At 37.1% G+C, this 144,179-nt stretch overlaps 1 protein-coding gene across 17 annotated transcripts; it reads right to left on the reverse strand.

Annotated features, from left to right (window-relative positions):
• Positions 1 to 29,824: 29,824 nt before the first annotated feature.
• On the reverse strand, positions 29,825 to 115,037 carry RBM26 (RNA binding motif protein 26). 17 transcript variants are annotated; one of them, XM_060079666.1, is made up of 24 exons: positions 114,499 to 115,037; positions 88,803 to 88,921; positions 88,050 to 88,186; positions 84,301 to 84,389; positions 83,411 to 83,628; positions 81,285 to 81,545; positions 80,340 to 80,579; positions 79,783 to 79,923; positions 79,280 to 79,435; positions 75,199 to 75,310; positions 73,979 to 74,138; positions 71,321 to 71,485; positions 70,374 to 70,496; positions 68,802 to 68,873; positions 60,502 to 60,627; positions 59,857 to 59,931; positions 58,235 to 58,402; positions 56,271 to 56,375; positions 51,557 to 51,757; positions 48,760 to 48,846; positions 40,387 to 40,500; positions 37,596 to 38,757; positions 36,899 to 36,957; positions 29,825 to 32,919 (listed from the first exon to the last, which is right to left on the reverse strand). In XM_060079666.1, exons 1-22 carry the CDS (start codon positions 114,567 to 114,569, stop codon positions 38,668 to 38,670), a joined length of 3,030 nt encoding a protein of 1,009 aa, XP_059935649.1. In that variant the 5' UTR covers positions 114,570 to 115,037; the 3' UTR covers positions 29,825 to 32,919; positions 36,899 to 36,957; positions 37,596 to 38,667. The 17 variants fall into 17 exon arrangements, with proteins under 17 accessions (XP_059935649.1, XP_059935648.1, XP_059935644.1 ...); XM_060079665.1 differs by having other exon boundaries at positions 70,374 to 70,505; XM_060079661.1 differs by having other exon boundaries at positions 79,783 to 79,953.
• Between the last annotated feature and the right edge of the window lie 29,142 nt (positions 115,038 to 144,179).

Genomic DNA, 144,179 nt, shown 5'->3' on the forward strand with positions numbered 1-144,179 from the left:
ACAAACTCTGAAAAGGCTCTTCTCTCCATTTTAGAGTTGATAGGAGGATTCACTCACCAGCACAAATTTCTCTCGTGGCCTAAGATCAGGGGCCCATAAACGGAGAGAATGCTTCCCTTCTGTGTGCTTTACACTCCCTCTAATTCCGCTTAGCCCTAAGCAAGAGAGTCTTAAGTGCATGCTAAATCTATTCCTAGAATTTCCTAAAGTAATCCACAGCTTCAGTCTTCCACAAATAACTTTCCCCAAAGAAAACTTTCAGGAGCCTCTCATCCTCTGACTACATACCGCTTCCTTCTCTAGGACCGATGTTTCCCGATAGAAAATTTCAGTGCATTTGGATTTTTTGCCCTTTTACCAATCCAATTTGTGGTTATATGTCATGACAATGCCTCCATTCCTTCACACTCCAACTCAGATGTAAACATTTGACCCTGGGTCACATACTAAACACAGACAAAAGTCATTTTCTTGCATTCCTGTGAAAAGAGATCCTTTTTACAAAACATACTAAGTGCTCAACAAATGTTAACTGCCGGACTTGTGAGCACCTCTTGCTCATTTCTCAGCAGATTAGAGGAGCAGCGGATCTGTGGACAAGGCAACGTTCCCGGGGCAGATCTAACTCTAGCACACAAAAACCATCAGCACTAAAATTAGCCGTAGCTGAATGCTGGCTGGAGATGGTTCTTTGAAGAACTGAACCATACAGTGCCAGAGGGACAGATGTAGTTTATTCAGAAACCTCGCCAGAGAGCTCTACGCTAAAAATTGCCACTGGGACTCAGGAGGAGAGGTCAGTCCAGGCCTGGAGGCCACTGGCCCGAGGCCAGTGCACGTCACACTTACAGCTTGGGATTCTCATGTTGTCGAGAAGAAGAGGGAGCAGAAGCCCGGATCACACCCCACGTCAGAAGCCCCCATGCAGCCCCCTGAGCCAGCCAGCACCTGTTAGCAGTGCCCTCGGCATCCTGTGGATGGAGGTGCTTTCTGGGGAATGTCACCACCTCCAGACATGGTCACACAATTAACTCTACATTGATTTTTTTTTAATTCCCCTTTAGAATTTTTAACATTTTAAAGGGTATTTTTCAGGCTAATTAAAGATAGGGAATTAAACTTTTTTTTTTTTTTTTTTTTTTTTTTGGCTGTGTTGGGTCTTCGTTTCTGTGCGAGGGCTTTCTCTAGTTGCGGTGAGCGGGGGCCACTCTTCATCGCGGTGCGTGGGCCTCTCACGGTCGCGACCTCTCCCGTTGTGGAGCACAGGCTCCAGATGCACAGGCTCAGTAGTTGTGGCGCATGGGCTTAGTTGCTCCGTGGCATGTGGGATCTTCCCAGACCAGGGCTCGAACCCGTGTCCCCTGCATTGGCAGGCAGATTCTTAACCACTGTGCCACCAAGGAAGCCCTAAACTACTTTTTAAAGCACTACTATATGTTTATTCCATGCATATAACGTACATAGCCTTTATGATAAATACTGTTCCCATTCTAGAGATGAGGAAAATGAGACTCTGAGAAGGTAAGGGACTTGGCCATCACACAGCTTTTAGGTAGTGGAACCAGAGCCACCTCTCAGATTGTTCTGTTCCCTTGGCCAAACCTCTTTTCTCTGTGCTACACTCCCTCTTGGGACTTGCTGAGGCAAGTGGAATCAGTGAGGAACTTAGGGACAATTGGAGAGTCCCTCCTGGAGACCGCTGTCAGGTGTGTGACGATGCCCTGATAGAGAGGAGGGTGGAGGGGGAGAGAGACTGAGAAGGCGGGTGAAGGGAAGAGGAGGGGAGGGGAATTTAACTTGCTGATTCCCACCCCTCCAAGTAGATCCTATGAAATGTTGGCACAGGATGTAGAACATGTTTCATATTTAGAAATATGTCTAGCTTCAGTCAAAGGAGCTAGAGTTTACATATGTGTTGAGCACCCATTTCAGGATTTTAGAGTGATTTTTATCAAACTAAGTGTTTGGGGTATTGATTTCCCTCCCACTCTGCCACTGACCAAAGTTGCCATTACTGATCTGATGGCCAACAGTGACACAGAGGAAGTTCCTGAGGCATTAGGAAACTCCATGCCAGGGGGCTGCTTAAGGCCTTGAGTGGGAGAGGAAGGGGAGTGGTTTAAGACAACAAAAAGAGGCATTAAATTTATTTCAGCTACAGAAATCACATTTGGTTTTTCCTAAACCCTTGGCTGTGAAAAAGCCTACCATTCTTCTGCCTTTCCTCAGAACCCATGTCTTCTTCCCATGTTGTGTCCAGAAAAAAATTTTTAGGGACAATCTGACTGGGGAAATATTTTTTGAAAAACAACGAATCGGGCAATCCCTAATTGCTCCTCACATAATAGAGCTTCTGGAGGCCAATCTTAGAAACATCAAATTATAAATTGTAGCCCTTCTGATTACTGAAGTATAATAATTAAATTACATAGAAATTTCCTTAACTGTAAGGTTGAAAGGAACAAAATCACTGGTAATTGGTCTCAACCGGAGTAAATAATGTCCTTCTTTTTATTTACATTTGGTTTTCCTATAAACTGCCTACTGGGTTGTGTGGAGCTAAGAAGCTAGCAAAAAACTGAATCCCCATCCATCAGTATTAATCTCACACTTTACTGTGGCTCCATCCATTTATCTTTCCGACACAAATTAGAAATTCAAGAGTTTTAACAAATGAGCCTGCAAATGTAAACTTATTAGGTCATATATTTTTACTACACACTGTGCAGTGCCCTCCACAAAGCTGTCCCTTCAGAGAGCATTTTCCTATTTTGTGTTATTGATGGCAGCTAACTAATCACATTTTTAATGTTGTCTTTGGGGAGGGCTGTTTGAGTGAATGTGCAAGCTAAACTACCCAGAATAAATCTACCTTATTAAATGCTTGAAATTATGTGTCTTTTACGATAAAGAAACTCCCGAGCATTGTCACATTTGCTAACCTTCTTTCTGCAGGATTCAAAAGACTGGGATTAATTAAAATAATACATCAAAACTGGGGTGTTGTACAGAATGTGTCTATGTGTGAGGAAAGGCCAAGAAAAATTGGTTAATTGGCCTCTTCATCCCTATTCACTCCCCTCCATCTAAATAGCTTTAAGTGTTGCTTTCTGAACAGAAACTACAATAACAGGAGGAGGAAGACTCACTCTGCCTGCTTGTACACAATGGCTGGTCCCCACCCACAGGAAATTTGTCCTGGTTTACATAGTGCCTCTCTGATTAACAAAGAACTCCCCAAAATTTGGTCTCTAGACCTAGATGCTCTAAAACATAGAGAAAGTATCAATATATTAACAGCCCAGCATTATATTTCTTCTAAATAAAGATGCACTGATTTAATACCTCTGAACAATGTCGTGTTTTGGAGGTGTCGAAAGAAAGCATCTGGAGGTCAATACCTCTTCCCTGGAAGCCCAGGTCCTCCTTTCCTTTACCTATGATGAGCAATCTAACGGTGGGCCTCCCTCCATACTGTGTACAATCATTTTATTATTCTGAAGTGGTTTAATTACTGGCAGGTCCTTTATTACTGAGCTCAAGGGCTAATCTGAGCCCTGAGTGCATCTGCTTTCTACCTCTTCGCTTTGTATGTTTTGCGCTCTCAGAAGCAAATGCGTGCATGGCCACAATTCTGGCTTGTCACATAAATTTCAAGGATAACAAATGATGCTTAAGCTCGAATAGAGGGAATGGAGATCATCTGGGAATCAGAGCTCTCGACAGCACAAGTGGTACGAATTTGAAAGCTGAAGCTGCATCAATACATATACTTTAGGACATAAAGAGTTGTAATTGAAACTTACCTAAAAGGGGAAAAAAAATTGCAAAGTGGGAGGTGATAAAGGAAGGACTCAAGTTTTTGCAAATTATTTTCCAATTACTTGACTGTCCCACTTGTGATGTATGGCTTTTTGTGAAACTGACATTTAAACACAATAAGCATATGCTCTTCGTGGAAATTAAAGTCACAAGCATTTTAAGACTGTATAATAGATGGTTTTAGTGTTCTCCTGTAATCAGAGTTCTTCTCTATTACTTAGCTTGGAGGGGACACAAACTTGATTGTACTTAACTGGAGTGTAATGGCTGATAAATTGGCCTTAATGTTTCAAAACTAGACAACTATACTAAGGTTGCCTGGAATTTATTTCTTGACTACACAGATACATTCATTTTTCTCACTTAGTCACAGGAATCAACAATTTAAGAATTCATTGGCTCTCTTGAAGTGTATTTCTTATTTATCTTGGATTACTTAGAGGAAAGATTTAGCTGTTATCTCCAGCAAACCTGCAGCTAAAGAGAGGTAAGGACTGATGAATTAAGAATAAAGTCATGGTTGGCAGAGGCAAAGCTGACTAGAAAAGCCTTCTGCTTTAGAATTTGGTCTGAAAAATGCAAGGTATTTATTTAGTCACTCAGCAAATATTATTGAGCACCTACTAAGAGCCCAGACCTGTGTCAGGTGTTGGAAAGACAGTTAACTAACATCTCCTGTCCTCAGTGACAGAGCTAGTGAAGAAGACAGCCCTGTAATTCTACTTGATAAGGGGTATTATAGACACATAAACTAAGAGTTTGGGAGCTCAAATAATCACTAAAGAAATGTTCCTGCCTCTCAAAATTGTAGTTGTTCCAATGCTTAGAGTCTAAATTACACTTGCTTTCATTGCTTTCACGTGGGGAAAAAAACCCCAACAACTCCATTCTGCTGTTAATATTAATGGAAACAATATTCACATATCTTAAATATGTACATTGTTACCTTCACTGTGAAACAGGTAAAACTCCGCATCACAGAAGAGCTTCTAAAAAGCTGGGTTTACACAGAATTAAATAAATATTCATTTCAAATAGCCCATTTAAGGAATATGTACTCTTAAAGAGCACCCTGCAATTAATCCTTTATTTAAGCAAAGAATCCTTTTGCAGTTTGAGCAATCCCCATATTTATTTGCAGTATAAGCCTGGATTTTCATATATTAGGTTTGAATCACAAAAATCTTAGTGATGGGTCCCCAGGCAACATATTGTATTATCTTCTTAGCCATGACACTGCCTGTGCTTGCAGTGAATAGAGCAAAAGGCATTAAAAGCACTGATCTCTTGCCCTCAGGATAAAGTCCAAATTCTTTAACCTTTCATGGATGGTCCCTGCTTAATCCTCCAGACTCCCATTGAGTGACATAAGCTAGTGGACCTAGGTTCCTGAGTGACTACCTAGAAAAGAGACACCTCCACACACCCGACTGTCCCTTCCTGTCATGTTGGGCATATAATGTGAACCATAAATAAATAAGCCATTTTTCTTACACTTCGGAATTCAGGGCTTGTTTGTTACAGCAGCATAGCCTTTCCTGACCCTCAGCCCTCCTGCAGCCATACTACAGTGTGGCCTAGAGCAATATTTTCAACACTTAAGCACTCAAGTGCTATCTTCACATTTTTTGGCAAACCTAAATACTATTTTCCATTTAAATCAATTTAATTTTATCTACCTAAAAACATTTACTTTAAAATAAAACTATATATTCTTATTGTTTAGTAAGTAGAAAATTAACTGTAAAACCCTTAACTCTTCAAATAACCTGCTTATTTTGGTACCACATTAAAATCTCTGATTTACCACCAGTATAGATCTAACACACCTTTAGAAATACTAGTAAAGAAAAGAAAGGCATAGGCCTTGGTGTCCAAGAAAATTCCATGAGAATTCCAGCTTTACCACCTACTGTGTATCCTCAGGTAAGTTACCTGACCTCCCTGAGCCATGGATATTTTATAATGTGGACAACTATTAAATAAGATTAATTTGGAGATTAAATAAGAAATATATGTGAAATGCCTAGCACATATTTTTAAGTGCAAATTCAATGGGTTTTGGTATACTGGCACATTTTTAGTGCTCAGAGATATTGTTGTTATTATTATTGTTATCATTGATGTCACATACTCCCTAGTTGTGAGCTCCCTAAGCTATGTTTATCCGTCTCTGAATCTTCATCACACCTAGTACTGTCCTTTGCACATCAGAGGTGCTAAATAAATGAAGTGATCTGCATAATCAAAGATTTCTCACCTTATCTGTGGTGTTTGTTTTTCATGTATGTGTAGAATCAACTAATCAGTTAAATTACTTCTCAAGGTTTGCATGTAAATCATTTTGACTAGGCTTTGACTGATTTCCATCCATAGGCTAATCAAGGGTTCTCATTTTGTCAAACTGTTATAATTCTTCAAAATAATCTGTATCATGCCTTTTAGGTCAAAGATTTAGTTACTAATTAGTAGCAGAAAGGATCTCAAGTTTGAAATTCTGATGCATGTAATTACAGTAGAAGAAAAGGATGGCTTTTATATTCAGACAACACAGGATTCAGGACATTCAGACATCAGTGTCAATTACTGTGCACCTTTCACGCACACATCTGGAAGCACGAAGAACCTAAAAACTGACATATGTGGGTTTGAACATTGAATTTGCCATGGAGAAGTTCCCAGATCTCTCTGTCCTTAGTTTTATTATTTGTAATATGGCCCTATTAATAAAAGTCTCCTCTTAGGATTGTCATGAGGGTTAAATGAGAGAATGTACAGAGCTTAGATGGGTTTAGAACAGGTCTTGGCAGACAGAAAGAGCTTATTAAATGTTAGCTGTTATTACTACCCTGTTTATACCTAGTTATTGTTATAAACTTTTACATTCTAAGTATAAGGCTTTATACTTGGAACCACTATAAACATTTCAGGTAAGTGAAGGGAGACCTGTAGGCATTCTGTAACTTGCCTTTTTTACACTTAATTTTTCAATTCAGTCATTTTATTTATCAGAATAAGCTAGATTAAGCTGCGGTTAAAAAAAAAAAAGTTCAACAACACTTTCTCTCTCTCTCTCCCAGACAACAGACAACAGCTAGCACTCTGGGGAAGCTTACCTTCACATGTTGGCTTCATTATCACCTGCTTGAGTCTTACAGCATCTTCACATCAACATGCATGTCCGTGATCAATCACAATGCGAAAGACAAGCAGGTTGAAGAGTTGAGTCATTACTAACACATAGTACTTCCACTCACACGCCCTGGGAAAAGCAAATTGCATGCATACCTATCTTCAGGACAGCAGGGTGGGGAAAAGCTGCCCACCCATCTGCTTGCCCAAAGGTGAAGGAAAACCAGACATTGAAGAGGAGTGGTAATGCCTGCCGTGGTTGTGAATGATCACAATAATCACTTACTGTAGTCACTCACTACAGTGGCTGGGTCTTGGCAGTTATAATTTCTCAAAGCTTTTAATAAAAAGCTATCATTATCTTACAACTCCAATAAAACATTTGACAAAATTCTAAAGCAGATATCAAAGGTCGTGAAAAAAGAATCCTGCTAAAACATTTTTAATTCACACACAATTTCAGGAATTTATGGTAATTTCGCACTCGGAACTCTGATCTTACCTCTTGCTACAAGAAAGGGAGTTCCCTTTCTTTGCTGTCCCCAGAGCAGCAAAAAAAGGAACCCAATTATTGAATCTAATCCAGTGTGGGATTTGGACTTTCATTGATATTGTTTACCTAAAACAGACTGCCAGTTACTTCTCCAGCAAAAATGGATTTATTCAGGATCAGCAAAGAATTGCAATTCGTGGTCTACAACCATTGTGAGCCATGTACAAGTCCCCACTTGACAAGAGAAGGAAAACTCTATTATAGAGGGGAAAAGGAAGTTGAGAGGACTCTAGTAAACAAAGAGTCCAATGGCTTTTCATTGGTTGAGTTGTTACCAGGGAAGAAGAGGAATCATTCTTCTTCTTTGGGGCTCCAGTATCATCACAGAAGTAAGATCCCCTCCACTTCTCTCTCGTTTCCCCAATCTATTTTAATTGAGGTTTCTGTTTATTAATTTTTTTACAATATGATCACGTGATTTGCTTTGGGCAGAGAAAGAGGTGTCCCTACTTTACTGGTCCCTCCTAATTTTCCTCCCTTTTCTTGAAAAATAATAACTTTCTTATAATTCTCCTACTTGCTCAAGCTATCTCTCTAGCTTTTCTTTCACTGTCAAAGTCCTGAAACAAGTTATATCCCCTGACTCTAGTTTATCATTTTTCATTTCCTCCTTCCATGTAACTTTCATATTTGATCTCCACACCTGCACTTCCAATCTCAATCACCACAACTACCTATACACTACATCACTTAAATATTTTACTTTATAAATCTAGAATCACACTCAGAACTTCCCCCTAAAGCCAGCTCTGTTTCATTAGTTAATATTCTGCCCAAGTTTGAAACATCAATGAACTTTGATTTCTTTATCTTTCTGAGCTCCAAATTTTATCTGGTCTCAAGATCTATTAATTCTTTTTATGAAACCTTCGTTTTATGTGCTCTTCTATTTCCATGTTTTACCACCTTTATACTTAGTACCTCGTACCTGGACCACTGAAATCATCTTCAAACTGGTCTCTTTTTCTCCAGGCTTTTCTCTGTCCCCTAATTTCAGCACACCACCTGCACAATCATCCTAAACCAAATATTACTTTCATTGGGTTAATCTCCAGGGGGGAGGGGATGGGAAGGCATCCCCTTCTGTAATTTGCCCCTGCACACAGTATAAACATCAACCCTTTTCACCATTGGAGCTTTTGTCTTGGGCATGAATTTCCCCTCAAATAAAATCAAAGCATTCACTGATCTTAGGAAAAATCATCTACTTTCTCTTTCTCTGCCTTTCCCCTTCCATCACTTCTACCAGCATATGGCCTCCTATCTTCAAGTCCCACTTGTCATTTAAAGCTTAAAACCAATGTCATCATAAACTCTTCCTGAACCACAGTTGGTTCTGTAAATATAATTTGCATGCAAGTAGTTAGAAAGCAGCATCCCACAGAATGTCACACAGATGTATTTTGTTTCGTCAACATGGTGTTGTTGTTGTTGCTATTGATTAAATTTTAATACTTTCAGGGACCACATACACTCTTCAGTTCCCATATTGCTGAAGTTTGAAAATCCTGGTCTATGCATGTCATGCTGGCGTTATTTCCTAATCTTTATCTGTGATTTTTAAAAATATGTTTTGTTTATATTTCCAACCATGTTTTAAGTTTTCTAAGGTCAGGGAAATGTTTTTATACAATTAAAAATTTAAATAGGCCAAGATGAGTGGAAAGCACTTTGTAAACATAATTAGCCCAAGAGCTGTTGAGTCTTTTATCTCAAGTTCTGCTAGCTCCAAGACCAGGAGGATATATTAGAGCCATTCAGGAACCAACATGGTTTCACTCACTGGGGAAGAGAAGTGATTTCATAAAAGTCTTCTCTCCTCTTTTCTGCTTTCCCCACCCAAATGACAGCTTTTATTTTCATATTAACTCATGAATTCCTTCAGTATTTTATCCCAATATAGCTTAATATTCAATAAAAAAATTCTATATGCTCTTCAAATCCCAAACAAGATTAGTCATTGAAGCAGGTGAGTCTAATATGGAGAAATGAGTAAAGATGATTTCAAAGAAAAAAATATCAAAATTCAGCAGAGAGAATAAAGAATCTCAGCATTTGCAATGGTTTGGAAATGGGAGAGGAAAAATATTTCCAGGAAATATTCTGAGAAAAGAGCAAGAGTAGGAACAGGGTAGTAATTGAAAGAGTAAATTAACTAATATTTATTGAGTGCCTAAAGCCAGCCAAGATTTCACATGCCTTAAATCACAATAACCAAACAAGTTTGGTATGGTTGTTCTTATCCTAAATGAGGAATTGAAATTCACAGATTTCGCCTGAGGTTACTCAACTTGGTAAATAATAACATCAGGATTTAAACCTCAGTCTGTCTGACTTGAAGCCTGTATTCTTGGAACTAGGCTGTGCAATCTCCTAATAGAAAAAAAAAAATTAAATGGTAGACTTAGTAGGCAATTGATTCAATGGTTTATTTTAACTAATAAAAACGTTTAACTTTATTCAAGAAGCCACAGAAGAATAATTCTAACCGTGCCAAAAGACAGACAATGGTTAAGAAGAATTATTCTAATGTGAAATGAATAAGGGGTAACTATGCAGTAGTTTCGAGCTGGGATGTGACTTTGAGGGGATGAACACACCAAAGCAGGAAATGAGAGCAAGACCAACACTAGTGAGGGCAAAGATTGTGGTTGACATTGTAAAGTGGTTCAACTTCTTGGATGACAATTTTGCAATATAGTTCAATATTCGTAAAGAGTTCATGCCATATGAAACAGGAATCTCACTCTGGAAACTTAACTCAGAGGAATAATACAAAAGGTGGGGGTAGTAGGGTAGGGGGCTTGAATGAACAGAGATACAGATAACAGTGTTTATTTATAAAAGAAAAAGGACTAGTAATAATATGAACATCCACTTGTTGGAGAAATATTGGGTAAACTATGGAATATTATATAAAACCATTAAAATGCTAAATATGATTGCTCAGAAACCTTTAAAAGGTATTTAAAATAGGTCAAAGGCAAAAGTAAAGCATAAATTTTGTATGCACTACAATAATAGCTACTACTTTTGAGCACTTACTATGTGCCAAATTATGATCTAAAAGCATCACATGCATTAAGTCATTTAAATCTAATAACTAATCTGTGAGGATGGTGTTATTATCATCTCTAGTGTGTCAAAGAGAAATCTGGAGATAACAGTGAGTTTCTCCCAAGGTCATACAGTTACTGAGAGCATGAGACAGGACTCCAACCCATGCCTGGTTCTAAAACCCAAATTATTAACCACAGTGTTAATGTTACCTCCATAATTAAATGATCCATAATTAAACTAATGCAAAATGAAAATATATGTGGATAAAGGATAAATATTACTGAAGAGGAATCAGCACAACGCGGAAGTAGAATGAAGGTAGACAATGGTGTAGACTTATTAATTTGTTTCTACTCTGTAAAAGGTCCTGTGCTAAATGCTATAATAGAGATTTCTCTGGTAAGAGTTTCATTCAACCCTTCCTAGAGTGTTAAATTAATTTTTGTGGTCTTTTCCAGATGTTTGGTTTAGAGATATTAAAATATCTTATAATCAATATTGTTCATATGTGACTAGCCATATCTAGTTGAAATTTATACATCAGGGTCATAAAGACTTTCACCCACACAGTAAGAAATTATGATGACATAAAAATAGTGAAGTATAAACAAAATGTAATAGGGATGAAATTATTCCTCTAGCTCTGCCAAAAAAAAAGAGTTCAACTTTCAGTTTATCATGTATGTGTTAAAGTAGTGAGCATTTCATACCATAATTTAACTCCTTTGAACTAAAATGGGATTAAACATTGTAAAGAGATTAGTGTGTATTCAAATTTTCACATTAGATTTAAGCCCTCAGCATTTTAGAGGGTTGTAGCAAAAACAAAGACCTTCTTTTCTTTAGGATAAGACTGTATAAAATTATACCGTTCAAATATTTCTTTAATCCATTTCATATGACCTACTAAAAATAAATCCCAAAGGAATACTGCAATAAATGATGTTACATCCAACTTTTGCAAACCACAAATTGTCACTGTAATGTCACATTTCATTTTAACCCAATTTCAAGAATATAACCCTCTAATTCTTCAAGGTAATTTAGCTGTATTCAACCCTAAAAGGTTTAAACTTTAGTTAATGCCATCTTCTTTGTTGCTTGAACATCACATACCTAAAATATTAGAAACAAATTAATGCAGTAAAGCAATGAGAGGTATTGTTATAAATGAAAGAGACATTTTCTCGTGTGACTCCTGGAAAACAAGTTTTTTGACTTTATAGAGATACCATTATGTATTGTTTTAATGAGCATCAAGAAATTACCAACTTAATGCCTGTAAAAACAATAGTTAAAGCCTCTTTATAACAAATATTGAACGAGACTGTACATAGTACACATACAAATTTTCAAAACACTCATACTACCTACCATTTAAACAGAGCTCATGTGATTGAGTATTGTGAGCAAAGGAATTTTATCCATTGTTTCTAATACAATTTCAAATGGAATCATTTGAAACCTTGATTAAAAATGTATACTGGTATGGCAGGTAAAGTATTATGGAACAGAAATATGCTTTTTAAGACCCATTATACAAGTTTTGTTATTTGAGGAACAGAAAGGAGCAAAATAACACATAGGTTTTAAAATAACATAAGGTTTCTACAACGCCCATTCTTAATTTTCCCCTACCATAAGCTTACATAAAGAAATAAAATTATCAAATGGAAGAACACAGAGGCATCCATCAGCATTGTAAAAATCAATTTAAGAAGTGCAACTGCAGTTGTCTTTCCTGGGTTTTTAATTATGTGTTTGTTTGCCATGGTGGCCTAATTTAGTCAAGAAGATGAGCCAACATTAAAAGCTGGTAGGAGAGGTAAGTAATCCCCAGGGTGGGCTGCTTGTGCTCAAGAGTCTAAAAGCTACATGTACAGAGGCAGAAGCCAAGACACATTTGAGAAGGGGGTCCACATGACAAACAGTGAAAGGCAAGCAAATCAAATTTTTCACAATTAGTTGAACAACAACTGTGACAGGTTTAGCGCTTAGCATTTTCATTTGTGTGCTCAAATTTGGTTATCTGTCCTCTTTTATGCAAATGCGATGTGACAGGAGAAGCTGGGAGCGCTGGAGCAGGCCAATCACTCACAACAGGGGCTAGGGCAGCTCGGCTGAGAGGCCGGGATTAAATGGACTGGATGCTGATGGATGAATGACAGGAAGCGCACTGAAAGCCTCATGAACTGATTTAAAACTTCTAAGGGAGGATGCCAAGAATATAATAATGCTTTATGCCCCAGCCTAAACTGTCAAAAATAAAAAGATAAAAGAAGAATATAAATTGTACCAAATGAATATTATCAGCATTCATAATTTAACTAAACCCAACATGTTTATCCTACATTGGAAAATAGATAAGATGGGAAAGCTGTGTTCTTGTACCACAGGCTTTAGGACTGAAGCAAAGTTTAAAATTTTTAAAGCGAAGCACAATGGAAAGAAATCCGAGACATCGCAGCTTTTCTCTTAACAGGCTTCCATCACCAGCAAGGCAGAGGTCCTCTCTGTAGTTAATATAGTCAGTTCATCTTCAAGTGTGTCTCTGCAAAGAGGTTCAGGTTCAGGGTGGCATCTTCTTTGTGCTCAGGACCTTGGAGAACAATCACCAGCAGCCAGGAGACTCTGAGGGACAATTTCCATGAATGTGTAGGGTGTTTGACCTCTGTCCCAACCAGCAAAAACAGTCTATGATTCTATGAAGCCAGAAGGGTTAAAAAACACTAGAGCTTGCTACCTAGTTTGCTTCGCTGAGGCTTTATAATTCTGTAGTCTCTAAAAGTTCTCAATAAAATGCTTTACAACACCAAATTTCTCAGCGGGTAGGGTCTGCTGTCTGAAAACAGGAATATGAACTATTGCCCTCAGTTCCTTTTAATATTTGATTTTACAATTTCTCTAATTATCACTACACACACACACACACACACACACACACACCCCTTTCTGGGAAGACATCACTGATTTTAGACAAAAAGACAGAAAACGGGGGACCTCCCTGGTGCCGCAGTGGTTAAGAATCCGCCTGCAGGGGACATGGGTTCAATCCCTGGTCTGGGAAGATCCCACATGCCACAGAGCAACTAAGCCCGTGCACCACAACTACTGAGCCTGTGCTCTAGAGCCCGCACACTGCAACTACTGAGCCAGCATGCCGCAACTACTGAAGCCCAGGTGCCTAGAGCCCATCCTCCGCAACAAGAGAAGCCACCGCAATGAGAAGCCTGCGCACCACAATGAAGAGTAGCCCCCGCTCGCCACAACTAGAGAACGTCTGTGCACAGCAACGAAGACCCAATGCAGCCAAAAAAAAAAAAAAAAGACACAAAACGCCCACACATATGTACTTTATGGATAAATATATATATATATATATTTATAAAAATACATATATAAAGGGGCAACGTAATCTTAAATTCTTTTTATAAAAAGGGAGGATACCAAACAATACAATACTTTATGAAGAGATGCAGAAAGTAAAGATAGTAGCAAAGGCAAACCATGTTTAAATGAATTACATAGAATGAGTTACACAGACAAAGGATTAATCTCCAAAATTTACAAGCAGCTCATGCAGCTCACTATCAAAAAAACAAGCAACCCAATCCAAAAATAGGCAGAAGACCTAAATAGACATTTCTCCAAAGAAGATACACAGATTGCCAACAAACACATGAAAGGATGCTCAACATCACAAATCATTAGAGAAATGCAAATCAAAACTACAATGAGGTATCACCTCACACCAGTCAGAATGGCCATCATCAAAAAATCTACAAACAATAAATGCTGGAGAGGGTGTGGAGAAAAGAGAATCCTCTTGCACTGTTGGTGAGAATGTAAATTGATACAGCCACTATGGAGAACAGTATGGAGGTTCCTTAAAAAACTCAAAATAGAACTACCATATGATCCAGCAATCCCTCTACTGGACATACACCCTGAGAAAACCATAATTCAAAAGGAGACATGTACCACAATGTTCACTGCAGCTCTCTTTGCAATAGCCAGGACATGGAAGCAACCAAAGTGTCCATCAGATGAATGGATAATGAAGATGTGGCACATATATACAATGGAATATTACTCAGCCATAAAAAGAAACAAAATTGAGTTATTTGTAGTGAGATGGATGGACCTAGAGACTGTCATACGGAGTGAAGTAAGTCAGAAAGAGAAAAACAAATACCGTATGCTAACACGTAAATAGGGAATCTAAAAAAAAAAAAGGTTCTGAAGAACCTAGGGGCAGGACAGGAGTAAAGACGTGGCCTTGAGGACATGGGGACAGGGAAGGGTAAGCTGGGATGAAGTGAGAGACTGGCATGGACATATATACATGACCAAATGTAAAACAGATAGCTAGTGGGAAGCAGCTGCATAGCACAGGGAGATCAGCTTGGTGTTTTGTGACCACCTAGAGGGGTGGGATAGGGAGGGTGGGAAGGAGACACAAGAGGGAGGAGATATGGGGATGTATGTATATGTATAGCTGATTCACTTTGTTACAAAGCAGAAACTAACACACCATTGTAAAGCAATTATACTCCAATAAAGATGTTAAAAAAATAAAATGCCCACATGTATGTACTTTATGGATAAATATAAATAAATAAATAAATAAATAAATAAATAAATATATATATATATATATATATATATATATGGGCAATGTAATCTTAAATTCTTTTTATAAAAAGGGAGGATACCAAACAATACAATACTTTATGAAGAGATGCAGAAAGTAAAGATAGTAACAAAGGCAAGCCATGTCTAAATGAGTTACATAGTACTCATATTCAAGAAAATAAATACACAAATGTTAAAATATACTTTGGTACAGGCAACTGATACTATTAGCTAATAGACATTTTTTGCTCTGCAAGAAAGTTTGACATAATTTGCTACCTTAGTCCATCTCTTAAAATCATCATTGCTTACCACAGGATTAACAACTACAGAGAACATCATAAAATTCAGAAAATACTAACTGGTACACACATGTATTCAACGAAAAATAAAAATAAAAATACTGATTCCTGTGCAAAATACTTGAGCCTACTATGCTAATGAGAAAGAAATCTTTAAACCTAACTTTACAAGGTTAGAATAATATTACAAATGTAAATGTTTGTTACTAAAACCCCTGTTTAAATTTTTTATAGAAGTAAAAATACATATACAGAAAAGTGCACAAATCATAAGTGTATATATCAATGACATTTAACAAAGTAAACACACCTGTGTAACCACCAGATTAAAAAAAAATGCAGCATTAACAATGCCACAGAAGCCCCCAATATGCCTCTTCTCAGTAATTAACCCCTTCAAATATAACCACTCTTCTGAATTTCGTCAGCATAGCTCGGTTTTGCCTGTTTTTGAAACTCATATAAATTGAAGCTTACAGTCTACTTTTTGTGGTCTGGCTTCTTTCTGGGGGAGGTGGGAGTGCCTGACTACTTTAATCAATATTGTTTGTGGCATTTATCTGTGTTGTTGTGTAACAGTAGTTTATACTTTCTCGTTGCATAGTATTCTGTCGTATGCACAGCATATTCTTACCATTGGATTGCTGCTGGGAACATTCTTGTACATTTGCTTTGGTGCACATATATTTTAACTTCTATGGAGTCTAATACCTAGAAGCAGGATTCCTGGGTCACTGGGTGTACACATATATTTGAATACGACTCTACAGCTTTAGTAGATCCTGCCTAACAGTCTTCTAAAGCAGAACAAAGCCCTTTTCATATAGTAAGGAAATTTCACTATGTCCTATGAAATTTTCTTTTAGGTTACCAAAAAAAAAAAAAACCCAAGAAAAAAAATTGACTAAAATTAAATACACATGCCACACATGAATTTCTCAGCCAGAAAATAATGTGCCTGAGTTGAAACCTGAATGTTAATATTTGCTAGCCCTGCCAATATCGTATATGACTTGCTGTGAAAAGAAAGAGTGGCAGTCCAGGCTGCAACTCTGATGCCGTCTGCTTAAGGAGTTCATTAAATGGACTGGAAAATGATCAGTTTGTTGAGTGACTTCCCAAAAGTGTGCTATGCAACTAAAGTTAGATATAGCTGCCCACAAATCCCAATTCTATGCTGCAGACACAGGACCCACTTTATATCATTCAGAACATGAGCTACATTTTTTTGTTTTTTGTTTTTATTTTTGGCTGCACTGGGTCTTAGGTGCTGTGTGCGGGCTTTCTCTAGTTGCAGCGTGCGGGGGCAACTCTCATTGCTGTGGGTGGGCTTCTCATTGCAGTGGCTTCTCTTGCTGCGGAACACAGGCTCCAGCTGCACAGGCTCGGTAGTTGTGGCTCGAGGGATCTAGAGCGCAGGCTCAGTAGCTGTGGCGCATGGGCTTAGTTGCTCTGCGGCATGTGGGAGCTTCCCGGACCAGGGATCGAACCCGTGTCCCCTGCACTGGCAGGTGGATTCTTAACCACTGCACCACCAGGGAAGTCCATGAGCCACGTTTTTATTCATCTAACACATCTGATTTTATCCTTTTGAAACAACAAAAGACCTGTTGCACTTTCAATCTATAAATGTGCTTTTTCAGTGGGTAAATGGACAGAGTCCTCACTGTTCAGTGTCACAGCTCGCCTTGCACAGGAGAGGGCCTGGATAATACTATTAGCCAATCATTGCACAAGTAAGGCTCATCTGCTGCCCAAATGTGTACATGCAGCTTAAAAAGCAAATCCAATTGCTAACTCTGCTTACCAGGCGTGCCAACACATAGTCACAACTCAGAGTATCAGCAACCAAACCTTCTGAGCAACATTTAAGTCTATTTCGGGAAAATTTACAGTCTGGTCCACTCTCACTTTTTCCCAACAGTTTTCAATAGCTCCAAGGGGGAGGGAACTGAGATTTTGAACTATTCCCTCTAAGGCAGCACCTGGTCTGAGAATTTCCCCACTTTACCCTGGAAACCATCACAGTCTACAGAGTAAGTTTTTTCTATTGTTTTTTGCAAGTATTAAAAACGAAGGCTTTGGGCTTCCCTGGTGGCGCAGTGGTTGAGAGTCTGCCTGCCGATGCAGGGGACGTGGGTCTGTGCCCCAGTCCGGGAAGATCCCACATGCCGTGGAGCAGCTGGGCCCGTGAGCCATGGCTGCTGAGCCTGAGTGTCCGGAGCCTGTGCTCCGCAACGGGAGAGGCCACAACAGTGAGAGGCCTGCGTACAGCAAAAAAAATACAATAAAATAAAAAAATTTTAAAAAATGAAGGCTTCACCCACTAATAAGCGTGTCCCTCCATGGGTTCTACATAACCTGTCTTCTGGTGACTGAGTTCTCTTGTTCACCTGACTTTTGATGGTCATTCTCATAACTTAATACTTTATTTCACTGTCATACTCCAGCATGAGATACTGCTTCCATCTCTGTATTCCTGGAGATGCTAAGTCCTTTCCTGGGAGGCCCTTGGTTTAGGACAATCCCTTTCCAAATCCTTACACAAATTCCCTGATGAACTCCTCCAACCCCCAAGCCCCTTCTCATCCAGTGTGCCCTCTACCCTTCTCTCTGACTCTCCAGTTTTGATCAGCACGGTTCTGTCATCTCTCCTTCCAAATTGTTCCCTGCGGTTGTCATCCAGAGATATTTAAACTTCCACCTAAATGCTTCATCCCTACTCTCCCAAGCAGTCCAAATTGCATTTCCAGGTCTACATCATTTGACAATATTTTCTTAAACAAACAAAAATAATCACTAACAATTACAGTTCAGTTTTCTAGACTCTAACTTAACCAAAAAGACCCCCCAAAATACAAATAATTTGTGGGAAGGAATTCTTTTTCAATAGTGCCAAAATACCTAAGCTACCCTGCTCCACCAGACAGATTTTTATTCGTCCTTTAACACTCAGCTCAGATGTCATATTCTGTGTGGAACCTGCATGAACTCCTTCAGACGAAGTTAGTCATTTCATTTTTTAAGCTTCACAAATCCATTATAGCATTTAACATATTGTATTGGAATTACCTGCTAGGACGTCTGCCTTCCCCACTGGGCCATGAACTCTACAAGAGCAAAGGCTGTGTCTATCATCTTTCTATCCCCCAATTCAATTCAATTCAACAAATATTCAACACCCACACTGTGACAATTTCAAAGTTGATACTTAATATTTCATGCAATAATGAAAGCGTGAAGGGAGATAAGTTTACATTATTTTAAAACGCTTTCAAAAAAGTTCTGGCAGAAACTTCCTTTTTTATTTCTACTTCCAAAAGGAAAAATTGTGTTTTTCCAAAATCCATGTTCAGGTCAGGAAACCTCAAGATTTTTTTTTCCAGTTTGCTTTATGTTTGTAAATTAAATTTAAATGATGAATAACTTGAATTATATGGCATAGCACAAGTGGCCTTGGAGGTAAGCTAGTCTAGGTAGACAGCTAGCATCTGGCACTGACATTGCTGCTCTCCATATCCTGCACTCACAGCAGACAGCACTAATCGATCATGGCACTCCTCATTAAGCCCAGACTCAGCCTTAGAATTTTCAACTCAGCTCTTAACGGGCTACTTTCTGGAGTTGGTGGTCAGGATGTATCCTGCTTGTCATTCCTAATCTGATTCATTTTCTTTTACCACAGATAAGCAAAGTCAGGTCCAGAGAGGTTAAATGACTGCCTAGGTCACAGAGTTAATTAGTAGTAGAGCCAGAACTGGAATGGAACCCTGGTCACCAAAGGCTTTTTCTACTAGAATACACGTTTTATTGCTATAGTCAGTTAATAAAAATGAACACTTCATAGAACATGTTAGTTTTCTTCATTTTATGCATATGTGCACGTTATGTATGATACGTACTAGTTTAGAACCTTCACTTACTACTTCTTAGCCGATGGTGTTATTAGCAAACCAATGTATCATAAAGACTTCCTTGGGATGTTATATCAAGCCAGTCTTCCCTTAAAGCCATAGAGGCATAATTTTTCAAAAACTGACTGCAGCTAGGTCTAGCTCTCTGAGACAAACATTCCATTTTTTAAGTCAAAAATTGAGGTACCTCTAAAAGTTTCCATAAAAAGTTATAAAGCACAAAATGATGCAATGAAAAAGAAGCACTCATCAGTTTAACTGTTTGGTATCCTTCTTATAGCTTCTTAGCATATCAAAGATGTATTTGAAAAAAATAGCTATGAAAATTAGAATATAAGCAAGACTTGTCATCTATAGTTCATTTTGTAATTTTCATTAACTTTCTCAGTATATTCACATTATCATCTTCCATCCTGGTGTCACTGCCACCAGTACAAGCAGGTATCAGGTAGGATTCCAGAACTGTCTTAACAGTATTTTTATACCGCTCAAATGCTGTGGTTATCTATCTTTATCACACACAAATGCTTATGTGTAAATGAATGTATGTAAAAGAAAATAAGAAATATATTAAGAAGTATGTGCAAGCCTCTGTTTTTGTTTCCAGAGCATAAGCTCAAAATTCTCCAAAGGCATAGATTTGTTTCTTCCCAGTGGGTCAGGAGGGGTATAACAAAGAAACAAAGAAAGTTGAAATGAATTAAGATCTCAGATTCCTTAGCCTCTTTTTCTTTGAGTAGCATACTGAAAAATCCTCTCAAAGAATGAACACCCAGGATACCTCATTACCAGAAATAGAGAGGCAAATGAGAAAGGGTGTAAAGAAAAAGCAAGCCCACAGCCTGAGAATAGATAAAAGAAGGCCAGCAAAGTTCTTGGACATGGAATCACACAAAGGTTAGCCATTTGAGGATAAGAAATGAAATGAACTATTACCAATAACAATGATAGCCTTTGGGGAAAAAGTGTCTGATTTTTGTAGACCAAGAAAAAGTAGTTGTTGGGCTTCCCTGGTGGCGCAGTGGTTGACAGTCCACCTGCTGATGCAGGGGACGCGGGTTTGTGCCCTGGTCCGGGAGGATCCCACATGCCGCGGAGCATCTAGGCCCGTGAGCCATGGCCGCTGAGCCCGCGTCCGGAGCCTGTGCTCCGCAACAGGAGAGGCCACAACAGTGAGAGGCCCGCGTACCGAAAAAAAAAAAAAAAAAAGTAGTTGTAACTAACCTCTGGTTGATACTTGGGCAACAAGTGTCCATTTATTTCAATGCATGACTTACAAGTGCTGCAAACATATGACAGTGGCCCTGTGGACATGCCTCTTCAAAGATCTGGGGTGTCAAAGTAAGGCATTAGCAATCCTATTTTTCCAACAGTCCCTGGGAGAAATGGTGATGGCAGCTATGCTGTTATTTACCTACCGCCTCTCAAACCCAATCCAACCCCTCTATACTTGGCTTTGTAACGCTGGGTGTCTGCGAGCTACATTTCCCAAACTAACTGCCAATGGGAGGCACTGTTGGGAGACTACCAGGGAAAGAAAGGAAGAAAAGAAGCTTCCACTTCCAGCTCTTGTGTGTATCCTTCCAGCATCTTTTATCACTTTCAGAATCAGCCGTGTGTGAACTCCTCAGAAGTCCAAGCAGCCCCTGTGAGACGGCCCCTCTTCCATGACAGTTAACTGTCCCCTTCTATTCTTCACTCTTGAGAGAGCAACGACCCTCTCCGCCACTTTAAAACTGCTGTAACTAGCACTTCATTACCCATTTTTTTTTTTTTTTTTTTTTGCGGTACACGGGCCTCTCACCGCTGTGGCCTCTCCCGCCGCGGAGCACAGGCTCCGGACGCGCAGGCCCAGCGTCCATGGCCCACGGGCCCAGCCGCTCCGCGGCATGTGGGATCCCCCCCTACCGGGGCACGACCCCGTGTCCCCTGCATCGGCAGGCGGACTCTCAACCACTGCGCCACCAGGGAAGCCCCCATTACCCATTTTTGTAAACTGTTTCATGAGTCTATCACTGGGAGACAAGAAGGCAACACAACTACATGCTAATATACTGTGATAACTGATTTTTGAATCATGGCATTTGGGGACTGGCGCTATTTAAGTAAACTGTGGTAACGGAAATTTGTGCACATCTTTTAACCTTGAATATTTTTGGAATTCCTCACCATATATACCTCTCAAGCCAGTTTCCCCCAAGACACAGAGTTCTAGGGAGTAACCTGAAGCAGCCTTAATTCCTTGCAATACAAAAAGCTCAGCTATCACTATTCCACAGGCTCCATGCCCCTTTAATTTAGGGCTCCAGAGTATTTAGAAGCAGCTCGAGTAAAGAAGGGGAAATACCGAGACTTTTCCCAGGATTCCCTACAACTAAACCAGACCAGATGAGAAGGTAAATCCAATTCACCTTACCAGATGAGGCACTGGGAGTGGATGATGGAACTATCCCGCATCCATTTTCATTATGACCTTCCTCTGGGCCTTCCTTTCCCCCAGACAGGGAGCTCATAGGTGGTGTTTTCCAACCCCCAAGGCTTTATAAACAATTACTAGCCCATTGAGTCATTGCTATGCCCCAAATAAATCCTTACTTTTTGCGGTTTCATCAGATTTTCTCAATAGTTCAGTGAGAAAGGTGCTGTTTTTAGCTCCACTTTACATCTGAGGAGACTGAGATCTTTACTCCAATCATTTGCTGGAGGTCACACAATTACTAAACCCAGGTGCTTCCTCTCTCTACTTACCTTACGTTACTCATTTCTAGGAAGCAGTAGCAGGAGCCAAAGTTATCAACTCTTGCCCTGGGAAGATTTTCATTACTCCAGGCATCAAGACACAGCTTGAAAGAAATAAACAGTTCAGAGTTTAAAAAAAAAAAGAAAAGAAAAACCCAAAATTTTCTTTTATTCCTGGAAAGCATAGACAAACACATTTTTCTTACACAGGGTCTTTTTAATTCTGGTGCCAGTCTTTGTTATTTCATCTTTCTTCCCTTGGTATTTTCCCTCTCCTCACTACCCCTTCCTACACATTTATTATTAATAATTTCCCTTCTCTCTTTTCCAGAAAAGTCCAGAGCAGCCTAATCCATTTATTTTACAAATATTTTGGATGCTTATTATGAGCAAAGTACTTACATTTTGTAATGGACAATTACAATATTCCAGTTGTGTTTAGATTTGTGGGGATTGGTTGCAAATGACAGCCAGCATCCCCCAGCACCTGACACCTGCCTCAGTAATGACCAAAACCACTATCAAAACTGATTTAAAATACAGAATTTGGCTAGTTCCATGCATTTCTCTCTGCCGCATTCCACTTGGGCCTTGGCGACCACATTCTAGCATACTCTCATCACTCTTCTCACAACTGCTCTGTCATCCCTTTCCACGGTGTACCCTGAAACACCTTATCAATTATAAACAAATTCCCTTACATTCTTAATCTCCTCCTTCCATTGACTTTTCCTTCAGTCTATAAAATGAGCTGTTTCTGCCATTCTAAAAAGAAACAACCACCACCTTTCCTTTACCCAGCAAGCTACCACACTTTTTTTGCCTTCCACTTTGAGTTTCCTACATCGTCTCCACCTAGCATCCCAGTTACTCTTCATTCCACATCAGTATGTCTTTTCCTTCCATTAAACTATGTACAGATTTACGAATTGTCAATCCATCTTGACCTTACTTATTTGATTAAGCCCCCATTTGTGAAGTTCTCTCCACTGGCTTTTGTGACACTTCAGTTTGGTCTTCTTCTAGCAACTTTTTTCATCTACTTCATGGTTACCTCCTCCTCCAGTCCTTGCAAATAATGGAGTTCACCATCCTGTCTTCCCTCTTTGAATGCTATGTGTCCTCACTGGGAAATCCATTCTTATATATGGTTCCCAGCCCTATACCTGCATCCCAGACTTCTCTCCTGGGCTTCAGATAGCAGACATCTGCCCACAGGTTATTTCCACTTTGATATGCTACAGGCCCTGAAGCTCAACATGTCAGAAATGAATTCAAATTCTTTTTCACAAACCAGTTCCCAATCCCACATGCCCCATCTCACAACCATTCAGCTTTACTGCTCAGCCCAGAAACCTGGGGTTTCTCTGCCCTTGTTATGCTCAATGTCCTCCCTGCTTCCAATTCACCCTCCTTACCACTGCAAAAATGATCTTTCAAAACTGCAAATATAATCATTTAACACTACCCTACCCTCATCCCTGTCTTCCTTTCATTCCATCACCTTCTTTCTTATAAACTTTCAAACCTTTCAGTGGCAACACCACAGTATGAAGTTCAAAGTTCTTACCATGCTCTAAACCTTCTTTTCAGACTCCTTCTATCCTTCTATTTTCCTTAAAACCCTTTACATTCTAATTACTTCATGCTTTGGCCACTCCTCTGACTGCTTATTTTCATTAATTGATACTTATGAAAACTACTTTTTCGTCTAAATATCAAAAAAGAGAGTAGAAAGGGCAAAAAAAGGATTCTGGGAGAGCAAGATGTTTGTTTACCCACTGGCATGCATGAGAGGTTTAGGGCAGGAAATAGAAGAGCTGTGTTCAAGAGAAACAGGCTCTGAGCAGATGCTATACACTGGATCCCAGGAACAAAGACTGACAGAGCTGGAGAAGGGTCATTGACTTTCCCACACCTCAGTGCAGCTCTGGTGTCCTGGGTAGGGGAGAAGGACACTATGAGGGTTACCAGTAAAGCAGTGTTTTAACAGAGGCCACATAGTGATAGAGGCCTCCGTGAAGAGTCCAGATGATTCTGGTAAGGAAGAATGTGAGGGGACTAGTTAAGACTAGATATTTAGGAGATTCTCAGGTATAACTGGGAAAGATGGTAAAAGGGGGATGCTATACAGCAGTTACACAGGTGAGGGCTATGCAAAGGATATTCCTACTTGTAAAGAAAACTGAAGTCATTTGATGGGAACTCTTTTAATTCCATTACCAAACCTAAAATCATAATGAAGTTTTCTTTCTCTCCTTGTCTCCAGTTAGTCCTCCAGTGGATGACCTGTGTGTATTACTACCTAGGGGCAGTCCTTCTAATTGTGCTTTGGGTCTTTTCTCATCCCATCTTTTGGGCACCGTAAACTATCATTATTGTCTACTCTGTCTTCTAATTGGGACTCCTTTCTGCAGAGATTTAAACATGATTAGGCCTCTGCCCTCCCTTTATCCCATCTGCCTTGCAAACTACTAATCTCTCTTCTATCCTTAAAAATCTTCTCAAAAAACCTGTCTATACTCTGTCTCCATATTCTTACCCTCATTTCACTCCTTAGCCTATCCATTTTGTCTCCGATATCATTAAAAAGCAAATAAGCAAAATAAAAAAAGACAAAAACACATTCCAGGGTTATCAATGACTTCCTTATCCTAAAATCCAATGGACATTTTCACATTTCATCTTACTTTACCTTGCAACATTTAAAACTGTTGATCATTTCCTTATAAAACAAAGTGGGCTTTTTAAATTTTTTATTTTGGCCTAACTCCCATTCCTGGGTTTTTTTCTACCTCTGTCATTGCCCCTTCTAATTTTCCTTTGCAGAATCTGTCCATATTATCTGAATTAAATGTAGAGTTCCTCACTCTATACTTGATCTCTAGGAATTTCATGCTGACAGATTAAGATTTCTGTAGTAAATAATTCTCAAATTGTATCTCTCTGCCTTGTAGCCACACTGGGTTTCCTCTCATTCTTCAAATGCACATTTGGTCCCTCTATAGTACTTCTGTACCAAACTGTTCACTCCCTCAAGAATATGCTCCCCCATAGTAAACCGCTCAGCTCTCATCTCAAATGAAAGATCACTTGTTATGGGAAGCCCTTCCTAAGTCAGATCCATTTGCTTTATACTTTCATGAAACTCTGTTCCTTCAGAGCATTTAAAATTTTGCTTTTGTTGTTTCCTTCCCCTTTTGGATGATTTCAACCCTCCTGAACTATGATAAAGGGCAGGAAGAGCGAGATAAGAATCAATTGTTTTACTCCTCACCCACCTTTGCATAGGTAGGTGAGCTGTGCCATTTCTCAGTCTGAAGTCCCTTTCAGGCAGCAATGCTGATGGGAAGAATTAACACGCAACATATATATAGAACTACTTCACTTACTGGCACTGGTTGTGGTGTAACCAGTGAGAGAAATAAGTCTGCAGTAATTCCGAAAGTTCTCAAGTGTGCAAACTCAATTCATTGCTTTTATATACCTCAAATACTTGTTCTCAAGACCTTTTTCTTTTCTTTTGGCTGCGCCACATGGCACGTGGGATCTTAGTTCCCCGACCAGGGGACCTGTGCCCCCTGCAATGGAATTGCGGAGTCCTAACCATTGGACCACCAGGGAATTCCCAAAACCTCATTCTTTATGGGGAGCACACATGCAAGGCATTTCCCTAGATTGCACCCTAAAATGGGACTAGTAAGATGTTATTATGCCTTTACTGTTTTTAAAATTAAACTTTTGATTTTGAGATAATTAAAATTCACATGCAGTTGTAAGAAATAACACAGAGATCCCATTACCCTTTGCCAATTTCTGCTAATCCAATGGTAGTATCTTGCAAAACTATAGTACAATTATCACAACCAGTATACTTACGTTGATAGACGAGATAACACAGATTCCATCACCATAAGGATCCCTCGTTTCCCTTTCACAGCCACATCCGCTTCCCTCCCACCGCTACCACCTCCATAATCCCTAGCAACTACTAGTCTGTTCATCTCTGTAATTTTGTCATTTCAAGAATACTATATAAATGGAATTCACACAGTAGCTTTTTGGGGCTGGCTTGTTTCATTCAGTGTAATCTCTGGAGATTCATCCAGGAGTGGCATGTATCAAGTTTTGTGTTTTTTTTTTTTTTTTACTGCTGAGTAGTATTTTCATGGAACGGATGTATCAGTAACCATTCACCCACTGAATGCTGTGGATTATTTCGTTTTTTACTATTATGAATAAAGCTTCTATGAGAATTTGTGTACAGGTATTTGCATGAAAATAAGTTAAATGCCCAGGAGCATAACTGCTAGTTCATATGATAGTTCCATGTTGAGCTATTTAAGAAACTGCCACACTGTTTTCCAGAGTGGCTATCCAATTCCCACCAGCAATGTACTATTTGTGATCCAGTTTCTCTGCATCCTTGACAGCACTTAGTGTTGTCACTGTTTTACTTTGGCCATTCTGATAGGTATGTAGTGATGTCACATTGTGGTTTTAATTTTCTCACTTCCCTAATGGCAAAGAATGTTGAATATCTTTTCACGAGCTTATTTGTCATCTGAATGTCATCTTTGAGGAAATGTCTGTCTTTTGCCTATGTTCTAATTGGATTGCTGGCTTTTTTATTGTTTTGCTTTGAGTTAATGATATAATCTAGATACCAATCCTGACACATACTAGAAATGTCGTTTGCAAGTATTTTCTTCCACTTTGTAGCTTCCCTCTTTGTCCTTTTAACAGATTCTTTCACAGAGCAAAAGTTTTAAATTTTTATGTTCAATCTATCATACTTCTATGGATTAAGTTTTTGGTATCAAGTCTTAAGAACCTTTTTGCCTAACCCTAGGTTCCAAAGATTTTTCCACATTTTTTTTTCTTCCTAAAAGTTTTATAGCTTTATATTTAAGTCCATAATCCATTCTGAGTAGAGTAAGGTGTGAGACTTAAGTCAGGGTTCATTTTGTTTTTGCCGAGGGATGACCAATCGTTCCAGGATTGTTTGTTGAAAAGGCAATTATTTCCTCCATTCAACTGTTTTTGCACCTTGTTAAAAATCAGCTGGGGGCCTCCCTGGTGGCGCAGTGGTTGAGAGTCCGCCTGCCGATGCAGGGGATACGGGTTCGTGCCCCGATCTGGGAGGATCCCATATGCCGCGGAGCGGCTGGGCCCGTGAGCCATGGCCTCTGGGCCTGCGCGTCCGGAGCCTGTGCTCCGCAACGGGAGAGGCCACAACAGTGAGAGCCCCGCATACCGCAAAAAGAAAAAAAAAAAAAAAATCAGCTGGGCACACTCATGTGGGTCTACTTCTGTGATCTCTGTCTATCCCTCCCATCAAGAACACAGCCCTGATTACTATAGTTATGTCTTGAAATTGGATAATTTCACCCACTGATTCTCCTTTTAAAAAAATCATTATAGTTATTCTAGTTCTTTTTGGCCTTTCCATAGAAATTTTTGTATGATCTTGTATCTACCAAAAAGAAAATTACTTATGTGAAACCTGTGTATCAGTTTGGGGAGAAGTGACACATTTACTACATTGGGTTTTCCGACCCATGAGTCTCTCCATTTACTTAGGTCTCCTTTTCTTTTTTTTTTAATCAGCATTTTGTAGTTTTCAGCATACAAGTCCTGTACACAGTTTGTTAGATTTACACCCAAGTATGTCACTTTTTCGCTTATTATAATTGGCACTGTATTTTTAATTTCAGCCTCCAGGTGTTCAAAGCTAGTACATAGAAATGCAATTGATTTTTCTATGTTTATAGTTTGCAGTACGCCATAGTTAGAACTGCACACAAGGCGGCCCTAATTGTTCACATTTGGAACGTTCCCAGGTCCAAGTGGGTAAGGGCAGTCACAGGTAGGTTACATACATAGCACAGTAAAAATCTTGGGACATTGAATCTGGACATTAGGTCTGAGTGGCGTGGCTTATGGCTTTATGTGGTAAGTTGTGCTGAGGTGCTCTTGTGGCAGATAAAAGGGAGTTATTGGGGTGGGGGGGCAATGTAACTTGCTCAGGTTGCTATCATCATCCCTTCCTTAAGTGGTTCCCCATGAGAAACACAAGCAGGACCTTGAATAGATGTGCCCTGGATATATGCTTTTCTATGAAATTTTCATGTCTTTTGATGCTCCATAAAGCTTATCAGTTGAGGAGAAAAATAAAAATAAAAAAGCACTACTTGCTTCCAGGCTGCTTCAGTCAGAATTTTCACAAATGCAGGACTAAATCTATAATCCATCCTCCTCTTCCCATCCTTGGCACCTTATATGGCTCTATTCTTTTGTGAGCACTCCCAATCTGGGGATTCTCTCCTTTTTCACTGGAGACCTTGACAAAACAAAATTTAAAAGACCTACTCCTTTTAGGTTGACCAAAAAATGGTTGGTTAGGATTATATTACATTTTTAGTATATGCAGTTTTCATCCATTTACTATTATAAATATGACGTATGTGAGGGCTGTCATGACTAATAATCAGCTCAGTATTCAATATTTTTGTCAAGAGTTACCTGTTTGGTTTTTATGTAAATTCTTACCTCATTCAGACATGACAATTGTTAAATGCCAGAGATCTTCCTTTTTATCATTCTTTAATTTCTGTTAACTCTGAATATCAACTTGATAAGAAAAAAATAAAATATGAAGTTGGCATATTATCCAGTTATTTATCCCCAAAAGAAACCCTAAACAACAAATACTGCATTAAACTTAGTACAAATTTGAAAGCTATCCAACTACAAACTTGCAGATGGCTATAACTTCTAAGTATTTCTTCCTAACACTGACTTCTAATAAAAAATACAGGATTGTCTACAAAGTTTTAAATCACAGATGTTATTTTTTTAAAAAAATAGGTTGGTAATGTCCCTGAAAATTCTGATTTAAATGATATCTTAGGGACAAATATCATTTTAAGATTAAAAAATGGTTCAAAATGTGAAAGACTTTAAAGGCTTACTTTTTTGTGTGTAATTTGTACTATATATAGGTATGTATCTATCTCTCTCTATATAATTATTTTTAATAATTTTACCAAGTATCAATATTTATTAACCAAAGTCCTCTATTTTAAGCCAGAGACTTCTACTATTTCATAACCAGATCTCTTTAACTAGATTTTTATCAAAACTTATATACTGAGATTATAATGTATTTTCTTGTAGAAGCAGTGGAAGACAGGTTATTACCAAACTTATTTAACCCACGTTATAGATGATGGAAGGGATATCTGCAATGAAAAACAAACAAAAACAAATATTGCAATATTTATCATTCAATAAAAATAAATATGAAATGAACATGCTGAATGCTGGAAAAGTATATCAAATTAGATCAGGAGAAGAAATGTTCAGATGAAAACTGAAAATTATGGAGGCAAGTTCCAAAAACTTTCATTGGCCTTGGAAATTGACAGTATAAGCACTTTATGTTTCTACTTGTGCAGTGCCCGAGGGCTGCAAGTTTTCCTTTCTATTCTATATTACTATAATTGATGCAAAATGCAAGACAATTTAAAAAAGTTAACAACTGCTTTTAGTAAGACTATTTTATTTAAAAAATTTTCAAAATATAAAAATAATAAACATTATGGATATTTAACAAACAAAACAACATAATTCAACTATAAATAATAAAAATGTTGACAACCTCACATAAACACGTAATACTATAAACATTCTAAGCATACAAGAGTAGTTTTCTAGTTCAAGTTTTACCATTTTCAGTTCAAGTTTTATTATCACTTTAAAAAATAAACAAAAAAAGCTGCTACAGCTTAACCAATTAGTTTCGCTCCACTCAAAGAGCAGGGAATTTTTCCCCCATGCCAACACACATTCGTGAAATGGGATACTTATGGGCACAGGTATTAAAAACTGGAACAATCCAGTCTCCAGACAAGAAAGAACTCCTTTGGTGTTTTTCGGTTCAACAATCCACAGAAATTGAGTTAGACTAAACTACTATTAAAGGAAATCTTGTGCCAGACATGTTGTGAAGTAACATCATACCCAAAACAGGTTCAGGATTCTGAGAATCAAAAGTAAACATCTATGAATGCTTTGCTGATACTTAAAAATTGTATCTTAAGAACATTCACTAAGGTGCTGGAATGAAGTCTTGCAGATGTAGAAAACAATCTGCACATCAACACAAAACTTGTACAATGTAAATAATACATCTCTTTAGAACTCATCAAATGTTCTATAAATATTTAAGAATTACCCTGCCTCCTGTTGAGTAAAAGACAGATGGGAATTTAAAGCAGAATAGGATTATACCATATTTTAGGACTAGAAAAGTTTTCCATTTGAAATCTGGGAAAACTGAGCCATGCTGAATGTATCATTTTCTTTATTCTAGTCATATTAACACACCACTCCTTTTCTCAAAAGAGCTAATGAAAAACTGAAGAAACTTTTCTTTTGGGGAAGCTGGACACAAATTAGTATAATGGCATTCTCCATCTTATCTTTAAATTATGGGATGTTTCTAATTGGCTGGGATCTTTACCCGACTCACCGCAGACCACTTTTATAATTATGCTACTAGATTAGATTAAGTTATAAGCAATCATAGATTTAAGCCTAGTAAAGTCTAGATAACAGGTTGAAAAATGATATTGAAAGGTTTTGTAGCACCAATGACTTTTTCCTAAGACACTTGAGGGGCTGCATCACTTTAAAGTATTATTTATCTTGTAAACAAGACCAAAAATATTCAATTGATCTGTATTTTGAGCACAAATATTTATAAACTCTATTAAAAAAAAACAAATATAGCATGACTAGGGCAGCTGATAGTGTAAAATCTAAGTATATTGAAAAATATAAAGATATATAAAAGGCTTCCATAATGCAATCATGCAGACGTAAACTGCTTCACTCAGTTACACAAAAGTGATTCTGTACAGTTATCTACACATAGCTCCATAAGAATCCTCTTCAGGAAAATGAAATAATGAAAATCCCTATTTTTAATTAATAAACATATGGGAACTCAAATATGTACCTGACCAACCAGATCTCACAGCAATTTTCAGAAAGTACAATGATCTCAATGAGAATTAAATCATCTCGACTTCTGATTCCCAATGGCATGTTCAATTTATTTTGTTTCTAATTTAAAAGCAAGGGGGGGGGAGATGACAAAATAAAATTGAGAGTGGTGGGATATGATCCACATCTATTAACCAACCAAAACTGTTAACAGCAAGTATGGTCCCTTCAGAGAATGTTTTTGGGTTTTTAGCCCAGCAGGTTAGAACTATTCTATTACACAGGCAGAGAATCTTTCCTTAAAAAGAAAAAACTACTGAACTAATCTGGGAAAATATTTGTGAACTCCCAGCAGCTATATGTTTGTTCGCAAATGTGAACTAAAAGAGAAGTCCAATTTTTAAAATGCCCTGTAGGCTATAAGGTCATAATTATGTAAAGAAGACCTTCCTTTAAACTAAGCCTTCATTAACCATGCTGTCTCCAACTAACATGGATCAAAATAGATAACTTATATTATGTCTGACAGGTTCATTCTTTTTTTCATGAAGACAAATGCAATTCATACTCAAGAAAAAGTGCTTGCAGAATAGTTAACTTTGCACAAAAAGGTGAAAACATGAGCATGGCTGAATGGAACTAAAAAAAAAAAACAAAACAAGGGAGAAAAGAATCAAGTATAATTTGGACTTTTGTAATAAGAGTTGCTATCAAGTGTAACTTCCGACTTCTCAAATGCTAATGAGAATCTATGAAGGAATACTAAGAAATTAATTTTCTGAAAACTTTATGGTGCCCATTATGAAAAGGTATTTTGGGTGAATATTAGAATAAAATTTAATCATGCTCTCTATAAATAATTCCAAGCCATATTGCTTATAAATAAATAGTATAGACATACACCTTTTAAGGCAGGAAAACTATAGTTTTAACAATGCTAGACACACAACACTATTTCCCCTTGCTTTTAAAATTGTCTTTGATATCTTGGTTGCAACTGAGGAAAATAAGGAAAAACTGTGTAAATTTGACATTTAATAGATATTTCTCAATATTTATAATCCACAGATCATTTTATACTACTTGAAAAGAAAGAAAATTATTTTCCTTGTTTATTTTGAAGAGTTAAGAATTTTTAAAAAATTATTTGGGTAAGTGGCCTTGGCAGTGACTTCAATAAGTATATTTAGAAGAAACAGGCAAGTTATCACCATGTGAAAAAAGTATTTTACTAATTGTTCAAAATTATTTTAAGTGACTATCCTAACTCCAGAAATGTATCCTAAAAACCCAGGAAAATTAAAGCCAAACCAAGGTTTAACTTTTTAATCATTTTCATCATTCTAAATTGTTCATGCTAATGAACACAGTATCATGGCTTTATAGACTTCCTAGACACAATTTCAATTTGGCTGAGACTGAAAACTTATCTCAGGTTAGGAAAACCAAGAGGATTTTCTTTTTTTCCCTTCTTAGACTGTTTAAAAATAAATGGCTATAAAGGGGAGAAAACATTTAAGAATAAGGTCAGACAAAGCACACAATCAGATTTACTTCTGGACTCAGATGTACCCTAAAAGAACTGTAAAGATAAAATGCTAATTATGGTACATGTAAACATCTATTCAAAATGATAAAGAGCAAACATAAAACGATAGTATCATATTATTATAACAGTCGTCTCCAGACAGGAACAGGTCTTGCTGTTGTAGTCACAAAGCTAAATTCAGGCAATGATGATCTCTCTCTGCTGGAAAAAGAGAAGACTATTAAAAAAAACTGTGAAAACAGTAAATAAATCTAAAAACTGAATCATACCATACACTGACCTCCAATTTTTTTAAACATTAAATAAAATCTGAGAAAGGAATCAAAATTAAAGTTGCAGACAAATTTCACAAAGATCAGCCTTGGGTTAAAATGATTTAACAAAACTTCTCTGTTTCATGCTTCACTGAAACATTAAGCTGCAAAGATCACAGCTCTGCAACATGGTTACGATCTAAAATTTTTGATTAGGAAATGTCATAACTGACCACATAGTAAATTTTTACCAGTGTGGGTTGGCAAAGTACTAATTTTAAGAAATCACGAGCAAATTCCAAAATATTGATATAAAATAAAAGCAAGAACAATTGTCTTAAGTTTCCCAAGGACTTCATTTCCTTAAACTCCATGTGATAACCATTTCATTCTTCAATCACACTATATGACATAAAATACTATTCTAAGCATAATGATTAACAACAAAAGTAAATAAAAAGGAACATATCAAAATGAGACACTGTTTTGTATACAAAGGAAGACTAACTTGGATGATTGGGAAGATGAGAGGATGGATGAAGTAAAGTGACAGGGAGGGAGGGATGAGGAAGAAGCAAATATAATAAATTGATACAGGCTTCCCTGGTGGCGCAGTGGTTGAGAGTCCGCCTGCCGATGCAGGGGACGCGGGTTCGTGCCCCGGTCTGGGAAGATCCCACATGCCGCAGAGCGGCTGGGCCCGTGAGCCATGGCCGCTGAGCCTGCGCGTCCGGAGCCTGTGCTCCGCAACGGGAGAGGCCACAACAGTGAGAGGCCCACGTACCGCAAAAAAAAAAAAAAAAAAAAAAAAAAAAAAAAAAAAAAAAATAAATTGATACAAAAATGTAAAATAAAAATGCTTTTAATTATACTAAGTAATGAGTACATAATACTGATAAACTGCAAGAAAGTTATTAACCAAATTAGGAATTTTTCTACTAAACAAGTATGAAATTTTTCTTTGAACAAGTTTTCATTAGAAATTACTGAGTATGCCAGTCATGTTCACCAAGGTTTCTTCCTTTCTTAGGTCTTTTAGATAGCTATTTTGGAAGATAATCTGCTGTCATCTGATACGTATACAATGATCAGAGAGAAAAAATCTACTCTTCTCTAAAAGCCTGTATGCTGTATACATACCTCGGAGCAACTAGCCAGTTCAAGAAGTTAACAAGAACAAGGTAGTTCCTGAGATATGGGAAAAGGAAATTTTCTTTCTGCCTTACAAATACTGTATGCTGACGATTTATTCCTAGATTAAATTTCTGCTTTAATTATAGGGTTTTGGAAGAAAGAGAAAAGCCCTGCGAAAGACCAAAAGGTGAACTAACCTAATAAGCCAGAATTTTATGCAGGACATTTTTGTTTTAAAAGGCTAAAAGACTTCTTGTAAGGGAAGAAAGAAGAAAATCTTACAAATATTTACATAAATTCTGGAAGGACTAAAACTGAGTTTCTATAATTAGTTCACACTATAGGTAAGGGGAAAAAAGAAAGAAAATATAGACTGATAAAGTTTGTGTAATATTCTACAATAGCCATTGATATTTCAACATACCAAACAAGCAACTGTTTGCCTTCTTTTTGTAACCCTTAGAGCCAGTGATTAGTGTTCCAAGTAAGACTGAAAATACAGTCCCCATAAAACAGTTCTAGTAACAAGAAATTTCCTTCAATTAAGCTCAGCCATACTTTCTACAGGCAATCAGCTAAAACAGTGAAGTCTTATCTTTATAGTAAAACTACTGTTTGATACATTTGATCATATTACAGAATAAAACAAGAGCTATGGAATACTCTCCCATTCATGCAACATGATTTCATTAAATGCTTGAGTACTGGTTAAATACTAAAATTAATTTTTAAATGTTACAATTATCCAATAACAGTTAAAGCAACACTGCTTACATAGAGACATAAAATATTGAGTGAAATATGTAAAATGACAACTCAACCATCCCTTGAGGTAATCCTAATCAATCTTTTAAACCAATGATATATAATTTCCTTCAATTTTTTCCTGGAAAAAGTAGCTACCTACATCTCAATCCCTTTTTCACTCCCACCTCAGCCCAGATCTATACTACAGCAAAGAACTTGTTAGAACTGCAAAATTTAAAAGCGTGTATTGAGTTTTAGGTAGCATACTGTAATAAGAAAGAGTTTTAAACTTTAAGTTTGGAAGTGAAAGGAAAAGTTACAAGCAAGAAGAAAAAGTGTGAATACAGAAGTTAATCTACACTTCCCAGGTTAAAAGGAATTCGGGTAGCAAAGGCAAACATTTGGGAACACTATATACAAAACTGTACCAAGACACACTGTATGAATTATCATAACCAAATCTAAGTTGTTTCCACTGATAAGATGATAGAAACAGCAACAGCAACAACAGGTAGGGAGAATTGATATAGATATGTTGAATTGTTTTAGATCAAACACTAATGTACTACCAGGGAAACTAAAGACGTGAAACGGACCTTAGAGATCATCTAGTCCAACCCCTTTCATTTTACAGACAAGGAAACAACCCTGGATAAGTTAAGAGACTTGTCTAAGGCCAGAGTCAAGTTACAGAGCTAGGGACCAAAAGCTAAATCTCTTAACCCTTGTCCAGTACTCTACACTAGCTCATCTTCAGATATAAAAAATTAATGGGATGGACTAGATTAGTGGCTCTTGACATTTCTATTCCTACACACTGATAGAAACCAAAAGGCGATTTTACTCCTGAATGGACAACATTTAATACTCCAAAATTTTAATAGCCTACTAATTGTTATGGAAATTCCACTAAGACTATGTGTATATTCCTCCATCAGTATTTGTAACCCCCACTGGTGCAATACTTAACAGTATCAATTGTTTACTAAGACGGTCCCAATGACTGAGAAGACCTTCAAGAGAGATTTTTAGAAAATTGATAAGAATTAACAAGGGAGGTAATTGTCACTCCATTGTTGGAGATTTAAATATGCATTCATCCATTAATTCATCCAACAAACAACTGAATGCCCACTATGAGCCAGGCTTTATGATAATCACTAGAGATAAAAAGATGAATAAGACATGGTCCCCTTCCTAGAGGAGCTTGTAATCTAGTGGGGAAGACAGACATATAAACCAGATAAATTATATTACAACATAAGTACTGTAACAGAGATATGAACAAAGTGCTGTGTTAAAAGGGATGGTTAAGGTATGAACTGGCTAATGACCAAGAAGTCTACTAATTTTGTGTAACAACTACCACATTTATTGTGAACACAATCTCATTCCCAATCAATAATTAGGAAGGAGGTAGCAATGTAGAGGTTTAAAAAAAAGTTGGCACTGAAATCAGAATGCCTGCAATTCAAATTTAGTCCTTCTACTTACTAGCTGTCACTTTGGCCAAGTCATTCCATCTCTATTAGCCTAAGTTTCCTTATCTGTAAAATGGGAATTAACAACTACTTCAAAGGGATATCTTAAGTTTTAAATGAGAACACATGAAAGTACATGTAGAGTACTAGTATTTATAAACATACGCATTAATGTGAAAAAATCCAATAGCAATTTCACACTATGTAATATTTATAATTAAAATCATATTAATGATAATAAAAATATAATTATGGACCTAATGAATGTTGCTAATATTTAATCCCCATACTGCAGGACCCTATCAAAACATACTTGTCTTCTGATTCATTCAAAGCAACATGGTGTAAAACATTTTAATTTTAGGTTACTACAGAATTTAAGATTAGGGAAAGTGATTAGCTATTTATGGGTTTAAATAAATAGTATGTGATTTCAGTTACATTATAAGGGAATTTTACAATAATTGCAAAACATCATGCTAAAATTTACTAATCATATTATAAAGCCAAAAATCAGCATGGAGATTTAACTGGCCTTTGCAAGATTTTCTTTCTTTATAATACCTGTTTGGTGTAAAGAGAAGAAACGTGAGCCTCTGCCAATTTGGCATCTTTCACGACTACTAAAAAGAAAAGAAAACAAACTTACCTAATGAATCAGAATAGCACATAGTCAACATACAAGAGACTACATCAAAATATATCACAGCTCTAAGTAGAGTAAAGAAGTTTCAAGTAAAGTCACTATTTTGACAAAAGAAATCTGATAGTGAAATTTTAAATATAAACATGTGCATCAACTGCAAGCCAAAACATTCCTGTGAAATACTATTACCATCAAGAATATATATACAACTTTAACCCTAAGTGTGGGAAGAAAAGAAAAAGAGGAACAGCATCCACTAGCTACTCCACTGGCAAAAGACTATGGTGGTGAAATTACAGTCTGTGATTGTGAGGACCCCAGTATGGGAAGAAAGTAATTTTTTTATGTGACTTTTAATATAATCACTATATTCTCAGGAGGGGTAGAAACACTTGCAACCAAAAGGATAAACTGTAAAAGATAAATATGTAATCTTCCACCCTCCATTCTACAAAGAATGCATTTATTTCCTGGAAACTGCTGTATCAACTTTCAATGATCATGTTCACTTGTCAGAGAAAGCCACTTAAAAATCACAATATTGTTGCAAATGTCAAAGATTTTTTATACAAGTATAGGAAATGCACACTTAAAATATCAGACTGGAACACTTACCAAACAGTGTTTTCCTAAAGTAGTATCTATAGTACATTTCTTTATTCATATATCTTCAAATGGTCAAGTTTTCTTTCATACATCCAAAATGTAATGTGATGTTTTCTTATTCACCAAATGTTAGCTCTACTTGAAGTCTGGTTCCAAACTAATCAGCCTGCTTTTAATTTAAGACATCTGTTGAAAGTTTATAGGATCAAACCAAACTGAAGTGGTATAAATTTTAAACAATGGATTGAACATTATTGTAAAGGTACTGGTAACCATTATTATTAAGAATAAGTTAGTGATTATAGCTCCTTTTGTGATTATTGGGGGGAAGGGTAGATCACCATCTGGAATGGTCTATTTATTTTAACTTTTTTTTCTTTTCTTTTTTTTTTTCTTTTTTTAAATCAAGGAACATTGTCTTTTTTTTTTTTGTCATTGCTTTTTTTCTTTTCTTTTCTTTTCAAGAGACCATTCCACTTTATTTTTAACATCTGAATGCATAAGGACTCAAATGCAAAGCAGTCATACACCGTTATCATTAAAACCCATATGGTAAAATACATACACAATTCCAACAAAAGGCTAATACATAGTAAAGCCTAAGCATACTACTATGTAATATTATGAATACATAACTTGGAGACTTTAGTTAGAGTACTATGTTACCTACTCATTTTTGAAAACATTCATTAAGATTTTAAATGCAAATTCATTCCTTATTTGGAGTAAAACAAAATCCTCTAAGTTATAACAAGTATTGGTCATTAAGTCTTCAGACCTATTCATTAAATTACAAAGAACCCAAAGAATTCTGTAATGTTCAGTAGAAGTATGTAATAAAAACATTGCATATGTTTCTAGTGTGATGTCTTTACCAATTGTTTACTGAAATAAAACTCAAACATCAATCTTTCAAAATACAGGATTCAGAAGGTAGTTTTCTTCTCTTTTGTCTATTTGTGAAATCCATCTTCATCACATTTTACCAAAAATTGTTTTTACAAATATGTAAAAGTACATTAGATAATACTAATGAAACACAGGTAGAGTTCTATCATATGCAGATCAATGATCAGCCAAATCATCTTCTCCAAGAGCGAGATTCATTGTCCTCTTCTTCTTCATCATCATCTTGAAGTAATGAGTCATCCACCAAAGACTCTTCCTGAAACTTTAGGTTAAAATGCATTTAGGAATTTACCCAAAAAAAAAAAAAAAAAAAAAGAAAAGAAAAAAGGTGACACTTTTAAACACTGATTACTCTCAACAGAGTCGAATGCAAAAGGTATTTCTATAGCTAGAACATTCAAGAAACAAAGAAAAGCAATCTTCACTCAATGGTTTCTCAATACTATCTATTCTATTGCTTGCATCAAATAGACACTAAAAAAATATCAAGGTAAGCCTTTGTACATGCCGTTTCTCCTGCCTCTCTTTATCAAATTATGCCATCTTCTATACCTACAAAACATTGCTCCACACCTTTTTTTTGTTTTAAAGAAAACATCAATAAGTCTTCTCTGACACTAAATCAACCAAAAACTTGAATAAAGTTTATCAATATTTATATTTCTTTTCTGCTGTATGTAACAAACATTTTCTTTTATAGCATTCTTTTCTTTTCCCCATTCCCTTCATAAAAGCTTCTCAGTCTACTTTTCAAACTTTTCAAAATACCTAATACCAGGAGCTCTCCTGCTTTTCTCCCCATTCAATTCAAACTCATGGAAGGACAAAGGTATAATCTAAAATATAAAATGACAAATCATGTATATGAGTTTCAAAATACACATTTTATTCTTGCATTTGACTATGGATATGTATAACAGCCTTGAATGCTCTTCAAACAAAATGAAGTGCCATTATGAAAATCTAACCAATGTAAAACATGGAACCATTTAGTTTCCCCACCTTACCTTTCATTCCTTAACTTCCTCAACTTTTTCCTACAGCTTATTTCATGATTAAACAAAACAGAGCTGCTTATCTTTAGGTTTTTGGTTTCAAAGGGCTCTCCACTTCACTGTTCTTCATGCTCTAACCTCTCAGCCATCAAACTACCTGCTGTTACCCAAGGAAAAAATATACTCTTCCACACCTATACCTCTGCCATTTAAAATGCCTCTCTCAACTATACTCCCAGTCCCAGCTCTTGGTTATGAAAAGTTTTTTTTATCGCTCAGGGTTCAGCTCCACTGCCACCACCTCCTTCAAGATTCTTCTGGAAAGAAACAATCACTCCTTCTTCTGGGTTCCCACAGCATATTGTTCAAATCTTTATTTACCATATCAGTCTGCCTTTTATTATAATTAGTTTCTTATGTGTCTGTCACCACCCCCTCTTCCATTTTATAAGCTCCTTGATAACAGGGACCGTGTCTTATTCATTTTTGTGCCTATCACAGTATCTACCATATAGCAGGCATTCATTCTAATGAACTAAAATGATATGAATTAAAATGAAACCTGAAATGTTAATAAAGCAACTGAATAGAATATATACTCTAAAACTTAAAATATCACAAGATTTCCTGTGGATAAAAATCTAATGAATAATTAATGTTTTCTAAGAGTAAATGAAAACTGAATATATATATGATTTTCATATATTCTTTTTGGATTAGCAATCCACAGTTCTCATTAATACATAAAATTTAAAGTTGTCTGCATTTATCTGATATCCCCTGCCTGGAAGATGGCTCAGGAATAAAAGTTTTATGTTAAAATCACAGCCATAAAATCACATTTTATATAAAAACGTAAACATTTAAGGGTAAAAACAAGTGGAAAAAAAACATACTTCCTCTTCATCAGGTTCAACTTCTTCTGTTTCAACAGCTGAAATATTAGTTATTGGTTTATTCCAAGCCAGTTTTAGATCCTGCCCTTTGAAACGAGCTCCATGAACTGCAGCCTAAAACAATTAAGAACATTGGAATATAGAACATTAATAATTTGTGAAGAAAAAAATGAAATGTTATAGTACCTAATATTTAAATTAAATTAGCTAAACACAAGTGAAACACAGTTGTCTATTTTTGCTTTGTGGTTTACTTCTTTATTTACTGTTTATTATTGCAATTTATAATGTACTTTATATTGTTATTTACTTCTAAAATCAGCCTAGTGATTGTAAATTCCTTTACAAAAGAAAACAGGAACAATTTCTCATAATCGAGTAGAGCTATTTCACTACTGGCCAGTATCTGACTAGAAGAACTATGTCTCCATGTCTACAGTAAAAGGATAACTGCTACTCAAGGCAACAATCTCAAAGCACTTCAAGATTCTGGCTGTAGATCTTAATTCTTGTTAAATCACAAATGGCTTATATGATAACTAGAAACTAGAAACCTTTAACAAATATAAGAATAATTTTGCATGTGTATTTATTTTTAAATTACATCAAATAATCACAAAATACCATAAAATGTCTGATGTATCACTATTACAAAATATAAATGTCTCAATGAAGAAGAAAAAAACAAACAAAAACCCTGAATTTTTCTATTGAAAACTAAAGCACTTCCCTACAAAGCTTTCAGACCTGCATATGGTAAAACTGAGTAAACAGTCAAGTCTAAGTACTTGTTACATTAAATGGCTGGTTTAGAAAGAATGCTTTCAAATTAAAGTAATGTGAACTAACATAAATCAATGTTAGCAACATAACAAAATAACTAATAGTCACAAAAGATTTATAGCACAATCTCAAAGTACAGCATAATGTGAAATGTAGAAACAATTATATGTTCAATGACATTTGACTATGAGTTACGTGATATTAAAGTCCCCAGTATAAATTTTAAACCTGCACATATAAATTTATGATAAATTTAAAATATTTCATGCCTATCAAAATGCAGCTCAGGAGTTTTTAGTCCATGACCCCATCATGTCATATAACTAAAAAAATTTAAGTACTTATATATAATATTTAAGGCCAGAAACAAACTGTAATTTTTTTGAAGCTATAACTATTACATAAAAATATATTCCTGTAAGGAATTCCAACTGTCTCATGTAAAATGTCTACTCATAAAACTCATGTTTTCGGGGCTTCCCTGGTGGCGCAGTGGTTGAGAGTCTGCCTGCCGATGCAGGGGACACGGGTTCGTGCCCCGGTCCGGGAAGATGCCACATGCTGCGGAGCGGCTAGGCCCGGCTTGGCCCGTGAGCCATGGCCGCTGAGCCTGTGCGTCCGGAGCCTGTGCTCCGCAACGGGAGAGGCCACACAGTGAGAGGTCCGCAAAAAAAAAAAAAAAAAAAAAAAAAAAAACTCGTGTTTTCATCCAGCTAAAAAAGGCAAAAAATGTAGTGATGTTTTTTATAGTAAGTTCTTCAAACATTTCTTATGGGGACTTCCCTGGTGGTGCAGTGGTTAAGAATCCGCCTGACAATGCAGGGGACACGGGTTCGAGCCCTGGTCCGGGAAGAACCGACATGCCGCGGAGCAATGAAGCCCATGCGCCACAACTACTGAGCCTGTGCTCTAGAGCCCACGAGCCACAACTACTGAAGCCTGCGCGCCTAGAGCCGTGCTACGCAACAAGAGAAGCCACCATAATGATAAGCCTGTGCACCACAACAAAGAGTAGCACCTGCTCGCCACAACTAGAGAAAGCCCGCGTGCAGCAATGATGACCCAACACAGCCATACATACATACATAAACTTATTTATTTATTTAAAAAAATTCTTATGACCTAATTTTGTAAATCTCTATATTTAGCACACACTTCAAATTTATAAGGTGAATCTACAACTCTCTAAAGTTTTAATTTTAAAATTATTTACTGGATGCTATCATCCAGGCTCTGTTGTTCCATTTACAGAGCATAGGCAGAGTAGATTTAGCATAAATCTAAGGGTCCTAGGATTTTTAGAATGCTAAATGAGCTCTGGTTTCAACTTCAAGTCATCTGCTACATTAGCTCCTCACAAGAGAGTCAGCCTGACCTTTGAAGCTTTGAAACCAGGCACTGACTTCTCCTCTCTAGCTATGAATGTCCTAGATGGCACCTTCTTCCAATATAAGGCTGTTTCATCTACACTGAAAATCTGTTGTTTACAGTAGCCACCTTCATTATCTTAGCAAGATCTTCTGGATAACGCACTGCAGCTTCTATATTGGCACTTCCATTTTTATATTACGGTGACAGCTTCTTTCCTTAAACCTCATGAACCAACCTCTGCTAGCTTCAAACTTCTCCTCTGAAGCTTCCTCATCTCTCTCAGCCTTCACAAAATTGAAGAGTTAAGGCTTTGCTCTGGATTAGACTCTGGCTTAAGGGGATGTTGTGATTGGTTTGATATTCTATCCAGACCACTAAAATTTTCTCCATATCAGCAATAAGGCTATTTCATATTCTTATCATTCATGTGTTCACTGAAGTAGCACTTTCAATTTCCTTCAAGAACTTTTCCTTTGCATTCACAACTTAAATAACTGGTGTAAGAGGCCTAGCTTTCATCCTGTCTTGGCTTTTGACAAGCCTTCCTCACTAAGCTTAATCATTTCTAGCTTTTTTTTGCGGTACACGGGCCTCTCACTGCTGTGGCCTCTCCCGCCGCGGAGCACAGACTCCGGACGCGCAGGCCCAGCGGCCACGGCTCATGGGCCCAACCACTCCGCAGCACATGGGATCCTCCCGGACTGGGGCACGAACCCGCGTCCCCTGCATCGGCAGGCGGACTCCCAACCACTGCGCCACCAGGGAAGCCCCATTTCTAGCTTTTGATTTAAAGTGAGAGATGTGTGACTCTTCCTTTCACTTGAATGCTTAGAGGCCACTGCAGGGTTATCAACTGGCCTCATTTCAATGTTGTTTTGTCTCAGGGAATAAGGAGGCCTGAGGAGAGGGAGAGAGATGGGGAATGACTTGTCAGTGGGAGCAGTCAGAACACACATTTATTGATTAAATTTGCTGTCTTATATGGGCATGGTTTGTGGTGCCCCTAAATAACCACAGATCACCAGAACAAATATAATAATAAGAAAGTTTGGAACACTGCAAAAATTACCAAAATGTGATACATACAGTGAGCAAATGCTATTGGAAAAATGGCGCTGACAGACTTGCATAATGCAGGGCTGCCACAAACCTTCAATTTGTTAAAACAAACAACATCTGTAAACTGCAGTAAAGCAAAGCACAATAAAACAAGGTATACCTGTATATCTGTGTGTATAAAAACCATATAGTACAGAATTAAATGGGAAATATCAGTAGGATATGTATGTATATGTGCACCTGTCTATATGAACGTATGCATTTTTTCCCCACTCCCAGCTCTTACCACTGAAAAAGATTAGTTATAGTAACAAACTCAGTAGTAATGAGCACCCCTAGTACTCAGATTGTGGTCTTTAAATACCTTTCCCAGTAAAAAGAACCAGAGCTCCTTAGAGAAATGGCCAGTTCCTAGTCTGGAAGAGAAAATTTATAAGATGAACCTAGAACACCTTTTCATACCAGAAAGCAGAGAAAGTATCATAACCCACTGGAGTCCTGTCAAAAGAACTCAGGAACAAACCTATATACTAGCCACTAGCCAAAGATGGGACATCAATAACTGAGGACAACGGATCAATACCCATGAAATGTTTAAATCTATGAATTTATAATTCCACAATACCAATCAAGTTAAATAAAAATATAAATCTTATTCTGGATCCTTAAAGGAAGTAAGTAAAATATTTATAAGAAAACCAGAGAAATGTAAACGCTGGTATCTGGTAATAGTTAAGAAATATTAATCATTTTTAGGTGCGATAATAGTATTGTTTTATTTTTTTAAGACTCTAATATTGAGAGAACAGGTTCAGTATAAACACTGAAAGGTTTACAGCTGAAATGATATGACGACTGGGAATGGTTCCAAAATAAGGAGGCAGAGGGTTGTTTTAGACAAAATAAGATTGGCCATAAGTGGATAATTGCTAAAGCTTGATGATGAGTGTGTAGAGGTTCATTTTACAATTTTCTCTCATTTCTATGCTTTGAAGTGTAAATAAAAAGTATGTTTAAAAGCTGAAGCATTTTATTCATAGGCTTGCTCTAGACATTTGCCTATTGAGTCTTGCACAGTCATTCAAAGTTTGCACCATGTTAGGACGTAAGGAAAGCAGGCACACCCAGTGACAGAAGAAAAAAAATTTTTAAACGCTTTGAAGACCTGACAAATGAAGAAAGAAAAAAGAAGTATGAAAAGTAGTTATGAGGTAGGTTCCATATCTTACATGGAAAATGATTCTGGAAACAACATCTGGAAAAGGCTGGATTAAGCAAAATTAAACAGGTGTGTTTGCCTTTTGCCTTTTCAAGTCATTGAGATAATTCTAAATTGAATATACAAAATGCAGCTCTTCACAAATTTACTGACAAGAGAATCCTTTGCTAGAGGAGCTCCTACAGAACAAGTGTTCTGTAAAAACACTGTGGGGAAATCTGACCTAAGGCCAGAAGAGCTAAAGCTGCAAGCCTAGTGTACCTAACTTTTTTTTAGTAACCATAACAATAAAACTATCTATACAAGAAGGTTAAAGCCAAGTTTATTAATGTTTGTAATAACCACATTATACAATGTTTAGGCAGGAGTTACATTAAAGGACCACAAAAACATGTAAAATCTGATTTTTAGAACTTATAGGGAAAGACTACATGGCTACTGTCTCACAAGCTTCAGACTTAGATTTACTAATTCTCATAGCACAGTGCCCATCACATAGCAACACTTAATAACTATTAAGTAAATCAGCAAGAACACACGCACAAAGACTGTGAGATACATGATTTGATTTCTCTTGACTGAATCCACTTATACATTTCCTTCTTGCTATAAATTTACTATTTACTCAGCCCCATCAACTTCTACTCTTCATGTTGCACTGTCCTCTCTGAATCCAATTTTGTGCTTCTATCTTCAGGTCTAAAGAATGAGAGTTTTGAAATCACTCTATCTTGTTTGTATTCAGTTTCACTGATTTACCAATCAATTCTCATTCTTAAACATATACACACACACAAATATTAAAAATAGCTAACATTAAGAGAGTTTACTATGTTCCAGGCACTGTTCTAAGTATACCTTACAAGTTCTCAATCAGTGAATCCACACAACTACTGGGAATTGAGGCATGGGTGTCAAAAATGCACCAGTAGAACAAGATCCTCTTTCTTTTTGATATAAAAAGCTATACACCTTCTTTGAGTTTGGGACTGTAGAGTTTCATCTTTGGGACTGATTCTTATAAAAGAGGAACTTAACTATTCCTATTCTAAAACTGGATCCTGGTTTCTTACAAAAGTATAGGAACAATTCAGAGTAGGAAAACTAACATTCTAACCAGTCATGGGAAGAGGTTACTTTTTTCTGTCCTGTTTGGGTACTTCTGCACCTTTAGTACATTAGGGGTGGTGACAGACAAATTGGAAAACAGAAAATAAAGCAGTAGGATCCATCTTCTAACTAACCAGAATCAAATCTTAGCCATCTTAACCTAAAGCTAAAATGGTTCTGTTTATATTATTACTCCTTAAAATACTTCAATCTCTTTTCTGAGGAAAATTTCTTACTTTTCAGTCATATTTGAATGTCTTGATTATCTTATTCCTGTACTTTCCTTTGAAATATTATGCATCTATTGACTTAAGGAAATAGACATACATTCAGTCATCTAATACAATGATTCAGAAATTATGAACAATGAAATATTTGGAAATAAACATTAGCAAAGGTTTACAATTTTTTCTTGGGAAGGACTATCCTTTACCTTGAGTTTATATCCACCTACATTTGGTATTAAATTTTTCTTTATTTTATATAATGATGGTACAATTTTTTTTGTACTTTTTAAGTATTCTTCCTTGACAAAATTAAACACTGGCAACCTAATGTCAAACATACTAGTTTTTAAATTCCTAAACCTCACTGTTCCCTAAAATCCAGAAGTTTGAAAAACACTATTTTAGCCTAAATTCTGCTTGTATAAGATTAGCTTCAACTTAATTTTCTATCCTCTTCCAAAACAGAATGTTACAAAATTTTAAGAAATTTTTTTGGCTTAAGGAAATGTTTAACAACTTCTATAACCTAATTCCAAATGTTTATCATAGCAATGGTAGTTGTTCCTTTTAGTCTGTTACATAAATCCAAACCAACTAAAATGGTATTTACCCTGAAAACTTAACTCTCATCAGATCTAACTTAAGCTAAGTTATTCTGCCACTTATTCAACCTTCATATAATTCACTGTTAAAATCTTTCTTTATACATTAACCCCAGGTCTTTGAAATGACTGCTATTCATCTGGAGGATATATACATAGTATAAAAATATATATTAAAATTTACATCTGAGATAGAAAAAGCAAAGCCCAAGAAGATTTATGTCAACAGGTCCTACTTACCAAAAGCAAAACATCCAAAAATTATTTAAGAGGCAGGAGGGTTTTTTTTTTTTCCTCAGCCACATAAGTAAACAGGGACAAGTAGTAATATATATATTTTTAAAGTAGTTACTAAATTCACAAACTTGGTAATACTGTAACCATTTGAACATAACAATTACCATTGTTTTATAATAAGACTACTTCCTAGAAAATAAGTAGAACATAAAAAGATGGTATTCAAGCAACATATCCAACATTACACTGAAAACTGTCACTGAAGCTGTCATTTAAAGGAGGCTCAGTCTTAACTTATATTCAACAATACCTCTCAGAGAAAACTTGATCAAAAATCTACTTTTTCAATATAACACATATACATATAAGCTTATAAGAAAGTTTTAAACTCTCATCGATTATAAATTACCTTTTATTTCCACAAAAGACCTTTAAATAGAAGATTTCTTAAAACTTAATAAAACTCTAGGGTGAGGAATTCCTATTCTATAAAACTATCCACTACCCACCCATCTAACCCTGAAACTATGTTATTCTAGGGCTCAGTTAAACACTTTTCTGAGACTTATCAGACCAACAGTCTTTTTTATAGGCTGCAATGCGCCAAGAACAACTCCTACCAGGTAAGTTCCCAGCAATGTACCGGCAGGGAGTATTCACTACAAAGAGAATAAATCAATTTAGAAGATTTTCAAAACTTATTTAGACCACAATCATCTTAAAACTTCTGAAAACCATCCTACTCTTCCATTCACATTAGGTTAACTGTTTGGAACGCTTAATGCATTTTTCCAAGGTCAAAATGGTACATCTATTTCTCTACAATCTTGAACAAAAAATACACAGGGCTAAAAATGTTCCAATGAACCCGTTACACCTCGCACTCATTTTCCTTTTTAAAATCTTTTAAACCCAGAAGAAAGACAAGGCTGCATATACTTCTGGCCATTCTTTAGAAAGATAATTCAAGATACACATTTTAAGACAACTATACTAAAAGGACCCTAAAAGCTAGCGCTATATATTCCTGTCTTGGGCAAAAAGTTGTAGAGGCCTAGTTGCGGGTATGCTGAGCTACGGACACTGTAGGGTTCAGCCAACTGGGACTAGGAAGCAGCAGATGAGGGATGGTTAGGAAGAGCAGCCATCGGGCTTCCCTGGTGGCGCAGTGGTTGAGAGTCCGCCTGCGGATGCAGGGGCCATGGGTTCGTGCCCTGGTCCGGGAGGATCCCACATGCCGCAGAGTGATTGGGCCCGAGCCATGGCCGCTGAGCCTGCGCGTCCGGAGCCTGTGCTCCGCAACGGGAGAGGCCACAACAGTGAGAGGCCCGCGTACCGCAAAAAAAAAAAAAAAAAAGAAGAGCAGCCATCAGGATTCTATCTCCGCTTGCACCTTACCCCTCACCACTCATTCTGCCAAAGCAGACTTGTTCTGGGCCAGCTGAGAAAGGGACAATGGAAAGTGGTGTGGCCCTATCTCCTGTGAAAGAGAATGGAAGAATTCCTGATATCTCAAGAGAGTACAACTTGACATTCAACTTGGTGATTAACTATATATTCTAAATATTCATGTTATATATAAAACTGCCTAACTGCTTTAGGACATTCTTTGTAGCCATGAATTCTACTTCCTATGGTCTATCTACTGTCACAGTGTAGTTCTTTAGTAAGTCAAAAAAAATTCATTTATATTAAAACTTAGAGGCAATATTTACAAAACATTTAAATCTGAACTTCAATAAATTAGAATATTTATAATACTTACTGCTTCAGCTTCTGCACGCGTCTTGAATGTAATTACTGCATGAAGTGAAGAGTCATCAATCTGACAATCTTCAATTTCACCATATTGCTTTAAATTAAAAAAAAGTATTTCCTCCAAATAAATATTTTGAAACATCCAAAATCCTAATGGTTTTTAAAATATTAAGATACCAATAAATATTACCCACAATGCATAACAATTCAGGGTGATTAGCAGAAAGAAATTATGAATAATTCATTTTAGTACACAATATTGTATGATAAAGGATGTTCCTATTTTCCAATATTATTTACAATTCTATACTTTTTAGAACCAGGGTAACTTACACTTGATTGAACTATTCTTTAAATAGGGAAACAATGGTGAAAGACTGAGCTTCCTTATTGCCATTCCTTCTATACTCATTATTCCAATTCCAGAGTATGTTAAATTCTTTCTAAAGCAGAATATTTAATCCTCAGAATATTGTGTGAGTTTTTTGTATCATTCCCAATTTAAAGATGGGGGGGGAGGTTCAGAGAATTTAAGTAATTTTTCCAAAGTAACTAAGTTAATTACCAGGATGAGAGTCCAGTTTTCTATTCAAAAGTTTTCGATTCAAAACTTTAACTGACACTGCTTTTACTATTACTTTACCCTCCTCTAGACCACACTCTTTTAGGACATTTAAAAGCTAAGCATATTAAATTATGCTTGTTTTGGGTGTGCTGGATTTTATTTTTCCTGGTGTAGGAAGATTTTTTTGCAAACAGCAGAAAACAGCACCTTTATCACATAAAACTTTAGTTCTTTATATATCATTACTAATACCTCCTTCTTTCTTAGCCCCAAATAAAATTATAACCACAATCTCATTAAATACACACACTCCACACAGAAAAATTCTGTAGGGCATAGTAAAGAAAACGACCACAGAATCAGTCAGATCCCAGCTCTGTTAGTACTAGCTGTGTAAACTTGAACAAGTTACTTAATCTCTTCATGCTTCATTTTCCCGATCTCTAAAATAAGCATAATAAAGGTACCTACCTCATAGAGTTGTCAACATAACTCATAATATGGTGAGTTATATAAAGCATTCAAAAAACTACCCGCCACAAAATAAGTGCTCTGCAAGTTTTAGCCGTAATGTTTATTACTGCTACTGGTTTCAATGGATAAATTAAAGAGCATTTTGTTAATCACAATTTGTAACCGTCAATGGTCCTTTAGTAATGTAGATTTTTTTCTCTGATACCTGTCATATGTTCAAATCACAGGTTGAGATAGAGAAGCTATCTTATTTAAAGACTGGCAATTTTTAAAATGTGCATTACCACTACCAACTCAGAAGAGTTTGAATCTCCAAATACATCCAAGAATATCCATTTAGAGGCTCTGACTGTTTCTAAAGCCAAAACCATTTCAGTCTCATCAAAACACATTGCTAAACTCACCTTGTTTGTCTGGATTATTTTAGCATATCCTTTGATAATTTCCTGATTAGCTGTATAACTATATGTAATACATGTAAGTTATCTGGATCTTCTTCCCCTTGGGAAGGTGCAGAAACAGGGCATGTAGTAGGGAAGAATCGAGCTACAGTATTTCCAAGCTAGAAAGCTGATTCCTTATTTTCTCCCTTTGAAGCCATAAAGCAGAAGACTTTCCAGACTCACCATCCTTAAATATTAATCATTTTAGTTATTTCTTAAAGATATACCATTTCTTTCAATACCTCTCTATGTGCTGAAAAAGTATAGTTTCACATTTGTAACTGCAGTTAATAGTCTGGAATATAACTGTCAAACATTTAAATCTGAATATTCAAAACGTTAAATTATTTGTGTACCTATCTATAAGCTTACCTATCCCTTAAGACCCAAGCTCCAGCTTAACTACCTCTTGAAAGTTTCCTCTACTGTTCTTTCACCATCATATGCCTGTGTGAAAAACACTTCTCTAAGTTACTGAAGTATTTACAGTTTTTAATAAATTTAACTTGATTTTAAATTATTTATAGTTGACTTTAACTGGTTTGTGTTAAACCATTATATGTAAAATACTTGAGAGTAAAGAACTGGTTATTTATTTTATATCTCCAGAGCAATTACTCTAAATGCTGCAGGCAAGACCGATGCTTAGTAACTAACCTTTGGGATCCCACTAAGAATCATAACATTTAAGCTGAAAAGGGCTTTAGGCAGATATAATCTCCATTCTGCACATGAACCCAACAGATCCCAGGAAATCCAAGTAAAATAATGGATTAGCAGGGACTAGAATCTTATTCTCCTTCCTCATAGAGGGAAGTCCATTGCTATTAGACTGACTTCCTTTAATTATACCCTGGCACCAACTAAGGCAATGTCAAGATCGTATTCCAAAATTTTGTCTATTGTCATTTCTAGGTTAGCTAGGTCAAGAATACAGTATTAACAAATAAAATTCCATCTTAATTTTTAAAAATCTGGATGGCCCATGCAATATGATAAATTTTTCCTAAAAGTAAATATCAAATGAAACTAAACGATAGGACTTCCCTCTCTGAAATAATAAGGTCTAAATCATTCCTTTCATAATCTGAAGGCCTACTAAGTGTAAGAATAGTAACATTTCTTCCAGACAATGATTAAACAAAAAACCCCTAGAGCTTGTTTTTTATGTAATTAACAAAGGATTACTATAGATTAATCAAAACCTTTGGTGAGATTAATGGGTTTAAATTATTCATTTCATTTTCATACTTTCCCCTTTAATATCCATTATCCCCAACAATGATTATCAGTATTTGTTTTGTTGGACAGTAAGAAAGTACCGCAAAATGAGGAAGAAGATCTTCTCTATCACTCTCTGTAAATGCAGAAATCTCCAATGCCCTGGGACGGTGATCCACCACAGCATGACCAGGCACACCTCGACCTCGACCTCGACCCCTGCCTCGGCTGTGAGCTGCCCCTCGACCTCTTGAATGAATTCCTCTACCACGACCAGATGAAAGAATCCCCCGTTTCGCAGCCTAGAAGAGATTAGACAAATAGGTTAAATATCACAATTACTAACATGAGCCAAGTGTTATACTCAGTCAGATGAGCCATACAATCTGACATGAGTTATACAATTTGATACATATTTACATATTCAAATAATGCCCTACAAAAGGATTTCATAATTTAAGTTAGGGTTTTAGTTTCTAAAGTGAAAGCAAATTTAGGTAGCTAATGAATTTAGAAAACAAAGTAACATTAATTTAAGCAATGTTTTGAAATTAATAAATGTGCCTTTTCTACTAAGCCCCTACTAAGACATCAAACTGTATCACAAAAAGACCAGCAATTCTTTTTTATTTAATTAATTAATTAATTAATTAATTTATAATTATTTATTTATTTAGCTGTGCTGGGTCTTAGCTGCGGCATGCGGGATCTAGTTCCCTGACCAGGGATCAAACCCAGGCCCCCTGCATTGGGAGCACGGAGTCTTAACTGCTGGACTACCAGGGAAGTCCCCCAGCAATTCTTGAGTTCCAAATAAGGCACAGTGCTGAATGTTACTTCAAAAGTTAGTATAGGGACTTCCCTGGTGGTGCAGTGGTTAAGAAACCTCCTGCTAATGCAGGGGACACAGGTGCGAGCCCTGGTCCAGAAGATCCTACATGCCACGGAGCAACTAAGCTCGTGCACCATAACTACTGAGCCTGCGCTCTAGAGCCCGCGAGCAACAACTACTGAGCCCGTGTGCCAAAACTACTGAAGCCCACGTGCCTACAGCCTGTGCTCCACAGCAAGAGAAGCCACCGCAATGAGAAGCCCATGCACCACAACAAAGAGTGGCCCCTGCTCGCCACAACTAGAGAAAGCCCAGGCACAGCAACAAAGACCCAACACAGCCAAAAATAAACAAATAAATAAATCTATTAAAAAAAAAGAAGTTAGCATAATGTAGACATACAAGATACCTATATATATAAGTGTATTTTTTCCAGTTATGGCTTTCAAATACAACGTTTCCATTTGTTTGCCTGTTGACTTCAGTATGTACAGTTATTTCAAATTCATCCTCTTGATCATTTACACTCACACCATCATACAACCAATATAGCATAGTAACATACTCCACTTTATCGCTCTGTATGAACAGCACACTATTCCTTCATTCCACAAATATTTAATGAGCACTTCCTCTGGTCTAGTCTTTACCCTCATGAAGCTCAAATCCTAGAAGGGTAGAGACATTAAGCAATCAAGTTATTTGATTATATTAATGAGAAGTGACTCAAAAAATGAGGAAATGCTCTACTTAAAGATTTGAATAGAATATTAAAGATCTGCAATGAATAAACTACTAGAATAAAAGTTCCATGAGGAATTTTTTTCCTTGTTTTACTCTCTACTTTATCTCCAGCACCTAAAATAGCAGCTAGCAGATTGTAGAAACTTAGTATTTGTTCAATGCATCAAAGAAGGTACAAAGAACAAGCAAGGCAAGGGTGAGGGGTGGGGGTTAGAGCATGAACAAAGGAACCAAGGCTGAAAGGAACATGGTACTTCTAAGAAGGAATAAAATCCAGTACAGCTGGACCACATGTGATGAAGAGATGAGGCTAGAGAGAAAGGCAGAGCCAGATAATGAACTTTAAGAACCATGTTAAAGATTCTGATTTTATCCCAAGAGCCATGAAAATCAATTAAAACATCTGAAGTTCAGAAGTAGGGTGATGTAATCAAATCAGAGTTTAAAATATTATTCTGGTAAAAGGAAAAGAGAACAAGCTGGGAAACCAGTCAGGCTACTACAATAGTGCCAACAACTGAAGATAGAAGCTTAGTCTACAATGGTGGCCATGGAGATAGAGAGAAGTAAAATAAACATATATAAGACATACTGAGGAGGCTTCCCTGGTGGTGCAGGGGACATGGGTTCAAGACCTGGTCTGAGAAGAACCCACATGCCACGGAGCAACTAAGCCCATGTGCCACAGCTACTGAGCCTGTGCTCTAGAGCCTGTGAGCCACAACTACTCAGCCTACAAGCCACAACTACTGAAGCCCGCGTGCCTAGAGCCCGTGCTCTGCAAAAAGAAAAGCCACTGAAATGAGACGCCCGCACACCGCAATGAAGAGTAGCCCCTGCTCAACGCAACTAGAGAAAGTCCGCGCATAGCAACAAAGACCCAACACAGCCAAAAATTAATTAATTAATTAATTAATTAATTAAGAAAAAAGATACACTGGGGAGTAATATGTATAAAACTTGGTAATTAAATGTGTATGAATACTGAAGGAAAGGGAGAAATCAATGACTCCTCCCAGATTTCTGGTTTGGGTAATTGTGTAGATGAGTTTAGGGACAAAATAAACACAATTTTGAACATGTTGAGCCTGAGGATGTGAGACATCCAAGTGGAAATGCCAAGCAGGCATCACTGCCAAAATCTCTGCAAGTATAAATATTTTAGCTTATTCATCTCAAGGCAGTTAATTTTAACATTAGCTAAAGTAATCATCTAAAATCCGAATAATAAACTTCAAAGGTCAAGGATTAATATCAATAACAGCACAGCATATACAAAAGTATACTCTTAGGAACTTCAAAATGCTCCTTAAAAAAGGGGTCCCTGAACAAGTAAGTTTGAGCAATACTGAGTATTTAAACATGTGTTTTTGGAGATTCACAAATTACAAGCCTCTAGAAAACCATATACAAAACACATGTTTATATATACACTACCAAATGTAAAATAGATAGCTAGTGGGAAGCAGCTCCATAGCACAGGGAGATCAGCTCGGTGCTTTGTGTCTAGCTAGAGGGGTGGGATAGGGAGGGTGAGAGGGAGACGCAAGAGGGAGGAGATATGGGGATGTATGTATATGTATAGCTGATTCACTTTGTTATATAGCAGAAACTAACACACCACTGTAAAGCAATTATACTCCAATAAAGATGTTAAAAAAATAGAATGTGGGGAAAAAAAAAACACGTTTACTATAACCTCTTCCAAACTTATTTGGCCTCAAAAGCTTTTTTCACTAATACCTATTAACAAAATATGGAATTGGTGTGGTGAATGAACACACTCTGGCAAACGCTGCATTACTGCATATACTAATATTAATTGCAAACTGAAGTTTGGCCATCATAAAAGAAAAACAGAAGCTGTCATTCAGTGTTTAGCTATATCATGATAAAGAATGAAAACATGGACTAATACTATAAAGGATATTAGTAATGCTATTATTTATTTGCTAAAATTATGGGCCAGGGGCTTTCCTGGCGGTGCAGTGGTTGAGGGTCCGCCTGCCGATGCAGGGGACACGGGTTTGTGCCCCGGTCCGGGAGGATCCCACATGCCGCGAAGCGGCTGGGCCCGTGAGCCATGGCTGCTGGGCCTGCGTGTCCGGAGCCTGTGCTCCGCAACGGGAGGGGCCATAACAGTGAGAGGCCCGCGTATCACCAAAAAAAAAAAAAATTATAAGTCAAAAATTTTTAAATGGTAATGTATTTTTTTAAAGTCGCATCAACACAGGCATGAAATCTCCAGAATGGTGAAAACACAATTTCTATATTAACATAAAAGGAACCTTTTCCAAAACTTGTTATCTTAGGCAGGACACACAGACAACCATATCAGTTTTCCAGAGAATGCAAAATATATGCAGGTTTAATATACCATCCTATGGCTTCCTACGACAGACAAGACAGAGCCTTAAGACAAGAACAATGGCTGCTGAATGTTAAAGTCTTTAATAGCTGGATACCAGTACTCAACACAGATTTCTACTATGTTGGAAAAAGAAAATCAAGTTGCTAATAAATTTGGGAAAAAAAGCATTATTTTCAGATTAAGCAAAAGGAATAAGCTAAAATACAAAAAAATTAAATTGTGGCAATGATAAATATAGATAAGTACCAACTACACTAATGACATAAATGTCCCTGTACTTCAAAATGTAATTCTGATTCTTAAACATCTTTTTGCTAAATCTTAAAAATTCTCATGTATAGGGATCAATTTTACTAGATTTTTCTTATATAAATAATCATATAACTAAATTATAAAAAGTTAGTTTTTTTCTGTTTAACATCCACAGCACCATCTATAGGCAAAACTTAAGTAAGCATGTTCTTCAATATAATTCTACCACTATAAGTCTGATCCTTATAGGAACTCAACGTAACATGCTTATATATGCACAGAATATCTCCCTAAGAATATGTGAAAAGCCTTTAATAGATTTTGGTCCTAGGAAGAAAAACAAACCGAAAATAGAAAAGGAACAAAATTCACTAGAAGTAGAGGGACTTGTGTATAAAAGTAGAATGGCTATCACCCCTCATTAAATACTAAGAGATTTTCTATTAGTTCTGAAAGATTTGCTAACCTCTTCCCTCTTTTCTTCATCAACTCCCAATATGTTTGCCAGAGACTGCCAACGACTGTTGACCAGAATGGGAGGAATATATTTTCAAATAAAGCATCAAGACTACAACTACTCCTCTTTAGCATACTGTGTGGCTATCATGAAACATACCTCCAGCTGTAATTCGGTATACTTTCTCCTAAGTTCAGTGACTTCTTCTCCAGCTTGCATCTTCTTATATAAATCCAGTTCTGTGTCAAGTAATTCTTTCTGCATCTAGAAAATAGTAATAAGTATTTTAGGTGATGACAATTAATATCCTGCATTTATACAAAACTTTTTACAAAGAATTTTTTACACATTCTCATTTAATCCGTACATTTCTTCTCTATCTCCAGTCCTACCATCCTAGCTCAAGCCATCAGTCACCTCTGGTCTACACTACTGCAACAGCTTTCTAACTTGTTCCTACTTCCACTGATTTCCCTATAATCCATTTTCCATACAGAAGCCAGAGTGAGATTTCTACAGACTGATATGGAGTAATTTTCAGGAAATAACTGAAAAGAAAAACAAACCACCAAGGTGTTAATGAGGAATATACAGTATGCTTTTACGTAGGAAAGAATACATGCACACACACCAAGAGGGAGGGAAGAGTGGGGAGCAGAGTGTCAGGGCTCAAAGGGGAATGGTCATTTATATAAACCTTTCTATACAGTATAACTTTTGAATCATGTTAATGTTTTACTTATTCAAAAAATAAAATTAAATCAGCAAGAATGACAGGGAGGGCGATCCAAAACTGAATACAGACAGAAATAAACCTAACTTTATCAAATTAATAACCACACGAACGGAAAAACACATGATCCTACACCACGGGTCTGACTCTGTACTCTTAGTGGAGTATATTATGAGGTTGTAAAGGATGCAAACAAATTCTTAATTTTATATTTAGTTAGTTGTTGGAAGTGGTATTGTTTTAGCAATTCTGGAACTATTCGAATGGACTACAGGACTGTGCAAATGTATACTGTATTGATGTTAGTGGGAACCAAGTTGTCATCATGGGAACAGGGAGATATGGCATAAGAGAAAGAAAAGAAGAACCCTGTGGTATTAGATTAGAATGAGAAATATCAATATAAACTCATGATTTTATACACACACACACACACACACACACACACACACACACACCCCAAATACACACATACACACACACTAAGTATAAATATTGTATAACTCCATGGGTTTTTTTTAAATCACTTATTGTCATCTGAAATTAACTTGCTCACTTTTTTCTATCTAATCAGTTAATCTACCTGAATTTTCTCCCTTTCAATCATTCATTCTGGAGACTTCACTGGTGGCGCAGTGGTTAAAGAATCTGCCTGCCAATGCAGGGGATATGGGTTCGAGCCCTGGTCCGGGAAGATCCCACATGCCGCACAGCAATGAAGCCCATGTGCCACAACTACTGAGCCTGCGCTCTAGAGCCTGCAAGCCACAAATACTGAGCCCATGTGCCACAACTACTGAAGCCTGCGCACCTAGAGCCCGTGCTCTGCAACAAGAGAAGCCACTGCAACGAGAAGCCCGTGCACCACAACGAAGAGTATCTCCCGCTCGCCGCAACTAGAGAAAGCCCGTGTGCGGCAATGAAGACCCAATGCAGCCAAAAAATAAAAATAAAAAAATAAATTAATTAAAAGAAAATATCATTCATTCTGTACAGTGACATCAGATTGTTACTTCTCTGTTCATTAATATTTTATAACCACCAATTACTTACAAAATAAAGCTCAAACTCCTCAGTCAAGCATTCCAGTACCTATATCATTTTGTCCTCTAGCTACCTTTTCAAGATTATCCATAACTATTTGTCTAATTACTGACTTTCTAACTACAATTGACTTTCTAACTACAATGTGCAGGGTTCAAAAGATGAGTAGAGTTTGCTTGTTTGTGTTTATTTACTTATTAATTACTAGAGAAGAAGAATGGTAGTATATAATGATCACATTTTGAGCAAAGAATATTAGCTAAAGGAAAACTGAATCTTAAATAATGTAGTGTTTTAATGTTTTTTTAACAAGTAGTAATATGAATAACAATACAAATTGAAATACCTGAGTCTTGGTTTTTATACTTTTTGGAAGACAGCGTCCAGGAGAAGCAGCTTTGACCTCATCTTTCAACTTGGTAATATTTTTTGTCAAAACCTCTAAAGTTTTCATTATTTCTGCTTTATCTTCAGACTTCATTGCTTTGTTTTTCTCCAATTTTGAAATTAACATCTGGCAAGTTTTTAAAAACAAATATATAAGACACATTCCTACTATTATTTAAAAAGCAAACATGGCAAAGTAAATATAAAAATAAATAACTGCTACTTTTAGTTTATGTATTCATGACAAGGCTTACAATCACTGAGATAGCAGAATAGCAGATTGGTGATGGTAACTACCTCAATTCAAGTCTTAATCTTGGTTTACATTGTGAAGAACTATATTACTATTTAAGTCTCTTAGAACATAAGTTCAAAGCATACAACCACAAGAAATTTAATTCAATCCCTGAAAAGTTGTCATTTTGAAATAGCAACAATCTTACTTTCTAATCCACTTGCTGATATTACTGATCCTAAGTATTCCCACTCCAAACATAGTCTGCAACCCAGAAAGAATCAGAGGAAAAGTTTTACGGTTTCCCTCCATATGAGATATTAGAAAAATGGCATATTTAGTCACCTACTTTCTTTGTCAGAGGGAACAGTAACTGGCTAGGCTAAGAACAATATGCCCAACATAGATAGGAAGTAAGAAGATAAACATGGTAATATGGAGAAGACATCACAAAGTATTATACGTTCTCTGAGTCAAGATGGTTTCGGTTTTGGGTGTAAAGCATTGTGATGTCTCTTTATCAAGTACATACAAATTTAAATTAGAAAAGACATACATTTTAAACCAAAAGGTAAAAGGTTTGTGTATTTTCAATATTTTCAAGTGTCATAACTTTTATTACCAGACATAATCAAGAATTGACACTAATTAAATGCCATAACTAGAGCAACACTGTACAAAAGAAATACTGCAAGCCACATAATTTTTAATTTTCTAGCAGCCACCTTACAAAGATAAAAGAGATACATTAAAGTTAATTAAATACATATTCTATTTAACTCATTTTATCAAAAGTCACATTTCAACAAAAATTACTGGGATGTTTTACCATTTTTCTTCATACTACGTGTTTGAAATCTGGTATGTATTTTACACTTACAGCACATCTCAATTTGGATTAGACACGTTTCAAGTACCTGATAGTCAGATGTGGCTCTTAGCTGCTGTACCAGACAACATAGGACTAGAGGAGCACAAGCCAATTAAAGAAAGGTACATATGTGAACAATGAGAAAAAGGTTCCATTTACTATCTATTGAACTACTGTGCAGCAACATACCTGGATAAATATTCCTTACTTTCATTTCAAGTTGATAGTCATAGCTCCGTTTAAACTAATCCATTTCCCAGTCCACTGTGTAATGTATATTACACAATATAATACACTTCATCACCAACATTTTATCAACTAATATATACATTATTATTGATAAATATTTCAGTTTTACCATTATCAACTACAGTAAATATGTTTCTCAGGACTATCTATAGAGTGTAAGATTAAATTCACTAAAAATTATGATACTTATAAATATATTTTGCCAAATCTAACTTTAATATTTTACCTTCTGTGTTTCAATGTGCTTTTCTAAAATTTCTTGTTTTCTTTTCCTTACATCCTGCTGAAGTTTCAGTGCCTCCTAGAGAAGGGATCAAAAAAATTATTAGAATATTTACCATGTACCTTTCCGATAAATGGAATTACCCAAGAAGACAGAACTGGTTGTAACTGAAGAAGCTTGGCAACAAAAATGAAATGCAAAGTTTTCCTATGTAAAGCTTAAATAAGTACACAAGTTTCAAAAATCAATCAGGAGGGCTTCCCTGGTGGCGCAGTGGTTGAGAGTCCGCCTGCTGATGCAGGGGACACGGGTTCGTGCCCCGGTCCGGGAAGATCCCACATGCCGTGGAGCGGCTGGGCCCGTGAGCCATGGCCGCTGAGCCTGCACGTCCGGAGCCTGTGCTCCGCAACGGGAGAGGCCACAGCGGTGAGAGGCCCGCGTACCGAGGGGAAAAAAAAAAAAATCAATCAGGAGAGCCTTTCATTCCAAGAAGAAAATTAATATTTACTAATATACTAGGGAAAATAAAAGTTCAGTGGCAGCCAACATATACCTTTCTTTTAGCTCTATTTTATGATAAGCACTGAAAAAACACATACATGCAGAAAAGCTTCCCGACCTGCAAATTCTGTACACTACTATACTTACCTGTTTTTTTTTCTGTGCTTCATTATTATCAACTGCAGAGGTGGAAACAAGTAAGGTTTTTTGTGCAGCCTTCAAAGCAGCTGGATTATACACCGTTTTTGTTAGGCCAGTAGATGTAGACAACACCTACCAATACAAATTCAATTTCTCAAAAAATGTATCAAGCATTCATGATTTCCTGAGTACTATTTCCTTCAAAACTCTAAAGCACTCCTGTCAAAATCTAGCACACTGAACTAAAAGTATTATATATTTGTAATAACTAAGTCACACTAGTGATTTGAAAGAAAGGGTATGAGTGAGGGATAAACTATAAAGTGAAAAAATTTTTAATTAACACCATATACCTTTAGAAGAAAAGCAAACATACAAAAACTTCAAATCAATAAAAAACACTGCCATTACTGTATCACTGACAAAATATTAGTTGTTGAATACATTACTAGTATTCCTAGTGACTAAAGCAAAAACTGTACACAAGAACACAGCACAGGAGGAAATCAGACATTGTCCTGCAAACAATTTAAAATGATCATTTGTAATTTACATTTCTGAAATTAACATTATTGCTTTCTCTCTCCATTCCTTTGCTAGCACTGCTCCTACTTTAAGTGACCTTATTCCCTTAAACTCAGCTCAGGTTCAGCACAACCACTCCAGACCTCCACAAAGCTCTAATCATTTATTTCTTCTACCTAGGTCCTTTGATGAAATATTATTCCTATTAAAATATTTAGTAAAAGTGACCTGATGACATATCAATTTATTTTATATCTCTCTCCCTATCTTCACTGTTAAGGGCCCTGAAACAAAAAAACCATGTCTTTCTCCTCTTTGTGCTTCTTCTACTAACTAAACCTTACTACCAACTAATTATGAGACAATGGGTAAATTCAGGTACCTTCTTGGGCCTCAGTTTGCTCATTAAATAAGAAGTTCAACCTGATGGTTCCTAATGTCCTCACAAACCCAAAAATTCATTCCATGAGGGTAGGGATTTTTTGCTTGGTTCACTGCTTTATCTTCAGTGCCTAGAACAGCACCAGGGCACACAGCAAATACTCAATAAACACTTTTGCACCAAGTTAAAATGAAATGATGGTAGATCAGAGTGGACAATCTTTTCCACACAAAGGTCAATTTAAGAAAATTAAAGTGCATAGGCTGCCTTTTTTATCCTCCGAAAGCAGAAAGTTGTAGGTTCCAAAGAGTGGTTGGTTACTGGTTCTTGGAAAGGAGTTTAGAGATCCCTTCAAAGAGAGCTATGAATGCTATAAAATCTAAACATGAAACCATGTGTGTGATGAGTGTAACTTCCCAGAGGAAAAAACATAGTTTCCAAAGTCTTAAAGGAGTTCATGACCTAAAAGAGGTTAGAAGAACTACATAAATAGAAGAGTATCAATGAGAAAAAGAGCCCTACTTTCTCGCTATTAAAATATAAATAACTGGGTATATCAGAGAAGTAGCAATCTGGACACTACTTTCTAATCTTTTATCATGAAATTAGATTAGGGAACATCACAAAGCTTAGGCAACTCATCACTATTCTAAGTCTCCAAGAATGTCGTAGCCTCTAAATGAAATAAAAACCTAGAATACTGTAATTACACTAGTTCCATACAGCACAACTGATGTTTAAAAATAAAGGTTCTTTACAATAGTTCATGTGTATCAAACTTTGATAATTTTCTTCAATAATGAAAATACTCAAGATATCACTAAAAAGTATGAAATGGTTGCATTCAGTAAAATATAAAGTAGACACAGATTTAGTTCATAGTCTAACTTGTCACATTCTGTAATTCTAGAGGAAAAGTTATTCCATGCTACCTTACCACACCATACAATGTCAAACTGTATGATTATACAGGGTGAGATAATAACTTTATAAAGGGAGAAACACAAGATAATCTGCAGAAGAAAGAAACTGAGTGTTCATAAACTGTTTTCGTCATGATGGTTCCATAACAAGTTGAACAGTTGTGACCAAAAAGGGATTTCTATACTCAAATAAAGTTGGAAACAATATCATAACCCTACTTTCTAGTTTCAAAATGTATATTATCATAAGAGCTGTGAGAAAGCCAGAAGTAAAGAAACCCATATAATTTGTTTAATTCAGCATTTCTCCAATTTCAGTGAGTAGGGAACACTCCCTTTCCAAGTACTGTTATTAATACCAGATATCACACTAAGGACTGCTGTTGCAAGGTGCATAAAAGTATCTGATAACAGTAAGAAGACTCCTTTATTGCTACAAGCATCTTACTTCCTTGTTTTTTCCAGGAACTTCCTTCTGTAAAAACAGAACATCAGCTAACATATTTCACTGAGCTTAAGATATCACTGCCTAGGAGACACACTGTCATTTAATATAACCCTACTAAAGGAAAAGGCTGCCAATTATAATCATAAATACCAACAACTATAAGATGTAGCCCAATTTCAGAGGTGTAAAAATGTGAAAATAAAATGTCTTAGAAACAGTGAACTGTATGATTACAAATATTGATCACTATCTGAATCTATTAGGTTCCAGAGTTTAGACAGTAAGCGTTTGAATAACAAGAAATATCTGTATTTTTCAAAAGATGAGGATAGAGTTGTCACAAAAGAGAAGAAAATCTATTAAAAATGAAACCAGTGGAGGGAAGTAACGAACCCAACAGAAAAGATGACGCTACGATTCTAAGAATATAATAAAAACATAGTGGTCTTTCTAAACAACCACACCTCTATTTTCCAAAAGGTTTTCTGCATGTGCTGTATTTTTACATATTGACCTTATTTCCAGTGACCTTATTGTATTCACTTATTAATTCCAATCATCTGTGAATTCTTTTGGATTTTCTACATATACAATCATATCATCTGTGAGTAAACACCGTTCTGTTTCTCCCTTTCCAATGTTTATGCCATTTATTTTATTTCCTTATTGTAGTGGTTAGGCCCTATACTACTGGAAAAAAGTGACGAGAGTGGACACCGTTTGCTGTTCCTGATCTCAGGGGGAAAGTATTCAATATTTCACCATTGAATATGTTAGCTGTAGGGGTTTGTTATTTTGCAAATATACTTTGTCAAAATTAAGGAAGTTTCTTTCTATTCCTAGTTTGCAGAATGTTTAATGTGACTAAATAATTTTACCACGTTTTTTTTTTCTACTGAGACAATCACATGGGGTCCTTCTCCCTCCCTCCAACATCTACCCCATCTCTCCTCCCAACCCTTAATTTTGTTAATATGGTGAAATAAATGATTTTCAAATGTTACATCAACCTTGCATTTCTGGAATAAACTCTACCTGGTCAGGATGTATTATCTTTCTCATATCACTGTACATTTGCTAACATTTTACTTAGGATTTTTGCGTTTATGTTCATGAGATACTGGCTTGTAATTTTCATTTCTTGTAGTACATTTGTCAGGTCGGGTATCAAAGCTCTCTTCAATTCATAAGATGAGCTGAAAAGTATCACACGCTTTGTTGTTAAAATATACATCACTAATACCTCTTACTTCCCAAGATAAAAGCCAATTCTCCAATAAAATAGAGGTTATAATCCATTAACACCTCCTTATCTTACTTCCTATATAAAATATTACAAGCCATGACTATTATTAGTACTTGTAAAAAAAAGAAAAATAGATTTTTCTCATGGATAAAAATGGAATAAAAAAAGTATTTTGTAGGGCTTCCCTGGTGGCGCAGTGGTTGAGAGTCCGCCTGCCAACGCAAAGGACACGGGTTCGTGCCCCGGTCCGAAGATCCCACATGCCGCAGAGCGGCCGGGCCCGTGAGCCATGGCCGCTGAGCCTGCGTGTCTGGAGCCTGTGCTCCGCAACGGGAGAGGCCACAGCGGTGAGAGGCCCGCGTACCGCAAAAAAAAAAAAAAAAAGTATTTTGTAAAAATTACCTACTGCAAAAGGTTATTACAAATTAAGTCATCCAAGTATCATTTTTTAATAACCAGTGCCCAAGTTAAAATCAAATACAAAAGAAACATAGTTAGGATGCCTCAAAGCAACACTCCCAATAAGCTAGTTCTCACAGGTGTCTAAAGTAGAAGTGCTTTGCTTAAATGTAGTAAAAAGACAGTATTCTGAGGAGTTATGTGTAGGAAACTTATTAATATATAATCACCATATAGTCAACTTTTATATTAAGTAAATAATCAGCCTTTCAATAAATCTCAATGTTCACTTATGATATTCCCTGAAAGCAGCATACAGATGTGTTTTCTGTAGCAAAACGTAACTGGGAATTCTAGTGAGGACAACAGGAGTTTACTTTAAAATTAAGTTTATCAAATATTTTCAGGAATTAACAATTTTATGTCTTACTAGAATACCAAGTAGCTTAAAAGAGACAAAGGGATTGAAGATCTTGCAGAGAAATATTTTAACATCAAAGAAAAAAATGTTTAAGTCAGTAATCAATTTTTGCTACAACAGCTTGGTTCCCAGAAAATTCAGCATAGCAAATAATTTTATATAAATCATATTTCTCTGTAAGAAAAATAATCCTGGTAATAATCCTGAGTAATCCACAGAATAATCCTGACAGAGGCCAATCCATCTTTTAAAATTAAAATTAGTCAATAACAGTTATGAAAAGAAATGATCATATATTTCCTTAATCTTTATAATAAAGTAGCAAAATTACACAACAAATACAAATTTTAAAAATCAAAGGGTTACTTAAATGACTGTATTTTATCGTTAAGGAAACAGAGAGAGTAAGACTTATCCAGGATCATCCAGAATGTCAGCTGCTAAATCCTAACAGTCGAATTCTCTATATGACATGCAATGTTCCTTCAATTATGCCACATAATTTCCCTTTTAAAAGTTCCATGGTACAGATGTCAGCTTATCATCATGCAAGGGGACCAGGATATATTTTTAGATTACCCAAAAAAAAAACCCTGCTAAGGAACAATAACATCCTGTACCATAAGTCTGATATACCTAAAACTGATATAAGAACATTAAATATTCAACTGATTAGTCAGTTTACCTTCTTAGAATTTAGAAGAGCTTTACGGGGATAATTTGGACAGTCTAAACCTTTTTTAAAAAACTAACCAGGATGGACTTCCCTGGTGGTGCAATGGTTAAGAATCTGCCTGCCAATGCAGGGGACACAGGTTCGATCCCTGGTCTGGGAAGATCCCACATGCCGCAGAGCAACTAAGCCCGTGCGCTGCAACTACTGAGCCTGTGCTCTAGAGCCTGCAAGTCACAACTATTGAGCTTGCATGCCACAACTACTGAAGCCTGCGCGCCTAAAGCCCATGCTCCACAACAAGAGAAGCCACCACAATGAGAAGCCCACGCACCGCAATGAAGAGTAGCCCCCGCTGGCCACAACTAGAGAAAGCCCGCATGCAGCAACAAAGACCCAACACAGCCAAAAATAAATAAATAAATAAATATATTTAAAAAAAAAAAAAAAAAACTAACCAGGATGGTATATGCAGATGCCACCTTTATTCTTCATAAATCTCTCTAGAGTAAGCTGAGGCACTCAAACATCATTTTACTGATCACTCTACTCAGATAATACCTATTTAATAGCTATTACAGTATCTTAATATTTAGCAGTAAAAATTAGGTTTTAAGTTTCCTTTCTTAGCCCTCTCATAAGTAGTCTTAGAATAACAAAGAATCACTAGAGGGTTTAGTGGGTGCTATTTACAGGAAGCGGATAAAATTTTACATTTGTGTACTTGTTTGCTTTAACAATGACAAAAGGGCTTCCCCGGTGGTGCAGTGGTTGAGAGTCCACCCCCCGATGCAGGGGACACGGGTTCGTGCCCCGGTCAGGGAAGATCCCACATGCCGTGGAGCGGCTGGGCCTGTGAGCCATGGCTGCTGAGCCTGCGCGTCCGGAGCCTGTGCTTCGCAACGGGAGAGGCCACAACAGTGAGAGGCCCACATACCTCAAAAAAAAAAAAAAAAAAAAAAAAATGACAAAAAAGATATTGTTTAGATGCAAGGTTTCAGTTTTCTCCAGCTTTCAATTTTAAAAAAAAATTGAAATAACATTTGATGATGGGGAACATTCTCCTACTCTCCCTAAGACTTCTCTGAATCACTGAGCTCTAAGGATTATGCCATAAAAACCCCTATGGGCTAGGGGAACAGAAATAACCAAGAATAAGCAAAAACAAAATGCTATTCTGTAAACAGGTTCACTGAAGATGACAGGAAGTTACATACTTGTAAATAATTGCTTTCCTTAGAAGATTCTTGACAATATTTACTGAGTAGGTTTTTTTTCATAAATAGCCCACTACCATTAGTGATTTTTCACAAATATACTTAATGCTAACTATATTAGCAAATTTATACTATCAATTCCAAATTTGGACACCTTTCATCTGAAGCTATACAAAACACGTTACAAAACAATAATGAGAACAAGTAGCAAAACACGCTAGAAAAGTTTTGTAAAAGCTATAATTAGTACACTTCAATTTCAGAATCCAAATCTTGACATAAACAGATCCTAAACATAATCAGGGTTGTAGACCTCACCAGAATTGCTCGGCACTATGCTAAGTGTAACAGCCCTTATATTGTTATTTTATTCCTTAGTTACTTATTATCAAGGAGGATAAAAATAATCAAAGTAAATATTTAGATGCTGCTAAATTTAGTGGCATAGACTAAGCCACACAAATTCGGGGGGGGGGGCATATATGGAAAAATCTGGAGGTTTCATAGTAGAGGTTAGAGAGGTTTTCAATCTTTAAAAGAATGACTAGAAATCTGTTAGGCAGAAGGAAATTACTCCAGAAAAACCACCACCAAAAAAAAGAAAAAAGAGGCAGGAAATAGCAAGAGACAATGAACAGAAAAGGGCTCATTAGGAACAACTAAAGCAGAGGTAACAGAACCACAATAATTGAGGTATGATGAGTTATGAATCAAACAAATTTAGCTGAGGAAATGAAAGTTTCTGTACGAAGTTAACATTAAAATAAGTCTGAGAGTAGAATGGTGGCAGTGTAAACTAGAGGAGGGGGATGCCAGCCCAGAGGCCAGGGAAATGAAGGAGACAACTGGACTACAAACACAAGTGAATGACTCTAAGGCTTCTAGACTGCACAACAAGGAAAATGGTGGCATCACTTCCAGAGGTGGGTGGCTAGGAGGAGAAATTAATTTATAGGGGAAATAATGAATCATTTTAGGCATTTTATGCCTTAAGTAATGCTGAGGTGCCCAAGAAGAAAATGTGATATACAAAATGAGATTCATACTCAAATTTCTAGAATTGCCAAAGTTTAACACAGTAAATAAGGAAAATAATATACTGAAGAACCAGTGAAGAGAGCAGGTCAGCTATTTCATGGGATGCTGTAATTATCTATAGTGTCAATTTCCCATGTAATCTTCATAATGGAAGGAGCCACGGACTAGAAAGAAATCAAAGACCCAGATCCCAGTCCTAGCTCAGTAACTCACAGTGTATAGGTCAACCATAAAACTATTTGGGGGTTACCTTCCTTAAGGTGAGGATAAAGAAATGAGAAAGATTATCTAATTCTAATATTCTGTGATTCGACATACCTCAAAAAAGACTAAAGATCAGGGCCATTCACTCATACCTAAACAGAAAAAAATAACACATCTACACAGAACTATAAGACAGGTCCAAAAATGTTCTCAATTTAATCAGCATTTGCTCCCCTCATTTAAAAAAAGAAATGACTAACTATATTGTCAGGCTATACACAATAGCTGTTTGTAATAAATAAACTTATTTACATCATTCTTTCTAATTTACAAAATACTCTTTAAATAACTGATTTTATTTAATCATCATAAAACCCCATAAGACAAATATTACCATCACCATTTTATTGATGAGGAAAAGGGTTCAGAAAGGTTAAGAGCACTGCCCAAAGTCATGCAGTTAGTAAGTGAAGAGCCAGAGCTCAAACTCAGGTAAAATTCCTAATTCATGGCCCTCTCTATAAGGTCGTCAGAGTTTTCAAATTAAAATGTATGATATCTCTAAAGAAAAAATAGTAAATAAAAACTAAAAACAAAAAGAATGGAGCATAAGGAAATACAGCGAGCACCAAGTATTAAAATGCTGATGCAAAAAGCAAAAAGAGGTAGGCAAATATTTTTCTTTTTCAGCAAATGGAAAGCAAAAAGGTAGGAATAAAAGATACAATTAAGAAGCAAGAGTTTGGAACTATGAAAAAAATTAAAAAATTAAGATGCCACCTGAAAACATTTATGAAGCCAAGACACACACATCATGCTATTCTTCTTACCTTTTCAGTTGCTGAAACAGATGGCTTTGATACAAAACCCAACCTGTCCTTCACAGATAACTTAGTTACATTCTAAAAAAATTAAAATGGACATATTCAGTGTTTCCCCAAACATATATAAGTCTGTAGGGATTTTGAACATTCTGATTCTACTAACATATACTGACTCTGTAAGTATACTGATGTTAATAACAAAACCTTGGGCCTTCTGCAAAGACAGAGACAGAAAGAAAATGTTTGGAAAAACAAACAGTATACAGTATTACTCAATCATGGAAAATTATGATGTAAAATAAGAGGTTTAAAGCAGGTGGTTGCTAAAGTCCCCTCCCGTGATACAGAACCATACATTCTTAGAATCCTATGTTGACAAGTAGAAAGTTTGTACATTCTAAATATTAGATGTGAGTAGTTAAAATACGTGCCTGCTTTGTGAGCTTAAAACAAACACCATGGGGAGGGGGAAGGGTAAGCTGTGACAAAGTGAAAGAGCGGCATGGACATATATACACTACCAAATGTAAGGTAGAGAGCTAGTGGGAAGCAGCCGCATAGCACAGGGAGATCAGCTCGGTTCTTTGTGACCGCCTGGAGGGGTGGGATAGGGAGGGTGGGAGGGAGACGCAAAAGGGAGGGGATATGGGAACATATGTATATGTATAACTGATTAAATTTGTAAAATAAAAAAAAATTTAAAAAAAAAAAAAAAACAAACACCGTTCTTTCCTAATGTATGCTTGTTTTATAGCCAAATACACTGTATTTGGTGATGATTTGGGATAGCAGGATTGGAGGGGGTTTTTTTTAGTACCTAATAATTTACTAATTTACATTCTGCACGTTTTCATAAAATCTCAGTATCTTACTCTTCAGGAATTATCTACAAAGACTTATTTTAACAAGGTGGCGTCCATTAGCTAAGTAGGATACGACATCCTAACTACTTCACACAGCAAATATTGAAACATAAGAGACTGAGGGTGCAGAGAAAAGAAAGTGCCACTCAAGTGTGGAAGGGAGGGAAGGGAATGGCATATGGAGAAGAGAACTTGAGAGTCAGGAATAAGTGATGCAAAGTCCTGAGAGAGCTGCATAAGTAACTTCAAGGTTTAAGCCTTCCCTTCCCAAAAGCTTTCAGTTCAGTCTACTGCATAATTATCTCTGGAACAGCATTCTAGTTAAGTAAAAGATGATGGGAAAAATAAGATTTAATGTACTAAAACTTTACATTTTAGACAGTTTTGCTGGAAAATGTCTCCTCTACAAAGTGAAAAAGTATTTATTCTCATAAATAAGTATTAGCTACAGAAAAGAATTTAAGATTCAAATACTATAGGAAAAGTAGACTGTGAAAACATTATGGTAATGGTAAAAAAAAAAATTTTACAAGTGGTGTTCAAATACAAATAGACCATCATATTTCTGTATAAAATGTATATATAATACATATATATATACACACACACACACACACACACACACACACACAATTAATTATAATTCAAATCACCAAGGAAAACTAATTGACTGAGAACCTATTACATGACAGGCACAGTAAGACTTTTCATTTACCTGAGGAAGTTCTGAACTGGCACTCTGGGCTTCTACTGGTTCAACAGTACTTGAAGGTACCGGACCCAACCGCTCTTTGACTGACTGCTTCACAACAGGCAAAATGGGCTGCTGGACTAAAGGCTGCATTACCTCAGAACAAGAAAAACATGTTAAACAAGTTGATTAGTTCATGAGCATGGAAGGTAACCTTTGTTATTTTGTTACTAAGTTGCCCATGCAGAGAAAGTTTTAAAAATGCAGCTTATTATCAAAACCTAACCACCTCGCAAATTCCTTCATGCAGGTATATAGATGCATAAAATATTTATAAAGTAGAGGAAAAAATCAAAATCTAACCTTCACTATCTTGTCTCTTTTTTTAATTAACAGAAGAAAGATAAACAGAAAAACAAACTGCTGTAGTACACCTCTGCAAACAGTTAAACTTTACATATTCATTGACTCACTGATTGAAAGAGAGAAAAAGAGAGAAGGAAGGATTTCCAATATGAACCCACAGTCTGAGTTTCCAGAATACACACAGCTACCATGTGCTGGAGTATCTCCCATGTACCAGGGACTGTTCTATATGCTTTACACATATCATCTTATAATTATCTAAACTAGGGATTAATGTCATAATAAAATGAGAGAACAGGTTAGAGAAGTTGCTTTTAAAAAACACTGTGCCAGGGCTTCCCTGGTGGCGCAGTGGTTGAGGGTCCGCCTGCCGATGCAGGGGACATGGGTTCGTGCCCCGGTTCGGGAAGATCCCACATGCCGCGGAGCGGCTGGGCCCGTGAGTCGTGGCCGCTGGGCCTGTGCGTCCGGAGCCTGTGCTCCCCGACGGGAGGGGCCGCGACAGTGAGAGGCCCGCGTACCGCAAAAAAAAAAAAAAAACAACAAACACTGTGCCAAGAGCGTTCCAAGAAAAGCATTTAATTTCACACAAATTTCTCTCTTACTTTTGGAGAAGTAGTTTGTAACTGCTGGGTGCTTCCTTCTCTGTGCCAATAAACCTTAATAAAGCGATTATTTAGCACTGCTTCTGTACTTGATATTGCTTTCTTTGCTTCTTCATATGTTGCAAATTGGATAAGGGCACCTTCAGGATCACCATTATAGGCAACCTAGGATTTAAAATATTAAGCACAGTGAATCTGCAAATGAACTATTGCTTCATACAGTAAAATTCCCCAAGAAATGAAATATTGGTCCTCCAAGTAAGAGTATATCTTTACACTTCCTTATATCTAGATTATTACCGTAGCCTACTTTCACTCCAGAAGAAATGGTAACTGAGGGACCGTTCAGAGTGGAATCAGAGCCGCCCCTATATAACACTTAGTAGAGAATGCTCACTGCACAAATGTTAAATACAAGCATTAGAATGTTTCACTTTCTACCCCCAATATTAAGGCTATTAAGGCTATGAGAAATAATCCTTATGTCACTGAGTGACATGACTTAGATCCCCAGAGTCAGAAAAAGGCAGTAAACTACTTTGAAAGGAGTAATCTCTAACTGAAAATCACAGAAAAATCCATCTGTAAAATTTTCCGAATTGGTAACTCTCACAAAAATATTTCCAAGAGCATAAGAAAATTTAAGGCGGGCAGGGGGAGTAAGATCTAAAAAACAATAGCAACAATCACATTTTACACATAAGGAAACTAAGATTCAAAGAGTACGTGATTCTGTAGATCCATACGAGTAAGTAGTAGATCCAGGGCTTTTTAGTGTTCAATTTCCTGTTCTTTCAGTAATACCAGTACTTTCCAAAGTGTGTTATATAAACTACTGGTGATGCAAAGCAATACAAAATAGGGATTAAGCACACAGACCCTGAATCAAGCAACCTCGCTCCAGATAACAATACCCACTCAGTAGTTGTTAAGAATTAAATAGTAATTCATGTAAAACAGAGCGTGGTGGGGGGGGAGTTCTATTAGGATAAAGCTAAAGGGTTTCTTTAAACTAACTTTCAAATATATGTATTTTATAAATAATAATGCAGGTAGTATACAGATACAGCAATAGGACCTGTACAGAGATAAGATACCAATCTCACCAGTAACTGAGGAAATACAAGTTGAAACAATAGTGAGATACCATGTTTTAACCCTCAGCTTTAAACTTCTTTAAATTTAATATTACTAATGTAGTTAACTGTGTAAGGAAAAGAACTTTTTAAAGTCTAGATCTAAACGTGGTAGATAAATCGAATTGCCATAAAAAGATATTTAGAGATATTCAAGATACAGTAAATAACTACAGGGTAATATGTATACTGGGGACCCACATACTTTTAAATATGTACACATTTTCAAGTTTGCATACTGATTTATAGGTAGATACATACTCACAGAAATACAAAACAAAAAATCCAAAATAACACATGGTAAATTGTTACCAATAATGTAATAACATTATGGGTATATATGAGGAGAATAGAAGAGACAGCTGAACACATTTTCTTTAAATTCTATATAAATCTCTACTGCCCCACCCTTTTTGTTGAACTTTCTTTTCATTTTAGGGATTGACTGACTGACTGATTGATTTGGCTGCGTTGGGTTTTCGTTGCTGCCTGAGGGCTTTCTCTAGCTGCGGCGAGAGGGGGCTACTCTTCGTGGTGGTGTGCAGGCTTCTCATTGTGGTGGCTTCTCTTGTTGCGGAGCACGGGCTCTAGGCACGAGGGCTCAGTAGTTGCGGCTCGTGGGCTCTAGAGCGCAGGCTCAGTAGCTGTGGCACACGGGCTTAGTTGCTCTGCGGCATGTGGGATCTTCCTGGACCAGGGATCAAACCCGTGTCCCCTGCATTGGCAGGTGGATTCTTAACCACTGCACCACCAGGGAAGTCCTCATCTATTACTTTTATAGTATTATTTTTTAAATGGAAAGAAAACAAATTTTTCCAAAATATCAACTTAAGCTGTACTCTCTAACATTTATTCTTATTTTTATCCGATTATGGGAAATAATTTAGTTCAAAAGAATGCCGCACAAACTGGAGAAGAAGCCCAACATTATTTGAACTTTCAACATATTACATAATGTAAACTCAATACTAAATAACCTCACAAGTAACATATACCTAAGCCAAGGTCTAATTTTAGGTGAAATCAAATACAAATTACACTGATATTTATCTTAACAGACGTTCAAAAGTGGAAGAGAAAAAAGTAAATGTTTAAACTGATTATGGATTACCTGGTATTTGGGCCCCCAAAGTATCTATTAAATGTGTACCACCATAGCGGCAGCAAAAATAAATCTGACTGAAGCATTCTGCTAACGTGAAACTAAGGAAATGAAAACTACTCTAAGATTAGATTTTACCACTGTGGTTATTTAACTTTGCTGTAATTTTATGATAATCTCTATTAGGTAAAAAGTGTATAATAAGATCAATCAAGTCTCCTGCCTTTTGAAAGTAAATAGGTTATTCAAAATCACACATTTTCCTAAAATAAAAAGTTTCACTTCATATCCAATTTTCTAAACTTAGAATATTACCAAAGTTTCCATAATATTTTCTTATAAAACTATTTTTCTTACTATATTAAGAGTCCCTCTCTAGATAATTAAGCAGAGACAACAGAATCACTTCAAAGCTCTTACCTGTAAGTTAACCAAGGTTCCAAATCGACTAAAATGCTCATTAAGTTTGCTGATATTATTTAATTCTGGAGGAACTTTTCTAAGTTCAAGTTTGGTATTTTCATTTCCAAACTGAACCTTTTTCTGGAAGCCTGGGCTGTTTGTTCTATTAAAATTTGGTCTGTAACAAAAATCAAGTTAATTAATACATTCATTTATAAATCCTGATCCCTACAAGTACAAAGGAATAAAGTTTTGCAACTTAAGTTCAATTTTTTTTTCAAAATTGGAATTGCTAGTTGATAAAGGGAATTTATTTTTTTTCCTCAAAAAATGAAGTTTCCAAATGAGTAGTGTTCATTATCTTTCATGGAAGCCAAGTGAGAAGGGCTCTTCCATATCATTTGTTCCTTTCCACTTCTATTCCACTCCTACTTAAAGTTCTTAGCAGGAAAGGTCTTAGCACCCTCTTTCAGTCAATTTGCCTATATAACCTTTGCCGTTTCTGCAAAGGCTAACTTATTGAAATATTTCCTACTTCAAAACATTGATTAAAAGCAAGAAATGACTGTCTCGACCTCCTTCCAATTAAAAAAAAAAGTCAGAATTGTAGACCATACGTTTGACACTTGAAGAAAGGGGGTCAAAACTGTGGCCCAGGGAGGTTACATTGCTTGCCCTAAATCACAGAATTAAAGGCAGAGACAGAACTAGAAATTATGCATTATTAAACATATGTTAAAGCTCTAAAAGTGTGATCCCAGTCTTTCCTCAAACATGCAAATTTGTAAACGAATCATCAAACACACAGCCTCCCCTACCCCCACAAAGGCTGCTTTCTAACTCCTAACAGGAACTGCCCACATGTAAAGCCTCCTCTCATACCTAACCCTTCCTTCCTTCCCTAAGAGTAGGCTCGTGACTATCCTCTAGACAGCTAGTATTCAACAACATTGCTAAGTTAAGGGGTGGGTTGTTGTTTTTTTTGTGAAGGTAGGGGGAGGTACAAATAGGAAAAATTATGTGCTCAACCACCACACCATTTCTATAAGAAAGCACCTTCCAAGTACCAGACAACTAACTTACATATTTTTAGAAAACAAATACTATACACTTTAGTTGGGGACTGCCTACAGAATAAATTTTATTTTGAAAGAGACCACTATACTGTCACAATAATACTGCAGCGATCCTAAAGATCACTGCATAATAAAATTCCTCAATTTCCCCTGCCAGCTTACTTATCAAACCAAGTCTTCTTTGTAGGAACTCCAGGCTCCCCAGAACCAATGGTTCTTTTCCTTGACTCTGAATCCACTACTATCCTCATACTGCTTTTATTAGGAGGCTTTTCTGTTTGAAACAAAAGAAAAGAAAGCATAGATTAATATTTTCTGTTAATCGTAGCCACCTACTTAAATCTGCATTAAAAACAAAGTTCTGGATTTTTGTCCAAATATACATTTTAGAATAGAAATATATGTATATCTAAATATAGTCATCTAAGGGATTTTAACTTATTTTGAATTCCTTTCACACTTAACTGAAGAATAATCAGTAATTCTCATATGTCAAATTAATAATAAATAAATCATCTTGGGGCTGAGTTTATAGTTTTGAAATTAAATGCACAATCTACAAGATTTAAAAGTTAACACTAGTCTAGTAACCTTAAGACTCAATAACTTGGAGTTGTGACTGAAATGGGTTGCTTATTTAAACATCAGCATATTAACATAATAAAATCATGTTGAATTTAAAAAGGTAAAGATTCAACATTGAAATGCAGTGCAAAAGAGCTGTAAATATGTGCTACTTTCAACATTTAACATACACTTAGATGGAGTTTGACTAACACAAAACTACATTTAACCTGTTATTCCCAAATGACACCAAAGTTTAAAACATGCTAACCTTAGTCCACACGGAAAAAATATATTTTAAAATTCCTTTCTTAAAAGATGGATAAATTGGTTATATAACTCTTATTCTGAGTATTTCTAAACATATAACTAACCAAAAGAATTTAGGATCTGTTTCAGCACAATCTCTCTCATGGCTACCACTATAATCTCCATGCAGGAGATCCTCCTACCAAATCTGTTCTTCCTCTCAATGAATGATATTATCATCTGCCCAGTTATCCAAAACAGAAACCTGGTGTCTTTCATTTCACCTTCTCCATTACCCCCATTCTAAGTCCCCAAATTCAATAAGTTAAAGGTGTTGTCAACTCTTTCCACTAAACTTAAATCTCTTACTTCCCACTGTTACTACCCTAGTCTAGCTACTTATCATCTCTTTTCTAGAATTTTTCAAATGCCTTTAATTGGCCTCCTATCTCCCCACCCCCATATCCCTTACTCCCTCTGTTCCTAATCAAAAAGATCTTCCAGTTTCACAAAAGTAGCACAGGATATATGTGCTTTATCGACCCCCTTTTTCTGGCTAACTCTGACTTATCCCACATGTCGACAGCAGATCGGGTGGAAACATCCAGTATCTGGCATTGCTGGCATTCACAGTGCAAGCTGTAGTTTCTTTGCCAAGTGGTATCTTCCCAGGACCAGTTCTGCAACAGAATTTCTGGCCTTATTCCTGCCTCCCAAACATGTTCACTAGCCCTTTTAAAGAGTCTTTGAGCTATCCAATATTCTTTTTGTACTTTAATATGTTCTTTATCTGAAGGTTCACCAAGAAAGGCAGTGATGTGTTTGCTCCTACTCATCTGTATTCTCTCACTCATATTCTCTTTCACTGTTATTTATTTAAAAGAAGGAGCGCTAAACACACAGAAGCAAGTTCCTCTTGATATACAATTAGTAAATGTGTCTAGTAGTTGTATTTACTGTGTTTTCCCCTGATACCTTTTTAATAAATTGTTTTTCTGCTTAACGTTTTCAGCACTGGTTTTGTTGATGGCAAATGAAAAACCACTTAGCCCTTCTTCCTACCTATCTATATCCAGTCAAGGGAGTGTCTATCAAGTTCTCCACTGCCTTAGAAATCTAGAAAGTACAATTATCACTTTTTTGATTCCAGGCATCAAAAGGCCTAAAGTTTTTTCATTTGTTTAGTAACAATAATTTCCTATGAAGTTGAAAGTATGAAGCATAAAAATATAGTTATCACATAATAGTCTGTGACAAACATAAATGAGGCCATCTATAGGCTATTCGAAATGTATAATAATTATATAATGAACAATATTATAAACTTTTAATTATGTATATGTCACAATCCAGGCCAGTGAATTTCAAAACAAATGGGCAATAGATGAGAACATTTTGAGGGGAGGAGGACTGAAAAAAGATAAGGCAATAGAAATATAGGTAATCCTCAATTTAAATGGTTTGCTAAATCAGTTGTCTGGTACATAAAAACAATGTTATTAATGGAAAATATATTCCTCAACCAGCTTACAGAAATAGTACATGATGTATCTAAAGAACTTTAAAAAGTACTAAAATAATCATTATGTATAATGACTCTATAAGAAAAGGCATTCAAATTCCTAAGTAGGCACACCAGACATTTATATCTCAATAGAGCCATTTCCTATAACTTGTAACTACATGCATGTGGAGCTGAAATTCCCATAATTCCAACTTCTATATGGTAAGATTTATGTGCAAGGGGTTTGATCCTTCTGTCTTCTCTCAATCACCAGCAAAAAACTGTCCTAGATTTGCGATGGGTCTAATAAATGTTGATCTATAGTGGCATACATTTATGCCACTCCAAAGCAGCAAGGTAAGAAAGAGATGATTTGATGTCAGAGGTTCCAGTAAGAGCAAGGAATACTGGTATAATGAAAAGAAAATGAGTGCTAAGTAGTGACCCAAAGAAGGAAGGGGTTTTCTCTGAACTAGTCAGGTAGGAGACACTCAAGGGATGAGTAAATACCATGAACAGCCATAATCTTAAGTGGCTACTTTTCAATTACAAACAATCTTATTTCCCTTACATAAAAATTGTTAAGAAACCTTTTTTCTATTGCTGTTATTAATGAAAGTCATTAGAATGCCTCAAGGAGACTTTAAAAGATGGCGGAAAGGGACATCCACATGAAATGTTGTCCTGTGATCTCACAGGATATAAATTAAAATGTTCCTCAGTCCTCCACCACAGAAAGTTCTCTGAACACTCAAAGTAGATGCTCAGAATCTGACAGTTTCTAATGAACAAAAAAAGTGCAAAGTGTAAGTAAACACAAGTTTACTAAACCACATTAGGTACAGACTGTTACTTATTTAAACAAGTTGGACTTTTATTCACAACTGACAATGAATGACTCTTTTTTTTTTTTTTTTTACTAGAAATAAAAGATGGCAAGGAAAGATTGGAAAGAAAATGGGATTTAAAAGTTAGTTGGGGCCTCCCTGGTGGCGCAGTGGTTAAGAGTCCGCCTGCCGATGCAGGGGATACGGGTTCGTGCCCCGGTCTGGGAGGATCCCATATGCCGCGGAGCGGCTGGGCCCATGAGCCATGGCCGCTGGGCCTGCGCATCCGGAGCCTGTGCTCCGCAACGGGAGAGGCCACAACAGTGAGAGGCCCACATACCGCAAAAAGAAAAAAAAAAAAAAAAAAAAGTTAGTTGAAGTAGTTAGGAAAAAAGATATATTTTTACTGGCCTGTATAATATTTTCTATAATGTCTGACAACATTGCTCCATCTTTCAAATTAATGTGAACTCTCCCTCCTCTGAACCTTTGTATTAGTTTGCACCTCTGTATAGCACTTTTCCTGCCCTGGCTTATGGACCAGTCTAAATTCTATCTTCTTCTCCCATTTAGAAATTATACCAAAAAGTCTGTCTCCTCTAAGAAAATTTTAAAAGCTAACAAGTCACTTTCTAAAATATAATTTTTTGCTTAAAATATTATAAGCAAACCAGTATCAAATTCTAACATGTCAAAAGCAAACAAAAATAAAATATGTATCAAGCATTAAATTTGTACAGCTAATTTCATGATCTAAACTACAAAAGAATTTATCTTTAGGAATTAAAGCATTATTCTTAAGGAGTTTAAATGAACCAATTAAGACTACAAATGATAGCATATACCCCCAAAAAGCTAGAAAATAAGGACTTTGGGGAAATTCCTTTCCCCTTGGATGACAGAATAAAATGTCACCAACACCACAGATAGGGTACCACACATTACCTTTTCTCTCATGTGAGACCAAAGGATCCAAGGTACAAACATAATCATCATCCCTTACTCAACCCCAATAAACACAGGACCGACTGTTCTTTTTAAATGCTTTGCCACTCTTGATATTATGAAAATGATAAGAAGAAAAGATTCATCATAGTACCTCTGGGTGGCAAATCCATATCCCCTGATGTTAGGCCTATCAAGTTAGGCCTTTGCGCATGCACTCTGTGTCGATACATTGGTCTGGAAGTGTTTGTTATGCTTGGGGCTTCAGGATTGTAGCCATCTGTGTCGTATGTATCTGGTAATACAAAAACTGCAATTAAAAAACAATTATAAAACTCCTCTTGGTCATTTTTTATATTGATAATAGAAAAAGTCAACTATGTAACATATTACTAATTCATAACTAACATGTATATGTATTTTTAAAAATAGTCTTATAAAAATTAAATGTTATTAAAAACTTAGTTTTTTAAAAAGTGTAACTGAGAACTTATATTTAATGTGTATTCACCATGTCCACATTTTATTCCATATAATTTTAGTAAGAAAAATAGACTTGATAGAGCAATTCACTCTCTAGACATTTTTAAATTCCTCACCTAAAACTCTGCTCTAAAGTATATTACATTATTAATACAGAGAGGGCCAAAACCGCACCTGCAGTAAAAAGAGAGGGTGGAGCAGGAGGAGGCTGGTGATGGATGCCAGTTGTTACCACAGTAGGAACAGAGCTGGTCGCAGAGTTTGGGGGAGCATCCATGCCAGATGGTTGCAAAGGAGGAAGTGGAGGTGGTGGTCCTGTCAAAACCAAAGAATAAGAAATATCATCTGAAAGCAAACAAATAAAATAAGTTATTGTATATCCAAACGTGATATTCTCCTTTAGCAAGTTATAATATCTACAAACACCAAGCTCTTACAACTATATGAGTTTTTCAGGGTAAAATATTCATTTAATGTATTCCAAAACTGGTTTGTCTTAAGCTATAAAGGACTACAGACAGCTGGGATTCATCAGTAACATACATAATTCAGGGCCACCCTAAACCACAGTAAACAGTATATTCCAGATGGGAGCATCTTACTCTTAGTTTCTAGCAGGCATCTACAGGATTACTTTAGATACTTTTAACAAAATCAAGCATCAAACTATCAACTTTTATAAAAGACTATGAATGGACAGATAATAAGTATAGGCAAACATATTTACTTACCTGTGACAGGTGGTAGACTGGGTGGTAATGGGCCTGGCGGTGGCACTGGGGGTCTCAGATTCACAGGTGGGGGAGTAAGAATTGGTGGTGGTGGAGGGAGTCCAGGAGGAGGTGGTCCTTCAACAACAGGAGGCTGTGCTGGGAAAGGCAGCATACCAGGAAGATTGACATCTTCTACAACTACCGGGTCACTTCCATGATCAAAAGGGCACATGTCTCCTCTCATACAGAAACCCTTTTCTGTGAGGAAGAACAATTAGAAAGACATATGACAAGTGCTGGACATATACATTTTCTCTAAGTTAACAAAAGTGGAGATATTTAAAAATAGGAATATTTTTAATACTGGGCAAGTATAAGTAACCATATCACAAGAGCTACCTACTCATTTCCAGTAATATAAAATATATATTAAGTGAAAATATAGCTAACATACCCACTAAAAAATATATTACCAAATTAAAATGAGTATACCCAGCTAGCAACATGATACAGCTTTAATACAGTTTACAAAACTTTTACAGTAAAATCTTAAAGAGTTTTCAATTCATTTATAAAATGCTTACATAGGTGATATTCACATTTCTAGGTTTTACTTACATGGTAATAACCACTGACTTCTAAAGAAGTAAGTTTTGTCAAGAATGTTTCAGTAGCCAATCCCCTGGTAGGTAACTCAGTAGATATTACTCTTGTTTGGCAAATTCCAAAAATATGTTAAGACTTGGTGCATATAAACACTACCTTTAAATTGATATTCAATAGTCAGTGGTGACTAATAAAGACTTCAGTAATATACTGAGGAATTCATGAAGTGCTTAAAACTAATTTCCCACTATTTCCAATAGGTTAAGTCTTTGAGTAACTGTGTATAACCTAAACTTACAGAAGTTACTCAGCTGGAAATATTAATTCGATACCTCATGAAATAGTTGACAGGCTTACCATCATAGTCTCTACACCGTTTCTTTGGCATTGGTGGTCTTACATACGAGTTATGGTCCACTTGGTCTTCATGAAATTCAGACCAACTTTCGGTAGTATTATTACCATGATGAGTAGGAGCAATTACTGTAATAGTGCTGCTCAAAGTAGGTACAGGGTAGTGGCCAGATGAAATATTAGGTACCGAAGAGACTGGAGTATAATTGTTTTCTAATGCATCTGCTCTATCCAGGTCATATTTAGGTTTTACCAGATCCCTTTCTGCAACAAAATATAAATGACTTATAAAAATACACTCTATTTAAAAAAAAAAAAAAAACACACATGTCCCCAAGCTAAGAAATAGATACTGGGTTCGCCAAAAGGTTCGTTTGGGTTTTTCCATAAGACGTTATGGAAAAACCCAAACGAATTTTTTGGCCAACCCAATATTTTTGCTAAACATAGAGAAAAAGTTCAAATTTTATACAATCCTCCTTTTAAAAACTATTCAATGTATATACAATGTTCCAAGATAAGCTATTTCTTTTCAATATGACCTAAACTAAAAAAGCACACATAAACTTGCTGTACTTAATGAGATTTTTCTTTTCAGTTTTAGTTACAGCAGAGAATTTTTTAATTTTCTTCATTGCAATCGTAGCATGCGTAACTTTAGCCAACAAAACAATATATACAATATAAGTATGGTTATTTTTTCTGTGATGAACATTTAGTTGTCCTCCATTCAAAGGTCCTAGCATGGCTTTATACAATGAACACTATTTGTTGAAGATGAGAATGGATGTGTAAAGAGAAGGAAAAAGGAGCACATAATAAACACAAAGAACTTAACTGGGCTAAGAAAAGAAAATTTACCAAGGAAAGAGAAAAGACATTAAGGAGATCAGTTAAGTGAAGCAATGTGCAGAAAGGCCTAATACACCCAGATCACGGGGGGGGGGGGGGGGAAACTAAGAGTAACAGAGAAATACAGGGCTTATACAAAAGCCATAAACATTATTTCCTAAAGACTAAAAGTAACTATACAATAAAGGTCACAAGGGTAGTAAAAATCTAAGTTGAGTAAAGGTGTTTTACTCTTAAGGTGTTTAGTTGTTTTACTGCCTGCAATATATCCCTTTCAATAATACTCATTGAAAGAAAAATATGCATGTTGGAAATGAGACACTCTTGTAAACTCACACATCTGAAATGAAAAATTTTAACTGTTTTCCTAGTTTTGAGGTCTAACTGATATATGATAAACTGAACATACTTAAAATGTACAATTTAATGAATTTTGGTCTATGTATACACCTGTGAAACCAAACATCACAATCAAAATAAGGTATATACTGTACATACTCATCACCCCCCAAAAGTATCCTTGTTCCCTTTTATGATCCATTCCTCCTTTACTTTATCCCAGGCAACCACTAAGTTGTTTTCTGTCATCATAGATTAGTCTGCAGTTTCTAAAATGCTATGTCTCTATGTCTCTCTCTCTCTCTCTCTCTCTCTCTCTCTCTCACACACACACTTTTTTGTGTGGCTTCTTTCAATCAGCATAATTATTTTGAGATTCATGCATTTTCCTGCATGTATCAATAGTTCTTTCCTTTTTATCCATTCTATGGATATACCATAATTTGTTCGTCCATTCACCTGTTGATGGACGTTTGGATTGCTTCTAGCTTTTGGCTATAACAAATGAAGTTGCCATGATCATCTGTATATGTCTTTGTGTGGAAATACACTTTCATTTCTTTTAAGTAAACACCTAGGAGTGGAATGACTGACTGGATCATTTGGTAGGTATAGGCTTAACATTTTTAAGATACTGTTCAAGTGTCTTCCAAAGACACTTATCTCCATCCTCACCAACACTGGGTAGAGCAAGTCTTTTTAATTTCAATCATTCTGATGGGTGTACAGTGGTAATTCATTGTGGCTTTAATTTGTATAAAATAAAAATTTTTTAAGAAATTTTTAAAAAGTATTCACTTAGACACACAAAATACATCAAAATAGAAAAAATAAAGATAACACTGACAAAATTAAAACAATTTTTAAAACCCTCAAATACAGAATTTTTTTCACAATGAAAGTGCCAACCAAAATATACATATATGTGGATTATTTACCCCTGCTTCGGGTCCTGCTTCTGCTTCTAGTCCTGCTTCTATCTCTATCCCTGTCACGAAGCCTCTCTTTACTCCAACTTCGACTCCGACTCCTGCTGTAACTGCGACTTCGCCCTCGCCTTCTATTGTACCGGTCTCTGTATGAATCTCTTCGAGGAGGGTTTCGATCATAATCTCTTTTGCGAGAACGATCATCTTTTTTCCTCTCATCACGACTTCTAAAGAAATATATGATCACTTATATGAAAATATTTAAGTGGATACAGGAAAAACTCCCATTAAATGCAAAAGTTCTATTTTATTCTTGTACCATCATGATTCTTTATCCCACCATCAAAATACAAACATAGGAAACTCAAAAAACTGAAAAACTAAACATGATCTGCTAAAGTACTCTAAAACCCCTGCTAAGGAAAAAGAAAACTCTTTTGAAGTCTTCATTTTATACACAAATGCATCTATACATTAAGGGATATGTACATATGTCCTATAGTATATATTGTCTTGTACACAGTCTCGTACTTATAGGCATATACTACATGCAATGCACTCTAAATGTTTTTGAAGCCTTAATGGGAAAAATAATGTATTTACTCTAAAGGGAAACTTTGGACAAAAAAGGTCTCACATTAAGACTTCACTGGAACTTGCAGTTAGGAATAAAAATAATAACAATAACCAACATATGCTGAGCACTGTTCTAAACCTCACTTCCAGGACCAACAAATCTCACCTAGATATTCTTGGTAGAAAAGGATCGAGTTAACACTTTCCTAGACCAATAAAAGAGTAGATATTACTTACCCCTATGTAAAAGAAAATCAAATCTAAATATTCAATAAAATAAAAGCAATGTCTAAACATTGAACATGGTTCAAAGAATCAATCACCTATTTTCTCTGTATCGGGAGCTTGACTGAGGAGGACTGTGATTTAGCCTTCTAGAAAACTTCTTCTCTCGCTCTTCCTCTTTTGTGATCTGATATACAAAGAAAAATGTGTGCAAGTTTAACAACAGTTATTCCTTGCCATGTTACTGTTTCAATGACTTAACTGATATTAAAATATGAGCAATAGGGTCTTCTTGTGAAAGCGTTAAACAAAATAAATTTGTCTTCTGGGTACAATCATTTAATTTAACAATAAAAGACAGGCTTGCTGAAAGTTAAAGTGAATGGTAAAGAAATTCATAAATGCTTATCTTAGATAACAGCAGCAAGAAAAACATTTTAAGCAAGTGTCCTCATTTTATACATCATTAATGGAAAGCCAATTTTATTCCTTCTTTCAAAAGTCCATTCAAGTTTTGGTTTCATGGATTTGATCTGGCACCAAACACATTAGGGACTAAAGGAGAATGCATTAGAACTAACCAAGTCATAGAAAAAGAAAACATTTGAGAAAACAATACCTGTGAAAATAAACAAACAAGTGAAAACAGTTCTCTAGTTTCTCACAGCAGTATGACAGCTATATATTCCTCTTTCCTACAGTTCATATTATATAATTAATGCAGCCTTGAAAAACATTCCCTTGATCAGTGCTACTTTCTCTAGACCAGTTTTCCATGCTGCCCAAAAAACTGGTTCCACAGGACATTAAGAGGTGCTATTAGAGAAAAAAGGATTCAGAGGATAAACAAATTGAGAAAATATTGAACATGAGCTTCTGTAAATATGATAGGGCTCAAGATTTTGCATGTTTAATAAAAATCCTAAGATATTCTGATGCACGTAGTCTAGAGATAGCATAAATATGTCCCAGTTTATGCCAGCTGTTTCAGCATTCCTTTGGGTAAAAGCCTCTCACTGTCAAGTGTCCCACACTGGATGATAAATTAAATGGAAATCCTATCAACAGACCAAACTCTGAGAAACAGTACTTAAAAGCCTTCTTTTAACAGTTTGCCTTTTTTTTTCTTTCTTGTAAGTACTTTTTTTGTTCTACTCTTCCTACCCATTTCAACCTTCCCCCCTGCAAAAACAAAACAAAACAAAAAAACCCTCCTGATGCACTTTTTCCCTTCAGTTTGCTTCCCTGCACCCTTGTAAGTAAGTTAGGTTGACAGACTGTCACATTCCATGGTACCTGCCCAACTGCGAACTTTCACAACACCCACAGCATTTAAAATCCAGACTGCCATCTGACATTTCGGTTCTGAAAGATGAGGGATAAATATCCTTCACAACTGCTCAAGACAACTGTGGTGAAATATTATTATATCAACAGATGTAAGACTAAGGCTTACTGCCTCTCAAACAAAGAGCCCATGATTTACTCAAGATTTCCAAGAATTAAAATATAATTTGCAATTATCTGGAAAAAATTCTGGAACCAACCCAGACTTCCATCAATGGGTAAAATTTAAATAAATTACTGTATATCTCTATGTTGCATAAGCAGTTGCCAAGACAATATCCACTATCCCATTCTTCCTTACTAACAGACCCCCTATACCGTTAGGTACAAAACATGCAGTTATAAAATTATTTCTGGTCTTCCTCTGAAGACAGAAGTGATGGGGGTGTCTTATGTATATGTGCGTGTAACTATATATATATATATATATATATATTCATGTGTGTAAATATGTTCAGATATACAGAGACAAAAATACATTTGAGAATTATATAATACATATGTAAATACATGTGTAAATTACAATACATATCATACATACATAAATATTATATAACACATATATAAACATAACGAACATATATTACTTACATAATCTGGAAAAAAACCAAAGTATCAGGTGAAAAAAAACCAAAGGCCACAACCACACCCACCACACAACAATGTCTCAACAATAACAGCAACTATCATTTACTGAGAACCTACTTTATGCCACATACTCTGCCAAGTGCTTCACAGACCTTATTTTACTATTCCTCACAACAGCCCTATAATATTTCCATTTCACAGCTGAGTAAACTAAGGGTTGGAAAAGTAGTAATTTCAAGGTCACAAAACGGTGGTAAATTTTTTTTTAATTTATTTATTTTATTTATTTTTATTTTTGGCTGCATTGAGTCTTTGTTGCTGTGCACAGGCTTTTCTCTAGTTGCGGCAAGCAGGGGCTACCCTTCGTTGCAGTGCGCAGGCTTCTCATTGGGTGGCTTCTCTTCTTGCAAAGCACGGACTCTAGGCGCGCGGGCTTCAGCAGTTGTGGCACTCAGGCTCAGCAGTTGTGGCTCGTGGGCTCCAGAGCGCAGGCTCAGTAGTTGTGGCGCACGGGCTTCATTGCTCTGCGGCATGTGGGATCCTCCCGGACCAGGGCTCGAACCCATGTCCCCTGAATTGGCAGGCGGACTCTCAACCACTGCGCCACCAGGGAAGCCCCAAACGGTGGCAAAATTTTAACCAAGATTTGTTTAACCTAAAACTAGGCTATCCATGGATATATTATATTAATAGCTTAATTGTCAACGATTATTTTCGGTAAAATTACAATCTAAATAAACATCAAACTGAGGAAATTTGAATTATTATATGATTATTAAACAAGAGTGGTAATCTTGTATGAAAGGTAAACACCTCTTCAAGTATGAAGTCATTTCCATTGCCCTGTGAAGGTCCTTTTATTTGACTACCTTAAAAACAGTCCCCTACAGGGCTTCCCTGGTGGCGCCGTGGTTAAGAATCCGCCTGCCAATGCAGGGGACACGGGTTGGAGCCCTGGTCTGGGAAGACCCCACATGCCGCGGAGCAACTAAGCCTGTGCACCACAACTACTGAAGCCTGCGCGCCGCAACAAGAGAAGCCACTGCAATGAGAAGCCCGTGCACTGCAACGAAGAGCAGCCCCCGCTGACCACAACTAGAGAATGCCCGTGTGCAACAAGGAAGACCCAACACAGCCAAAAATAAATAATAAATAAATAAATCTATTAAAAAAAAATAGTCCCCTACAAAATGCATGTAGGCAGAAGCAAACAGATCTACTGACAATCTAACTATTTTCACAGAACACAGATAATAAGAGTCCATACCTATAAGATACTGTGCAGAAAAGAGTTAAAAGCACTCCTGAGACTGTTATCTTTAGAAAGACCTGCTGATAAGGTAAGCCCTTAGCTGGCATCTGCAAACAACAATTTCTGGAAGGTTCCCACCATTCCCTGATAACAAGAGCTCATTATGCCTAAACTGTCTGGATAAACAATATGGTCTATGTTGAACATCTGCTTTCCTCCTCAGAGTCTGGAATTTTGGTACATACTAGGCTGAAGATGCCTATGTAACCAGCCCTAAATAAAAACCCTGGGCACTGTGTCTCTAATGAGCATCCCTGGTTCACACATGTTGTCACTACTTGTTAAGTGCATCTTCTTTGACTCCACTGGAAGAGACCTCTGGAAATGTGTTCCTGTTTTTCCCCAGATTTTGCACCATATACTTTTTTCCCTTTGCTGATTTTGCTTTGTATCCCTTCACTGTAAGAAATCATAGCCATGAGTATGACTATATGCTCTGAGTTCTGTGAGTACTCCTAGTGAAATAATCAAACCTGGAGGTGGTCTTGAGGACTCCCAACACAGATAAAAATAAATAAAACTAAAAATAAAAAAAAAACTCCGTTTAATTATTCCAAATATGTTTTTAAAGAACATGTAAAGTTTAACACAAATTCTTACCTCTTCTTTTTTTATATCTTTTTCTTGGTGCTGAAAAAATTCTACCTTTAAGCTTCCTGATGATGGCTGCTCTGGAGGAGGTAGATAACTCTTTGTATTCACAGCATCAAAAAGTTTTTCCACAAATATCTGTGTCTCTAAAAATAAAACCAAAACCAGCATAGATTAAAAAACATTTGCTAAGATATTTATTCTCTAATTCTCCACATCAGTATGATGAAATATGCCTTGATTTTTATACATCTAAAAATTATACTAAGACCAACAGCTTCCCAACCAGTGTGCTATGGCACATGTCCCATGGTAATACTGATCCATTCAATTCTCAGGATGCTGAGGGCTAGAATGGCTAGAGCCTCTGGATCAGTCGCTCCCAGCCATCACTAGTCTCCATGTATCCTGCCTAGTATGACAAACAGAAATATTATCAATACCTAGATGCTGGCAAGGTAAAAAAATTTGAGAAGCACTGTGCTAGACAACATCCAAAGTAGGTTCCTAAGCAGTACTATCTTTCAGTCATTTTCTTAATCTCTTAAGAAAAAAATAAGAGCATTCTTTAAGAATGAGCATATGGATGTTAATGAAAGAAAAGATTTCCATTATAAATAAGCTATGGATATAATCAGTAATAATACTATTTGTTCAACTTTGTTACAGTTAGAGTCTGTCTCTTACTGAACTCCTTTAACACTCTCTGAATCTTACTTTAAATAACTTTTTAAAGTAGTATTTTTAAACCAAAGATCTTACCTTTTTGAAGAAATACATCCAGTTGATCAATACATAACGCCTTTAATTCTTTTTCACTTTTGTCTTTCTTTACCAAAGCGAGAACATATTTTGCCAGGGCTGATGGATCTGCATCACAGCTGAAGAAAAAAGCAATGTTGAAGGAAATTTAACCATAAACAATTGCACATTCTACGAATTCCAGTTACAAACTAATAGCATGATAGTTAAATGAGTTAATATATGTAAAAAAGCATCTGGTTCATAGAAAGCAATGAAGAAATATAAGTTTCTCTCCCTTATCTTAATATGCTTTATATGGTATACGTAGTCATCATTCAGTATTCTGCCAAATACACACTAATACATGTACTAAAGATTCAGTAGGCTCTATTATTAAAAAAAGAAGTTATAACAAATTATAAACAATACCAAAACATCAAAAACTAATAATTAGCGTGGTACCAATAAAAATACCAAGAGGCGGGCTTCCCTGGTGGTGCAGTGGTTGAGAGTCCGCCTGCCAATGCAGGGGACACGGGTTCATGCCCCGGTCTGGGAAGATCCCACATGCCACGGAGCAGCTGGGCCCGTGAGCCATGGCCGCTGAGCCTGCGCCTCCGGAGCCTGTGCTCCGCAACGGGAGAGGCCACAACAGTGAGAGGCCCGCGTACCGCAAAAAAAAAAAAAAAAAAAACAACTAAAAAACAAGAGGCTATTATCCCCCAGAACAAGGTAAATAATGGTCAGAAAATCCCTGAAAAAGAGGACAATAAAGGGAAACTTGAAAACATACCACACAATACAGAATTTTAATGAAAGAAAAGCAAGTTTAGAAATAGACCCAAATATATATAGAAACATAAATTTTATAAAGGTGACATCCAAGTCAAGGAAGAAGGGATGAACTACAAAATAAATGGTATTGAGAAAATTTGGCAGCTGTCTTTCTAAAAAATTAAGTTGGACCCATAACTTATTCCATATACCACAGTAAAAACATGAAACCATTAAAGTATTAGAAGAAAACAAGAAAAAGTTATTTTACAACTCTGGAGTAATGAAGACCTTTTGAATTATGACAGAAAATCCATATATTGCACAAGAGTAATTTGACTATACAAAAGAAGCAAAAACTTAAGAATGTAAAAAAGACTTAAAAGTCAAATGAAATACTAAACAGAAAAAGAAATAAAAATGATTCTTAAATATGAGTAAAAATATAACATCATCCATAAGAGAAATTCAAACTTAAGCTATACTGAAATATCATTTTTCCGTTATAAAGTTGATAAAATCTAAATATATGGAAACATATTCTGGAGCCAAGATTACACGGAAACAATCAGTTTTCATACATTATTGCTGCTGAGAGTAAACTAGTAGCTCCTAGGGTATGGCAGTAAAAAGATCACAAATGCAACTGACCCAGCAATTCTACTTCAATGAATTAACTTTACAGATATACTTACATGTTCAAAATGATATGTGTACAAGTCATTCAGTGTCACACTGATTGTAAAATCAAAAATCTGCAACTGTCCATTTACAGAGGACTGGAAAAAGAAAGTATACTAAATCTACAAAAGGGAATGGCATACAGCAAAAGGACAAAAAAGAATGAGGAAGTTTTCATATCATGGAGAAATTTTCCTATCAATTTGTTAAGTTTAAAAAGCGAGATAGAGAAAAAATTTGTATAGTGTATTACCATTTGTGTGGGGAGAAAAGGAGATTATATATTTGGGTTGGCTTATGTCTGAATAATGAATAGGTATAAGTATAAACAAGTAACTATGGTTATTTATTGATGGGGGTAGGGAGTAGGAAGTGAAAAAGAAACAGGGTCAGGAGGGAAGAGGGAAAGTTTCTGATGCCCAAACCATGCCCATCCAATTGCTAAAAAGCAGATAATTGTTTTTCAACTAAGCTAAAGTTGTTACCTATTCAATTAAAGGTCATTTTACAAGTTAGGGTAAATAATAATAAAATAATAGCAATAGCTAAGCACTAACATTTACTGAACCCTCATTTGCACCATGAACGGTGCTCCACACTTTACATTCTATAGTTAGTTCTCATTTTACTGATGAAACTGAGGCTCAGGAAAAAGCTAAGCAAACTGCCCAAGACTACATGTAAATTAGTAACAGAACAAAGATTTAAACCTAAATTTCTTACTCTAAAGTCTGCTCTCTTAACTACTACACCAAATTGCTTCTTACAACGAGCTACCCAAAAACCAGACCTCCAATTTACTTACCACTACAAACATCTAGTTACAGCCACCAACTCCCTATCCATCCTAGTAAAAGCCCCCTACAATACCGCCCTTAGTTGCTGTCCAAGGCACAGTTCCTCTAATCTACTTCCTCCTGTACTCTCCCCTCAGAGTCCACTATTTCAAACAACCTCTAAATTCCTCAGCCACATTTGCCTCACTTTCTTTGTACTCTTCTATGCCACCAACTTGGCAAAATCCCAACTTAGAATCCACCTCCAGCTTAGATTTAACTTCCTAGCTTCTCTTAGTTTCATGCCAGTAACATAAATAATGCTCAGTAAATTAAATTTTCAAAGGATACTGATGACACAAAAAGACTCACCAATCACAGTTTTTAAAAAAAGACAAATACATTAGGGAATTACAGTAGGGAGAGATGACTACAAATGAGGGGGAAAGATAGGATAACCTAATAGTTCATTTGAGGAAAATTAGATACATACATGATACATGACATCCTTCAATTCATTTTTATCGCTCTTTATTGCAACAACTATTAGCAATTTTAACTCTAACAATACTAAACACAAAATAGAAATTCCACATGTTCTACCAAAAGTTCAAATGCTAGAATATGAAACTTATACACATTAAAGCTAGAAAATACTTTAATACATATACCAAAAAGTCTTAATTCCTATACATATCTGGAATGTAACAGTTTTACAGAATTATAGCAGTAACATGTCACTGAATCAAAAAGTACATCTTAAAGACACTGGACAGCTTTGGCTGCACAGTAGAAACACCTATGGAAAATCTAACTGCAAGTGAATCAACAGGTCTAATACAACCATCTGCATTTTGCTTTGTTTATTTTATAAGAGCTGTACAGATAAGTCTGATACAGTATCAGAGTTGAGAATTACTCTATTAAGGAACTAGTACAGCATTTATTATATAATGTTAAGACTCCTTAGTGTACATCTTTGTGGTGACTGTGTCTTCAAACTCATCAATCTTCCCTTCAAAAGGCAGAGCCCAATTCCCCAATTCTTTGAGAGTAGGCTCAATTTAGTGGCTTGCTTCTAAACAAACAGAATACGGCAGAAGTGATGGTGTCTGACGTTTAAGGTCAGACACCATCTAGGTCATTTGCAATTATATATATATATTCTAGAGAAATCAGCTGCTATGCTTCAAGGACACTCAAGTAGCCTTACAGAGAGCACCATGTGGCTATGAAATGAGGGCTCCAGGGAGGACAAAGGTCTCTTGCCAACAACCATACGTGAATGAACATGGAAGCCGATTCTACAGAGCCAGTGGAACCATGAAAAGACTGCAGCACTGACCAAAAGCTTGACCACAATCTCATGAAAGACTCAGAGCCAGAAATACCTAGCTAACCTGCTCCACTTATTTACGAAGACTTGAAGTGGGTTATAACCTAAACAGGAAAAAAATATTCACTTCAATGGTACATGAGATTTTTAAACACTTTCTCTTTGAAATTTATTTCAATATATTTATTTATACCAACCATTTTTTAAATGCAGACAAAGTGATTTGTGGTAACTTAATTTTTTCATGTTTATCACAATGAGCATTATTAAATAATGTTAATATTAATAATGCTAACGTTAATATTGCACATTAATATTAAATGCACAATATTAAAGATAATATTCATGTTGGTAATTCTGTGAGAAAAATTTTAGAGCCTGCTTTTCACTTAATTGCTAGTGAAGATGATGATATGACTCCAGAGACAATGGGCCATGAATTTTCCCATTTTTCTGAAACACCGATTAAACAAGGAATTTCCTTTAGCAAAAAGTCCACAGATAAGGATATAGGAAAGAGCTGGACAACGAATTCAAAGAAACTGGAGAGGCTGGGGTCAGCCTCTGCGATGAAATAAGCATGAAGAAATGGGACAATAACCTCATGATGTATCTACAGATACACTTATATCTGGCAATCTGGTAACACTGCATGAGAGACCATGAAACAGTACTTTTTCATGTTAGGTAACCTGAATAAGCACAATCAACTAAACATTAACCTAACTAGACACCAAGCTGAACATACTTCAGTTTACTGGAAATCACTGTGATACATAATACTATCACTGTGTTATACAGTTTTATTGCAACTACTGTTAATGAACAAATTCAGAATCTCTACATTGAGTCCAAATGCTATAGTTTGATTGAGTATTGGTTTGACTGTTGTGGTAAATTTTCAACTTAATAACAGCCTTTCTAATAACTGTCACTTTACATTTCTCTTAGCTAAACAGCAAATCTATTCCATTCCCTCCATTATTTTTTAAACAGGACACTTTAAAAGTGAATTTAAATGTTAGCAGCTAAAAATGTGGAGATTTTTTAAAAATTATTGTGGCCTAGAATACAGTTTTATAAAACAGCAAGATAAACTCCTGAACAATCTTAGCTCAACATCTTCTATTAGAAGCAATTCAAACCAAATCAAGAACCAATAAAAGCCACAACAATCATAATGAATTAACCACCATACAAAAAAATGTTAAATACTTAAAATAGTCTGAAAGGCAGATTACTTTTTAAAATTTGTTAGACTGCAAATTACATAGTAGAAGCAAGGTTTACAATTTCACATTTAACAACAGAACAGGTAAATATGCATTTGGGAGGTAATTTTTCTTAAGTCCTACAGGAAGCCACTTCTTTCTTTTTTCTTTTTTTTTTTTTTTGCGGTACGCGGGCCTCTCACTGTTGTGGCCTCTCCCGTTGCGGAGCACAGGCTCCGGACACGCAGGCTCAGCGGCCATGGCTCACGGGCCCAGCCGCTCCGTGGCATGTGGGATCCTCCCGGACCAGGGCATGAACCCGCGTCCCCTGCATCGGCAGGCGGACTCTCAACCACTGCGCCACCAGGGAAGCCCCATTTCATTTTTATTTTAATAACTTTTGAAAACAAGAAAAAGGTATGTAGTTATAAATTATAGCTAAGTAAAAAATAATCTGAACCCCAGAAGTTTAATAATATACCAAAATGTTATGGATCAGGGACAAAAGGCAAACTGTGTGTTCTCTTTTCTATTTATCTTAATTAAAAGTACCAATGCTACTTCATCTGAACATCTAGCAATAATAACCTGCTATGCAAAATTAATGAAGTAAAAATGTTTAAATTACTGAATCAAAAGAAAACTATATTCTGATAGTAAGGGGTTATTTTTAAAAACTGTCTCCATGGTAAGCAAGACTGTTCACGAGGTACTTTACTATACCAGTTGGTACTGCTGATGATAGGTTTGTGATTTGAATGACACATTATCTTGTCAAAGCTAGTCTTTACCCTCTGCTACACTGTCAGCATTCTAGAAAGATGTGAAAGAAAAGTGGGGCTGAAATCTTCTTTCAGATGAGGGAAAGAGAAAAAAAGAATCAGATTTTGAAAACATTAAGGACAAAGAAATAATATTGAAAGAGTGACAAACTTCACTCCTACCTTAGAAAACAGGCTGAATTCCCACTAAGTCTCTGTTCCATAAGTACTTCTAAGCCCAGCAAAAACGTAATCTGCCAATAAAGTACAATTCTGACCACAGAGTGCTCCAACTTCAATTACCCTTCTGTGTGTGTGTTGGGGGTAGGAGGGTGGGAGCAGTGAGGGGATAGAAGGAGGGGAGCAGGGAAAACACAAAGAAAACCAGAAACTACAAAATAAAGAAGACATGGCTTACCAATAGCACTGTGGAAGGCGGGGTGAAGGGGAAGCAACTAAGTATTTCAACTTACAAAAGTCAAATGAGATAAAGCGTTGAAATGGAGGAAAACAAATCATAACCAGAGAGGAAACAGTGCAGCTCTCTCACGCAGTAGGGAGTGCCACTGCTTTCACTTCTAGGTGCCACCTTTTATAAATATATAAACAAAGTCAAACGTTCTTAGAAAATGACCAGAATGGTAAATGGATATCATTATCAGATAACTTACTGGGGATTCTTGTGTAGGGAGAAGCCAGACAATACACACACAGAAGGCATTCTCATATAAACAAGTGCTCTGAAGAAGAAAAATGCCAGGTAATGGGATAAAGAATAGAAGAAGAGGAATGAAGGGGGAAAAAGAGGAAGAAAGCAAAGGGAGGGAGGAGAAGGAATGAATGAGTAGATCCTAGATGAGATTATCAGGTAAGGATATTTAAACAGGGTCAGAATTTAAATAGGGAACAGAATGTACTGCAAGCAAGCTTTTTGGCTTTCTGGAAAAAGGTCAGCCCAGGCAGAGGGAACCAACAGAAAAGGGCTGAGGTGGGTATCTACTGATACTTGATTCATGAGGGATAGGAGTCCAGTGAAATGGAGCAAAGTGCTCCATTCCATCCAAATGTGTCATGCACATTTGGATTTCTAATCTCTCACCTTTGTAAGGATGTAAAATTTACATCAGATCACTATGAAGTCATTCAAACCAATGATTTTAAAGGCATAAAAATAAAATTTTATCAATCTCTGAATATACTCAGTTAAGGATACAACTAATAATAATACCCCTGAAAAGCATGGGTGAATATCTAAGAGGGTCATTCTCCTCCAGCTGTATCTGGGGAGGAGAGCACATGCACTAAGTAAGTTAGAAAAGCCAAAGCAATGCAGAAAATTAAATGTTTTAATAAAATCTCCCAAAAGAACTTAATTTTCTTAAGAAAGACTTCAAAACACATGAATCAAATAACTGAGTCACTTTGCTGTACAGCAGAGATCAGCACAACACTGTAAATCAACTATACCTCAATTAAAAAAAGAATCACCCCTAGATATAAAGGTTGTAATTAATCTTCCTAACACACTCATCATATTAGTTTTTACTTTTTAATTTAGTACTTTCAAAATAGTAACCAGACAGTGAAGCAAAAAACAAAAAGCTAACACACCAGTACAATATTTCAACAAGAAGTCTGTTTTGTTTTGCCCAAGTTTTTTGGAGGCTTTAGAAATTCAGTGGAAGATAACTGATGAAATTTTACCCAAGCTTCCATTTTCAGTAATCTTGAGAAGGAGGAGCTGGAGGTGGCAGTGGGAATTAAAAATTAAATTTAAATATGTTAACTCAGTCACTTTAGAACACGGATATACACCCACGTCTGTTCCTAACAAATTTTCACTTTATATTCAAGAAAAATATCTAATTTACATCAAAGTCATGCAATTATATTCTGTACATAGAATTACTCTTTTAAAAACCCAAATTTCATTGCAACAAACATACTATATACATTGAAAAATTCAATTACCAGTTTACTATACAGTTGCATCCAATTCAAAAAAAGAGTAAAACATAGATAATTTGTATGTAGTAATTAGTTACAGCAAAGGTTACTCATAAAGAATTATTTATTACATACCCACTTTATTCTACAAAATAAAATTACCACCACAAAATAAGCATATGTAAACGTGATACATCCATGAGCATCACATGAACCACTTCTTATCACTGCACAAACTTAGCAGAAAACATGTAATTATAATGCTGAAAACTATTCAGTTAGTTCCTTCATTCCCTTATATTACCCCCAAGAAATGGCAGGAATTCCTCCTTACCTTGAGAGCAGTGGTTCTCAAACTTTTTGGTCTCAGAATCTTTTTACACTTTAAAAATGACAGAGGACCCGGAAAAGCTTTTATTTAAAAGCCAGTACTTACCATATTAAAATTTAAAAATGAGAAAATTCTAAATTATTTTGTTTAAAATAACTAAATAAATCCATTATGATTTAACATAAATACCTGGGGGCGGGGAGCAGGAGGAGTAATCAAAAGGAGGAACTTATTGATATAAATAAATGGGAAGTCCAATAGTAGGACTGTCTTTAGGCATAGCTGGATCCAGGAGTTCCAATGATGTTACCAGGACACTCCCTTTCTATTCTGCTTTCCTTTGAACTTGCTTTATTTTGAGGCAGGCACATGTGGCAACAAAAATAGCCCTGAGCAGTTCTGGGCTTACATTATTCTGACAGCTAGTGAAGCCAGAGAAAATAGCCTCCCCTCTCTCCCAGAGCATCATATTGGTCCTTGAAAAAGTTTGCTTTATGCCCCTTTGTGAAGCTTTAACAGAAGACCTACATTGGTAACTACTAACCACAAGAAATTCAGAAAGGATTTTCACTTTTATGAGAAAAGGCAAAAAACAAAAAGTGTCCAGCATTTGTTTTGTAACAAGTTGTACAGAGGTAGCCCGTATCATGAGCAGCGAGTGGCACTGCCCAGGTCCTTCCCCAAGAACTACACTGGGCATCTCAGCATCAAGCCGCCATAGCTTTGAACTGTGTCTGTGAGCATCTATGTTTTATCTCAATTTATTTTGTGCATCCATTGACAAGACGTGTCCTAAAGTAACTGCTTCTTCACTTTACGACATTTCAGCTTACGAAAAGTTTCACAGGAACACTACTTTCAGATATCAGGGGAAACCTGTACCCTATATTTTTTTGTGAATAAAGTTATATTCCCACACTAAAATAAAAATTTAGTAAGAAGATTGACAATGTTTCTTTTTCTTTCTTTTTTTTTTTTTTTGCAAATACCATTAATGTCTGCCTTAAATAGACTGATACTTACATCTACTTTTATATTCAATCTGTTATGATACCCTGTTTTGGTTGAAATATAAAATCTGGCATCACACAGGTATACAGTTGGGAAAGTGGGGACCTCACAGACTCCATGAAAGGGTCTCAGGAAGCCCTAGGAGTCCTCACACCACATCTGAGAATCGCGCTTTAGAAGTGATTCAGAAAGTATGTGTTAAGTGTCTAATTCAAAGACAAAGTCAGTCTTCACACTCCCAAAGACCCAATAATCAGACTGTATACTGCTCAGTGCAAAAAGCAGTAGCCCAAATAGCAAACTGAGCACAGATAGGTGTGGTTATAGAATCATGTCATAGAATTCTCTCTTAAAAGAAAAGTGGAACTGCAGATGAAATGCTGATATGGCAGCCCACAACAAAACTCCATTATTTCTTGGATGTTTTACATTCTAATTCACAGCTGAGGAAGAATCAAATTATCTGGGAAAGGGCTCTGGGGCTTCCAAAGGCCACCCCTTCAGTTGCTTATATGTGGATTCACATTTACCTAATTACAAAACAGATTTGAAATGCTTCATCCCTTCAGTTACTAAGAGACAGGAGAGGCTAGGGAACATTTTCTCTCTTGACCAAGAAGGGGCAGAATTATCCAAAAGAAACAGCACTAAGACTAGAAATGTGAAAAACCTAGTCCTGTCATTCTGTTGTCAACTAAATTCTAACAAACTGTTTCCTCATATATTAAAAAAAAAAATTCGGACTAATGCTGTGTGGCTGTATGGTATACTTCTGGGTTTTTTCTAGTATTGCCACAACAGTTTCCTAATACTGCTATCAAATCACACTGAAATTTTTTCATTAAAAAGGGCATACTTTTCACCTCACAAATCTCAGGACTAAAGAAACTAAGCTTCAGTTTCCTTATCTGAAAGAACAGCTGCTCTGCCAAATTAGAAATAATTACAAACAAATATGACTGCAAATAAGAAAGCATTGTATTAACCTGCCAAACACCAGAACCAATGGACCACTAAAGAATGAAATAATAAAAATTTGAAGTAATAAGATGCCTATTATTGCCACACCCTTAGAATAGGTGTTAAAATCTCGTTACTATATTTTAAGCACTATTCCCTTTCAAATCTATGTTGTCTTCTAAGCCAAACTAACAGCTTTTCCTTGAAGCAGTCTGGTATTATTAAAAAAAAAAAAAAAAAGGCACAGAAATGAACTCCAAAAACCCAGGGGTTTTCAGATTTCTAGTCTGATGTCATCTTACTTTATTCATTAGTTACATAATCCTGGGTTAGCATTTTATTTCTCTAGGCTTCAGTTTTCTCATTTTTAAAACAAAGGTGCTGAACCATAAATCTGACAAAGTGGGTCATTTTTTAGGAATAAGATGCAAAGCTTTCACTGTCATTGCACTCCCCTACTCTCATTCCCAGGAACTTTAACTGAACTTAAAAATAATTCAGTATGTAATCTGAAAAAAATTTTTTTGAAAAAAAAATTTTCCTCTAGGTCTTTTTCAAAAGCCATAGAATTCCCTTTTCTGAACGCTCATGAGCAAAGTCTGAGCCTCTGGGAAGGATAAAGAATAACTAAATTCTACTAGGTAGAAACACTTTACATAATTTTTCTGAATTGCCAGACCTTAAGATTTGCACATATTTCTACCACTGTTCAAATGTTACTACTGGTGTGCTTGTCTGTTTCAGACTAGGTAACTATGTCTACCTTTTCCCTAGAACCAATCACACTGGTTGAGAAGTATCTACTAATTATCACAGTATGTAATAGCATACTAAGTCAGGGGCGTATCAACCAAAACTCACAAAAAAACAATTCTCAGTTTAGGTCAAACCCAATTATTACAAATACAAAGGTGTGCCAACAAGTTTAAAAAGCTGTCACAGATACCAAAAAAGGTCAATAAAAAAGCCCACAAGCATTCTGACAAGTCCTTCCTAGTTGCTTTTTCTTCCATATTCTGACTGCTGCAATGGCCCTCATATATATCCAGTACATATGTTCTACGTATATTACCTCTCTCTTCCTACCTCCTGCCAAAGCCCAAATTTAGGCATTTTACAACTCACTCTTAAAACTAGAATTAAAAAACTATTTAGTCTTCCTTGTCTCCAAAATGTTACAACTTAATCAAATCTCTAAACACCATAGTTTCATTCTTAAAAAGAGATGTGACCAAGTTACTCTGCTACTTTTATTAACCTTCCCAGTATCCCATAACCTAGTCCCCAAAATGTCCAAACACTTCAACATGGTAATAAAACCTTTTTAATTTGAAACCAACAAAGGCTAGCTGGAGTCAAAAACCTTTTCCTACCCATAATGAACGGTCATCATTCCTCATAGAACATAACTGTTCATCCAATTTGGGGCACTCAATGTCATCAGAAGCTTCAAAACTTTAACACAGGGACTTCCCTGGTGGCACAGTGGTTAAGAATTCACCTGCCAATGCAGGGGACATAGGTTCAAGCCCTGGTCCGGGAAGATCCTACACGCCGCGGAGCAACTAAGCCCGTGCGCTACAACTACTGAGCCTGTGCTCTAGAGCCCACGAGCCACAACTACTGAGCCCGTGTGCCACAACTACTGAAGCCCACACGCCTAGAGCCCATGCTCTGCAACAAGAGAAGCCACTGCAATAAGAAGCCCGCACACCGCAGTGAAGAGTAGCCCCCACTCAACGCAATTAGAGGAAGCCCACCCGCAGCAACAAAGACCCAACATAGCCATAAATAAATTAATTAATTAATTTTTAAAAAAAACTTTAACACAATCCAATTAGAGAAAGTTATTGAAAAACTTTCACAGCCTGGTAAGTACAAGTTTATAAAACGGTTTTCAAAATAAGATCTATCTCTTTCACAGTCTGTTATTATAAAAAATTAAACTTTTTGAAAATGTAAAATAAGTACTTTAGCTATCATTAAAGAAAATATATAAAAATAACAAGAGTCACACTGACAATTTCTTTAAATGCCCTAAAAAGGTTAAGTTATAGGTTTCAAAATACTTCTTGCACTTAAACTATATTAAAAAGAGCAACAAATGATCTGCTGAACTGCTATCAGTGCTTATATGTAGGACTTGACATCATTCAAATGTTTTTTATTTATAATAACTGACTTCAAGATGTTGGGGTTTTTTTTCCGTATCAACTTTTAAACTGCCAGTAAGCAGTGGAAAATTAATAAATGGAGAATATAGGCAGAGCAGTTGTTTTGTTGCTCCTTCCCTTTTCTTTTGTGGGGTAACCACCCAATTCTCTGTGAAGGCCTGGAATGCCTAAGAGGAGTTTTGCTCAGCCCTCCTGTTCTACTCTCAGACTTTGCTAGCTGAAAGCTGGGAGTGCCTTGGTAGATCTCTTCTACCTCTTGCTTGCAGAACCTTGCTTGCAGAACCACTCCTGTGTTTTTAGTTGGTAAGTGTTGAGTGGTTGTACACTTAGTTGTTTTATGATATTGTTCTATTGCCACTGTCCTCCACTGATAATGAGAAATTAGCCACCATTTAAGTCTTTGTTTTCCTGTATGTATCTGTCTTTTTTTCTCCCTTTGACTATTTTTAAGATTCTTTTTATTTGGTCAGCAGTTTGACTACAATATGCTTAAGGCTGTGTGTGTGTATGTGTGTGTGTGTGTGTGTATGTGTATATTTTATCCTGTTTGGTTTTGCCAATTTGGATCTATGTTTTGATGTCTTTCATCAGTTTCGGAAAGTCCTTGGTCATTACGTCTTCCAACATTTTTTCTGCCTTAGTTTTCTTTCCTTTTTCTAAGACTTCAGTAACCTGTATTTTAGATTACTTGATACTATCCTACAGATCTCAGATGTACCTTTTAAAATTACTTTTGTCGCTTTGTTTTTGGTTTGGATATTTTCTATTTTCCTACATTCAAGTTCACTGCTGTTTTTTCCTCTATGGTGTCCAGTCTGTTGCAAAGCAGAATTCTTTATTTCTGTTATAGTTTTCATTTCTAGGTTTTTCCATTAAGCTCTTTTTAATAGCTTCTGTGTATTAGCAGAAGTTCCCCATATCTTTATGCATGCTGTCCACATGTGCAAATAAATTCTTTAGCATTTTTATCATAGTTATTTTAAAGTCCTTGTCTAATAATTCTATTATTTGAGTCATCTCTGGGTATGTTTCCATTGACTATTTCTTCTCACTTGGATCTTATTTTCTTACTATTTTGTGTTCCTTGTTATTTGATCTTATGTTGAACGTTTTGTGTAAAAGAACACTGAGGTGAATGGAGACTGAAGTAAATAAGATTTACCTTCAGTAAATGCCATGCCCTTTCATCAGGCCACTAGAGTGGAGTCACTTGTTCTGTAATTGACATGGTTTGGGCTTTCAAAGAAGCTTTAATTTGATTCAGTTCACCACTGGCTTCAAATGTTTTGAGCTGGAATCTCAGCATTAACAAGATTCTGGATACCTGCCTGTGCTTTACCTCCAGGCTCCAAGTTTTTGAAACTAAAAGAAAAATATAAAACCAATGACATAAGAAAGAGGGAAAGGCCAGCAAACTAAATTCAAAGTAGGAAAAAAGGAAATAATAAAAATATAATATTGAAACAGAAAACAATCAACAAAGCTAATACTATTCTTGGAAATGATGAATAAAATTGATAAACTTAGCAAAACTGGTCAAGAAAATAAAAGAGTAGTATTACCAATGTCAGGTATAATTTTTAAAAGGGGAGGGGGAGCATCACAATAGATTCTAGTCATTATATGAATAGTAAGGCAACAACAGAAGCAACTCTATGTCAATAAATCTGGCAACTTAAGAGAAAAATCCTTGAAAAACATAAATTACCAAAAGTGACACAAGAAGAAACAGAATACCTAAATAGACCTATACCTATTAAAGAAACTGATTTTGCAATAAAAAATCCATTTCACAACAAAATCTTCAGTTTCAGTTGGCTTCATCAGTGAAGTCTACCAAACATTTTAAAGAAATAATAAAATGCAGATAGCCCTCATAAACAAAAACAAAACTTCTTAACAAAATATTAGCAAATCAAATCCAGTAATATGTATAAAAACGATAATACATCATGACCAAGCAGGGTTTATCTTACGAATGCAAAGCTGGCTTAACATTTGAAAACCAATCCATGTAATACACAATATTAACAGAAAAAGAGAGAAAACCCCTATGGTAATCTCAATAAATGTAGACAAAAGAATTTGACAAATTCAATACCTTTTCGTGACAAAAACACTCTGCAAAGTAAGAATAAAAGAGAATTTCGTCAATCTGGTATTTAAAAGGCAGTTATAAAAAAAATCTAGCACTGGGGACTTCCCTGGTAGTCCAGTGGTAAAGCATCTGCCTTCCAATGCAGGGGACACAGGTTCGATCCCTGGTCGGGGAACTAAGACCCCACATGCTGCAGGGCAACTAAGCCCGCACACCACAACTACTGAGCTCGCATGCCACAACTAGAGAGCCTATGCACCCTGGAGCCCGCACAACTCAACTAGAGAGAGAAAACCCACATGCCACAACTAGAGAGAAGCCCGCGCACCAAAACAAAAGATCCCGCATGCCTCAACAAAGATCCCGTGTGCTGCAACTAAGACCCGACACGGCCAAAAAAAAAATCTAGCACTAACATCAGTTAATACTGAAACATTAAGTCTCTTTCCCCTAAGACTGAGACAAAACAATAAGGTCCACTCTTACCACTTCAATTTAACTTGTACTGTCTGTCGTTCCTAACCAGTTCAGTAAGAAATGAAGGCATAAAAAATCAGAAAGTAAAAGTGTCATTAATCACAGATGACATGACTGGTAAAAGAAACTCCAAAGAATCTATAAAATAGCCACTATAACTAATAAGTGTACTTAGAAAGTTGCAGAATAAGGTCAATATGCAAACATCAATCATATTTCTATAAATAACAAAGAAAATTGAAAAATTAAATTTTAAAGTGATTTTATAAAACATCACATACCCAGTAAAAAAAATCTAACAAAAGATTTACAAGGACTCCACACGGAGAGCTACAAAACATTGCCATGAGAAATTAAGCTTGAATAAATGGAGAGATTGCCACATTCATGAACTGGAAGACTAAATATTATGAAGATGTTCTTTCTTCTAAAATTGATCTCTACATTCAACACAACCCCTGTCAACAATCACTCAGGCTTTCTTGCAGAAACTGAAAGGCTGATTCTCATCTTTATAGGGAAATGCCAAGAATCCAGCATAACTCAATCTTTTAAAAGGACAAACTAGGAGGACTTACATAACCTGATTTTAAAACTTATTATAAAGGTAGTTGGCTTTAGACAGTGTGGTATAAGCATCACAATAAATAAATATCACTGGACGAAGACAGAGTCCAGAAATAGACTCATATATAGTTAATCATCAACCAACATGCCAAATATCATTGGACCAAGACAGAATCCAGAAATAGACTTATACATACACTTAATTATCAACCAACGTGCCAAGTCATCCAATGGGAAAAGGAAAGTCTTTTTAGGAACCATTTCTGGAAAACTTAATATACTTATTAAAGAAAAAAAAGGAGCCATTTAGCCCTATCTCATTCCACGTGCATTTTTGTTTGTTTGTTTTTCGTTTCTCGACTCCAAACAGCCTTGAGCCAGGGCAGCCAGTGCTTGTACGGGAGAGTCCTTCTGAGTGCCTCAGAACGAAATAAGCTTTGGCAGCTGCTGGGGACTCAGAGAAGAGGCTGCTTCTGGCCAGGGTCAACCTGCCACAGGAATAGACTACTGGGCTGGCTCACCAAAACTGATACCAAACGCAAGTTTGTTTGACTGAGAGATGCACAGTTAGGCCAAACAAACCAAAATGTCGGAGTCTGGCACTGAGAAACGATTACTGCAGGGCCAAGTAAGAACAGGTGGCTTGTGCTCGAAAAACCCAAACTCCTCCATATGCATTTTTTTTAAATTCATTTGAGATGAACAGATCTAAACATAAAACCAAGAGGCAGAAAATTTCTAGAACACAGAATATCTTTATGATGTTGGAGGAGATAAAGGCTTCTTAGACACAAAGAGCACTAACCATAAAAGAAAAATAAATTGGACTTAATAAAAATTAAAAATTTCTGCTCACGAAATGACATCATTATACAATAGTCCCCCCTTATCCATGGGGGAAATATGTTTCAAGACACCCACTGGTGCGGGGGGCGGGTGTGAAACCAGTGAAACCACAAATACACCCTATATACACTACATTTTTTCCCATACAGACATACCGATGATAAAGTTTAATATATAAATTAGTCACAGTGAGAGATTAACAACAATAATAAAATAGAACAATTATAACAATATACTGTAATAAATGTTATGTGAGTGTAGTCTCTCCCTCCTCCTTTCAAAATACTTTAGTACAAATTGAATGCCTTTTCCATCTTAAGCATTTATCACACACTGTTGCTGCAACTTTTTTGCAGTTTAAAGTGTGACAGCAAAACCAGAAAGAATTTTTTCCTTCTTCACAATTTCACAGAAGATTCATTCTTACTGTAAATCTCAGTAACTTCAGTACTGAATTTTTTCTTTCCTTATTAAGTTGAGAATTTTCACCTTTTTGCTTAAAGGAAGCACTTTATGGCTTCTCTTTGGTATATCCACACTGCCAGCGTCACTACTCTCGCGTGTTGCGGTCATTGTTAAGTAAAATAAGGGTTACTTGAACACAAGTGCTGCAATACCATGAGAGCCAACCTGATAACCAGGACAGCTACTAAGTGACTAACAGGTGGGATATGCTGGACAAAGGAATAATTCACATCTCGGGCAGGACAGTGCAAGATTTCATCATGCTACTCAGAACAGCATGCAATTTAAAACTTATAAATTGTTTACTTCTGGAATTTTCCATTTAATATTTTCAAAACACAGCTCATCACAGGTAACTGAAACCACAGAAAGCAAAAGCACAGATAAGGGGGGACTACTGTATAAAAGTCACAGGGTGGGGAAAAAATCTGCAGTACATGTATTGTATATGAATAAAGAGCTCCTGTAAGTCAACAATAAAAGACAGCCCAATTTTAAAAATAAGCAAGACTTAGATACTTTACAAAAGATATGATAGTCAATAAGCACATGGAAAGGTCCTCAATAGCATCAGTCATCAGGAAAATGCAAATTAAAACCATAAAGAGAATTAAACTGTCAGTCCAAAAAAGGAAAGATGCCATTTTATACTCACTCTAAGGGTTTAAAAACAAACAAACATAAAAAACCTTGACAATACTAAATATTGCTGAGGATATGGAGCAACTGGAACTCTCATAAATCACAGGTAGCAACAATTAGGCAGTTTCTTATAATAGAAAACATACATCTATCTACCCTATGATCTAGCAAATATCCTCCTAGATATTTACCCCCAAAAAATATTTCCACAAAGACTTGAATAAGAATATTCATAGCAGCCACATTCATAATGCCAAAGTTAGAAAGTAGATGCCTTTGTTGGAGGGGGAAAGAAAAACCCAGAAAGAGGCACAAGAGAATTTTCCAGAGAATGTTCTAGATTCTGTTTTATACGGTGATTACATAGGCGTATATAACTGTCAAAATTTATGCAACTGGGCTTCCCTGGTGGCGTTGTGGTTGAGAATCTGCCTGCCAATGCAGGGGACACAGGTTCGAGCCCTGGTCTGGGAAGATCCCACATGCCACGGAGCAACTAGGCCCATGAGCCACAACTACTGAGCCTGCGCATCTGGAGCCTGTGCTCCCAACAAGAGAGGCCATGATAGTGAGAGGCCCGCGCACCGCGATGAAGAGTGGCCCCCGCTTGCCTTAACTAGAGAAAGCCCTTGCACAGAAACGAAGACCCAACACAGCCAAAAATAAATTAAATTAATAAATTAATTTAAAGAACTTTTTAATTAAAAAATAAAAAAGAAACTGCCAAAAAAAAACCTTATGCAACTAATGTTTATGTTAAGTATAAACTGACACATGATAGATATATACACCATAGTACTATTTGTTCAGTAAATCAATAAAGGCTGGTTAAATAAATTATGGTACACCCGTTACATTAAAGTGCCATGCAACCGTTAAAAAGGGGGCAAGTCTCTTATGTATTATATTGAATGACCTCCAAGTATGATACCAGTTATATAAAAAAAGAGAAAAAATATATATAAACATATTTGCTTGTACATAGGCAAAATATCGCAGTGAGAACCAATGAGTAACATATCTCCAACATACTCCACTGTTTCATACACACACAAAATACTAAATGTAACCCCAAGTTAAAAATAAACTTTTACCTATTTCAGAAGTTACTATCTGTAAACTGAAAAGGATTTTTCCACAGAAACAAGGTGGTAGGAGGGTAATGAGTAAGTCTAGTAGGAAGCATTTACCATCCACTCGTTTCACTCATTCTCTATTCTCTGGGACTAAGGAAACAGGAGGAAGAAAAAAAATTCCTAGAAGCCTACATTTAGCCCAAGTTTGAGTTAGTCATTCTCAATATGTACACACCAAACACTGGAATATCTTATTTTCCATTTTGTTCATAATACTATCCCTATATCTTGATTTATGCATGTAAAATAATTCATTTGAAAAGAACTGTAAGCCAAAGAAAAGGAATTGCTAAAACAGACAGAAAATGCTAAATGCATTTTAACTACTCATCACTCAGATGGAAAACCCAACTAAGGTTGCAGCAGTAAAATGTGGTAATGAAGGTCATGAAAAATGTTTTAGCCAATAATTAATTATAGAAAAACTCTTCTACCAGCTGTAAAATTCATCAGACTAGAATTACCATACATAATTTTTTGTGCAGCTCCATGGAGGTGCACAGCCTTGCATATAGCAGCATTCACTAATACTTTAATGAGTAAATGTTAACACTCTTCAGTATCCTTTCCCCCTTAAAAAAATCACTTAAGTTTTAGTTAATTTGAAAGTGCTGAAAGGTAAAAATAAAGCAAAACAGACCCTGAGATTAGTAAATCTTCAAATTGCTCACTTATCTGCTTCTCTGAAATAAAAGTTTTACACAAATGCCTCTCCTCTCTTAAGTCATGGGTGCACAAGATAGAAATTTCAACTAATGCATTTGAAACTCAGATGCACACCCCACACATGGCATTGTGCTGGGTGCTCACACAGAACAGGAGAACACTTAACCTTAAGATTTGGAGTTTACTTTCAAGGACCTTAGACTCTAACAGTAACCTTAAAACAAGTAAGAATTAACTACTGAACAAGTTTGCAAGTGATGAGTACAAACTAGAGCTAGGAGAGGAGAGTCACGGAGGAGAGTCACTGCTTCCAACTGGACAGATGATAAATGGCTTTCTGGAAGAACTGGAATCACACTTGACCTTTGATTTCAACACATAAAAAAGAAACGGAGAAAGGAATGAACAACAAAGCTCTGGAATAGAAATGTCTTGTTTTTAATCCTGTCTCTATCATTTATAAGCTATGAATGAAGTGTATTACTTAATCTTCCTAAGAGTCAACTTCTTCATCCTTAAAATTGGTATAACAGAACCTAGCTCACATACAATGAATGCACAAGGATTAGCAAATAGCACTCAATGAATGTTACCTTCTACTTAAAGTTGGAGGGAAAAGGACTGTATGACCAATGTGATAGAGAATCAGAATGTAAAGTTCAATTTTGCTGAAATTAAGACTTACATAAAAAGTAGGAAGATATAAACTGGAAAGATAATTTGAAACAGACATTAGAGTTCTGAAAACCAAGTTAAAAAGTATGCAATTAATTACTTAAGAGTCCTGAAGATTCTGATCTAACAATAGGATATAAACAAGTTGAGCATCCAGGCCAGAAGAACTGGAAGAGAGAAAAAGACTGGAGATAGGGAGGCCTGTTAGGAAACAAACTGCAATGGTTTAGATAAGGAGTAAAGAGTCCCCTACTGAGCACTGTCATTAGTAAGAATTATTAAAAGAAAGAGACAGAACCCAATGACCAACTTGAATGGGAGAAAAGAAATGAAGGGAGGAGAAGCCAAAAAAATGAAACTACAAGCCCAGATAATTTGGAGAAATGAAATGGAAATAAGTGAACATTTTATTTTCAGAAACATACAGTAGTTTGAAGTTCAGATGAGAGGATCAGGTACAGAGCTAGCAATGGGAGTTAAGAGCTTAAAACTTTGAAGTGGTTAAGCCTAAACATAATTGTGTGAAAAATAAATGCATACAGGTACTCTTGGAAAAGCTCTAAAATTCAAATGCAAATGTGTATATGCAATATCCTGGGGAAAACAGTCTTTAATCAAACTTTCAAAGCATCTACAACACACACACAAAGTTTTTAAAAACCACAGGCACGTATTACAATAGAAACCATCCATAAGAATGAATGTGAATGAGGGAGCAGGAGTAGAATGATTAAGAAAAAAAAGTCTTGGGAACAGAACTAAAAATAACACAATTCAAAGGCAAGAAAAAGAACTTAAGGAGATAGGACTGATTTGAGAAGAGAATCAAAATATTATGGATCCAAGACATGAGAAGTTTAAAATAAAAAAAGGCAGCTATCAACACTGTCTAATGTTATACACAGAGATCAAAGAATTAAAATTTATACAAAGTATTTACATCTAATAAACAAATTCATTGGTAACATTGATGTAAGCAATTTTGGTTGAATACAAGTGGCAAGAAACTATATTGTAAGGCATTAAGAAGTAAACGGCTGGGGCAAATGAGTGAAAAATTAAAGGCTACTACTGTTTCAAGAGTTAACAGTGACAGGAAAAGAAAGCTAGCATGAAAGGGACTAGAAGTATGATTTAATTTTTTGTTATATTTTTTGCTATTGTTGCTAAGCTTTTCTTCCTTAAGGAATGGGAGACTGACTCTGTGCCCAAAGGAGTCTGTAGAAAAGAAAAGATCAAGGGAGGGAAACAGGTATAAAGTTCAGAAATAAAAAGATCACCTTTCAGCTCTTCCTGTAAAACTGGAACAAAAATAAATTTTAATGTGGTAAGAAAGGTTTAATAACAAGTGTGGGTGAAGAGGAAAAGACTACAAAAACCCTAGGTTTCTTTCTTAAACTCTAAAGCACTGATAACCATGATGCTTTAGAACTTTGTTCCTTTACAATAGCAGCTACTACTCCAAAAATGTAATAGTAAAAGTGTATATACACACCCACAGAGTAATAGGAAAGAATACACTGTATTGTGCTGTAGTAAATTAAGAACAAGGCTCCAGAGTCAAAAACTTGAGTTTAAATCACTGTTTAGTCACATGTAAAAGCTGTGACTCTGGGCAAGTATCTCAACTTCATGCTTTAGTGCCTCGGGGTCATCACTTGCAAAATGGAGGTAACAGTACTTACCTCACAGAACTTGAAATACAAAACTTTAACAATGTGTACAAATGTTAATGGTGTAATGGTAGCGATAATAGTAATGTAACCTATTTGTGTTTAATCAACCCGGTATTTAAGAAAGGAGGGAAGGGCTAGGCTCTTTAAAATATGTCTCATTTATTCCTTTCAACTACAGAAAGAAACAAGTATAATTCTCTCTATCACACCAACAAGGAAAAGGGAGGTTCATTTGCCTAGATTACTCAGTTAATAAGTGGCAGAGCTGAGATGTGAACACTGGTTTATGTGGACACAAAAATGTTTTCTTTCCACTACACAATGCTACCTCCACAGCACTACATAGTAGCAGGAGCACAAAACTAGGCATTTTGTTCTTTACTACTAAACTCAACAAAATCTGGGCACATCATTAAGTCCATCTGTCTCTCAATTTTATTTTCTGAAAAATTAACGGGTTTGATTAGATCTTGAGGTTTCCCTTAAACTAAAAATAATCCATGATTTTATTAAATCACCACATTTAGTGATGTGTAAACTCAGAAAAAGTTTTAAAATACAGCAGAAAACCTCTTCTGTTTAAAAAAACAAAAAAACATCGAAAGAAGATAGCTTAATTTTTTTCCAGGACTGCACATTATGAAAAAGAAATCAATGTTAAAGGGAAGACCAACATCTAATTTTATTATTAGCATGCATGACTAAGCAAATGTTTGGGAGAACAAAAACATCAAGTATTTCACGATGACAATTTTAACACCTATATTTTCAATAAATTATGAAAAAAAACTCAGAATCTTGATATACCTACAGACCTTATAATCAAATAAAATACAGATTTACCAACTTTTACTTCATGTTGAAACTACAACCAGGTTGACTTTTTTTTGTTTGTTTCTTAATGTCCATCTGAAAACTTTCCTCCCCTAAAACCCTTCACTGGCTTCCCACTACCCTTCAATGACATCCCAAATCCTTAAAATGACTCAACAGTCCCGTGCGATCTGGCTCCTCTCTCTGGAGCTATCCACTGGCTCTTTTTTCAGTTTCTTTCAATTCCTCCAAGACACCTCTTTTTCCCTTTATTTTAGGGCCTTCATACCATCTGCCCTCCAAAACCTTGCTGTCACAGCTCTCTATTACCATCTTTTTGCCCCAGCAAACTGCTCTTTATCCATCCCGGCTGAGATGAAATATTATCATGCCAGGAAAGCCTTTCTTGACCTCCCAGACATATATTTTGACAGCATTCTGGATTTATAACACTCACTAGTCTTATGGTTATTTGTTCACCATCTGTCTTCCATGCTAAGTGGTAAACAATATGAAGATGGTCATTTCATGTCGTGTGTCCTACTATTTCCCCAATATCTAACACAGTGCTGAGCACAGAGTAGACTAAGTGCTCAATAAATATGTGCTGAATTAATACATTTAAACTACGAGGCAAGTCCAAAACCATCAGATACTTTACTAGCACAAATAGCTAAAAAGTTCTATACACGTTTCAAGTTCTGTCTTATCCTTGGTCCTTCATATGGTCCTGCCTCAAATAGGTGCTATATGGCAATTATGAAGTAAAGCAAAAAACTCTCTTTAGACAACAAATACATCTTCAAGTTTTACAAAACCAAGGTTAGAAACCATAGGTCTTAAATAACTGGAATCAGCTTTAAAAGTCATCTAAAAGAATTCACCTGAAATGCAATTAAAGGGACAGGAACTTGGATAAGGGCTCATTTTTACCACAGTAGTGTACATTATAAAAGGACCAATCCCAGCTCCTATCACTGTCTAGGTTCTACAAGTAGTGCTTTTTATTCCAGCAGTAATGACTGCACTGCTACAGTCATCTGAGTAGGCTATATGATACCCGAAGATGCTTTATTAAAACTCAAGAAAAATTACAAGCAACGTAGCTATAATCTTCAATTAGTGGGGGAAAAAAAGGTAATGGTAATAAATCTGATAAGTAATTTGAGAACTGAATGCTTAAAAAAGGGAATGCTATTTTTTTTTTTTTTTTTTTTTTTTGCTGTACGCGGGCCTCTCACTGTTGTGGCCTCTCCCGTTGCAGAGCACAGGCTCCAGACGCGCAGGCTCAGCGGCCATGGCTCACGGGTCCAGCCGCTCCGCGGCATGTGGGATCCTCCCGGACCGGGGCACGAACCCGTGTCCCCTGCATCGGCAGGCGGACTCTCAACCACTGCGCCACCAGAGAAGCCCCGGGAATGCTATTTTAACTCAAAACATTCTTCTAAGTTTTCTGTTCACCTAACACTTATTGAGTGCTAATTACAAACCAGGCAGTGTTCAAAGATTTTTTAAATACATACTCATTATTTTCCCCATTTTAGACATGAGGAAGGAGGCACTGAGCTAAGTAACTTACCTAGTATCACACAGCTGGTAAGTGGCAGAGGCAGAATTCAAAGGCAGCCATTCTGGCTCCAGAGTTCTCCCTCTCAACCACTATGACTACACTCCTGCCTACTCTCTCTCTCCAATCCACTTAAACAGGGCTTCTATCCACACCCCCCTACTCCAGTGAAACTTTTCACGAAGTTCACCAATGAACTTCTACCTTGCCAAACCTAAGGGCCACTAACCTGCCTCCACCTTTTTCATCCATTATGCAGCATCCCATCAAGTTGACAACCCTCCTCTTTTGTCATACATTTGTTTCATTAGTGACATGTATCCCAATTTTCTTCCTACCTCAGACCTGGACTCTCTTCGCTTCCCTATCTACACATTCTTCCTCAGAAACTTCCCAGTCTCATGGCTTTAAACACTATCTGCATGACTCCAAATATTTCTAGTCCTGGCCTGAGTTCTAGACTCATACCCACCTACTTATTTGACATCTCACTTACATATATAATATCTTACACTTAATGATCAAAACCAACCAACCTACTCTTCTCCCCTCAACCTGTTCTCTCCAAGCCTTCTCTACCAACACGGATTCAGTTGCTTAGGCTAACTTCTTAGTTATCACCCTTGACTTCCCCTTCCCTTATCTCTCACACCCAATCGATCAGCAACTTCTACCAGATCTATTCATTAAACATATTTAGTTCTGTCTCCACTATCACTCTAATGCAAACTATCTACAGCTCTGCCTACAACGTCCTTCGGAATGGTCTCCTTACTTCTCTTCTTGACCCCTTAACCTCCACAAAGCAGGGAGACTTAAAACACAATCAGATCAATCCCTGCCTGCTTTAAATCATCTAATGTCTTCCCATTATAGTTTAAATTAAATCCTAGCTCTTGACCACAGCCTAGAAGACCCTACATGACTTGGCCCCTGCCTACTTCTCAAACTTCACAACCTTCCATCCTCTCCCCCATCACAAGGTTCCCTGCAGCCACAACTGCCTGCTTTCTCTTCCCGGATCACCCCGTGATCATTTCCACTAGAGAACCTTTGCACTTGCTGTTCCTTCTGTAAGGAGCATTCTCTCTCCAGACTTTTACACAGATAGTTCCTTCTGCTCCTTAGGTGTTGCTCAAATGTCACCTCCTCTGAGAGGCCTTCTAGTCACTCTTTTACATGATCCGCTACTGTTACAATCGTCATTACTCTTATTACCTGAAATTAGCTTATTTACTTGTTTATTATGTCTTACTGATTTTGGAATTGAAAAACTCTAGCCCCGACCCTTCCACACTACATAGAAGGAGCCTAATAAATTTATTAAATGAGTGGATATTCCCCGTTGTATTTTAAGCTGTTTATTGTAAATCAACCAATTTTGATAAAACACTTGGCCCATATTTTGTGTGTATTAAAAGATAAATCCTTAAAACAATTTTTCCAACCTAATACATTTCAGCACCCTGAACCCCCTCAAACACACACACGCACAGAGTCCACCTACAGAAACCTACTTAAAACTGCTAAATAATCCATATGGATAGATTGCATTTTCTTCCTCCAAGCTAACAAACGTGTAGGTGGGAAAGGGGAATTTTACTGGGCACCTTAGCACCTGTTACATCTTCAGTTAACAGAGGTGCTGATGAGCCAGACAGCACATGGGAGACATGGCCTTTCTTTCAGGGATTGTATGTAGGTAAAACGTGAGTGGCTGAGAGGAGAACTGTTCTAATCCGTAATAAGGGCTATTCACCTCATTTAAAGAAACAAAAATAGTCTAGTGGACAGCGATTATGCTCGGATTCACCAGAAGAAACCGATCTGGGGGCCCTCGGCAAATACGAGTTGTGTGTGTAGGTTGTTGGGGTCGGTCTACAAATAACGGGAAAACAAGAGGAAGAGACATTGGTTTAAGAAACAACTCAGCGATAAGGTAAAGGTCAGCTCAGGCTCCCAGGCGTATTCTGAACCTGGGAACGAGAGTGGTAGAGGAGGAGAAAACAGAGCCCTGGGACCTGCGTTCACCGCTTCGGCCTCCACGGAAGGCACTTGAGGCAACCGTGAGTCCACCTATCTCCCACTTCCACCCCTGCAAGGAAATAGCCCCCGGATACTCACATGGGCTCGAGAGTCTTGCTGAGCCAGGACTTGAGGGCCTCGAAGTTTTCAATGATCATTTTAGAAACCATCCACGGCGGCCCAGAGGCCCGTCACACTAGTCCGCCCGCCCAGGTCGCGGCCGCTACAGCCGCCGCTGCCCCCGCCCCCTCCTCCGCGCGCCGCCCGCGTGGGCCGCGGTGGGAGGCGCCGGTGGCAGGCTCCCGCGAGCCCCGATGGGCCAACAGCTCCGGGGGGACGGCTGCAGGCCGCGAGTCCACGGGGTGCCAGGAGCTCCCCCTCCCCGAACCCCGGCCCCGGCTGAGGCAGCAACGGTTTGCCCGGGCCCTCCCCCTTCTCTCCACCCCAGCGAATCTTCCTGGACCAGAGCGCGACACGCTCCTAGACGCGGGCTTTCTCTCAGCTTTGAGACCAGGTGCTGGTTGGCAACGCAGAAGAGGCAAAACTAAAGAAAGCGAAGACGAAGGGCAGCTGAATGGGAACGGTTCGGGGGGTCTTCCCGGTTCCCAGCACCCCCAAGAAGATGGCTGCCGATAAATCTCGCGAGAATTGTTGAAATGTCGCGGTGACTCCCGGAGCCTGCTGGGAAGAGACGTAAGATCAGCGGAGAGCGCGCTAGGGAAGTGCGGTGAATTTTGCGTCTTTGCGTGGTTTGTGGCTCGTGAGCTTTTTCACGCCTTGATTCTCTTAAGGAATAAAGACTTTATTTTTTTTGCAAGGAGGGAAAGGCCGCTGATTTCAGAATCAGCGGGAACCCCAGCCCGTCCTCTGTAACTGACGGCGTGGCGCATCGGCTGGAACGACCGACGGGAGCGCTCCTCTAAGAGCGTCCACTCGGATGTGGCGGGATGCAGGCGACCTGGGGATTACAGGTGTGCTGCGCTGTGCTGCCTCCTCCGTTTACCCCAGGGTCCTGCAGTACTATATTCTGCATGTGCTGTGCTGTGGACAAGATTGGGAAGAACGGGCTGGTCTCATGTAACGCACTGAGACCGCCAGAGGCTTAGTTAAGTCTTGTCCAGAATTACTTGACTTCATGCATGGGCAGAGCACTAATGACCTAGGGATTCCTCCAACCCTTGACAGTTCTGAAATAGTTTCCAAACATCTGAAACTTTCGGACTTTTCCCCAGCTAGAAATAAGATAAGTGTTTGTGGGGTTTTTTTTGTTTTGTTTTGTTTGGGTTTTTTTAAGTGTTTGTGTTTTTAATTCTCTCCGTTTAGAGCCGATTCAGCCCTAGATAGGGAAATTACATAATATCAAAAGAGAGCCTTCATATCAGCATCCTAAATAAAGTAACTTCCTTTCTCCTGGGTGGTCAAATAAGTTTGATTCCTGCCTCAGTTGTTCTATTTGCTATTATTTACTTCCATTAAGGTACTAGGTGGAATTTTACAAAAAGTCTAGTGCCTGTTAACTGTAATGAAATGAAAATAATTCACAATATAGACACTTAAAAGTAGACCAATAAAAAGCTTTTTATGGCAGACACAGTGGTAGACCAAATTGTTAAGAACTCTGAGTTTATAATTTGCTAGAGTGAAGTGTCCTTAAGCAATAAGTGGAAAAGATTTGATAAAGTCAGAAAAGCTTGACATTTGTTTTAAAATAAAACATATAAAGTAGTATGCAAATTAGAAACCTGCTACTGATTAACCAGGGTGTTGATTAACAAGTGATTTAGCTAAGTGAAATAAGCTGGATGCAAAAGGGCAACTATTCTGTGTTTCCACTTATGTGAGGTACCTAGAGTGGCCAAATCCCTAGAGACAGAAAAATAGAATTTTTATCAACTTGTTATCACTTAGTTGCCAGGGGCAAGAGGGGTAGGGGAGAATGGGGAGCTATTTTTTAATGAGTAAAGGATTTCAGTTTGGGATGATGAGAAAGTTCTAGAGATAGGCGGTGTTGATGGTTGCACAATAATGTGAGTGTTGTGAACTGTACACTTAAAAATGGTTAAAATGGGGGCTTCCCTGGTGGCGCAGTGGTTGAGAGTCCGCCTGCCGATGCAGGGGACACGGGTTCGTGCCCTGGTCCGGGAAGATCCCACATGCCGCGGAGCGGCTGGGCCCGTGAGCCATGGCTGCTGAGCCTGCGCGTCCGGAACCTGTGCTCCGCAACGGGAGAGGCCACAACAGTGAGAGACCCGCGTACCGCAAAAAAAAAAAAAAAAAAAAAAAAAAAAAAAAAAAAGGTTAAGATGGTAAATTTTTGTATATTTTGCCACAATAAAAAAAATGATTTATAAATTTAATATTGCTAGGGAAAATGTAAAATCCTACTTGTTTAGCCTGTCTGTTTAATAGCCTTGCCACAGACTGACTCCACCAGTTTTCAACCTCATCACCAACTGTTGGGTAACTCTGGCTCTCCACTCCAGCTAATCATCATTCTTCTGTTAAATGCTATATAATCCAGGGAAACAGATTTGCTCACCTTTCCCTCCTCCAAACATTTATTCACATCATTTCCACAGGGAATGCTTCCACTTACTTCTTTCTCTGGCTATTCAAACCTTGCCCATCCTTCTCTCTCAGTACCACTGCTACTGTATTTTTGAATCCTTCCTTATTTTTCCTAAACAATAGTAACAGGCTTTTAATTTCTCTGCCTCTTAGCTGCCCCCTTATCAGTTCATCTTCAGTTGCCTTCATCATCATTGCCTTTAATAGCAGTTATTGTAAAATTTGGATCTAATCATGTTAGTTCCCTGCTTAAAATCTTCATCAACTTCCACGTTGTCTTCAGGATAAAAATCTACATTCTTTAACATCTATAAAGGACCTTTTAAAATCAAACTCTTCCTATGTGCCTTAGAAACTTCTTTCACTGCCTTTCAGCCTTCGCTTCAGCCACCCTGAACTATTTCATGCTCCTTTAAAGAGGTGTGTTCTCTCACTAAACTGATCCATTGCAAAATGTGTTTCCCTCCCTTGCGCTTGAATCCTACCCATCCATTAAATTCAGTGCATACAGCATCACCTTTAGAAAACCATCCTTGACTTCCCTTCTCTAAAGCAGGAGTCCCTCTGAGGTTTTATCACATCAGCCTGTGTTTGCATCTATTATAACACTCATTGCTTTATTTTTGCAATTATCTGATTATCTGTTCATTAGTAGACTATGGTTTTGAATCTCCTGTTCCATGCACAGCCCCTGATATATACAGTCCATTCTCAATTTTTTGAATGATCAAATGAAGCCCTGCCACTTCCAGGAAATCTTCCCTGAACAATGTAGCTGATAGCAATCTCTTCCTCCTCTAAATCCTTAGTTACAAGGCTTGTTATCACTCCACGACTAGTCATCAGTGCTTCCTAGCATGATTCTCTATCTTAACTATTATCATTTGTCCCTCATTGCTTCAGTGCTTCATCTTCTTTGGCTTTGTCTTCAGAAGTGATAATTAGCTAATGTGATAAGCAGTGCAACTAAGAAAAGACTAAAACAACCCGCATAGACTACTTTATGTATTCAATAACAAACATTTCAGAATGTCCATTATTAGGTTACCTCCTTAACATTTTCTAACATACCATGTTCCTTCAAAGCCCTGTGACTTTGTTAGCACTGTTCCTTTTGCCTGGAATGACTTTCCTTATTGCTCAAATACCAGATGCCCTAGGCAAAGGTTGTTGCCTCTGGGTTCTTACCTGTAGAATAGGAGTTAAAAAGTCTTATTTAGTTTTTCATCTGTCTGTCTAACTAGATTATGAGTTCTTTAAGGACTAGGACTCAGGTTTATTCCTCTTTGTTCTTTCTGCACGTAGCACAGTGTGTGGCACTCAAAAATGTTTGTTGAAGAATATAAGAAGGAAGTAGAGGCAGGGGAAATATTTTCAATAGGCAAGTCATAATGATATATCTCCCCATAGGCCTACATCTCCTTATAGTTTACTTAGCTGCCCTGATCCTAGGAATATTCTCTAGAGTATATTAACTCCTCCTTAGATTCTTCCAGTTCTCTCACCTAGCTGATGGAGACAATCTTATTACTCTCTGTGGTGCTTTGGGGGTCTTGATTAAACACTTAGCCTGTATTTCAACATCACAAACATATTCTACATTTTTCTTCTATTTTATAGTCAGTACTCTGTCCCGAGAATCACGTTTAGGTCTTTATTCTCTCTGGAATACATGCCTTTATTTGCTGTAAGGTGGGGATCTAGCCTATTTTTTCTCCAAAGAGCAGGCCAATTCTTCTCTATAATTCTACTGAACAGTCTCTCCCTTCCCCATTGATTTTCAATGCCACCTTTACCATATATTCATATTTCCATTTATGTATGGCTCTGGTTCTGACCTCTTTTTCAGTTGGTCTCTTTATCCATGATGACGCCAGTACCATGTTGTTTTTATTTACCATTGTCTTATAGACTGTCTTAATATGTAATAGTGAAAAATCCCTCCCCTTTGCTCTTGTCTTTCAAATTTGACTTAGCTAACTGTGAACCCTTGGTCTACTAAATACTTCCTAGAACAAGATTGTTGAGCTTAGCAAAAAAAAAAAAAAGGATCCTTTATTGAATTTATAGATTAATTTGGGTTGAATTGGCATCCTGTGTAGCAGTCACAGAGGTACTTTGCTCAGATCTACCTTCGAGAAAGGACTCACTGCCCAACTGCAAGGCATGTAGTTAGCTGACAGCCTTCAGTCCTTAATTTCTTCTGGGTTCACCTCAGCTTCCAAGCTGAAGTTACACTATTTTCAGGGCTACCACTCTCTCCCATGCCCATCCTCAACTAAAGACTGAGTAAGGCATAGTATAAGGACCTAGTGTCAACATTAGGATGACAGAGGCTTTTTCAGGCCTGCATGGCAGTCTGATGGCTCCCCCTGCCTAATCCTACTTTCTCCCTTTCTCTTTCACAAGTGCTATCCTCCAGTAAACCTTTTGTACTTCTAACTCCACCTCAACATCTACTTCCCAGAGAACCTAACCTATGACACAAGTCATCTGATTCACTCTATTTTTATAAATATTTTTTAAATTATAGTTAATAAAATCTAAGCGTCCCTTCTGGCCCAGTTACTTCTTTGAAACCATCCCTAGCCACCTTCATTTAATATGATGTCTCTCAGGACATACATTCTAACAAACCTTTGACTTTCTATGACCATCATTGACTTAGCCCCTATTGTTTTATTTTTTAGTGCACATATACTTTATCCCCCGTGGCCTCTTTAGTACCTTGTTTCATCAGTTACTTGCTTATCTCATGTTTGCAACTCTTGCACTCTGTTGGGTCTTTCCAATTCATCATTCAACAAATGTTTACTAAAGGTCGGCTCTGTTTCAGATATACGACTACTTGCTGAGAATACAGTGATGGACAAACAAGGCATGGTATCTGCCCTATGGAGCTTATAGCCTAATTTAGAAAGGGAGACATTTAACGGAAAATCATATAGGAAAAAATTTTTAATTTTTATAATTAAATGTTTAAATTTTAATACAAATTATATTAGGTTTTATGAAAGAAAATAGAGAGAAATATGAACCATTATAACAATTTAGACTGGAAAGACTCAAGCATGGCTTCTCTTAGAATATAGTGTTTAAATGGTTAAGAAAGGGAGTAATGAGTAGAAGTTAGCCATGTGAAACAAAATAGAGACAGGAACATTCAAGGCAGACATAATAGCTTGTGGGATGTTCCAGAGGTAAGGAAGAGCTAGGCTCTTGAAGAAAGCCAGAGAGGTGGGAGGGTATCAAGTTAGGGGGAAACATGGCTGTAGTCAAATTAGGTAAACAAGAGCCACATTAAGATTTTTGAACTAGATTTTATTTAAAATATGATACACAACCATTGAAAAGTTTTTCAGTATGACAGGATGAATTGAAAACATGAACATATGTACATACTTCTTTTAAAAGAAAAAGCTTAATTAAATTTGGGAATTTTTAAATAAAAACAGAAGGGAGGCAAATCACTTTTAACATAATAATGCCAGGATTTTTATTTCGCTGGAAGTGAATCAAGAGCTGGACTTCCCTGGTGGCACAGTGGTTAAGAGTCTGCCCGCAATTGCAGCGGACACGGGTTCGAGCCCTGGTCCGGAAAAATCCCACATACCGCAGAGCGACTAAGCCCATGCACCACAACTACTGAGCCTGCGCTCTACAGCCCGTGAGCTGCAACGAGAAGCATGCACACTGCAACGAAGAGTAGACCCCGCTTGCCGCAACTAGAGAAAGCCCACGCGCAGCAAAGAAGACCCAACGCAGCCAAAAAAAATAAATAAATTTATTTTTTTTAAAATGTGAATCAAGGGCCTCCCTGGTGGCGCAGTGGTTGAGAGTCCGCCTGCCGATGCAGGGGATACGGGTTCGTGCCCCGGTCTGGGAGGATCCCATATGCCGCGGAGCGGCTGGGCCCGTGAGCCATGGCCGCTGGGCCTGCGCGTCCGGAGCCTGTGCTCCGCAACGGGGGAGGCCACAGCAGTGAGAGGCCCGCATACCGCAAAAAAAAAAAAAAAATGTGAATCAAGAACATGTTAATAAAGGGAAAACAGTTTTCTCATCTGAGACTAGGCACTGATGACTTGGAAAGAAAAATAATGCTTGCTGTGGTAAGGTATATCTTTAGGTAATTTAAGAGGAAACACTTCAGCAATTGCTGATAGTGTAAATAGGGATCAGAGGACATTCTATCATTTCCCCCTTAATAAGTTCAGAGCACTTCTAGTAAAAAGAAAAAAGAGTTTGTGGGACAATCACCAGTTCTTCAGTGGGCACTCCATTTATACCTATAATTGCTTGTAATGACTCCATATAGCAGTACTTTTATAGAAGGGACCCAAAACAGTATAGAGTAAGAAGACTAGGAGTTGTGCTATTAATACCCTGAGCTCTTTATTTTATTCCACATAAGGAGAGGAAAATTACTAAAAAAAAAAAAAAAAAAAAAGAATGCTGTCCTATAAAAATATAGTGTGAGCCACGTATGTAATTTTAACTTTTCTAGTGGTTACTTTTTCAAAAAGTAAAAAAAAGGGAAATTAATTTTAATGATATATTTTGTCTAACTTATCCACAATATTTTCACTTCACTGTGCAATTAATATAAAAATAATTGAGATATTTTACTTTGTTTTTCTTACTAAGTCTTTGAAATCTGGTGTGTATATTTATACTTACAGGTCAACTCAATTCAGACAAGCTGCATCACAAATGCTCAATAGCCACACATTGCTAGTGGCTATGGTACTGGACAGTGCAGCTTTAAAACTTTAGAGGGTGCCTCGTGGGCATTTAATTGTACCTGATGTCTGTTGTTTCAGTGTTATTGGTCGTTTTCCTCAGCTCAGGTTCTGTCCCCCATAAGAGTGGGCTTGAATTTCAAAAGCCCTAATTAAGGTTCTACATCGTTACTTTTGTAATAGACAGTTTTGTCCTAAGGCTACTAAGGAAATAAGAACAAAATGTAGAGGTGAACCTTCTTCAAAAGACTGTTTATTCCTTCCCTCTCTTCTATTAGCCATCGTAGTATTAGCCGTAAGAAAGGGAAGGAGAGGCTAGGGTAGTTTTCTTCTGATTCTTGGCTTGAAGACAAGACAAAGACATCTCCACAATAAATATTTGTTTTTTAAAAGCAATGGCATGAAATGATATGACAGAGTCCCCAGAGAAGCTTTCTAGGTATCATATGCATATTACCATTGTAAATACCTCCTTCTCATGGAATACCGAAGTGAAGTTTGTGAATCTGCTCTGGTCTCTCTTGGTTTTCTCGAGCTCTTTTTCCTTACAGTAGCTAGGGAGATATCATATGTAGCATAAAAGATGATCCCCAGGAATCTTGGCTCTCAGTCTAAGCTGTCACTCACTTAGGTTATGGCTTTTGTTCTCCAACGTTCATTCCTTCAACAAATATATACTGAGAACCTACTGTGTGGCTATGAACTGCTCTAGGCCCTGGAGATACAGATGTAAACAAGACAGACAAGGTCTTTGCCTTCATGGAACTTGTATTCTAGCCAGTCTATTAGGCCCCCCAGGGACCTTTTTGTTTTCTGGGTCTCCCTACCTTAGTATATATTTTTTTAATGTTTTTTGTTATGGAAAAATTTTAATGTATCCAAAAGCAGAAAAAAGTATAATCTTTCCTGTCATCCAGTTTTTTTTTTTTTTTTTTTTTTTTTTTTTGCGGTACGCGGGCCTCTCACTGCTGTGGCCTCTCCCGTTGTGGAGCACAGGCTCCGGACGTGCAGGCTCAGCGGCCATGGCTCACGGGCCCAGCCGCTCCGTGGCATGTGGGATCTTCCCGGACCGGGGCACGAACCCGTGTCCCCTGCCTTGGCAAGCGGACTCTCAACCACTGCACCACCAGGGAAGCCCTGTCATCCAGTTTTAACAGTAATCAACTCCTGGTCAATTTTATTTCATTGACACTCCATCTTCTCTCCTTAACCCATTTTAAATTATTTTGACAGATTATCACATCATTTCAGTGACAGATGATTTTAATAATATTACATATTTGATTCCTCTGGAAACTGAGATTTACACCTATCATCATCTGTGGCAGTTTATATAGGAGACTTTGTAAATGTGTGTGTTTGTATGAATATGAAATATATGTATACATGCAACATATAGATATATGCATATATATCTTCAAACTCCATCCAATCTTTTTTTTTTTTTCTTCTTCTTTTTGAGGTATGCGGGCCTCTCACTGTTGTGGCCTCTCCCGTTGCGGAGCACAGGCTCCGGACGCGCAGGCCCAGAGGCCATGGCTCACGGGCCCAGCCGCTCCGCGGCACGTGGGATCCTCCCAGACCGGGGCACGAACCCGCATCCCCTGCATCGGCAGGCGGACTCTCAACCACTGCGCCACCAGGGAGGCCCCCAATCATTTTTTAATAACTTTATTTGTTTTTTGTTTTTTTTTTTGTTTTTTTTTTTTTTGCTTCATTGGGTCTTCGTTGCTGCATGTGGGCTTTCTCTAGTTGTCGCGAGCAGGGGCTACTCTTCGTTGCGGTGCGTGGGCTTCTCATTACGGTGACTTCTCTTGTTGTGGAGCACGGGCTTTGGGCACGCGGGCTTCAGTAGCTGTGGCACGTGGGCTCAGTAGTTGTGGCTTAGGGGCTCTAGAGCTCAGGCTCAGTTGTTGTGGCGCACGGGCTTAGTTGCTCCGCGGCATGTGGGATCTTCCAGGACCAGGGCTCGAACCTGTGTCCCCTGCATTGACAGGCAGATTCTTAACCACTGCGCCACCAGGGAAGCCCCATTATTATCTACTGAGTCTTCCTCTTAAGTACATCTAGAATCTACTCATTGTCATTCAACCTAGACTATACACTCCAGCAAAGAAATCCATAAAATCCCATTCTAATCATACTACTTAAAACCCTTTATTGACTCCCCATTTCTCAGGCTGAAGAACAAATTTATTAACAAAAATACCTAACTGAAATTTAGTGTGTTTTATGATATTAAGCACTGTGCTAAGCGCTTTATATTTATTATGTTAATCATCACAGCTTAGCATTTCCATTTTACTGTTGAGGAAATTAAGGCTTTGAGTTGCCCAGTCATATAAAGTGAGTGCCCAAGCATGGCAGAGATTGAACCCAGGTCAGTAGACAACAAAGACCACATCTTTTAACTACATCTTTACTAGAACTTTCATGAACTGGTGCTTGCCTAGTTCTCCAGCTTTATCTCTTACTTCATTACCTTTCACACTCTACAGTGCTGCCACACCAAAGTATTTGTAGTTCCCTAAAGAAACAGTAGTGCATGATGCCACAGACAAACTTCTATATGCTGAAGTGCCAAAGCAGGACCATGAGTATATTTTTCAGAGAATTCAAGATTTCTTTTAAAGTATTAAACTACACAAGATGAGAAAAACCAGAAGGACTTTCCTACATGTATTTTATTTCATTTTATTTATTTATTTATTTTTAAATTTTTTTAATTCTTTGTTTTGCGGTACGCGGGCCTCTCACCGTTGTGGCCTCTCCCGCTGCAGAGCACAGGCTCTGGACGCGCAGGCTCAGCAGCCATGGCTCATGGGCCCAGCTGCTCCGCGGCATGTGGGATCTTCCCGGGCCGGGGCACGAACCCGTGTCCCCTGCATCAGCAGGCGGACTCTCAACCACTGTGCCACCAGGGAAGCCTTATTTATTTATTTTTAAAACATCTTTATTGGAGTATAATTGCTTTACAATGGTGTGTTAGTTTCTGCTTTATAACAAAGTGAATGAGCTATACATATACATATGTCCCCCTATCTCCTCCCTCTTGCATCTCCCTCCCACCCTCCCTATCCCACCCCTCTAGGTGGACACAAAGTGCCACACTGACCCCCCTGTGCTATGTGGCTGCTTCCCACTAGCTATCTATTTTACATTTGGTAGTGTATATATATATCCATGCCACTCCCTCACTTCGTCCCAGCTTACCCTTCCAGCTCCCCGTGTCCTCAAGTCCATTCTCTACGTCTGTATCTTTATTCCTGTCCTGCCCCTAGGTTTTTCAGAGGCATTTTTTCTTTTAAATTCCATATATATATGTCAGCATATGGTATTTGTATTTTTCTTTCTGACTTACTTCACTCTGTATGACAGACTCTAGGTCCATCCACCTCACTACAAATAACTCAATTTTGTTTCTTTTTATGGCTGAGTAATATTCCATTGTATATATGTGCCACATCTTCTTTATCCATTCATCTGTCGATGGACACTTAGGTTGCTTCCACATTCATCACAGGTATAATTCATTAAAGTTAAGATGAGGTCATACTGAAATAATTTGTTAATATGGTGTATCACATTCATTGATTTGCGTATATTGAAGAATCCTTGCATTCCTGGAATAAACCCCACTTGATCATGTTGTATGATCCTTTTAATGTGCTGTTGGATTCTGTTTGCTAGTATTTTGTTGAGGAGTTTTGCATCTATGTTCATCAGTGATATTGGCCTGTAGTTTTCTTTGTGACATCTTTGTCTGGTTTTGGTATCAGAGTGATGGTGGCCTCGTAGAATGAGTTTGGGAGTGTTCCTCCCTCTGCTATATTTTGGAAGAGCTTGAGAAGGATAGGTGTTAGCTCTTCCCTAAAGGTTTGATAGAATTCGCCTGTGAAGCCATCTGGTCCTGGGCTTTTGTTTGTTGGAAGATTTTTAATCACAGTTCCAATTTCAGTGCTTGTGATTGGTCTGTTCATATTTTCTATTTCTTCCTGGTTCAGTCTCAGAAGGTTGTGCATTTCTTTTTTTTTTTTTAACTTTTGTTGTTGTTGTTGTTGTTTTTGCGTTACGCGGGCCTCTCACTGTTGTGGCCTCTCCCGTTGCGGAGCACAGGCTCCGGACATGCAGGCTCAGCAGCCATGGCTCACAGGCCCAGCCGCTCCACGGCATGTGGGATCTTCCCGGACCGGGGCACGAACCCGCGTCCCCTGCATCGCAGGGGCACTGCGCCACCAGGGAAGCCCAAGGTTGTGCATTTCTAAGAATTTGTCCATTTCTTCCAGGTTGTCCATTTTATTGGCATAGAGTTGCTTGTAGTAATCTCTCATGATCTTTTTATTTCTGCACTGTCAGTTGTTACTTCTTTTTCATTTCTAATTCTATTGATTTGAGTCTTCTCCCTTTTTTTCTTGATGAGTCTGGCTAATGGTTTATCAATTTTGTTTATCTTCTCAAAGAAGCTCCTTTTAGTTTTATTGATCTTTGCTATCGTTTCCCTCATTTCTTTTTCATTTATTTGTGATCTGATCTTTATGATTTCTTTCTTTCTGCTAACTTTGGGGGTTTTTTGTTCTTCTTTCTCTAATTGCTTTAGGTGTAAGGTTAGGTTGTTTATTTGAGATGTTTCTTGTTTCTTGAGGTAGGATTGTATTGCTATAAACTTCCCACTTAGAACTGCTTTTGCTGCATCCCATAGATTTTAGATAGTCATGTTTTCATTGTCATTTGTTTCTAGGTATTTTTTGATTTCCTCTTTGATTTCTTCAGTGATCGCTTGGTTATTAAGCAGTGTATTGTTCAGCCTCCATGTGTTTTTATTTTTTACAGATTTCTTCCTGTAATTGATATCTAGTCTCATAGCATTGTGGTCAGAAAAGATACTTGATATGATTTCAATTATCTTAAATTTACCAAGGCTTGAGTTGTGACCCAAGATATGATCTCCAGCTTTCTTTTGATTTCCATTTGCATGGAATATCTTTTTCCATCCCCTCACTTTCAGTCTGTATGTGTCCCTAGGTCTGAAGTGGGTCTCTTGTAGACAGCATATACAAGGGTCTTGTTTTTGTATCCATTCAGCCAGTCTGTGTCTTTTTGGCTGGAGCATTTAATCTTTACATTTAAGGTAGTTATCAATATGTATGTTCCTATTACCATTTTCTTAATTGTTCTGGGTTTGTTATTGTAGGTCTTTTCTTCCTCTTGTGTTTCTTGCCTAGAGAAGATCCTTTAGCATTTGTTGTAAAGCTGTTTTGTTGGTGCTGAATTCTCTTAGCTTTTGCTTGTCTGTAAATGTTTTAATTTCTCCATCGAATCTGAATGAGATTCTTGCTGGGTAGAGTAATCTTGGTTGTAGGTTTTTCCCTTTCTTCACTTTAACTATGTCCTGCCACTCCCTCTGGCTTGCAGAGTTTCTGCTGAAAGATCAGTGTTAACCTTATGGAGATTCCTTTGTATGTTATTTGTTGTTTTTCCCTTGCTTCTTTTAATATTTTTTCTTTGTATTTAATTTTTGATAGTTTGATTAATATGTGTCTTGGCGTGCTTCTCCTTGGATTTATCCTGTATGGGACTTGCTGTTCTTCCTGGACTTGATTGACTATATCCTTTCCCATATTAGGGAACTTTTCAACTATAATCTCTTCAAATATTTTCTCAGTCCCTTTTTTTTCTCTTCTTCTTCTGGGATCCCTATAATTCAAATGTTGGTGCGTTTAATGTTGTCCCAGAGGTCTCTGAGACTGTCCTCAGTTCTTTTCATTCTTTTTTCCTTATTCTGCTCTGTGGTAGTTATTTCCAGTATTTTATCTTCCAGGTCACTTATCCGTTTTTCTGCCTCAGTTATTATGCTTTTGATTCCTTCTAGAGAATTTTTAATTTCATTTATTTTGTTGTTCATCATTTGTTTGCTCTTTAGTTCTTCTAGGTCCTTTTTAAATATTTCTTGTATTTTCTCCATTCTATTTCCAAGATTTTGGGTCATCTTTACTATCATTACCCTGAATTCTTTCTCAGGTAGACTGCCTATTTCCCCTTCATTTGTTTGGTCTGGTGGGTTTTTACCTTGCTCCTTCATCTGCTGTGTGTTTCTCTGTCTTCTCATTTTGCTTAACTTACTGTGTTTGGGGACTCCTTTTCTCAGGCTGCAGGTTCATAGTTCCCCTTGTTTTTGGTGTCTGCCCCCAGTGGCTAAGGTTGGTTCAGTGGGTTGGGTAGCCTTCCTGGTGGAGGGGACTAGTGCCTGTGTTCTGGTGGATGAGGCTGGATCTTGTCTTTCTGGTGGGCAGGGCTGCGTCCGGTGGTGTGTTTTGAGGTGTCTGTGAACTTAGTATGATTTTAGGCATCCTCTCTGCTAATGGGTGGGGTTGTGTTTCAGCCTTGCTAGTTGTTTGGCATAGAGTGTCCAGCACTGGAGCTTGCTGATCATTGAGTGGAGCTGGGTCTTAGCATTGAGACGGAGATCTCTGGGAGTGCTCTTGCCAATTGATATTATGTGGAGCTGGGAGGTCTCTGTTGTTCCAGTGTCCTGAACTCAGCTCTCCCACCTCAGAGGCACAGGCTTGACACCCGACGGGAGCACCAAGACCCTGTCAGCCACACGGCTCTGATATTATAAGTGCCAGAAGCCTCTTACCAGCGGTCTCAGCCACAGAGTATCCTCTTACTGACATTCTTGGCGCCTTTGTAGGAGCTGCGACCCCCTGCCTGGCTGCATGCTCTTCTGGCTCTGCACTGACCCTCCTTCCTCCAAGTGCCTGGAGGTGGCGCCCTGGGCCTTGTGTGCCTTTTTCCCTGCATGTGTTTTATAATTAGCATTAATTTTTATTTTGAATTTCAAATGGAAGAACATAGCAATATTTTTGATGCATGGGGCCTATAAAGTCCTTAATCTATTCCTAGCTGTCCTTTATTCTATTCCAAGCATGCTGTCCTTTATTCTGTTCTTCGCACAGGGAGCCCTTGCTGTTTAGAATGTTTACCATGCCCAACCCTATTCTTTACCTAACTCCTAATCACCCTTCAGGATTTATCCTAAAAATCACTTCCTCCAGAAAGACTTCCGTGACTAGGCCAAGTGTTCACAGTGCTTACCTTGCTTATAATTATATCACACTGTATTGTTAATATCTGTCTGTTACCACATTAAAAGATTAGGTTCCTTGAAGGCAAAAGCTTTTTTCCATTCACGGTTTTATTCCCAGTGTCCAATGTACAATAGGTAGTATTTTTTTTTCAAACAAAGGTTTATTAGCTTGCTGCAGCAAGGAGGTGCACACATAATGGAGAGTTCAACATTTTAACAGGTGGAAGTTAAGGAAGATTATCTACAGAATTTGCAGGACTGTAGTTAGTCATTGGATGGCCTTGGCAGAGATAGGTCAGAATTCGTAAACTAGGAAGTTGTTGGAACAATCAGCGGTCTTATCTTTAGAAGACATGCCTTTGTGTGGAGTTATTGTTAGGTTAGTTTGTCTGTTGTCTTATTTAGAACACCATGAGATGTTGTTAGGGGTCTGAACTTTGTCTTGCATATCATGGTTTTGTACAGTTTTTCTATTTTGTGACTCATTATATAGTTTTGCAAGTTGTGGTTTCTGTTTCAGTTTTCAGTTCCCCCCTCACATCCTAGTTGCCAGCTGAATTGGTTTTCCTTTTACCAGAAGATTAATGACAAACTTCCTGTCCTCAAGGAGTTCCCAGTCTAGGCTATTACAATATAATCTGATATGTGTCGTAATAGATACATGAGTAAGGCGTTACAGAGTTCAGGAAAAATAACTAACTTTTTTTTAAAACTACCATTTTGTTTAAATCCTGCCATATGCAAAGCTCTGTATACAATTATGTACTAGGCAAGTTACATATATTATTTTATTTAACTCTCAACAATCCTATGAAATTGGTGCTATTTTTCTTATCCTCATTTTAAAGTCAAGAAATTGAGATACAGAAAGGTTAAATAGGGCCTCCCTGGTGGCGCAAGTGGTTGAGAGTCCGCCTGCCGATGCAGGGGATACGGGTTCGTGCCCCGGTCTGGGAGGATCCCATATGCCGCGGAGCGGCTGGGCCCGTGAGCCATGGCCGCTGAGCCTGCGCGTCCGGAGCCTGCGCGTCCGGAGCCTGTGCTCCGCAACGGGGGGAGGCCACAACAGTGAGAGGCCTGCATACCGCAAAAAAAAAAAAAAAAAAAAAAAGAAAGGTTAAATAAACCATTGAAGGTCACCCAGCTAAGAAGTGATAGATTGAGGACTTTATTAGACAAACATTTGGTGGGTACTATTCTAGGTGCTTTATCTCATCTCCAAAATAGACTTTTGAAGTAACCACCATTCTTTATCTTATTTAACTATTGAGGAAACTGAGACATGGGGACATAAAGTAACTCATCTAAGATCACAGAGCTCATGACCACATTGTAGAGGCAGGATTCAGACCCAGGCAGCCTGGCTTCGTGGTCCATGCACATCACCACCTTTTCTGATGCTTCTCCTGAGCACTGTTATTGGGCTCTTACATTTGTTCTTAACTGCTGTGCCATTGTGCCTCCCTGGCAGAGAAGAAGCTTTACAGAAGGGTTGAGTGGGCTGGTGTGGTGGATAAGTAGGATATTTCTGACTGGGTCAGAGAGACAAGGCTGTGCCATTCTATTTGGAGGAGGAGCCCTGTGAGAAGCCCTGGGAGCAGGAAAGTCTCTGCTCACTTGGGGAATGGTGAGGTTTGAGGAACTCTGAATGCATAGGATGGGGAGTGGTGACAACTGATAGACTTGTGTATTGGGACCAGATTTGGACTTCACAGTCACCCCTCACATTTGACTAAAAGGATGCTCCTCTTCTCAGTACCACTGTTGGCTCTGAAAAACAGTTCTGGTCATAATGCATCCCCAAAGGAAAGAGATATGTCATTACCAAAGGTACTCATGCTGGAAGCAGTTACAAAAGAAAAGGTCCAGAAGTGGGTTAAGCAAAGAGACCTTTAGGGGAAAAGTGCTACTTAGAGATATTCTTATGTCATTGCTTTCAGTCAATCCAGATTCTTGAATAGTAGCTTTTATTTATGGAGTTCTGGGAGCTGACACGCGTTTACTCTTTACGTCAATCCCATAAGGTAGGTATCGTTCATGACCCAACTGTATAGATGAGAGAACTGAGACTCAGAGGACTCAGGAAAACGTTTGGACAGGTCACACAGTGGGAGCTGGTAGAGCCAAGATTTCAACCTGGTCTGTCCGATTCCAGAGCCTGTTCTGCCATACAGCCCCAAGAAGTGTGTGTTCTTTTAGCTTGTGAAAGTGCAGAATATTCCAAACACAGCAGGCAGTCAAATGCCATGGAGAGCAAGTAGTCAGGAGAGGCAAGAGCAGTGGTGGGACCAAGAGGAGGGGACTTGTTGGACCTTAATCCATGCGCATTCTGTATCAGACCCACCCCTCTTTGCATACATCATTGGGATTTACTGGTATCGATTAAATAGTGTCCAGTAAAATAGTAACCCAGTGTTACTCCTTGGACAGCAAGAAATAGTCCAAAAAACTAAGGCATAAAATTCTGACCCCCCCCCTTGGGCAATGGAGCGTCCCTCAGATTTTCTGGGACATGGGCTCATTAGACAATTAGCAGATGTGTTAGTGTTGACATTTCTGTTACCAACCTAGTGATTTTCTTTTTTCTTTTTTTTTTTTTTGCGGTACGCGGGCCTTTCACTGTTGTGGCTTCTCCCGTTGCGGAGCACGGGCTCCAGACACGCAGGCTCGACAGCCATGGCTCACGGGCCCAGCCAGTCCGCGGCATGTGAGATCTTCCCGGACCGGGGCACGAACCCGCGTCCCCTGCATCGGCAGGCGGACTCTCAACCACTGCGCCACCAGGGAAGCCCTACTGAATAACGTTTTAAGATTTGTATTGAAATGCTCATCTTACTTGACAATATTAGTGACATATTAGCAGAACTTAACATTTATAAAATTTTGGAAAACACAGGTTAGAATTACTCTCAAATATTGGCAAATGAATTAATGGCATTAATCATGTGCAAGTTTGTTTCTAAATAAACCCAAAATTTACTCTGATATGCTACTATAGAACCAGCAGAGGGCGCTCAAACATTTTTGTTTTTTAACTAAAGAAACATTTTCTCTTTTAAAAGCTGCTGGATTCTGAAAAATGATGTAGTTATTATTTAAATAATATAAATATACTACTAAAAAGAATATCCTATTTCTTGTTAAAATAATAAATATATTCCCAAACAAAAAAAGATATCATTATCATTTATTTTACTTAGAAATGGCAGGCAATTAAAATTAATTCTGTCCATTTATTTTTCCAATAGCCTTACTTTAAAAAAATTTTTTTTCTTACCAAGATTTATAGTTCTGGTAAGGTGGACTGAACTAAAATGAAAACCTTCCAGTTGCAAATATAGAACATGATAGGTAAAATATGACACATTTTATTTTTTATTTTTTTCTCTATTTTTCTTGACCAGTATGGATAGAGGCTTATCAATTGTATTTTTTTTAATTTCACAGTTTTGATTTAATCTTTTCTAAATATGGCGCTAGATAAATCCAGAGCAAGATAACAAGAGTTCCCAGCAAAGGAGCCAGGTTGGTATTAGCACTGTCCCATTTTGGCTACCTCCCCAGCCTTTTGGGTTTTATTTTTTGAAATATGACACATTTTAAATGTAATTCTTGCATATGTAATAAAACATAATATAAACATGTTTCCCTCAGCTCAATGCTCAGCCCCTCCACATTCATGGATAAACATTCATTATTAATTTCTTATGTATCCTTCCGGAATTTCTTTATGAATATACAGATATATATGTGTCTCATTCTAATCAATTTTTTTTCTTATGCAAAAAGCACCATATCATATACCCTATTCTGTATCTTGCTTTTATTACTAATATATCTTGGAAATCTTTCCATAAATCTATTGTAGAAAACTTACTCCTTTTTTTCTTCAACATTTGTATAGTGGATAGCAAGTGCATTTTAAGAATATATCACAATTTATTTACCAGTCCCCAGTTGATAAACTTTTGAGTTGTTTTCAGTCTTTTTCTATTGCAAATAATTCTTCAGTAATAATCTTGTATACATGTGCCATGTTATACATGTGAAAATTATGTCTGAAGGATAAAGTCCCAAAAGTGGGGTTGCTAGGTAAAAGGACATGTGAGTGTGTAATATTGATGGATATTGACATCATGAAGGTTATACCAATTTATATTCCCTCAGGAGAAATGGAGCCATTTTGTTATAGTATTGCCAACTGAGTGTTACCAAACTTTTGAATTTTGCCAATCTAATAGATGAAAAATGTATCTAGTTGCAGATGTATTATACATTTCTCTTATTATGAGTGAGCTATCACTGTCGGAGTTATTTGTATTTCCTTTCCATGAGCTTACTGTTCATAACCCTTTGCTCGTTTTCTTTTGAGTTGTCAGTCCTTTTCTTATTAATTTTGTAGGCTGTCTCTCTTTATTAGGGAAATTAACCCTTTGTGATGTGTGTCACCACTTAGCTGTCTTTGGACTTATGGTATTTATTTGACATGCAGAAAGATACAAACTTCCAGTTATAAAGTAAATAAGTCTGCAGATGTAATGTATAGATGTAATACTGTATTACATGTTTGGGAGTTGCTAAGAAAGTGCATGGTAAAAGTTCTTATCACAAGAAAAAAAAAACTTATGTAACTATGTATGGTGATGGATGTCAGCTAGACTAATTGTGGTGATAATTTCACAATACAAAGATTGAATCACCTGAAACTAATATAATGTATGTCAATTTTGTCAATTAAAAAAAAAAGATCAGTTGACTATATTTATGTGGGTCTATTTCTGGGCTCTCTATTCTGTTCCACTGATCTATTTGTCTAGTCTTTTACCAGTACCACACTGTCTTTTTTTTTTTTTAATTTACCATTTACTCTTTTTTTTTTTTTTTTTTTTTTTTTTTTGTCACACTGGTGGCATGCAGGATCTTAGTTCCCCAACCAGGGATTGAACCCCCAGAGTCTTAACCACTGGACCACCAGGGAAGTCCCTACTCATTTATCTTTTATTTATTTATTTTTTTGGCCACGAGGCATGTGGGATCTTAGTTCCCTGACCAGGGATCGAACCCGAGCCCACTCTGCAGTGGAAGCGCAGAGTCCTAACCACTGGAATGCCAGGGAAGTCCCAATACCACACTGTGTTGATTACTGTAATTTTATAGTAAGTCTCGAAGCATATCAGGTAGTGTCAGTTCTCCAACTTTGTTCATTTTTTTTCAGTGTTGAGTTGGTTATTTTGGGGCTTATTCTACATAAACGTTAGAATCACAGAATAACTTGCTGGGATTTTGATTGGGATTGCACTGAATCTATAGATCAAAGTGGGAAGAACTGACATTTTGATGATGTTGAGTTTTCCTACTCTTGAATATTGAATACCTCTCTATTCATGTTGTTCTTCTTTATGTCTTTCCTCAGAGTTTGGAGTTTTCCTTATATAGCTCTTGTACATATTTCGTTAGATTTATACATAAGTATTTCATTAAGGGGGATGCTAATGTAAATGATAATGTGTTTTTAATTTCAAATTCCACTTGTTCATTGCCAGTATATAGGCAATTGACTTTTGTATATTAACCTTGTATCCTGCAACCTTGATATAATAACTTATTAATTGCAGGGTTTTTTATTGTTGATTCATTTGGGTTTTCTACATGGACAATCATGTCATCTGCAAGCAACAACAGTTTTATTTCTTCCTTTCCAATCTGTATAAGTTTTATTTCCTTTTCTTGTCTTACTACATTAACTAGGATTTCCTGTATGATGTTGAAAAGCAGTGGTGAGGAGGGATATCCTTGCCTGGTATCTGATGTTATCAGGAAAGCTTGTACGTTTCTCACCATGTTAGCTGTAGGTTCTTTATCAAGTTCCTTATCAAGTTGAAGAATTTTCTCTCTATTCCTAGTTTTCTAATAGTGGTGTTTGCTCGTTTGTTTGTTTTTTGTTTTTTTTTTTTTGCAGTGCGTGGGCCTCTCACCGTTGTGGCCCCTCCCGTTGCGGAGCACAGGCTCCGGACGCGCAGGCTCAGCGGCCATGGCTCACGGGCCCAGTCGCTCCGCGGCATGTGGGATCCTCCCAGATCGGGGCACAAACCCGCGTCCCCTGCATCGGCAGGCGGACTCTCAACCACTGCGCCACCAGGGAAGCCCTGTTTGTTTTTTAATATGTAGTTAACATAGCTGGACTCACGCTCCAAAATCTGTCTTCCCCATTGAGGGCAGCAGCTAAATTTCTGTTCAAATCTTTTGGCCTTATCTGGGCCGCTTTAATCTGTCATGTGCACGTAGAGTTCAGGTTTCAACTAAGATCTGAGCAGAGAATTTGGAACTCTCCCTTTCTGGATCTCTCCTTTAAGAGATTTGTTTCTCTTTCTTTCCAGCTGCAGTGATCACCCTAAACTTAATGCTTTGTTTCTTGTTTCTTTAAGCCAGTATGACTGGGTTTCCATCTGAGTTTTAGCTCCTTTACTGGAGACTGCCTGTTAAAAATCACCTGATAAAATAACCTGTTACCACCTCCTTCAAGTTCTGACTTATCTCCAGCTTCTACCTGATTTTTGTCACTCTCCAGCTCATTTTGGTCGTTATTTTTTAAGCAGTTTTTAAAATCATGATGTATATTTGAATGATAACGTTGATGCTAGTGCAGAGAATTGGGCTTAGCAAACAAAAGATTGGATGCAGGAAGCCCCAAGTAACAGACTGATGATGTCCTGAAATGGGACAATAATCATAAGAATGGAGAAGGCCAAAAAAAATGAGAACATCTACAAGCTCATATTGGCGAGCTTTGTGACTCTGAACTACCACATTTGACCCATCTAAAATTTTCTTCGTTGTATAGAAGGGATCAGAAAAGAGGTTGAAGAAGTAGCAGCAAGTATTATTAATTGCTTGTCACCTAACATTCATAAATGATGCAAAAATAAAGAGAATTACCTATAACTTTAAGCAAAAATACTCTTGTCTCATTTCTCTTCATTTCACAGAAAATAAATTCAAGCATCTCCTGAAGTACCATTGATGTTCAGTTGCAGAGTTGTATTATATCAAGTAGGAATTTTATCAGTTACTGGCAATAAAAACCTGACTACAATGGCTTAAATACCTAAGAGTTTATTCTTTTACATGTAAGAAACACAAAAGTGGGTGATCCACACTGGTACGAAGTTCTACAACGACAACGGGAATCCTTTCTTAATACATGGTTTCCATCCTCAAGGGCGCAAGATGGCCACTAGAATTGCAACTGTCATATGTTATTACTTCAGGAAGGAATAAGTAGAAGGGGGAGGAGCAGAAAAACTCATCCAAGCTTTCTGTTAATAAGAGTCTTCTAATAAATCCCAGCCTATGACTTCTGCCTGTATCTCTTTGACCAGTTACATGGTCATTCCTACCTATAAAGGAGGCTGGGAAGTACATTTTTTTAAAGCTAGGACAATTGGTACCCTGAATAAAATTGAGATTATGTTACTAAGGATAAAGAGGAAAGTGGATATTGAATAAGCAACCAGCTGTCTCTGCCACATGTACAAAATGATTTTGTTGGAGCTCTCTCAACCAACTCGAGCCAAAAAAAAAAGAAAGAAAAAGCATTGACCCAGATTAGCAAACTGTTATCTCTGTACAGGCATACCTAATCTAGGTACTCAAATGATCTTTGGGAAATTTTACTTCCTTTTACTTCTCACCTTTGCTTTTACCTGGATTGGAAGCAGGCTTAGATGTCCTCTCCCCTCATAATGACAAGATAGCTACTAGAAAGACTAAGCTTACATTTTCTCAGTTAAGCAATCCCAGGTGAAGGAGATCACCTGTTACTTAATAATTTTAGAATGAGTCATAAGAGGGACTCATGGTCCTTGGTATCACTTGCCTATTCCTACAATCATTGTAGACAGGGCGTGTGCTCTCTGATTGGCCAGATCTGCATCAAGGACCCCATCTTCCTGGGTCAGTCCCAACTAAACCATATGAACTGAGTTGGAGGAGGCATGTTTCCCTAACTTTAACTCAATTCCAGCAAAAAGGTGATTGGGTACCATGCAAGCAAATACAGCAGACCTTGTGCAGAGGGCAAAAACTTGGAAGGAAAAAAATTAATGTATGCACTTCCAGTCTAGAAATGAAAAGATAAAATAGGCAAAACAATGGTAATCTATAAATCCCTTGCATAATTCCTATTGTCTCCAATAATATTCAATAATACAATGTCTATAAGGTGAAAGTTTACCACAAGCCAAGGCTGGTAATATTTTGAGCATTATGAAAAGCTTTTATAATTCTAAAGCAACTATGAAAATACCAAGGAGAAGATTTTCATAAGTATGCTATTTATAGGAATATTTAATTGTGGTAACTCCCTTAATACCTAAATCATGGAGATTCAAAGTGATGTACAATCATAAATTAATCCTTTCAACACTCCATAATGAAAAAGATTATGAGGAGAATAAGGCACAAAGGAATGATGGGTTTTTTCCCAAGTTCACGAATTGAATCAGCAGCCAACCAAAGCTTCTGACTTGCAAAATATATGATTCATTCTGCTCAACATTTCCACACCTTATTTTAGCTTATCACAACTATTGGTCTTTAGGGGCATTTGTTTGTAAGTGATTGGCAGAAAATGAAAATGGCCATATGTTTGCAGCTTAGCATCATCTGCCCTAGGGAAATAATAAACAAAAGAGGAGAGCATGAATACTCAAATGAAAAAAGCAAATAGGGCACAGGGAAAAATCTATGGAGAAAATTTGCAAGTAGCTAAAAATAACTGAGTGGAGTATAAACTGGGGTATCAGAACTCTCAGTATTTGGTATGACAGTGAGTACACTTAGAAAGGTTTTTTATTTTGTTTTCTTTTAACATAATATCATACTTATAGAAAAGTTTCAAAAACAGTACAGAGAATTCTGGAATACACGCCACCCAGATGCCTCAAATGTTAACTTTTATTGTACTCACAACCTTCTTCATTCTCTCTCTCTCTCTCTCTCTCTCTCTCTCTCTCTCTCTCTCGTGTGTGTGCACGCGTGCATCCAAGCATGCTTGCACATACCCACCCACAACCATACCCCCAACACACACACCTCTGAATCCTTTAAGAGTAAGTTTCAGATACAATGCTTCTTTCCTGCTATATACTTCAGTGTGTATTTCCTAAAACCAAGAACATTTTATATATCCACAGTACAATTTTCAAAATTAGGAAATTAATACTGATATAACACTATTATTTACTATACAGCCCTTATTCAGATTTCACTAATTATCCAGTAATGTCAATTATAGCAAAAGAAATTTAAGATCATGCATCACATTCAGTTGTCATATCTTTTTACTTTCCTTCAGCATGGAAGTCCCGAGATGTTCTTTGTATTTTATGAAGCAGATATTTTTGAAGAGTACAGGACAAGGATTTTGTAGAGTGTCCTTCAAATTAGGGTTTGTCTGATGTTTTCTCATGATTAGATTCAAGTTATGCACTTTTGGTAGGAATATCATAGAAATGAGGCTGTGCTCCTCTCAGTGTACCACATTAGGAGGCATATGCTGTTTATTTGTCCCATTTTTGTTGAAGTTAACATTGATCATTTGGCAAGGTGGTATCTGTCATGTTTCTCCACTGTAGCATTATTATGTTATCTCATAATTAATAAATGCTTTATGGAAACATACTTTGAGATTATGTAACTATCTTAATACTCCTCAAAAATTTACACACCAGTGTTGGCATCTATTGATGACTACTGCCTGAATTAATTAAAATGAATATCTTTTCATTAAACCTGTTTCTAAAATGTATACCAGTCATGCCATGCTAAGTGTTAACATAGTCATAGGACTTTCATTATAGGTGAATTCTTATAATCTAAAAAATAGTATAATCAATGAGGAGGAGGTGAGATACAATTTCAATATGCCTAATAATGATCTAAGGACCATCAATAACCATGAGTGATCTTATTAGGGGGATGAAAATGTTCTAAAACTGACTCAATAAAGGTACTAATTGCATGCCTGAATTATACACCTGAAATGAGCAATTTTATGGTATGTGAAATACATCTCATTAAAGGTAAAAAAAATAGGAAGAAATATGAGTTAAGGAAATAATAAAAATGATTTAAATCAGAACACAGAAGCGAAGGCCAGTGAGAGCAACCATTCAGAGTCATGATTTGCATAAATAACAACTTGTGCCTAAATCAAAGCTTCTTAACCTTCTTTTATAACATGGACCCCTTTGGCAGTCTGATAAAGCCTATGGATTCCTACTAGTAATAATGTTTTTAAATTCAAATGTAGTCAGCACTTCTTATATAGTTTGCACTTTTTAATTGTAAAATCCATTCCCCCTTTAATCTGATATGTTACTCTGTGTCTAACTAGGCATGAATAAGTGCCGGTGTGTAGCCAAGTAGGACCATTAAAGCTGCCCTGATGTTAAGAACCTAGGTGAGCTTAAGAGCAATTCAGGGGACAACAGGGGTTGAAAAAAAATGTAGATTGATTGATTTTCATCTTTGTGGTTATGTGGACATTTGTATTAGTACTAAATAAATTATGCATGTTAAAAATTTATTGCTGTTATATATGAGATAGAGATACTCATCATGTGGTCCCTAGCAATGGCTGGCTTGTTATGTTTCAATAAATATTTTTTTATTAAATGAAAATAAAATGTTTTGAATATATAGGATTACAAAGAAAATCATTGAAAAAATGTTGAAAATTTTTGCAATATTTAAAAATATTTTAAATTTTTTCAATATTTCAAAATATTGAAAAACTTTTAATATTATTTTTGTACTATAAAAATATATGAGCTTTAAAAATTACACTAAACAATACATATAAAATATAGGCAACTCAAATTTAAATTTTATTTTTCACAACCCTTAGTGTGAAGGCTGCTGTTACTTAACATGAATAAGAATGATAAACTTTCTTTGACGGAGCAATATACATGTCGTATGGCATCCAGTTGACTTCCAATTTTGTTTTTTGGCTTCAAGTGCTGACAATCCAGATTCTCAAAAACATATTATCGTAAATTTAATTAAAGTTTCCATAGCTTGCTTAACAAGGAATGGGTAGATTCTCTCAAGGAATATCAAAAATCTCTAAAGCTATTTGAGTTAAATTTCTATTATGAGGTTATATAGCTTCACCATATGGAGGCCCAGAGTTGCTCTGCATTTGGCCAGCTCCACTGCAAGGGTGTCTGTGGACAGGGAGGCTGAGAGCTAACACTGCAGTACCTTTGAGGGAGTGATGAGCATAAGTGGTATTTTGAGATATATTCAACAACTTCACTGTGATTTGAAAGTCTCTGTGATTCCTATTGGTTTATAAGGTCACAGAGACTAAGATTTTTGGCAACATTCATACTTGGAGGACTTTCTGAATTTCAGTTAAATATTACTGAAAATAAAGATGTAAATGTTTTTGCCCATCAAGTTCAACTACCTACTGAATTCTATCCATGGACAGTTTGGGCATCCAAGGACTCCAGGTTAAGAACTCCTGATATAAACAGATACAGTAAATAGAATTTAAAATCCTCACATTTTGACTATTTGGTACAGTTACATAACTCCTAAAGACAGCATAAATATATCTATAAAGCCAAGATGTTTTAAGAGAAAAGGAAAATTCCTGGGTTTGTCTATGTCAAGTCTAAAGACTCAAAAATAGAATCCTAACTCGCAGTTTCTTTCAAGATTCTTCCTCATAAAATCCTCAAAATACTTAGCTCTGTTAAAAAAAAAAATCCGGTGGTGAGGCATCTCTTTCTGCTTTTTATTTCTAGCATTATTCCAGCCTGGGGTTTTTCTGCCTCATCACTTGTGATAGGAAGAAATTGATTTTTGTCTCTTATTCTTATCGCCAGTTTGGGGCTGCCTTTTTATTTTTTTGTTCTCATCTAAATTTAGATGTTGAATTCTTCTTAAACTCATTGCAAGAAGGAGAAGTCCAGTAATTTGACCTTGAGCAGTTAATTCTTTCCTATTACAAAATTAATTTTGTCCCAAAATATGTTATCATGTCCTTTTGCTCTCTGAAAGAAAAAGATTAGAGGTAAGTTTTCTGCTACCTATATAGTAATCAAAAGAAACATTTCTGGAATTAGGAATTGGGATATAATAAAAGTTAAACTGCTGGAAGTCGGATTTGTGCTTTAATCCGTATTATGCCAAATCGGGCGCTTCTAAGATTGTCTTTGAACCTCGGTTCTCCTTATATGAAAATGAGTGGTAATTTGTTATGTAATCTCTAAGGTACCTTCTACCTCTAAATTTTCAAAAATTAAAAAATTTAACAAGTCAGGACCGTATCTGCTGGACTATTCTAGTGCCCACCCTGCTTGATCTGGCTGGTCTGTCCATCCCCTATCACTTACGAGTATCTCTTGTTAGCAACTCACAGCTGTCCCCAGCCCAGGAGAACTGCTCTCTTCCCTTCAGCGGCATGGGAGACTGGAGCAGCCACACCCTGAGGGATATAGCCCCCATCAAAAATTGACTGACAGGAGGCACAAAAGCTGGCTCCCTTCCCTCAAGATGAGAAAAGAATTTCCCGTGGGACTGGACTGAAGCTAGCATCCCAGTGAGATTACATCCCGGCTAAGATTTTATCCCCTGTACTAACCTGCCTCTCTCACCCCCATTCTCCTGAGATCACTCTCTCAACTAATCATTTCAACGAGAATCTCCATCTCAGGCTTTGTTTCTAGGGAACTTGACATAAGATAGCATCTTATAGTAGGCATTCAGCAAATCTCTGTGGACTGACTGAATGAATGGAATTAATCTGTTTAATATTAATCATAAAAGCTATAGACCAAGCCTAAGAAAGCTTCATATAGTTTTTAGCAGTAACTATGTGTTGAAACATCTTTCCTAGCAAGTCCTATGAACATGTCTGTGAATTTGCCTCTGCCCCTTTCTGATAAAATTAATTCATTTCCAGAAGGAGCTTCCCCCAAATACTGATTCAATGTTCAGCAGAGTATGAGCTATCCTTAACCCTAACCACTGGCCCAAGTGATCAAAGTAATGAACTCAATATTAGTGAGGAAAGGAAAGCTGACAGCTCATATTCCCAGAGTTCAGCGCCTTTGATTATTTATTTCTAATCCAAGGGGGTACGTTATCAACTTATTAGCAATACAGTATTAAGAATGTATGAGAGGGCCTCCCTGGTGGCGCAGTGGTTGAGAGTCCGCCTGCCGATGCAGGGGATACGGGTTCGTGCCCCGGTCTGGGAGGATCCCATATGCCACGGAGCGGCTGGGCCCGTGAGCCATGGCCGCTGGGCCTGCGCATCCGGAGCCTGTGCTCCGCAACGGGAGAGGCCACAACAGTGAGAGGCCCACATACCGCAAAAAGAAAAAAAAAAAAAAAGAATGTATGAGAAGACAATGCAGTAAGTGCCTAAATGCAAGGCTAACTTTCAATTATTCAGTGATAGAGTTGAGTAATGTAGATGTGTGGGATGGGAATGGATTATACCGCTTGTACCAAACCACAGAGAACAGACAACACTCTCATTTATCAACATATCTTCTTTTAACTAATAGCACAGTTATTTATTTATTTATTTATTTTTAGTGAAAAAAGCAGTGTGTAAGCTTTGAAACTTTTACTGGAAAGAAATTTCCTGTAATTACTCCTCGGAACAATCACAAATACAAGAGTAGCTCCTGTTTTGTAAGAAGAGTAAAATCCCAGATCCCACTGTTTGGATTCTAGCTCCATTGGTGCATGGACCCTGTCTCTACTCAGCTCTAGTTGTCAGCCCCCTGTCCTCAGATTGTTATCTTTCGGTGGGTATTCAGTGTTAATGAGCATCTGTTTGGAGATCCTAAATACATTCTTAGTTAAATGTAGTATAAAGTTTACTATTTGCGCTTGTACTTCTTGTGAAAGTGCAGTTGAGCAGAAAAAACTGCTCTTCATTAATCATCTGTCCATGATTAAACTTCATTTACATATTATTATGGGGCTTTATATATTACAGTGCAAAAAAAACACTGTAGGATTTGTTTTAGCCATCATGAAGAGAAAACTCAGTGTTCTGTTTACTTTTAAAGGCTATAAGAGAATGTATATATGTGTATATATATATATATATATATATCTTTCTGCTTATTACAGAATATAAGATCTGCCACAGTCTTCAACCCACTTAAGTCTGAATATTCTAAACTTCTTGAGTGAAACAACTGTTTCTTAAAATGTTTGTATTCCCCACGGAGCCTAGCATACTGCAGACATTTTTCAACACGTGGGAAAAAATATTGAATATCCTTGCATCCATTTGCTAGGGCTGTCGTAACAAAGTAACACGGTTTCAGTGGCTTAAACAACAGAAATTTATTTCTCACAGTTCTGGAGGCTAGGAAGCCCAAGATCAAATTGTCAGCCAGTTTGGTTTCTTCGGAGACCCCTCTCCTTTCCTTGCAGATATCCACCTTCCCACTGTGTCCTCACATGGTCTTTCCTCTGTTACTGGGTCTATGTCCTAATCTCTTCTTATAAGGACACCAGTCATGTTGGATCAGTGCCCACCCATATGACCTCATTGTACCTCAATGACCTCTTTGAAAGGCACTATCTCCAAACATTCTATGGTACAGGAGGTTAGGACTTCAACATAAGAATTTGGGGGGGACACAGTTCAGCCTATAACACTCCTTTATATTGGTCTTATAAATTTATAATTCTAGTTTATATACTAAGAGAAAGCAAAAATAAGTACTTAAATTATTTTAAAATAAGAGTTACGAATTATAGAATCACTTTTGCTAGCCATTTGTTTGGAAAATTATGTGTACTAATTAAAGTTTAGTAGTTGTCATAAGCTATATTAACATTCCATCTGAGCAGAAGCAACTATTAACGAAGCTGATGAGATAAATTGTTTCCATTCCCCAAACTAGAATATAGAGCTCTAGTTCTATATAAATAGAATGTAGAATATAGAACTCATATAAATAGAATATAGAACTCACTGATTAAAATAAATGTGGGCCTTTTCATTGATACACTTTTTCTAAAGGGAACATTTAACAATGTTTGAAGCAGGCATTTGGAATTGCAAAACGTCATCATGTGTTGTGTTTCATAAACAAGATAATTATATTGCCTTTCACCATACAAACTAAATTATAAAATTACTTTGAACGTCAGTTAAGTGAGGAAAAACCTGGGGTGTTTTTCAGCAGGACTACTTTTCTTGGTTCTAACTATAATTAAATCCATTTTATTTATATGGAGGAACTTCTGCCTTGTAAAAAATAAAATGTTAAAACAAACTGCACTTTGGAATTCTGGCTTTTTTTAACCAAAATAGGTTGGGATCATCAGAAGATAAT

This window comes from Mesoplodon densirostris, chromosome 17, assembly GCF_025265405.1.
Source record: "Mesoplodon densirostris isolate mMesDen1 chromosome 17, mMesDen1 primary haplotype, whole genome shotgun sequence".
NCBI lineage: Eukaryota > Metazoa > Chordata > Mammalia > Artiodactyla > Ziphiidae > Mesoplodon > Mesoplodon densirostris.

Bases quoted from the DNA above. Each gene is read 5' to 3' on its own strand.
- RBM26 (XM_060079656.1), bottom strand. From the start codon at position 114,569: ATGGTTTCTAAAATGATCATTGAAAACTTCGAGGCCCTCAAGTCCTGG. The intron at 84,390-88,049 runs GTAAGAATTTGT...TTTGTATATCAG, and splicing joins AAGATATAAAAAAAGAAGAG to ATCACAAAAGAGGAAGAGCG. The intron at 71,486-73,978 runs GTAAGAGCTTTG...TTTAAATCCTAG, and splicing joins GAACCTTGGTTAACTTACAG to GTTGCCTATAATGGTGATCC.